At 43.7% G+C, this 144,179-nt stretch overlaps 5 protein-coding genes and 1 pseudogene across 12 annotated transcripts in view; 4 read left to right on the plus strand and 2 right to left on the minus strand.

Annotated features, from left to right (window-relative positions):
* Positions 1 to 12,713: 12,713 nt before the first annotated feature.
* LOC123275603 (zinc finger protein 418-like) lies at positions 12,714 to 31,784 on the minus strand. The gene is made up of 3 exons (XM_044759178.2): positions 31,483 to 31,784; positions 28,730 to 28,856; positions 12,714 to 20,937 (listed from the first exon to the last, which is right to left on the minus strand). Exons 1-3 carry the CDS (start codon positions 31,513 to 31,515, stop codon positions 18,452 to 18,454), a joined length of 2,646 nt encoding a protein of 881 aa, XP_044615113.2. The 5' UTR covers positions 31,516 to 31,784; the 3' UTR covers positions 12,714 to 18,451.
* A 13,156-nt stretch (positions 31,785 to 44,940) lies between these two features.
* LOC106846684 (phosphatidylinositol N-acetylglucosaminyltransferase subunit Y-like) lies at positions 44,941 to 45,151 on the plus strand (annotated as a pseudogene).
* A 477-nt stretch (positions 45,152 to 45,628) lies between these two features.
* LOC106846651 (zinc finger protein 17-like) lies at positions 45,629 to 77,626 on the minus strand. Of its 3 annotated transcripts, XM_044759184.2 has the most exons (4): positions 77,174 to 77,604; positions 73,986 to 74,112; positions 49,016 to 49,218; positions 45,629 to 45,856 (listed from the first exon to the last, which is right to left on the minus strand). In XM_044759184.2, exons 1-4 carry the CDS (start codon positions 77,204 to 77,206, stop codon positions 45,830 to 45,832), a joined length of 390 nt encoding a protein of 129 aa, XP_044615119.2. In that variant the 5' UTR covers positions 77,207 to 77,604; the 3' UTR covers positions 45,629 to 45,829. The 3 variants fall into 3 exon arrangements, with proteins under 3 accessions (XP_044615119.2, XP_070355429.1, XP_014721058.3); XM_070499328.1 differs by lacking the exons at positions 45,629 to 45,856; positions 49,016 to 49,218 and adding an exon at positions 64,152 to 67,056 and having other exon boundaries at positions 77,509 to 77,626; XM_014865572.3 differs by lacking the exons at positions 45,629 to 45,856; positions 49,016 to 49,218 and adding an exon at positions 64,152 to 67,056 and having other exon boundaries at positions 77,174 to 77,619.
* Positions 77,627 to 81,857: 4,231 nt separating this feature from the next.
* On the plus strand, positions 81,858 to 98,972 carry ZNF671 (zinc finger protein 671). 3 transcript variants are annotated; one of them, XM_070499341.1, is made up of 4 exons: positions 81,858 to 82,501; positions 92,409 to 92,535; positions 93,049 to 93,171; positions 93,788 to 98,972. In XM_070499341.1, exons 2-4 carry the CDS (start codon positions 92,460 to 92,462, stop codon positions 95,002 to 95,004), a joined length of 1,416 nt encoding a protein of 471 aa, XP_070355442.1. In that variant the 5' UTR covers positions 81,858 to 82,501; positions 92,409 to 92,459; the 3' UTR covers positions 95,005 to 98,972. The 3 variants fall into 3 exon arrangements, with proteins under 3 accessions (XP_070355442.1, XP_070355441.1, XP_044614976.2); XM_070499340.1 differs by having other exon boundaries at positions 81,858 to 82,145; XM_044759041.2 differs by having other exon boundaries at positions 81,866 to 82,418.
* A 204-nt stretch (positions 98,973 to 99,176) lies between these two features.
* LOC123275607 (zinc finger protein 154-like) lies at positions 99,177 to 119,494 on the plus strand. The gene is made up of 3 exons (XM_044759042.2): positions 99,177 to 99,476; positions 102,751 to 102,877; positions 104,308 to 119,494. The coding sequence occupies exons 1-3, from the start codon at positions 99,444 to 99,446 to the stop codon at positions 105,609 to 105,611; spliced, it is 1,464 nt and encodes a 487-aa protein (XP_044614977.1). The 5' UTR covers positions 99,177 to 99,443; the 3' UTR covers positions 105,612 to 119,494.
* A 16,964-nt stretch (positions 119,495 to 136,458) lies between these two features.
* Positions 136,459 to 144,179, plus strand: part of LOC106846668 (zinc finger protein 256-like) — a 23,721-nt gene continuing 16,000 nt past the window's right edge. The window contains exons 1-4 of one of the 4 annotated variants that reach the window (XM_014865610.3): positions 136,500 to 136,690; positions 137,060 to 137,129; positions 138,343 to 138,413; positions 138,901 to 139,027. In XM_014865610.3, the coding sequence (XP_014721096.3) occupies positions 136,658 to 136,690; positions 137,060 to 137,129; positions 138,343 to 138,413; positions 138,901 to 139,027 (301 nt within the window). In that variant the 5' untranslated portion in view covers positions 136,500 to 136,657. Of the gene's footprint in view, positions 136,691 to 137,059; positions 137,130 to 138,342; positions 138,414 to 138,900; positions 139,028 to 144,179 lie in introns of all 4 variants that reach the window. The other 3 variants (XM_070498557.1, XM_070498556.1, XM_070498555.1) reach the window with 3 other exon arrangements.

The raw sequence follows: 144,179 nt of genomic DNA on the forward strand, positions 1-144,179 counted from the left end.
CACCATAATTATGTCTTTAGGCCCTGTCTCCAATTATAGTCACACTGGGGGTTAAGGCTTTCACATGTGAATTTGCGTGGGACACAATTTAGTCCATAACAATTGTTTTTGAGTACTGGAAAATATTTCCTGAATGTTTTGTGCTATTCATAATGTAACAGTCATAGACACTATACACTTTTTAGTATAATCTGCTTACTTAACACAGTGTTCATCACTTTCTAAAGTCTTGACATTCAGTAAAACAAGCCAGCCTGGTTTGTAGTGATTGTCAGTCTCCCTGGTGTACATACTCCCTCCATGGCCAATTTCAAGCTTCCAAGGTGACGTCAGTGAAAGTGGAGTTGGGAAGAGATGCAGTAGCACAACACTGCATTCTGTTCCCACATACGGATTCAGCAGTCATAAATAACCTCAAGAACATACGCAATAGTAAAGCATGGTGAAATAATTAAGCAGTGACAAATGCTGAGATCGCCTTTGCTTTTTTAACAGCTTTATTGAAGTAAAATCAATTTTAATTGTTCATGGTAGTTATATTCTCTGAAGCCACTCTTATTCACAGTAGTTATGTTCTCTACATACAAGTTGGACTTCCTGAGAGCCTCTGGTTACAACATTTTCATCAACTCGTCAATTCTTAACACTGTTTCATGCTTTTTTCTGTTTAAAGGCACCTTATTTGTTATGTATTGTTGACTTATTAACAGTGAACTCATGGCTAACAGCACTGTAACTCATGTCTGAACAAAGCTTATCTAACATGCATGTGTTCTCTCTAAGGCACATCGAAGCCTTGCACTTAGGAATACTAGAGGCCATTTTAAACAGTGGAATCACCAAGAAAAAGCACACATGGGGCAAGAAATAGACCATAAAAGGACACTTGTTTGTAGTATTAGAGCTGAAAGGAGAAAGCAGAGCACCGTCTTGTAGATCTTGTAGTTTCCTTGTAGGGAACATGCACGTGCGTGACTCAAATTTTTCACAGCTCTACGCAAGTTCAAGAATGAATGTAAAATTGTTTTTTTTGTTTTTTGTTTTTGTTTTTTAAGATTTTATTTTTTTCCTTTTCCTCCCCAAAGGCCCCTGGTGCATAGTTGTATATTCTTCGTTGTGGGTCCTTCTAGTTGTGGCATGTGGGACGCTGCCTCAGCGTGGTTTAGATGAGCAGTGCCATGTCCTCGCCCAGGATTCGAACCAACGAAACACTGGGCCCCCTGCAGCGGAGCTTGTGAACTTAAACCACTCGGCCATGGGGCCAGCCCCTAAAATTGTTGTTAGTATAGATTTTGGGGTTACAAAAAAATTTTAGCAAGTAGGTGCATTCTAAAAAGTAGGAATTTCGAAACATAGAGTTCACAAAAAACGGATTATCCACAGAATAGTTGTTTTATGATAAATTGTATGTATTCAAAGTTTATAATTTCTCTTTTGATACATGCTCAAGCCTCTAGGACCAAAAGTTCCCTCCTGCCCTTTTCATCCACTCCTCTTCACATATAAAGTATTGATACCAGGACACATTCTACCTTCTGTCCTGGATATTTTCAAGTAGAGACACACATGGAAAGGACTGTGTTATGAAGTCCCATGAACCCTTTCCCAATTTTCCATCATTATTTATTATGTGATGGTAATTCTTTCTTCATCAACTCTTAAGCACAGTACTGGGCTATTTGCTAACAATCCTGACACCTGGTCTTTTAACACATAATCTCTTCAGAGGCATTTCGAAAGTCTAAGGGCTCTTTCATAACTCTAACAATGTAGTCAAATAAAAATACATAAAGTACAATAAAATATGTTATTAGTGCCCAATTTTCTCCATTGTCTCAAAAACATGTTTGTGGTTTAAAGCAGCTTTGTTGCAACCAGGTTCCAAAATATATACCTATGCCTTATTTCTCATAAGTCTCCTTTTACCTATAGGTCTCACTTTTTTCTTTATTTTTATTTATTTAATTATTTTATTGGTATAATATTTGCTTATAACATGGTGTAAATTTAAGGTGTACATTATTATATTTCGATTTCTGTATAGACTGCATTGTGTTCACCACCAATTGTCTAGTTTTTATCCGACACTTACATATGTGCCTCTTTACATCTTTCACCATCCCCCTAGCACTTTCCCCTCTGGTAAGCACTAATCTGTCCTTTTACTCATGTGTTTATCTTTGACATATGAGTGATATCATACGGTGTTTATCTTTCTCCGTCTGGCTTATTTTGCTTGGCATAATACCCTCAAGGTCGATCCATGTTGTTGCAAATGGTATAATTTTGTCTTCTTTATGGCTGAGTAGTATTCCATTGTGTGTGTGTGTGTGTATATATATATATATACACACATCTTCTTTATCCATTCATCCATTGATGGGCACTTGGGTTGCTTCCATGTCTTGGCTATTGTGAATAACACTACAATGAATACAGGAATGCATAAATCTCTTTGAATTGTTGATTTCATGTTCTTTGGATAAATACCCAGTAGTGTGATAGCTAGATCATATGCTATTTCTATTTTTAATCTTTTGAGAAATCTCCATATGTTTTCCATAGTGGCTGGACCAGTTTGCATTCTCACCAGCAGTGTATGAGGGTTCTCTCTTCTCCACATCCTCTCCAACATTTGTTATTTTTTGTCTTGTTAATTATAGCCATTCTGATGGATGTAAGGTGATATCTCATTGTAGTTTTGATTTGCATTTCCCTAATAATTAGAGATGTTGAATATCTTTTCATGTGCCTGTTGGCCATCCCTATGTCATCTTTGGAAAAACATCTGTTCAGATCCTCTGCCCATATTTTGATTGGGTTGTTCGTCTTTTGTTGTTGAGTTGTGTGAGTTCTTTATATATTTTGGAAATTAATCTGTCAGATATATGATTTTCAAATATTTTCTCCCAGCTGGTGAGCTGTCTTTTCATTTTGTTCACGGTTTCCTTTGCCTTGCAGAAACTTTTTAGTCAGATGTAATCCCATTTATTTTTCCTTTTGTTTCCCTTGCCTGAGGAGACATGGCATTCGAAAAGATACTGCTAAGATTGATGTCAAAGAGTGTACTGCTTATGTTTTCTTCTAGGAGTTTTATGGTTTCAGGTCTTACATTCAAGTCTTTAATCCATTTTGCATTAATTTTTGTGTTTGGCATAAGATAATGGTCTACTTTCATTCTTTTGCATGTGGTTGTTCAGCTTTCCCAACACCATTTATTGAAGAGAATTTCCTTTCTCCGTTGTATATTCTTGGCTACTTTTTCAAAGATTATCTGTCAATAATGGCCAATAGGCATATGAAAAGATGCTCATCATCACTGATCATCAGGGAAATGCAAATCAAAACTACACTAAGGGGCTGTCTCCGTGGCTGAGTGGTTAAGTTTAGCGCACTCCGCTTTCATCAGTTCAGATCCTGGGTGCAGACATGGCACCACTCATCAAGCCATGCTGAGGCGGCATCCCACATGCCACAACTAGAAGGACCCACAACTAAAAACACACAACTATGTACTGGGGGACTTTGGGAAGAAAAAGGAAAAATAAAATCCTAAAAAAAAAAACTACACTAAGATATCACCTTACGCCTGTTAGAATGACAAAAATAACCAAAACAAAAAGTAACAAATATTGGAGAGGTGGTGGAGAAAAAGGAACCCTTTTACACTGCTGGAAGGAATGCAAACTGGTGTAGCCACTATGGAAAACAGTATAGAGATTTCTCAAAAAATTAAAAATAGAAATACTATACGATCCAGCCATCCCACTACTGGGTGTCTATCCAAAGAACTTGAAATCAGCAATTCCAAAAGTCCCATGCACCCCTATATTCATTGTAGCATTATTTACAATAGCCAAGATGTGGAAGCAACCTAAGTGCCCATCAATGGATGATTGGATAAAGAAGATGTGGCATATATATACTATGGAATACTACTCAGCCATAAAAAAGGATAAAATCATCCCATTGACAACAATATGGATGGACCTTGAGGGTATTATGTTAAGTGAAATAAGCCAGATAGAGAAAGACAATCTCTGTATGACTCCACTCATATGTGGAAGTTAAACATGTAGACCAAGAGAACAGATTAGTGGTTACCAGGGGAAAGGGGGGGAGGGTGAGGGGGTGGGCACAAAGGGTGAAGTGGTCCACCTACCACACGAGTGACAAACAATAATGTACAACTGAAATTTCACAAGGTTGTAAACTATCATAATGTCAATAAAAAGTTTTAAAAAAAAGATTATCTGTCCATAGATGAGTGATTTTATTTCTGGACTTTCAATTCTGTTCTATTGATCTGTGTGTCTGCTTGTCTGCTATCACCATGCTCTTTTGATTACTATAGCTTTGTAGTATGTTTTGAAGCCGGGGGAGTTTGACAGCTCCAGCTTTGTTCTTTTTTCTCAGGATTGCTTTGGCGATTTGGGGTCTTTTGTTGTTCCATATAAATTTTAGGGTTCTTTGTTCTATATCTACGAAGAATATCATTGAGATTCTGATTGGGATTGCATTGAATCTGTAGATTGCTTTTGGTAATATAGACATTTAACTATATTCATTGTTCCAATCCATGAGCATGGAATATCTTTCCATATCTTTATGTCTTCTTCAATTTCTTTCAATCACGTCTTATACTTTTCAGTGTATAGGGCTTTCACTTCCTTGGTTAAATTTATTCCTAGATATTTTTTTCTTTTTGTTGCGATTGTAAATAGGGTTGTATTCTTGACCTCTCTTTCTGGTAGTTCATTTTTAGTGTATAAAAATACAACAGATTTTTTTATGTTGATTTTGTACCCTGTGACTTTGCTATGGTTGTTGATTATTTCTAGTAGTTTTCTGGTGGATTCTTTGGGGTTTTCTATATATAGAATCATGTCATTTGCAAACAGAGCAAGTTTTACTTCTTCCTTTTCAATCTGGATACTTTTTATTTCTTTCGCTTGCCTAATTGTTCTTGCTAAAACTTCCAGCACAATGTTGAGTAAGAGTGGTGAGAGTGGGCATCCTTGTTTTATTCCTGTTCTCAGAGGGATGGCTTTCAGTTTTTTCTTGTTGAGTATGATGTTGGCTGTGGGTTTGTTGTATATAGCCTTTATTATGTTGAGGTACTTTCCTTCTATACCTATTTTATTGAGAGTTTTTACCATAAATGGATGTTGGATCTTGTCAAATGATTTATCTGCATCTATTGAGATGATCATGTGATTTTTATTCTTCATTTTGTTAATGTGGTGTATCACATTGACAGATTTGTGGATGTTGAACCATCCCTGCATTCTTGGAATAAATCCCAGTTGATTGTAGCATATGACCCTTTTAATGTATTGCTGAATTTGATTTGCTAATATTTTATTGAGGATTTTTGCATCTATATTCATCAGAGATATTGTCCTGAAATTTTCCTTTTTTGTGTTGTCCTTGTCTGGTTTTGGTATCAGGGTAATTGGTGGCCTCATAACCGAGTTAGGAAGCATTCTGCCTTCTTCAAATTTTTGAAATAGTTGAGAAGGATAGGTAGTAAGTCTTTGAATGTTTGGTAGAATTCTCCAGAGAAGCCATCTGGTCCTGGACTTTTGTTTTGTGGGATGTTTTTGGTTACTGTTTCAATTTCTTTACTTATGATTGGTCTATTCAGATTCTCTATTTCTTCTTGATTCAGTTTTGGGAGGTTGTATGAGTCTAAGAATTTATCCATTTCTTCTACATTATCCAATTTGTTGGCATATAGTTTTTCATAGTCTTCTCTTATAATGCCTTGTATTTCTGTCATATCCACTGTAATTTCTCATCTTTCATTTCTAATTTTATTTATCTGAGCCTTCTCTCTTTTTTTTCCTAGTGAGTCTGGCTAAGGGTTTGTCAATTTTGTTTACCTTCTCAAAGGACAATCTCTTAGTTTCATTGATCATTTCTATTGTTTTTTTTTTTTCTCAGTCTCTATTTCATTTACTTCTGCTTTAATTTTTATTATTTCCCCCCTTCTGTGGACTTTGGCTTTATTTGTTATTTTTCTTCTAGTTCTTTTAGGTGTTGTTTAAGATGATTTACTTGAGATTTTTCTTGTTTGCTGAGTTAGGCCCATATTGCTATAAATTTGCCTCTCAGGACCACTTTTGCTGCATCCCATAAGAGTTGGTATGTTGTGTTTTCATTTTCATTTGTCTCCAGGTATTTTTTTAATTTCTCCCCTGATTTCATCATTGATCGAATGGTTGTGCAGTAGCATACTGTGTAGTCTCCACCTATCTGTGACATTCCCAGCGTTTTTCTTCTGGTTGATTTCTAGTTTTATAGTGTTGTGGTTGGATAAGGTGCTTTATATGATTTCAATCTTCTTAAATTGATTGAGACTTGCCTTGTTTCCCAACATATGGTCTAATTTTGAGAATGTTCCATGTGTACTTGAGAAGAATATGTATTCTAATGTTTTGGGATGAAAAGTTCTGTATGTATCTACTAAGTGCTTCTGGTCTAGTATTTCATTTAAGATCACTGTTTTCTTGCTGACTTTCTGTCTGCATGATCTATCCATTGATGTATGTGGAGTGTTGAGGTCCCCTACTATTATTGTGTTTCTGTCAATTTCTCCCTTTACGTCTTTTAATTGTTTTATATACTTTGGAGCTCCTGTGTTAGGTGCATATATATTCATAAGTGTTACAGCCTCTTGGTGGAATGTCCTTTTTGTCATTATATACTGCCCTTCTTTGTCTTTCATTGTCTTTTTTATCTTGAAGTCTGCTTTGTCTGATATAAGTATTGTTACACCTGCTTTCTTTTGCTTGCCATTTGCTTAGAGTATCATCTTCCATCCCTTCACTCTGAGCCTATGTTTGTCTTTACAGCTGAGACTTGTTTCGTGGAGGCAGCATATTGTTATGTCGTTTTTTAATCCATCCAGCTACTCTGTCTTTTGATTGGTGAATTCAGTCCATTTACATTTACAGTTATTATTGATATATAAGAGCTTAATGCTGCCATTTTACCTCGTTTTCTTGTTGTTCTATATTTTCATTGTTTCTTTTTCCTTGTATTTCTTGGTGCCATTTCAGTTTGGTGGTTTTCTGTGATGGTTTTCTCAGTTTTCTCTGTATTTATGATTTGTGACTTTGACTTTGCTCTAATTTTTTTGTTTAGTGGTTACCATGAGGCTTGCATAAAAGATCTCACAGACGAACTGGTCCATTTTCTGATAGCCACCTATCTCCATTAGCCTAAGTAGGTTCCATCCCTTTCCTCTTCCCCTTCTGTGTTATTGTTATCATAAATTATTCTTTTTTGTGTTGAGTTTGTGACTAAGTTGAAGTGTTTACAGTTATTTTTGATGCTCTCTTTCCCTTTATCTTTTATGTTATAATTGTTTACTAACCTATTCCGATAGCTGCAATTTTCTGATTTTGTCTTGTCTATTTATCACCTTCTCAAAGCTTTGTAAACCTTTGCCTTTTTGTTTCAGGTAGGAGGGTTCACTTCATCATTTCTTGTAAGGCAGGTCTGGTGGCAATGAACACCCTCAGGTTTATTTGTTTGGGAAAGCTTTTATTTCTCCTCTATATTTGAAGGATAATTTCACTGGATAGAGTATTCTTGGCTGATAGTTTTTGTCTTTCAGTATTTTGAATAGATCATCCCATTCTCTCCAGCCTGTAAGGTTTCTGCTGAGAAATCTGTTGAAAGCCTGATAGTGTTTCCTTTGTAGGTTAATTTCTTCTGCCTTGCTGCCCTTAATATTATTCTTTGTCATTGACTTTCACAGTTTTAATAGTATATGCCTTGGAGAAGGTCTTTTTGCATTGATGTAATTAGGAGTCCTATTGGCTTTATGTACTTGTAATTCCAGTCCTTCTCCAGGTTTGGGAAGTTCTCAGCTATTATTTCTTTGAACGGACTCCCTGTTCCTTTCTTGCTCCCTTCTCCCTCTAGGATGCCTATAATCCTTATGCTACTTTACCTAATTGAGTCAGATATTTCTCATAGAATTTCTTCATTTTTTAAAAATCTTACTTCTCTCTTCCTATCCCTGAAGGATTTCTAGATAACTATATTCCACGTCACTAATTATCTCCTCCATATGTTCTCTATTTATTATGCTTTCTACATTATTTTTTATCTCATTGTGTTCTTCATAACCAGAATTTCAGCATTTTTTTTTAAGGGCTTCAATCTCTTGGTGAAGTATTCCTTTCTGTTAATTAATTTTATTACTGAGCTTATTGAACTTTCTGTGTTTCCCTGTAACTCCTTCAGTTTCTTTATGATAGCAATTTTGAATTCTCTGTAATTTAGCTTGTAATCTTCTGTGACTCATGTTGGTTTCTCGAGAGTTGTCATTTTCCTTCTGTTCTGCAGTGTTACTCTAGTTCTTCATGGTTTTGAGGAATTTATTCTCTGCCTGCACAATTATGGTAGTAATCACCTACTCTTATTTGGGTGAAGCTTTGGTTACTTTGTTTCTGGCCACCTGGGTCTCATGCTCCTACACTGGGTCTCCATGGGCTCAGATGTTTCTGTCTTGTGCACCATGTGCACTGCTATTCCTGGGTTGTCTCAGGGTGCTGGTTGCACCAATTTCAAGGGTGCTGGGTTCACAGATGTCACTGTAATTGATGGGCACATGGGGGCCCAGGGACTTGTATACCACCCCTGCTATTGATGTAGCTGGTGCTGGGGTTGCCACCCCTTGGGGCTGGGTCACAGTTTCTACTGTGGTTTCTGTTGTTTCTGGTCCCAGATTCCATCTGCCACCATGGGGGTGACAGTGGCTGTTTTCTGTTTCTGCCCCATCTACTCATAGTGGTTCCAGTCTGGCCACTCTGCATTCATGGGAGCTGGCCACAGTTGCTTGGCAGGTCATGCTCACATGGCCAGTGCTGCTATACTCAGTGGGGAGTGTTGGCACAGTCGGGGCCACTGCAGTAGATGGGTGCATGCATGGGCCGGGCTACCACTTTGAAAGCATTTGTGTGTGCATGGGCTGCCCCTGCATCCACTCACAGTTGTGCTGGCCACTGGGTAATAATCAGCAACCTGGATCCCTGCCACCAGGGCAGGAGAGGGGTCTGCTCCCTCAGTTCTGCTGCTTCCTGGAGGACCAGTCCACCCACTTCAGATGTATATCTGCATGGATCTCTCAGGTGTCCTGTTGTGTAGGGAATCCTCTGTTGGTTAATGGATGTCTGTTTAGTTGTAACTTAGAGGGAAGAGTCAAAGGGAACAACTCACTGCCACGATACTGACATCACTGTTACTTTTCTTTTTCTAATTCTTTTTAAAAATGTCTTCAAGTTTCTCAGTCGTTTGTCCACTAGTACTCATCAGAACAAATTTCTATGTTTTACATTATTTCTGAGCTGTTTAAGGTACTCACAGTTCCCCCAAATATCCTGTAAACTAGATAGTAATGAGATGGGAGATTGACTCATCTCATTGGAGTGTGGACTGTGGTCCCAGATGAGTGTGTGATGGTGACACACCTAGAAACACATACAGTGTGATTGTGTTTTCCTGGCATATCATGGCATAGTGGGAAACACAGATATTTCAGAATCTGTAGGTCCAAGGTGTGTAACAATAGTCCTGGTTAAACTGCAGCACAGCCTAAAGACACACACAAATCTCTGTGACTGTGTGTAGTACTGACAAACCTCAGTCCAATTTGCAGGTGCTCTCTATCCTGAGGATGCTTTGTGATAGGTGTAGGACGCTGACACTCTCAACACAGCCTGGACCCACATACACATGTACCACACTGATCACAGGACACACGTGTGACAGACACAAGACACACAATCTGCACATGCAAAACACCAGAGACCTGTGGGATAGGATGTAGATGCTGACACATCACAGCAGGAGTGGCCACAGGAACACATACATACTGCACAGAGACTGATTCTTTTTTTCCTTTTTCTCCCCAAAGCCCCCCAGTACATAGTTGTATATTCTTCATTGTGGGTCCTTCTAGTTGTGGCACGTGGGATGCTGCCTCAGCATGGTTTGATGAGCAGTGCCATGTCCATGCCCAGGATTCAAACCAATGAAACACTGGGCCGCTTGCAGCGGAGCGCGCGAACGTAACCACTCGGCCACAGGGCCAGCCCTGCACAGAGACTTATAAGACAGGCACATGATAGGAACACCCCAAAGCAGATGTGTGGGACACACACACATAAACATGCACATACAATCGCACCGTATCTGTGGATTAAATGTCACAAGGCACAGCCTGACATAGGGAACAACCCTCTCCTTCAACCCTACAGGTTTGATGATGCCCTGATGGGAGTGAGAACAGGGAGCCAGGTGCACACCTTGGCCCAACCTGGAGACTCACATATTTGATGCATGAATGTTGGTGCATGAGGACACTTGGTGGGAGGTAATCAGTCCAATCCCAGGAGGCAGATACCTTTACTCAGAACACCTTGAAACAGTGGTCTCAGTGGGCAGGAGTATGGGGTGGGATGGGGTGGGCTGTACAAGAGCAATCAGATCACTTCCAGTTAGCTTCAGGAATGGGCGGACTCTGGCCCTCTCTGTCCCTCACCCCCCTTTCAGCCCCTCTGTCCCTCAGGCCACCTCCTGTCCCTAAGTTCCCCACTGCCCCCAGCACTCTCTAGCTTCCAGCCCCTTCTGTTTCCCAGGGGCAAGGAGAGAACCACGGGGCTTCTCAGAACCTCTAACCCTGAGACGTCCTCATGGCCCATGATGCACTAGGGAGCTGCAGAGCCTGGAGACTTGAGTATGACTTCAACTGTGCCCATTCCCAGGACTGTGACCTTGACCAAGTCCCTCCCTGCTGTTTGGCCTCCATTTCCTTGTGTCCAAAATTGGAAAACTCAAAATTCCTCCCCTGCGGTGGGGGACATGGAGAGGGCACATTTGTGATGCATGTCCCTTAATTCCACCAGCTGGCCTCCTCGGTGAGTAGAGAAGACATGCCTCTTCTGGGACCTCCTCAAATATTCCCAAGAATATGGAGATGCACCATGAGCATGTACAGAAATTCTCAGTACATCCAGTGCTGTGTCCCTCATGGCCCAGGTCCCTGGCTGTATGAGCAGTCTAAAGATTTTGTAGAAGCCTGTAGCTTTACCTGAATGGCATTGCTGCATAGGCAAGAAAAAATGAATTGGCCAATTTTTCCTTCCACTTATACAAGGATGACAGTCCCAAGACATGGAGAGATAATAGGTGAGTATAGGAATTTCAAATCTTCCGGGTCTCCAAGAGCAGTGGAATTCCAAGAGAATTTTATGTAGAACCAATTCTCCAAATCTTCATTACTGTACAATTAGCATATAAAAAACTACATGTTTAACTTGTACAAATTATGTGTACTCATATAAGTGTGTATGTATTTATTTATAATCACACTCACACACACATACACACGGGTGAGTTCATCATCATTAACACAATACTGACCATAACTCTCTCTCCCAACATTACCTCCTGCCCCTAGAGAATCTCTCTCCCCCTGCCTTCCATGGTCTTCCTTCCCTAGACAACATTTGTCGACTTTATTTCTGTAGAGATTCATTTTCCTTTTCTCTAATTTTAAATAAATCAAATTTTCATAACATTTCTGTGATTTCCTTCCTACTGCATAACTACTTGAGTTTTATCATTGTTCTGTGTATGACTAGTTTATTCTCCTTATTGGTGAATAATGTTCTACTGTATGAATAGAACACAAAGTGTTTATCCATTCACCTCTTACTGGAAATCTGGATTGTTTCCAGGTTTTGGCTATTACAGATAAAATTTCCACAGATGTTTATATCACCTCTTTATATGGAAATATGTTTGGCTTTTTTTAGCTAGGAGTATATTGCTGGGGTCAGATGGTAAACATTTTTGTTGCTTAAGAAACTGCAAAACTGTGGTCTGAAGTAGTTCTTATAGAAGAAATGTCTGGATTCCCAAAAATTCATGTATTAAAACACTATCACACTCCCCAAGATTATGGCATCAACAGGTGGTAGCGATGGAGAATAATAATTAGGACTGGATGAGGCCATAAGGGTGGAGCCCTCAGAAATGGGATTAGTAAACTTGCATGTGTCTTGAGAAACACAGCTTGCTTCCTCACTTTTTTCAGACATGTATATCCAACAATTGCTATAAAAATATTAAATATCCACAGAAAAATTGCAAATAAAATACACTGTCTCCTTGCTCTTCATGTTACGTGGAGTGAAGCTCTTAGAATGGATGTTGTGAGGTTTAGTGTGTTTGCTCAACAAGAATAATCCAGACAGGTTATAAGAGGAAACATAGTGGACATACTACGCAGTCTGAAGGCAAGCACATGAGATGACCCAGAGGGACAATGCCTCTGGGTCCTTTCCAATATGGCCCTTCCACTTCTATGTCACTATTTGTGGCCTCAGAAAGTACAACTCTTTTTCTATGTAACATTTCTTACTGAATTTTCTGAGACGTGGTGTATTCCTTCATAAGAACATAAGATTTATCTGGTAACAGTGGTTACTTCCCAAACTTACATCTGCTGCCAGGACAGTGGCTGCAGTGATGCATCTGTGCAAGCGTGGAAGTGGGCACCTGAACCTGACATGAAGGTTTGGGACACAAGCAGCTCATCTCCTTGCTGGGAAGTGATTATCATTTCACCGGGAAGTACAGCGGCAGTGTCTGCAGAGGGAGTGGAGAGTTTCTCTGGAAAACAAGGGAGGAGTGAGCAAATTACAGAGGGTTACTCAAACAGATTAATGGGGATGTCCATTGAGAAAGACTCAAGAGCTAGAGGAGAAAAGGATCCGTGAATCCTGGGAACAGATGTGTTGACTAGGAGACACTGAGTTCTAAGATGTGAGAAAATTTAAGTAGAGCCCATAGCTATGCTGGAAACTTGGCTACCATGAAATTCTTGTTTCTTCAAAGTGGGAATCCTTTTCAATCATCACAACTCTGAGGAAAAACAAACCTGGAGGGAAAGGAATGGCAAGGTGAGAGTAGAACGATGTGGAAGAATGTGGAAGGAAAGCTTCAACAAACATTCACCGAGTATCTCATCTGACTCAGGCTCATCCAGACAGGTGTCATACATCAGGGAACAAAGAAATGTGTCCTCATACAGCCTTCATTCAAACTGAGGGGAGTAGCCAATAGTTACAAAGAAAACATATAATACAGTAAATTATAAGGTGACACGTGTGCAAATATAAAACAGAGCAGCAATGAAAATGACAAGCATGTGGAGTCAGGAGGATTTCAAGGAAATAGAGGGCTCAGGGTTGTTCTCATTGTGGAGACGGTATTGCAGCACACAACTAGAGGGCGGGAGAGAGTGACTTGTGAGGATATATGGGGAAGATGTTCCTTGGAGAAGAAACAGACGGTATAAGGTCCCAGGGTCAAGAGCAGGGCTGGAGTTCCAGACCACTCATGTGGCGATGGTGCCCATTCCAGGGTGGCTGGTAATGTTTTGGGGGGTGTTTTAATAAACCACACACAACACTTCCCATATGTTCACATTCCCGTAAGTGCATCCACATGCCTCTACACCAGACCTTCTCATCAACTACCTTCTCGACTCTTCCTTCTTTGCCAGGGCAGATCGGCTGCTGCCCTGGGATCTATATATGTTGTCACCTCGGGATACTGATTATTCCACACAAAATGGATGACCAGCTCACAGCTCCACCCATTGGGAAAGTTTGTCTTCTCCACTGTCTTTCCAGGACATCCTGATTGTAGCTGTGATGTAGCCTCCACTAATTTCTACTTCCCTCATAAATCAAAGTGACCCAAGCAGAACCCAAGCTCAGGCTTTCTCCTCCCCTTAGCTGGCTGTGCAGATCACCCAGGATACCCAGGATACTGCAGTGAGCTGTTCCTATCGTGCTGGGGTCTCCCCTACCTGCTCATGCAGCCTGCTTGTGTTCTCTGGAGTTGATCTGGCTCGATCCTGCCTGTACATCTCTCCCTTACAATGGAACTCAGCAGTGCCCGTCTGACTATGACTTAGATGGTCCAAGAGAACTCTCCTCACAGTGGGTCGTTCTGGATGCATGGAGATGATGCCCCGTATTTCAGTCTTCTGTTATTATGTGGGCACAATGACACAACACAAGTTGTTTCATAGTGATTTATAAATCTGTACTGCAAGTGGCATGGACTTCCTCCAGAGCCTCAGCAGCCTGCACTACGATTCCCTGGATGGGACTTGTTAACACCCTACACTGCATTCTTCTCCACCACAGACACCATCCACACCAAGGAGTCTGCGAAATCATATTGCTGCAGTGGCAGGACTGCTTGTGCCACAGCCCAGACATGTGCCGACTTCTTCCTGCTCTAGGAAGCCATCAAGCTGGCCCATCTTCCATGCCCCCTGATGGATACATAGTATTCCTGTTGTGGAAATGTTGCCTCTTGATGTCAAAGCAGCCTACCAGACACTGTGCTTCATTTTATACCTTCATTTATTTATTTAGCAAGAAGAATCAAGTAACACACATTAGAATGGCTAGTATTAGAAAGACTGATTACAGGAAGTGTTGGTGAGGATCTTGAATACTCAAATTCTTACACACTACTGGTGGAAATGTGACATTGTATGACCACTTTGGGATGGTTAGGCAGTCTCTTAGAGACAAAAATATTAACCTGCCATCTGACCCAGGCATTATACTCCTAGATATTAACTCAAAAGACTAAAACATATTTTTATATAAAGCCTTGATATAAATGTCTATGGTAGATTTATCCGTAATACCTCAAAACTGAAAACATAAAATTAATAAAATAGATTACTGGATAAAACATTGTATTCTATCCATACAACAGATTACTCAGTGATAAAAGAATAAACTAATCATACACACAACAATAAAACTCAAGATAATTATGCAGTAGGAAAGAAACCACAAAAAACGGAATAAAGATTTGCTTTATTCAACCTCACATCTACAGACAGCTAATATTTGACAAAGGTGCCAAGAAAATACAACTGAGAAAAGACAGTCTCTTCAATAAATGGTGTTGGGAAAACTGGACAGCCACATGCAAAAGAATGAAAGTAGCCCATTATCTCACACCGTACACAAAAATACACTCAAAATGGATCAAAGACTTGAAGTTAAGTCCTGAAATCATAAAACTCCTGGAAGATAATATAGGTAGTACACTCTTTGACATCAAGCTAAAAAGAATCTTTTCAAATATCACGTCTTCTCAGACAAGGGAAACAAAATAAAAAAACAAGTGGGAGTTCATCAGATTAAAGAGCTTTGGCAAGGCAAAAGAAACTAGAAATAAAACAGAGACAACCCACCAATGGGGAGAAAATATTTGCAAATCATATATCTGACAAGGGGTTAATCTTCCCAATATATAAGGAACTCACACAACTGAACAATAAAAAAACAACCTGATCAAAAAGTGGGCAGAGGATACAAACAGACATTTTTCCAAAGAAGATATACAGATGGCCAATAAACACATGAAAAGATGTTCAACATCACTAATCATTAGGGAAATGTAAGTCAAAACTACACTAAGATACCGTCTTACTCCTCTTAAATAGCAAATGTTGGAGAGGGAGTGGAGAAAAGGGAACCCTCATACACTGCTGGTGGGAATGCAAACTGGTGCAGCCACTATGGAAAACAGTATATGGAGATTCCTCAAAAAACTAAAAACAGAACTACCGTATGGCCCAGCTATCCCACTTCTGGGTTTCTACCCAAGCAACTTGAAATCAACAATCCAAAGTAACACATGCACCCCTGTTTGTTGCAGCACTCTTCACAATACCCAAGACTTGGAAACAATCCAAGTGCCCATCCACTTATGATTGGATAAAGATGTGGTATATACATAAAATGGAATACTACTCAGCCATAAAAAAGGACAACTTCATCCCATTTGCAACAACATGGAAGGACCCAGAGGGAATTATGCTGAGTGAAATAAGCCAGACTGAGAAAGACAAACACCAGATGATTCCACTCATTTGTGGAATATGAACAAACACATGGACAAAGAAAACAGTTCCATGGTTACCACGGGAAGGGAAGTAGGGGGTGGGCACAGGCTGTGAGGGGAGCACTTATGTGGTGACAGTCAAGAAACAATGGAGAACTGAAATGTCATATTGACGTAAACTATTACGAACTCAACAAAGAAAAATCACAGGAAAGGGGCTGGCCCTGTGGCCGAATGGTGAAGTTCATGCACTCTGCTTCAGTGGCCCAGGGATTAGCCAGTTCAAATCCTGGGTGTGGACATGGCATTGCTCATCAGGCCATGCTGAGGTGGCATCCCACATGCCACAACTAGAAAGACCCATAACTAAAAATACACAACTATGTACCATGGGTCTTTGGAAGAAAAATGAAAAATAAAATCATTTTTTAAAAAAATCACACAAAAAAAGATTTGCTTTATTTAAAATTCTAGAAAAGGAAAGAATCTATACAGAAATAAAGTCAAACAAATGGTTGTCTAGGGAACAAAGACCACGGAAGGCAGGGAGGAGGAGATTCGCTGGGGGCAGGATGTAATGTGTGGAAAGACTGTTATGTTCATTATTTTATTCACGATGCTGGGTTTACCAGTGTGTGTTTGCATGTGCACTTGGATCTGTTTTTGTGGGCTGGGTGGGATGAGAATGTCCTATCCACATACACATACATAGTTTTTTACAAATATATTTCAAAGTTTATGGATTAAATATGTGCTATTTAATGTGTAAATTATACCTCATTAAGGTGTTGGAGAATTGTTTCTACATAAAATTCTGCATTTCCCACTTTGCTTGAAAGCCCAGGAGATTTGAAATCACTGTACAGTTTTCTTAAAGCTAAATTTATTCAATACCATAATGATTCCCACTTCTCCAAGTTATTGTGAGAATTAAAAAGAAAATACTCAAAAAGTAAGAACTCAGTGTGTTTTGTTACTTTTTTGATCCTCAGAGGCCAAGGGAAATGCCATCATGACCTGCACATCACAGTCGGTGAACTGAGCCTCCAGTAGCTCCAGCATGCCACCGAGACATTCCCTAGTGGGGAACCCAGTGAGACCTCAGTACGCTACAGCCACTCCTGCCTACAGGGACAAAGAGGTGCCTTGCCCCTGACTGTCACTGCACACAGGTGAAGACAGGTGCAGCTGCTGCAGAGTGAATGGGCACCTCGGCTCTGTGCCTCTTCCAATGGCCCAGGCAAAAGGTCACCTCTAGTTCCCATTTTATACAGGAAGAAACGGTCATTTTCTGTAAGTTCCAGCAATGGATGGGGATCTGAGATTGAAACTCTGGCACCCTGGGGTGTTTGATCACTGCCCTCCTCTTCCCCTCCCCATGGGGCTTTGAGCATCCAATCCATCCTGATGCCGCCTAGTCCCCCATCTGCTCCAACCTACCAATGACAGATGAGGAAAATGGGCAAACACCACAAGGCAAGACTTTATTGTATTACTGAATGTCTGGACTTAAGAAACAGATAAGGAATGTATTAACACAAATTAGTATTTAAAAAGTATGATGTATGTGTCCATTACATTGTGCAAAGCATAAAAAATTTTGAAGAAAATTAGGATATATTCTTCCAGTACTGAAAATTATTCCATTATAAAAGGAAGTCACTCGTGTATTTGAGAATGAGTAAAATTCCAACACACATCTTTGTTGCTTCACAGTCCTATTTGTCAAAGAAAAGGGAAACAGCCAAAGTTCACAGAGGAATAAGAAAAAGATATCAGCAGACATTTTATCACAAACATATAGGCAGCAAACGAACATCTGAAAAACTGCTCATCAGGAATCCTTAGGGAAATGCAATTAAAACAACAGTGAAATAGCACAAAAAGGTGGTAAAAAGGCCAAATTAGAAATGATTCACCGGGGCTGGCTCCGTGGCCCAGTGGTTAAGTTCACATGCTCTGCTTCAGCAGCCCAGGGTTTTGCCAGTTTGGATCCTGGGTGCAGACAAGGCACCGCTCATCAAGTCATGCTGAGGTGGCGTCCCGCATGCCACAACTAGAAGGACCCACAACTAAAAATACACAACTATGTAACGGGGAGTTTTGGGAGAAAAAAGGAAAAAAAATAAAAATGATTCACCACATTTGGTACAGCATAAGGACTTTCTACATTGTGAATTCTCCAGTGGTAAATGAGAGCAGAGTTTTAGGAAATCATTTTTGACATTCCCTGCACTCATTAGGCTTGATGCAGCATCAACAATCAATGTGGAGTAAACATAGCTAAAGAATTTTCCACATTTGCTTGGCTCATAAGAACTTGATCCAGTATCAAGTCTCTCATGTTGACAGAGTGCAGAGCTTTGGGTTAAAGATTTCCCACATTGGGTGCGCTCACAAACCCTTACTCTAGTATGAACTCTCTGGTGTTGAGTCTCAAGCTAAAGGCAAAACATTTTCCACATTCACTATACTCATAAGGCCTTTACCCAGTGTGGACTCTCTGGTGTTTACTAAATTGGGAACTATCCCTAAATGACTTCCCACATTCAGTGCACTCATAAGGCCTTTCTCCAGTGTGAACTCTCTGGTGTTTATTGCAATGTGAACTACTCATGAAAGATTTCCCACATTCACTGCACTTATAAGGCCTTTCTCCAGTGTGAATTCTCCGGTGTTGAGTAAGTGTTGAGCTATTGGTATATGATTTCCCACATTCACTACACTCAAAAGGTCTTTCTCCAGTGTGAACTCTCCAATGCTTTTTGAGTTGGGAAGGATCCCTAAACAATTTCCCACATTCACTGCACTCGTAATCCCTTTCTCCAGAGTGAACTCTCAGGTGGTCATTGAAATGTGAACTATTCCTGAAGGATTTCCCACAGTCACTGCACTTATAAGGCCTTTCTCCTGTGTGAATTCTCCAGTGTCGAATAAGTGTTGAGCTATTAGTATAAGATTTGCCACATTCACTACATCTATAAGGCTTTTCTCCAGTATGAACTCTCCAGTGTTGAATAAGATGAGAATATCCTCTAAAGGATTTTCCACATTCACTGCACTCATAAGGCCTTTCTCCAGTGTGAACTCTCTGATGATCACGAAGGGTGCTCCTAATGCTAAAAGATTTCCCACATTCACTGCACTCATATGGCCTCTCTCCTGTGTGAACTCGCTGGTGTACAACAAGACTGGATTTTTGGATAAAAGATTTTCCACAGTCACTGCACTCATAAGGCCTTTCTCCTTTGTGAACTCTCTGATGATTACTGAGGTTGGTATGAGATGGAAAAGATTTCCTAAATTCACTGCACTCATAAGGCCTTTCTCCTGTGTGAACTTTCTTATGATGATAACTGAGGGTCCTCATGGTGGTGAAAGATTTCCCACATTCACTGCACTCATAAGGCCTCTCTCTTGTGTGAACTCGCTGGTGTCTAACAAGATGACATCTTTGGATAAAAGATTTCCCACATTCACTGCATTCATAAGGCCTTTCTCCTGTGTGAACTCTCTGATGATCACTGAGGTTGGAACCAGATGAAAAAGATTTCCCACATTCACTGCACCGATGAGGCCTTTCTCCAGTATGAACTCTCTGATGAGAATGGAGTTGGGAAACAGAGATAAAGCACTTCCCGCATTCATTGCACTCATAAGGCCTTTGTTTAGTGTGAATTCTCTGATGACAACGGAGGCCAGGAGGAGAGAGAAAAGACTTCCCACACTGACTACATTCATAAGACCTTTGTTCACTATGTACTCTCTGGTGTTGAGTGAGGTAAGATGGATGGCTAAAAGATTTCCAACATTCACTGCACTCATAAGGCCTTTTCCCTGTGTGTACTCTCTGGTGTAGAATCAGTATCGAGCTGTTGTTAAAAGATTTCCCACATTTACCGCACTGAAAAGGCCTTTCCCCCATGTGTACTCTCTGGTGGAGAATGAGTATCGAGCTGTTGGTAAAAGATTTCCCACAATCGCTGCATTCATAAGTGTTTTTTCCAGTGTGAACTCTCCAGTGTACAATGAGATAAAATTTCCGTTGAAAAGATTTCCCACACTGAGTGCACTCATAATGCCTTTTTCCTGTGTGAACTGTTCGTTGTCGAATAAGGATAGATCTATGGCAAAAAGACTGTGCACATTCACTGCACAAGTAACAATTTTCTCCAGAGTAGCTTCTCCAGGGATAAACGAGGACAGATTTTCGGTTAAAGGATTGTCCACATTTGCTGCACTTGCACTGCCTCGCTCCAGAATGAATTTTTTTATGCTGACTGAGGGTTGAGGTTCGCCTAAAAGATTTGCCACATTCTCCACACACATAAAGCCTTCTTCCAGTGTGGACTCTCTGGTGAACAACAAACGAGGATTTGTACCTGAATGCTTTCCCACATTCACGGCACACAAAACACTGTCTTCCACTGCGGACACCCTGGACCTGAACAAGTGTGTGTTTGGGACCAAAAGATTTCTTGCACTCTCCCCAGGTGAAATGACCTTTTCTGCTTTGTAAAGTGGCCCTACACTGGGTGATTTTGGTTGGCTTCTCAGTGTTGTGAGTGGCATATTGGTGGAGATATCCAGAGGTGGCCACGAAGTCCTTCTCAACTTCCTCGTGGGTAAAGGGATTCTCTGACAAATGGAATCTGCAGCTCTTCACAAGCAAGGCCATGTCCATACTGCTTCTGAAGGGCTTCTCTCTGATGTGCTGCTTCTGGTATTTTTGGAGGTTTGCACTGAAATAAAATAGTTTTGTACACACCTCACACCCAAACGTATTCTGACTGTGTTGTGTTCCCTGGTGGTCAGCCAATTGAAAAATATCTCTGAAGACCAGACTACATGACTCACAGGTGTGGGTATTCTGTGAAATCAGACCTGTCTTGGGAGTCGTGGCCTGTGACACACCTACAGAAATGCTGTGTTCAAAGGGAGCCTTCGCATCCTCTGTTGCACTCCAGCAATCTGAAAACAAAGAAACCCTGGTGAACCACATGTTGACTTTAAAGGGAGGGAGAAATCCATCACAAATGTGCATCTGTCACATCTAGGAAGGGGTCTACGGAATGCTTTTCCATACAAGGGAGCTGGAATCCAATTGGGGAAGTGGCTACAGGGCATCACTGGGTCCCTAAGGCAAAAGAATGATGAAGACCTCACCGGGGAAGAAGATAAGGATAAGCTGTGACACAAACAACAAAGGTATATTTTAAAACTTGTTCCTTTGCAAAAGGATTCCTGCAGGACCTTTACTGCTGGTGATATGAGGCTGTATAAAAGCATATGTCCAGGGGCTGGCCTGGTGGTGCAGCAGTTAAGTGTGCAGATTCTGCCTCGGCAGCCCAGGGTTCGCCTGTTTGGATCCCAGATGCAGACATGGCACCGCCTGGCAAGCCATGCTGTGGTGGGTGTCCCACATATATAAAGTAGAGGAAGATAGGCATGGATGTTAGCTCAGGGCCAGTCTTCCTCAGCAAAAAGAGGAGGGAATTGGCAGCAGATATTAGCTCAGGGCTAATCTTCCTCAAAAAACAAAAATAAAAAAGCATGTGTCCAAACCCAGGGAAAAGCAATCGCAATAGAATAGCTGCTTTTCAAGACAATGTAAAAATGTGGCACATGTGACCCAATGTTGCAAAGCAATAGATGAAAAGTTATGAGAGAAATGGGTGAGGTATGAAGTACACAGAGGTCAAGATTCTCCCTGGGTTAAAAATCAGAGTGGAAAAGACAAGTAGGAGAACTGACTAGAAGACAAAGCACCAACCACGGGGAAGGAAAAAGTAGAAATGATGTGTGGCACTGCAATGACAACAAAACACTAGTTAAATGATCTGAACACAGTCCTGGGTCACACCCTCCCAAACCACAACAGGTCGAGGTACCTATGAATCCACCCTGGAACCTTGGCTATTGAGAATCCCTACAGTTTCTGTCACCATTATCTCAGCTGATGGAGCTGCAGTGATTACATGGCTGATCCCTCCCCAGAGCCAAAATTGCCACACTGCACACAGCCAGTCACCTCACAACCAACACAAGGCGAAGGCCTTTCCCCACCAAAACCAACTGCTAAAGGTTGGAAGAGGTGACTGATTCATCAAATGGGGAAACATTAACAAAAGGCTATAAGGAACATGTAAATCAAGGAAACACGACATGACCAAAGGAGCACAATAAGTTTCAAGCAACTGAACCCAAAGAAATGCTGATCTACAAACTGCTGGACAAAGAATTCAAAATAATTGTTTTAAGGAAGCTCAGCAAGAGCCAAGAAAACACACAGACAACTCAGTGAAATCAGGAAAACGTATATGAACAAATCAAAAAGGTGAGATTTAGAAATTATTAAAAAAAAAGATCAAACAAATTCTGAAGTAGTAAAATACAATGAACAAAATGAAAAATGCAATAAGGAGCATCAACAACCAATTCAATCAGGCAGGTAAAAAATGTGTGATCTTCATTCAGGTCATTTCAAATCATCCACTCAGAGGAGAAAAACGACTGAAGAGACTACATAAATTATGGGATGCCATCAAGGGAAATAATATGCGCATCATGGGAGTGCCACAGGGACACATGAGGGAGAAAAGGGCAGAAAGCTTATTTAAAGAAACAGTGGCTGAAAACTTCACAAATCAGAAGATGGATGTGGACATCCATGCACATGATGCTCAAAGGTCCCCATACAGAGCTCATTAGCTAGACACATTATAACAAAACTTGCAAAAATCAAAGACAAAGAGAATTTCAAAAGCAGAAAGAGAAAAGAAACTCATCGTATACATGGAAACTCCCATAAGGATACAAGCAGATTTCTCAGCAGAAACTGGGCTGACTAGGAGATGGTGAAATGAGAAATTCAAAATGCTGAAGGAAAAAAAATGAGAAAAGAGAATGCTTTATCCATCAAAGCTGTCCTTTGAAAATGAAGGAGAGATAAAGACTTCCCTAGGCAAACAAAAGCTGAGAGAATTCATCACCACTCTATCGGCCTTACCAGAAATGCTAAAGGGAGTTCTTGAAGCTAAAATGAAAAGACGCTAATTACTAATAGGAAAATACAAACCACACTGTTAACGGCAAGTATATAGTCAAATTCAGAATACACCAATACTGTAACATGGTGGTATGTAAATCACCTAACTCTAGTATAAAGGATAAAGACAAAAATATTAAAAACGACTGTAGTCAAAATAATTCTTTTTTTTCCCTTTTTGAGGAAGATTAGCCCTGAGCTAACACCGGTGCTCGTCTTCCTCTACTTTATATGTGGGAGGCCTCCCACAGCACAGCTTGACAAGCAGTGCATAGGTCTGCACCCAGGATCTGAACCAGCAAAACCCGGGCCACCGAAGCAGAACATGAGAACTTAACCTCTACGCCACTGGGCCAACTCCCACAATAATTTCTTAATGGTTACACAATATAAAAAATAAACTGTGACATCAAGAAGATAAAATGCACGGGGGTGGGAAACTAAAAAGGTACTTTTTTGTGATTAAGTTGCTATCAGCTTAAAACAGACTGTTTTAAGAAAACTGCCTGGTACCCACAAAGCAAAAACCTACAAAAGATAAAGAGAAAGGAATCAGAGCATACCACTATGGAAAATCATCAAACCACAAAGGAAGACAGGAAAAAAGAGACTATAAAAGAACCAGAAAACAATTAAAGAGATGGCAATTGACAAGTCCTTACAAAATTCTCCAAAGACACACAGTGGCTGACCAGATAAACAAAAAAAGATCCAAACACATATTGCCTACAAAAGACGCACTTTAGCTCTAAGGACGCAAAGAAACTGAAACTGAAGCAATCCAAAACATTATTCCATGCAAATGGAAATGAAAAGAAAGTAGCTTATACTTATAGGTGGCTATATTTATAACAGACAAAATAGACTTGACCTCAAAACCTGTCATAGGAGACAAAGAAAGTCATTAGATAGTGATAAAGAAGTCAATTCACCAAGAGGATGTAACAATTATAAGTATACATGCACATAACATGAGAGCAGCTAAATATATTAAGCCAGTATTGACATATTGAAAGGTAAAAAACAGCAACAAAATACTAATAGCCGACTTCAATACCCATCTTTCAAGAACACGTGGATCATCCAGATAGAAAATCACTAGGGAAATATTTGATCTGAACTGCACTTTACACCAAATGGACTTAACAAACATATACAGAAAATTCCATCCAACTACAGCAGAATACACATTCATCTCAAGTAGACACAGAAGATGGTTTAGGACAAATTGTATGTTAGGCCACAAAACAAGCCTTACCAGATTTAATGAGACTGAAACTATATCAAGAATCTTACTCGGGGCCAGCCCCATGGCGGAGTGGTTAAGTTCGAGCACTCCACTTCGGCGGCCCAGGGTTTTGCTGGTTCAAATCCTGGGCGCAGACATGGCGCCGCTCATCAAGCCATGCTGAGGCAGCATCCCACATGCCACAACTGGAAAGACCCACAACTAAAAATACACAACTATGTACTGGAGCACTTTGGGGAGAAAAAGAAAAATTTTAAAAAATTTAAAAAAGAATCTTACTCGCCTACAAAGGTGTGAAACTCGAAATCAGTAACAAAATGAAAGCTAGATAGTTCATGAATATGTGGACATTAAAACACACTCCTGAACAATCAGTGGGTTAAAGAAAAAAATTAAAATGAAAAATAAAACTATCTTAAGAGAAACGAATTTATCAAAAGCAGTTCTGAGAGTCAAGTTTATAGCAATCAATGCCTACATTAAGGAAAAAGAAAAAATTTCAAATAAGGAGCCTAACTTTACCCCACAAGGAATCAGAAGAACAAACTAAGCCCACATTTAGGAGAAGGAAGGAAAAGAACAAAGATCAAAGCAGAAATAAATGAAATACAGACTGGAAAAACAATAGAAAACCAACAAAGCTCAGAGTTGGCTTTTGAAAAGAAATAAAATTCGACAAACCTTTACCTAGACGAACTTAGAAAAGACTCAAATAAATAAAATCAGAACTGAACCAGGAGACATTAAAGCTGATACTGCAGAAACACAAAGAACTTAGACTAGTGTGAACTGGATTGACTAGAAATGGATAAGTTCCTAGAAACATACAATCTATCAAGGCTGAATCATAAGAAACAGAAAATCTGAATAGACCAATAACAAGTAAGGACACCGAATCAATAAACAATATCCCAACAAAGAAAAGCCCAGGACCAGATAGATTCACTGGTCAATTTTACCAAAGATTTTAAGGAGAATTAACATCAATCCTTCCTCAACTCTTCCAAAACACAGAAGAGGACGAAAGATGTCCAAACTCAATTTACCAGGCCAGCATTACCCTCATATCAAAGTAAGATAAGGAAACTACAAGAAAATTAAATTACAGGCCAATATCTTTGATGAACATAGAAGGAAAAATTCTCAACAAAATATTACCAAGGCAAATTCAACAGCATATTCCAAGACTCTGACACTATGATCAAGTGGGATTTATCCCTGGGATGCAAGGATGGTCCATCATATCCAAATCAATAAAAGAGATACACCGTATTAACAGAATGAAGGATAAAAATCACACAACCACTCAGTAGATGCAGAAAAAGCACTTAACAAAAATTGAGCATACTTTCATGTTAAAAACTCAACCAATCAGGTATAGAAGGAACATATCTCAATATAATAAAGGCCATATACAATAAGCCCACACGACCATCATACTGAATGGTTAAAAGCTAAAAGCTTTTCCTCTAAAAGCAACAAGACAAAGATGCCCACTCTCCTCACTTCTACTTAACAAGTTCTGAAGACCTACCCAGAGCACTTAGGCAAGAAAAAGAAACAAAAGGCATCAAAATTACAAAAGAGGAAGTAAAACTGTCTGTTTGCACAAGACACAATCTTATAGATAGGAAACCCTAGACTCCACCAAAAAAAAACTCTTAGAACTAAGAAACGAATTCAGAAAAGTTGCAGGACACAAAATCAACATACAAAAATCAGTTGCGTTTCTACACACTCATGGTGAAATATCTGAATAAGAAATTAAGAGAGCAATCACATTAACAATATCATCAAAAACAATTAAATACAGGGCCGGCCCTGTGGCCGAGTGGTTAAGTTCACACGCTCCACTTCAGCAGTCCAGGGTTTTGCCAGATCAGATCCTGGGCGTGGACATGGCACCGCTCGTCAAGTCATGCTGAGGCGGCATCCCACAGGCCACAACTAGAAGGACCCACAGCTAAAAATATACAACTATGTACCAGTGGGCTTTGGGGAAAAAAAGGAAAACAATGAAATCTTAGAAAAAAAAAATTAAGTACAAATAAATTTAACCAAGGAAGTGAAAGATCTAGCATTGGAAACTGTGAGACACTGAGGAAAGAAAGTGAAGACACAAATAAATAGAAAGATATCCCATGTTCTTGGATTGGAAGAATTAATACTGTGAAAATGCTCATATTCCCCAATGCGACATACAAAAATCAATGGAATTTCTATCAAAATTCCAATGGAACTTTTCACAGAAATAGAACAAGAATCTGAAAATGCATATGGAACCACAAACAATCTCAACTAGCCAAAGCCATTTTAAGCAAGAAGATCAAAGCTGGAGCTATCAACTTCCTGATTTCAAGCTACATTAGGAAGCCATAGTAATCAAAACAGCATGGTACTGTTTTGTGTTTGTGTGGTACTGTTTAAAAACACACACAGAGGAATGGAACAGAACAAAGAACCCAGAAAAAGTCCCAGGCATATATGGTGAACTAATCTTTGAGAGAGGTGCCAAGACCACACAATGGGGAAAGGATAGTCTCTTCAATAAATGGTGCTGTGAAAAATGTATATTTACATGCAAAAATATGAAATTGGAGCCCTATCATCTACCACTAATAACAATGAACTCGAAATGGAATAAAGAGTTAAATGTGAAACATGAGAATATAAAATCTCTTGGAAAAACATATAGAATAGGCCACTGGACAGTGGTATTGGCAATGATTTTTTTGCATATGACACCAAAAGTCCAGAGGAAAAACATCAAAACTAAACAAGTGGAACTATATCAAACTAAAAAGCTTCTACACAGCAAAGAAACAACCAACAAAATGAAAAGCAACCTTCAGAACAGGAGGAAATATTTGCAAGCCATGGATCTCATAAGGGGAAACTATTTTGAAAGTATAAGGTACTCATACAACTCAACAGCAAAACAACAATCTGATTAAAATACGGGCAAAGGATCCGATTAGACATTTTTCCAAATTTGGTATACAAATGACTAACAGGTATATGAAAAATTGCTCTTCCTCACTACTCATCAGGAAAATGTAAATCAAAACCACAACAAGGTATTACCTCACACCTTACGATGTCTATTATCACAAAAAGAAGAGACAAGTGATGGCAAGAACGTGGAGAGAGGGAGCCCTTGCATCCTGTTGGTGGGAATGGAAATTGCTAGAGCCATTATAAAAAAGAATATGGAAGTTCCTCGAAAATTTCAAAACAGAACTACCATGATTCAGCAATCCCATTTCTTGGTATATATCCAAAGGAAATGAAATCAGAATGTGGGAGAGATAATCTGTCCTCTCATTTTCACTGCAGCATTATTCACAATACACAAGATATGGAAACAACCTCAATGTCCATAAATGAATAAACAGAGACAAAAGGTGGTGTATGCATATGCTAGGATGCACATGCAAATACACACGTACATGTACACACACACACACACACAAACCCCTCAGGTATTACAAAGCCTTAAAAAAGAAGGAAATCCTGCCATGTGTGACAATACAGATGAATCTGTAGGGCATTATGCTAAGTGAAATAAGCCAGTCAGAGAAAGACAAATACTGTATGACAGTACATGAGGAATCTAAAACAAACAAACAAAACAGGGTGAATTTATAGCAGGTACAATGCAAGGGGCTGAACAGTGAGACAAAGGGGAATTGTTGGTCAAGACGTATGCACCTTGAGTTATAAAATGAATAAGTTCTGAAGACCTAATGTACAACATGGTGATTATAGGTTATAGTACTGTATTTTAGACTTGAAATTTATTGGGAGAGAGTATTGTAAGTTTTCTTACCAAAAAAAGCCAGTAACCATATGAGGTGACAGAAATGTTACTTAACTTGATTATGGATGTGTCATTATTTCATATGGATATTCAATTATTTCATAATGTACACATATATGAAATCATCATATTGTACACCTTGAACACATACCATTTAATAGAACGACAACACTGGAACAAAAAAAAGAGATCCAAACAATACAAACCCTGTAAGAGGGTCTTAAAAGTAGCCCACGATCCAGGTAAGTAGTGACCATGACAACACCTGCAATTCCACACACAGGCAGGCACGAGGAAATGTCAGCTAAAAGAAGCCATCAAACCCTGGGATACAGAAGTGTCATGGATCTGGACACATTTACCCAGCCACAGAGAGGGCAAGCAAGGTGCCATCCACTAGCCTCACTGCAAGACTATTGACCTGGAATCCTTCCCTGTGAGGGCTCAGTACAGAGGGTACTGGGGCTGCAGGGGAGAGAAGAGGGTGGTACACACCCAGCCCTAGCAACACAGCACGACCCAGAAAGAAAGAGAAGGATGTAATTCCCACAGTTCACATGTGAGAAGGACAGAGCACCTCCTAGGGAAAAGGAGTGGGAGGAAATACATAGCCTAGTCCAGGTCATGGGGAGGGAGAGGGCCTTACCCAGTGAGGATATGAGCGCAAAGTTCTCCAGCATCACATCGTGGTACAAGTCCCTCTGAGCTTCACCAAGGAGCCTCCACTCCTCCCAGGAGAAGTACACAGCAACATCTCCAAAAGTGACACTGTCCTGTCAGGATGGGGACAGAGGAAACCATGAACTTTCTCCCTCTCAGAACCCACAGGCCCTCACCTCGCACATCTACTCCGCACTCTTCCTCCTCCAGAGCTCCCCACCTCAGAGGGGTTACCAGGCCCTGCTGCCACTGACACCCGCTCTCTCCTCAGGGTCCCAATCATCACTGTGTTCAGCCCTCAGAAATAACAGGCAAGGGGACACATAGATGCCACCCAAGCTCTGGGCCTGGCCGGCAGCGCCCCATCCCTCCTGCAAAGCAACTTCCCTGCATCTTCCAGAGTGTAGCTACAAGACACAGCTAAACGTGGGCTCATGCTTCACCCCTAAGTCCCCACTACACGGGCCTTGGGACCCTCAGCTCACAATACCTATGTAAATGCAAACCATGATGGAGACACCACATTCTCATGTCTTCAGTCCCCACAGCTCTGCCACCTCCCTGCCCTACAACACAGGCATCTCCCTGCACTCACCCATGGACGAGACACATGGCACCCAGAGAGCGCTTCACAAACTCAAACACAATCCAGTACCTTCCCAGTCCTTGGATGGATACCACAGCCAGGGAAAGCTCCAGATGCTGCTTTGAAGACCTCCCCACCTGCATCTGATCCTTGCTTCAAGATCAGCCACCGAGAACCACATGTGAATTTCAGATACCCATGACCCTCCTCCACTTCTGTCATGCACTTTCTGTCCTCTCAGCAGCCACAATCTGCCTCTCCCCACTTAATCTCCCTTAAAACCCCACCCGTTACAATCTCCCTGCCAGGCACAGTGACTTTCACAACTGACTACATTCACCCCAGATCTTACCCACCAGCAAGACTCGAACACCCCAGACCCCTCACGGCTCAACACACAATTCTGGTGAATGTGAACAGTAGTGAATTCGCAGGAGCGCCAGTCTGTCAACTTGTCTCATTTACTCCTCTGCTTCTGAAGGCATCTTCCACCGACTCATCCCATGGAAGCCTTGGCCACCTGCCAGATCGTGCTCTCTCCCACACCTTTCCATGGGGACAGCCCTCCATCACCTGTGTTTCTCATACTCAGGAACCTCAACCAGGTGCTAAGCAACAGAACCATTCCTCAGCATGCGCCCCAGTCCTTCTGACTCGCCAACAGCATTATCACTATATCCCGCGTTCCACTTCTCAAATGTGATCCACAGCTCCACCCGGGTCCACACAAGAGCCACAGTAGCCATTTGAAAGTCTCCATCCTGAACCCCTCCCCAGATTTCCAGACCTGCCCACTTGATGCCTCCGCTCACTGTTCTGAAACATGTCAGACTCTTTAACAGGGCCCGAATAAAACTTCTGACATTCCCAAGGAAAATAAATGTACCGACAACTTCCACATCCCACTTGATGGAGCTTCCATCCCTTCAGCGGCTACAACCCAAAACCCTGCAGTCACCCCTAACTTCTTCAACTTTGTAGCTGTTGGCACCATCAAGTCAATTCAGACTCCTGGAGATCCTGTGTACATCAGAGTGGAGCCCTGCCCAGTCTTTTTTGCTCCATCTTCTCAACTTCCTGAGCCATAACAGACACTACTCCACTGCTAACATAGAGTTTTCATGCCCAATTATTTGGAAACGGGTGGCCAGGTCCTTCTTCCTACTCTGCCTTAACCTGGAAGCTCTGCTAAAATCTGTCCACCATGGGTGACCCTACTGGTATCTGCAGTGTTGGTGGCATAGCTTTCAGCATCACAATCATAAGCAGCCACCATATTATGACATGTGACAGAAACGTCATGTGGTTCCCTGACAGAAACAAACCCAGGCTGCGGCAGTGAGAGTGCAGAATCTCAATCACTGGACCACCATATGCTGGTTATCTATTCCTGGGATAACCTTCCACACCTGTTTATCCTGGTGGCCAGAAATCGGAACACCTCTACGACCCTGGGCCTGCACTCAGAACACAGGGTTTGGGGGTATCCTCAGGGTCCCCGCACCCGAGAGCTGTGACTGCAGCAAGTGAAGAGTCTCAAGACGCCACAATCACGGACATCACACGGCTGGTGTTAGTACCACTGAGGGGTTGGGACACCCTCTCCTTCCCTGTGCAAGTTCTGTAAATGCTTTTTCTGTCCCAAAACCTGTGGGGAGAGGCAGGCCACCACGTCTGGACCCCGCCCCGCCCTGCGACCCGGTGACCTCGGCTTCACTCACTGGCCTCCGGGCCTCAGTCCTCAGAGCCGCCTCGGACCAGCTCTGCGCCCTCGGACCAGGACTCCGCTCCCTGCGCCTCCCCGGCCTCCTCACCCCTTCCCGTCCGTTCTCTCCGAGCAGCTCCTGGAGAACTTTTGAAACCCCAACACGCACCGCGTCCCTCTCTGGTCACAGCCCTCCCTGCACCGGGGCCCTCGGACTGAAGGAGCAGCCCCTCCCCTGACGGTCCAGGGGGCACCCCTCCTCACACCGTCCCCTCCGGCCCCTCGGCCCGGGAACCCCGCCCGCAGCCACATGTCCACATGTCCCACGAGCGCCTCCCCGGCCCGGCCCGGCCCCGGGGCCTGAGCTGCAGGCCCGGGAGCAGCGCCCGCCCGAGGGCTGGAGCTCGGGCTGCGCTGCGGGCGGGGCGGGCCGGAGCCGAGCGCTCACCTGAGCCGGCTCCCTCCGAGCGGCCGCCGCCATCGGCCTCGGGGGCGGAGCGGGGCCGGGAGCGGCGGGAGACGAGGCGCCGGGCGCCGCGCTCCCTGGCCCGGGCCTGGCGCGGGGCCCCGGGCGGCGTCGCCGAGCCTCAGAGTCAAGCGGACGGCGCCGCCTCTCGCGCCTTCTTGGTCTCGCGCCCAAATCTACTGATCCACATTGTCATATGTGACACAGCGGTGCGGAACCAGAACAAAGCCAGAACGGCCAAAATAGTCGCCTCCTCGAGGACACCGGAAGTGCCGCCCCGAGGAGGTCAATTCGCACGGAAATGCCTTCACCCTGATCTTTGATTGGCTCATCTGAGCACCGGTCCTTCCGGGTAATGTAGTTCCCAGCGTTCTCGAGACCGCCGGGAAGGGTGTTCTGCGTCCGGACGCGCGAACAGTGAGGAATGCTGAGAATTGCTGCCCTCACTCAGAAAGAGGGGCTTTCCTCCTTGTTAGAGGGAGTGAACACACGTAATTTCAGACTCGCTGAAACTCACCCTGCTCCCACAGGATAAAACGATTATCTGAGATGCTCCCAAATCTACTGATCCACATTGTCATGTCATTCCAGAGTCAGTCTGACATAAAATGAGTCCCCGCGTAGCTGGGCACATTATGTTATTGCTTTTCAAATGCATGCAGCCTGAGGTAATAGTCAGTTTTGTAATTTCTGTTAAATTAGCTAGGTTCGAGAGAAGAGACTCCGTACAGGGCCATGACTGGGAGGAAAGAAGAGGGCTATTGTGAATTAGGTGGACAAGCGGGAGTTCTACCTCTGGTTCCCATAGAAAAGCTCTCTCTTGCCTGTAGGGTCAGTGATTGTGTCCTAACCACTGAGGAACAATTTTCTCTATATAACACTTCCTACTCCATATCCTAAGATATGCTCAATTCCTTTTAGTGAAGAGACATCTATCTCAAACGGAGAGCTCCTTACCTAATACTGTTTTGGTATGGGTCATTGGTTGCAGCTCTCATAGTCACAGCACGCACGTGTGGCAAGAGATTATCACAACACCAATATAAACGGGGCATCTTAAGCGCGTGATCTGATGTCCTTGATGCTAATTATCATTTACCAGTGATTGCAGGTACAATTCTTCCTGAGGAACTGATATTATTCAGAAAATCAGCTATGAAATGCAAGTTTCAGAAAGTTACTCAGAATGTTTATGTAGTTATTCAAAGATAGTAGCAGAAGTGGCTCTGGGGACATATCAGAGGAGATTGAAGAAAATTAACACTTCAGAGAAGTTTTGGTAGGGCTTTTATTCTTGAAAACATTAAGCAATACCAGCTTGGAGAAAGAACTGAAATGGACATTAAGAGCAGCCAAATTAATAAAAATGAACAAGAATTTGAGGTGTCAATGTTTATTCACGGCTCTAACAAATGTCCATTGGGCAAATACTCAGAATCAGACAATGTTGTTGCAGATGAGAGACCTCACAAAGACCCCTGCGCTCATGCAGCTTACATTCTTCTATGAACACAGACAGGAAACCGGAAAGAAAAAGTATGCTAATATAAAGTGGATTATTGTGATAGAAAAAAAGTTAAAAGACTGACCTAAATATCGTCTAAGTCAGATCTGAGTGAGACTCAAAGTACAATTCATCCTGAGGCAAAATTCCTCTCTAGCTATGAACCTAAAACCCAAAAGCCAGGTGTTTTCAGAATACAACGGTGACACAGGCATGGGATACACATTTCCATTTGAAAAGGGAAAAAGAGGGAAAAAAGGAGTGTGGGGTCCCAGGTAGGTCGAAAACCTACCAAGGCAAAGTTCCTGAGATCGTGAGATCTTATGGCTTAGGAATAATCCTCTTTGGCTGGATGCTCGAACTTCTAGAGGCACTGGGGCAGTAGGCCTGTCCCTGCCGCTGTGCTGGATGACATTCTTGCCCCAGGGATCTGCCTCATGGGAATCCCACTCCCAGGGTTCTGGTTGCTTCTTCTACCACTGAGACATTGGGGTGGGGGAGGAGGTAAGAGAATTATATTGGTTTTGTATCCGTTTTGAAACAGGGCAGCCCAGATTTTCTGATTGTGATGGTGAGAGAGAGAAAGGTAGGAGTCAGGGATGACTCCAAGATTTTTGGTGTTAGCACCTCTGAGGATAGAAGTTCCATCAACTGAGATGGGTGTTCCATAGTGGGGGTAATTTTCAATGGGGTATCTGCAGTTTTCTTTTTAGCTAAATTGTGGGTATGAGATATTTCAGAGCACAAAGGAGTGGAGTTATTTAGCTGGCAGCTGCACACACAGGTCTGCAACTATGAGAAGGGCTTCTAGACAGACACATCTACAAAAGGTGGTGAACGGTATGTGCACCAGGGGGAGCTTCTAGTGACATTTGTAGAAATCCTAGACATGATGGTAATGCTAAGAGCAAATCAGGAAGGGGAGGGTGGGTGCCACAAGTGCATGTCTAGCCTGGATACCTGGGTGGGGGTGGGGACATCACAAGCACAGGTGTGGCACAGAGGATGATCTGGCAGGGGACCACAGCTTCTGAGGAGTGAGTGCACATGAACAGGCGTGGAGGCACAGGTGTAATTGAGGTAAGATGACACCGAGGCCTGCTGTTTATTCCCTGCTCTGCAGAGTCACCAGGATTTTGTTGTGAACTCTGGTGGGGTCTGAGCTGCTTCACTAAGGCTGGCAGATTAGCTTAGGGGCACAGTGGCACTCTAGTAAAACAACTGGGCCTGAGGCGGAAGGACGGGGTCCAGGCTTCAAATGAGAGTTAGGTGGAAGAGAAAGGCTGTGACTGGTTTTTGGACAGAAAGTACAACACAAGGGGAAGAGAGCTGTGTGTATTTGAGACTGGAGGTTGTTCACGGTGCCTGAGGATGAAGCAAGGAACAGACTCAGGAGGGAGGCCTTCATAGGCCTTCCTCTGGGTGACGTTTCCTGAGGGCTGCCTCTGCTAAAACTGCGGATGTTGTCACAGATCACTATGTACATGAAACAGGTGCTGTTCTTATAAGAACCTCTTTTGCGAGTTTCATGGTATTATATTGTTTTTCTCATTTCCGGTTGTGTGTTGAGTTGCTCTGAGCCACAAACCAGTCCTTTCATCAGCTGGCATCTTTTTTGTCCCTCCAGCTTTATGACAGAGGAATGTCTTTTTCAAGAACCTGCGAGCTATTTCTTTAAACTGGAAACATCCTGAGAGCCATTTTTGAAACACAAACATCATCAGAGAGACCTGTCCAATCTCCCAGTTCCAGTGAAGGAAAGGAGCCACCCTCAGTGCTCCCCTTGCTGCAATTTGGAAAACAACCTCCTGTTTTCCAAAGATTTGACATGTCTTTTTTTCCAAAAAGACATGTTTGGCTTTCCTCTGAATGAAGCCAAAAACCTACCACAGAAAGGCATGTCAATTACCAGGTAAAGTTAGAAGCAACTCTGAGTGACAAATGGTGCTGTCAAGTCCTCTTACTTGAGGACTCCTTACTTTATATCTTGAATATATGTGTGTAATGGGTTCTATCTTCTTGTGTATATACAGGGGTGAGATTTCTTTCTGTCTGCAATTTCATAGCAGATTGTGATGTGCATCAAACTCTGATTTCATGTTTATTTAATAATAAACCTGTTTTGTCTCTACTATCATTGTGGAGAGGGTTTCTAGATTGGGAAAAGATTTTGTTCTTATTTCCCCAAAGTCTTCACCACCCACCTGTCTGATGAGGTTAAACCTCCTCACCCATTTCATCAATATCTAGTGAACAGGATTATGGAGGAGGGTGATCAGTTAAACCATATTGGATTCAAGAAGTCACATCTAGATGTGACAAATTCTAATGAACAAATCACTCAGCAACTTCAACAGATAAATAAAAAGAATAAAAAAGGTAAGTGATACTATAGGTTAAGAGATTTATGAGACACAGCTCCCGAAAGCCGTCAGGATACACTTAGGATCCTGACTAAAATTCATCTGACTTAAGAAGCAAACTTGGGGGCCAGCCCAGTGGCACAGCGGTTAAGTTTGCATGTTCTGCAGCGGCCCGGGGTTTGCTGGTTCAGATCCCAAGTGTGGACATGGCACCTCTTGGCAAGCCATGCTGTTGTAGGCGTCCCACATAGAAAGTAGAGGAAGATGGACACGGATGTTAGCTCAGGCCCAGTCTTCCTCAGCAAAAAGAGGAGGATTGGCAGCAGGTGTTAGCTCAGGGCTAATCTTCCTCAAAAAAAAAAAAAAAGAAGCAAACTTATCTGTGAGACAAAAGAGAAAATGGAGCATGGATAAGATAATTGCCATATTTTAAAATATTTTTGTTTTGTGTAATAGTTATTGGGCGTATGAAGACACCTCTCATTTCAAACATGCATTCTGGAAAGATTATGCATTAAATGATACAATGTTTGGAATTATAAGTAATATATTCCACTCCTGTACATGGTGAGAGATGAAACAAGAACAGCTATGAAATGATAGATAATGACAGAAGATTGGGGAAGGGTACATGTGGCTTCATGCTGCTCTTTTTCATTTTTCTGTATATTGAAAATAGTCACAACAAAACATAGCATATATCATTGCATCTGTATTTTTACATGTTGTGAAGGATGCATTTAAAAAGGTTGGAGGGACGACATGATCTTATATATAGAAAACCCCAAAGAATCCATTGGAAAACTCTTAGAAGTAATCAACAACTACAGCAAAGTTGCAGGGTATAAAATCAATTTGCATAAATCAGTAGCATTTCTATATTCTAATAATGAGCTAACAGAAAAAGAACTCAAGAACACGATACCATTCACAATTTATACAAAAAGAATAAAATACCTCGGGGTAGATTTAACTAAGGAAGTGAAAGACCTATACAATGAACATTACAAGGTCTTTCTGAGAGAATTGGATGACGACATAAGGAGATGGAAAGACATTCCATGTACATGGATTGGAAGAATAAACATAGTTAAAATGTCCATTCTACCTAAAGCAATCTACAGATTCAATGCTATCCCAATCAGAATCCCAAGGACATTCTTTACAGAAATAGAACAAAGAATCCTAAAATTCATATGGGGCAACAAAAGACCCCAAATTGCTAAAGCAATCCTGAGAAAAAAGAACACAGCTGGAGGCATCACAATCCCTGACTTCAAAACATACTACAAAGCTACAGTAATCAAAACAGCATGGTACTGGTGCAAAAACAGGTGCACAGATCAATGGAACAGAATTGAAAGCCCAGAAATAAAACCACACATCTATGGACAGCTCATCTTCGACAAAGGAGCTGAGGACATACAATGGAGAAAAGAAAGTCTTTTCAACAAATGGTGCTGGGAAAACTGGACAGCCATATGTAAAAGAGTGAAAATTGACCATTCTTTTTCACCATTCACCAAAATAAACACAAAATGGATCAAAGACCTAAAGGTAAGACCTGAAACCATAAGCCTTCTAGAAGAAAACGTAGGCAGTACGCTCTTTGACATCAGCATCAAAAGGATCTTTTCAGACACCATGTCTTCTCAGACGAGGGAAACAATAGAAAGAATAAACAAATGGGACTTCTTCAGACTAAAGAGCTTCTTCAAGGCAAGAGAAACCAGGATTGAAACAAAAAAACTACCCATCAATTGGGAAAAAATATTTGCAAGTCATATATCTGACAAAGGGTTAACCTCTGTACTATATAAAGAACTCACAAAACTCAACAACAAAAAATTAAACAACCCGATCAAAAAATGGTCAGGGGACATGAACAGGCATTTCTCCAAAGAAGATATACAGATGGCCAATAGGCACATGAAAAGATGCTCATCATCATTAATCATCAGGGAAATGCAAATCAAAACTACACTAAGATATCACCTTACACCAATTAGAATGGCAAAAATAACCAAAACAAAAAGTGACAAATGTTGGAGAGGTTGTGGAAAAAAAGGGACCCTCATACACTGCTGGTGGGAATGCAAACTGGTGCAGTCACTATGGAAAACAGTATAGAGATTTCTCAAAAAATTAAAAATAAAAATACCACATGACCCAACATCCCACTACTGGGTATCTATCCAAAGAACTTGAAATCAGCAATTCCAAAAGTCCCATGCACCCGTATGTTCATTGCAGCATTATTTACAATAGCCAAGATGTGGAAGCAACCTAAGTGCCCATCAATGGATGATTGGATAAAGAAGATATGGTGTATATATATACAATGGAATACTACTCAGCCATAAAAAGGATAAAATTGTCCCATTCACAACAACATGGATGGACCTTGAGGGTATTATGTTAAGTGAAATAAGCCAGATAGAGAAAGACAATCTCTGTATGACTCCACTCATAGGTGGAAGTTAAACATGTAGACCAAGAGAACAGATTAGTGGATACCAGGGGAAAGGGGGGTGAGGGGGTGGGCACAAAGGGTAAAGTGGTGCACCTACCACACGAGTGACAAACAATAATGTACGATAAAATTTCACAAGGTCATAAACTATCATAATCTTAATAAAAAGTAAGAAAAAAAGATTTAAAAAGAAGACATACAAGTGGCAAATAAACAAGTGAAAAAATGTTCAACATCAGGGAAATTCAACTAAAACCACAGTGTTTTAACTGGTTACACATTGTCTAAAAGGCTCAAAATTTTTTAAAAGCAAACATATCCACTACTTGCAAAGAGATGGAAGAACTGGAAGTCTCATTCACTGCTGGCAGGAAGACAAAAGGGGACAACCATGTTAGGTCACAGTGTGGCATTTCTTAAAAAGGTATCTACTCACCTACCCTGTGACTCAGGCATTGCACCCCAAGAAATTAACACAAGATCAATGAAACATACAGATATGAGGAACTGTTTTCAAGTATCTTAGAGGTTTTATCTGCAACAGTCAAAAACTGGAAACAGCTCAAATATGCACACGCAGACAAAAGAATAAAGAGAGAGTGCTACATGCACAAAACATCGTACTTCCCAGCAATATAAAAAGAATGGACTATTCTCATGAGCGCCATTGATGAATCGCAAAACGAAGAAGCCAAACGAGGCTACTTGGTGAAAAAAGAGAGTAAACACTTTATGAGAAGAATCCTATAAAATTCCATAAAATGCAAACTAATCTTTTCTAAAAGAAAATAAATCAGTAGTTACCTGGAGGGCAGAGAGAGGAGAGAGAGACAGACTTTAAAGGACTTGGGGTAAAGAAGATGATAATGAAGAGCTTCATTCATCACCACGGTGATAGTGGTTTTATGCATTTTACATGAGTGTCAAAACTTACCACATTGTACAGTTTAAATATAAGCAGCTTATTGCATGTCATTTATACCTTATTAGAGCTCTAAAAATATGGTTAAAATAAAAATATGGATTTCCTACAACTTTGGAATGTCAGTCTGGCAAACCTACATTGACTCCACCGTCTCCTTCCCCATGCCCTGGGAGGGACGCCCTGCCTCAGTGGAGCAAATACTGGAGAACTATGAGGCCGGTTCCATCGGATTCAACAGCAGTGCAGTCTGAGGCACAAAGGCCACAGAGCTGGCCTCTCTCGTCTCAATTTCTGCCACAGCAACAGCCTTGAGGTGAACAGGCCAGAGAGACTATAGGAATGCACAAAGCATTTACATGCTTTCCTCTCACCATGACCTCAGCTACACAAGATATTCACTTCTAGAAGCCATGAGAATTTTTGAGCCTGCTCATCCTTCACAGTCATAGTGACTGGAACCTTCTGGATGCCCCTTTAAAAGTGGCACATCCTAACTAGTTTGGGGCAGTCTCTTCCCCTCCCTATAAATCCAGTGTTTCTGTAACAAGTACAATTCCCCTGCCCACACAATCCCATAACCCATGACGCCACTCTGGGGAATTCGTGACATCAGAGCACATGGCTCCGCTGCAGGACCTGGGAACAGACTGCCCTCAGCAGCGCTGAGCACAATGCAACATCCGCTGTGAACAGAACAATTTCATGTTGCTCTCACAAGCACCAAAGGTTATCTCAGCTGCCCCTCCACAGACTGACCTCTGAACCACAAAATACCACGGCATCTAGGCTACAATTAGGTCCACAAATCCCTGCACTCTTTCCTTGGAGGTCTTGGGCAGCAAGGCAAACTCGGGCAAAACTGGAGAGAAAGGCATATCTGCCATCATACTGTCCCCTCTGAGACACACACAGATTGGGATCCCAACCAAACCTGTTCACCCCTTCCTGTTAGCAGAACCCAGCTGTTTTCAAACCACTACATACAGTGAATAGAACCCCCAAGAAAAAGGTTGCTTAAACAATAAGGCCTTCATTTTCACACAAAGCAAAGCAATGGGAGGCAGGCTACTCCTGGACTGGAGACTTGAAGCCACAGGAAAATCTATCACAAGAGTCATGAGAGACCAACAATATCCACGCAAAAGGTGAACCGTGTTTTCAAGTCACCAGCAGAGTCTTCTGGGCCAAAAATTGGTCAGGTCAGTGATGTAGCTCATCAGATAAATTAATTGGAAAGGAATGAGTGCTCAGCCTCTATACAAATCCCTCCTGAAAATGAGAGAATGTCAAAGTTTGCTCTCCTGGAAACATGAGAGTGTGTCAATGATGTGCACTGTGAGCACCTGTGAAATGATAGAGGTGAAACGGCTCTTGCTATGGAATTGGCAGTGACATAAGTCTGGCAAGGGTCCTGGGCAAATTAAAAAGTACAGTGCAGCTCCCATATTCCTGGAATTCACGTGATTTATCAGGGGTATGAAGTTCAATACAGGCAAGCAGCACCCTCAAGAGGGATCTCCCCAGCGTTGTTATACCGAAGAAGAAATGACACATTCCCTGCACATCTGTTGTTTTTCTGATGTGAACTTTGTAGTATCCAATGAGAAAAGCCTGAAGGCCTTCTCACATTCACTGCACTTATAAGAGCTTTCCCCAGTGAATTCTCCAGTGTGTAATGAGGCTAGTTTGGGCTAAAGGTTTTCCTGATTTCACACTCATAAGGCCATTATACAACGTGAGCATTCTAGTGTTTGGGGAAACTAGACTTGTAGGTAAAAGATTGTCCACATTTGCTACACCATAATGACTTCTTGCAGTGTGAATGCTCCTGTGTTTCATTACACTGAAGCTTTTAGCGAATCATTTCCTATGCTCACTCTACTCCTAAGGCCTTGATGTAGTGTGAACTATTGATGTTGAAGGAACGCAGAGCTTTAGCTAAAGAATTTTCCACATTTGCTTCACTTATAAAGCCTTTATCCAGTGTAAACCCTCTGATGTTGACAGAGTATAGAACTTTGGACAAATCCTTTTCCACATTTGTGGAAAGTGATTTCCACAAATCACTTTTTCCAGTGTGAACTCTCTTGTATTTAATAAAGTTGGAGTAATCAACAAAGGATTTTCTGCATTCACTGCACTCATAAGGCCTTGAAACAGTGTGAACTCTCTGACATTGAATGAGGTTGGACCTTTGGCTAAAAGATTTCTCACATTCACTGCACTCAAAAGGCCTTGATCCAGTGTGAAGTCTTTGATGTCAACAGAACACAGGGCTTTGGCTAAATGATTTCCCACATTCGTTGCATTCATATGGCCTTTGTCTGGTGTGAACTCTGCTGTTGAACGAGGTCAGGCTTTTGCTTAAAAGATTTCCCAAATATGCCAGAATCATAAGGTTATTCTGTACTGTTAATGCTCCAAAGTTGAATGAGGTTGGGCTTTTGCCCAAAGGATTTGTCACAATACCCACACTCATAAGGCTTTTCTCCAGGGTGAACTCTCTGATGTGGAAGGTGTGAAGAACTTTGTCAAAATGCTTTGCCACATTTGCTGCATTCATAGGGCCTTTCCCCAGTATGAACTCTCCAGTGTGTAATGCGTCTGCAGCTTTCAGTAAAGGATTTCCCGCATTCAACCCAGTCATAAAGTCTTTTTTCAATGTAAGCTACCAAATTATAACTGAAAGCAGATCTAGAGGTAAAAGATTTAGCACAGTCACTACATTTATAAGGCATTTCTTCAGTTTGAACTCTCCAGTGGTGAATGAGAATTGAGCTATGGCTAAAAGATTTCATACATTCACTGTACGTGTAAGAATTTTCTTCAGTTTGACTTCTCCAGACATGAATGAGGACAGATTTGTGGCTTAGGGATTGGCCACATTTGCTGCACTTGTACTGCCTTGCCCCAGTATGAAGTTTTCAATGTTGACTGAAGGTTAAGTTTCCCCTAAAGAAATCTGCCACATTCACCACACACATGAAGCCTTTCTCCAGTGTGGGCATTCTGGTGCACAACAGATGAGGATTTGGACCCGAGTGTCTTCCCACATTCATGGCATGTAAAACACCGTCTTTCAGTGTGGACACCTTGGTCCTGAACAAGTGTGCGTTTGGGGCTGAAGGCTTTCTTCCCAGGTGTAACGACTTTTTCTGTTTCGCAGAGTTGCTTTGCACTGGGTGATATTATGGGGCTTCTCCCTGGTGTGAGTGGCCTTCCAAACCTCCCCCCAGGGAAAGGGTTTCCCTGACACATGGAATCCGCAACTCTTAAGGCCCTATCCACACTGCTTCTCCCGTATGTGCTGCTCCTGGTGGTGGTTAAACAGTGCAGTGAGATAGAACAATTTCACACAGGAACCACACCTCAACAGTTTCTGGCTGTGTTGTGTTCCCTTGTGCTTAGCCAAATGCAAAATGTCTTTCAACACCAGACCACATATCTCACAGGGATGAGTCTTCTGGCAAAGTGGAGCTATCCTGGACTGTGAAATCCCTACAGAAACGCTCTGTTCAAAGGGAGTCTCCACATCCTCTGCTCCACAACAACAACCTGAACACAAAGGAACTCTGGTGAAGTACACACTGACTACAGGGAGGGGCAACCCCATCACAAATGTGCATCTAACAAAGAATCCAGCAGATGCTTTTCAAGACAACAGAGCTGGAATCCGTTTGAAGCTTCTGTGTATTACAGGGCCCCTATTTTGAAGAATGGTGGAGAACTCAGCAAGAGAAAGATACAAAAATAAGGTGAGATACAAGAGAGAGAGGCAGGGTCTACACCTTGTTCTCTGCCCACAGCTTCCTGCAGGACCTTTGCTGCTGCTGATGTGAGGCTTAGTGGAAGGTGCGGCCAAGTCCATGACAATCCAATCAAAACAGATTAGCTGTTGATCAAGGTCAATCTAAGGACATGGTCACACCTCACCACATGACATGTGTGAGCCACGGGGCGAGCACCCAGAAAGACTAGTGAGAGAAACGAGTCAGATGCGGAGTCCAGAGAGGTGGATTATCCCTGGGATGAAGTCACACAGGAAATGACAAGCAGTAGAACTGAGAAGTCGGCAAAGTGTCAATGTGGGAAAGGAAAGGTAGAAATGGGGTGTGGCCACTGGCAATGGCACCAAAACTCTGGTTGAACAGGACAGGCTCCTGCTATGATCTGAACACAAGCCTGACGTGACACCCTCCCCAGCTGTCACTCACTCACCAGGACCAGATCCCCTCTGAGCCCACCCTGACAAGGCTGGAGTCATGTCCATCCTGCGACGCACAGAGAAGTCTTCCTTCTAAACCTCAGCTGGGCAACTACATGGGACGTGAGGATACAAATCCTAAGAGAATGACAGGAGAGGTGAATGGCTCACACTGTCCCAGAGCAACTCAGCCCACAGCAGACCACAGAAAAGAGATCCAGGTGAGACCTCAGCAGGATGGTGGAATAGAAGACACCACTCTTCACCACCAACACAGAAAAAAACAGTTGACCACAAATGAAATCAGCCTTGGAGGGATAAAGAGTCCAGTGAAGAACCAACTACAACACAGTGGAGCATAAGAAGAGAATGAGTGCACAGGAAGGATCGGGGCAGAGACTGTCTTAGCAGAGACACCTGGACAGGTAGGAAATAAAAAGTGCAGGGGCTCCCTCTACCAGCCACAGGCTGGGTGCCATTGCAGTCCCCGGTGGCCTGCTTGGCAGAAGACCCCAGCTGCCTGCCCCACAGAGGACACTGGTGCCTTTCGCCAATGAGTTAACCAACATCCATCACCATGGCTGACGCCTCTTATGAAGGTACTGCAACCTCGAGAAGGAGCCACTGTTGTGCCGCTCCAGGACGAGGGCTGCCACCCACCCCCAACCCTGTGCACATCCTGGACCCCAGAGCTGTGCCTGCACCATGTGTGTCCACATTCCAGACCCTGACTCCACAGCTGCACCATGTACACCTGCATCTCAGGCACAGGAGACACCCTTGCTGTAGACTATCCAGCTCTCCAGAGCCACTGTGTTTCCATGGACACAGCCTCCAGGGTTGCTTAGTGTGTAGCTCCCATCTTACAAACCAAAGCCAAAACTGCTGATGTCTGTCCAAAGTCCCAGATCCCAGAACCGCTGAAATTTCTCAAGTGCCAACACACCAGACCCCAGCTTTGTATCTGCTCCACTGGTGCCCATTCATCAGACACCAGTGCTGCCACCACCAACACGGTGCCTGAGAGGTGGACTCGGCACCAAGAGGGATCTACTTGGCCACTATGTCCTCCATGGGAGAAAACAAGATCCTGAGATCCTCAGCAGCCTTCTCCACTGCTGTAGACGCCCACAGCCTTGTGTAAGGAGGATGCCTGCTGTCTTCATGGACACCATTCTCAGGTCATGGAACTGCATGGAGACTATACTGGTGGCGACCACACCATCAAATGAGCAGACATCAACATAAGGCAACTAGAAACATAAAAACATCAGGGAAACATGACAGTAAGGAACATGATCAATTATCAGAAACAACCTCAAAGAAATGGAGTTCTACAAACAGCCAGACAAAGAATTCAAAATCACTCTTTTAACCAAGCCAGTGAGCTACAAGAAAACAGGCAATTCAACAAACTAGGTAAACAATACAAAAACAAAGCAAGTTTTTCAACAAAAACAGAAACCATAAAGAGGAACAGAACAGCAGCAGGCCAAGGGCATGGTGAGGCGCAGTCACTGGTGCCAGGCCAGGCTGAGTGGAGCAAGCAGGGGGCTTGCCACCAGCTGCAGGTGGAAGGCGCACCTTCATCTGCCCTCACCCATACAGCCTGCACCCATTGAGGTCATGGACACAGAGGAGCAACAAGGAAGAATAATCACCCCCACACCTTCAATAGGTGCTACTGCAGTTCTTGGTATGGGCACTCTCCAAGAAGGTGCTCAGATATGAAGAACTGACAAGTGAATTGATTAGTGAATAGTTGGGAATAGCCTATCCATTACTGACGGCATTCCTAATTCTAATTTGATACCACAGGGAACTAGGAAGACATGTCAAAAGCAGAAGAAGAAATGGAACAGTACTAGATCATTACACATACACACACACACACACTCACAACAAATAAATCCTCTTAATACTATCTACCTTTTAAGAAGTCGTGTGGCAGGTAACATGTGGGCGAGAAGAATGTTTCTGTCTCTTTCTAAATTGACTGTCCTTGCACTGGTCTTTTGAGCAGGACAGTTCTACTTATTGTGTGTGTGAGAAAACTTCCCACAGGGCTGCACTAACTCAACTAGCTTGTGCTTTTACAGTCAGCTCTTGTCAATTACCAGATCAGTTTACCTGTCCTTCCACCTTCGGGCTTGTATGGGTAAAACTCTTCAGGCATAACTAAAGCAACCAGGGCAAGATGGCATATATACGATTATACGTCCTTAGGTTTCTATCTCTGAATCTCAACTAGATGGAAATATTGGAGACCCATTTAGTTTGCAGGAAAAAATGCCTTGCATTGCTTTGGTCAAAGCATTAGGACTATGGGATGCTTAAGGGGCAAAGTTTATTTTCTTTTACTCATGTTCTGCCCTTATTTTTTGATGGTTCAAACTTATAACTGTTGTATCAGAAGGAACATTTCCACAAAGTGTCTGTTGGAAATTAACAGTCTCAATCATCTGATGACTTTATTTTTTAACGCATTTATCTAAAAGTGAGTCATATGAAATTTCGTTTGTTTGTTTAGATTCCAGGTCCTTGGTAAATACATGTTAGGTATGATGGAAATCATTCCAAAGGAGCTATGTGGAAATACCTGTAGAGAAATGCATTTGAACTACTGTGATATAAAACTGTACTCTACAATGGAAATTTCATGTACACACAAAAATTCTTTTCTTTTTTTCTGCTTTATTTCCCCAAATCCCCCCGGCACATAGTTGTATATCTTAGTTGCAGGTCCTTCTAGTTGTGGCATGTGGGGCACCGCCTCAACGTGGCCTGACGAGTGGTGCCATGTCCGTGCCCAGGATCCGAACTGGTGAAACCCTGGCGCGCCGCAGCGGAGCCCATGAACTTAATCACTTGGACACGGGGTCGGCTCCTGTACACACAAAAATTCTGTTTGTAATTTACCTTCATTTCTCTGGCATTAAATGCTTATATGAATAATAATATGCCAACGTTCTACCATTTAAAAAAAGAATGATACAGAAATTCTGTGGCTAAATAATACAATGAATGAAATGAAAAACGTAATGGAGAGCCTCAGCATCCAACTTGATCAAGCAAAAGAAAGAAGCTGTAACTGGAAGACAGGTCTTTAAATTTTCCAATGAGGGGAGAAAAAAGAAAAAAAAAAAGAAAAACAGAGAAGAAAGCCTACATGGATTATGGAACAGGAGGCAAAACATTATTCAAATTATGGGAGCCCTAGATAAAGAGAGAAATAAAGGATAAAAAGCTTATTTAAAGAAGTAATGGTGAAAACTTCCCAAAGCTATGGAGAGAAGTGGACATCCAGCTACATGATGCTCATAGGTGCCATACAGATTCAATCCAAAGAGAACGTCACTGAGACACTTTCTAATAAACCTGTTGAAAAGCATTTACAAAGAGAACATTTTGACAACAGCTAGCGAAAACAAACTCATGTTATACAAGCGAATCCTGCAAGGATATCAGTTTATTTCTCAGCAGAAAACTTACAAGCCAGGAGAGAGTGGGAAGATAGATGCAAACTACAGTCATGTGCCGCATAATGACATTTCAGTAAACGACCCACCACATATAGGATAGTGGTCACATATAAGACTTATATAGGAACTGAAAAATTCCTATTGCCTAGCAACACTGTAACCATTGTAATGTTGTAGCGTAATGAATTACTCACGTTTGGGGTAATCAGGGTGTAAACAAACCTTCTGAGCTGCCAGTTGCATAGAACCATAGCACATATAACTATGTATGGTGCATAATAATTGATAATGACAATAAACAACTATGTTACTGGTTTATGTGTTTATTCACAGTCATGCTTTGCCTGGAGAAGGGGATACATTCTGAGAAATGCAACGTAAGGTAATTTCATCGTTGTGCAAACATCACAGTGTCCTTAAGCAAACCTAGAGGGTATGGCCTACTACACATCTAGGCTATATGGTACTAATCTTATGGGACCACTGTCATATACGTGGTCCGTCCTTGACCGAAACATCATTATGGGGTGTATGACTGTACTATATTGTACTTTTTTTTTTTGCAGGGGAAGATTTGCCCTAAGCTAACATCTGTTGCCAATCCTCATCCTTCTTCCTTCTTCCCCACCTCCAAAGCCCCAGCACATAGCTGTGTATAGTTGTCAGTTCTTCTGGTTCTTCTATGTGAGCCACCACCACAGCATGGCTCCTGACAGATGAGTGGTATCGTTCTTCACCCAGGAACCAAACCTTGGCCGCCAGAGCAGAGCATACCCAAAGTTAAAACTGCTAGGCCATCAGGGCTGGTTCTACTATACTGTACTTTTTATTGTTATTTTAGAGGATACTCTTTCCACTTACAAAAAAAAAAATTTAACTGTAAAACATTATGCCAGGTTTTGCCAACAGTGGCCTCATACATCTCATGTTTACTGAGTCTCTTAATTGCATCCTTTTCTCCTGTGCTCCATTTAATCTCATGTCAATTTGTTCATCATGGCCCCTACGCAAACAAAATTCAATGCTAATGCTGCCAGTAAGAGGCCACATCAGATGACTGACCTGGAAACCAAATTAAAACTGATTAAGGACCACAAGGGTGGGAAATCAATGATGGTTATTGCTCACTAGTCAGACATCTCCCATTCCACTATAGCTACAATCTTGAAGAACAAGAACAAAGTGATAGAATGTGTTAAGGGATCTGCTTCATTGAAGGCGATAAGACTAACAAAAATTCAAGAAGGACCTACATGAGACATGGAGAAACTTCTAATGACCTGGATTGAAGATCAGACATAGAAGCATCTCTCTCTTAGCACCATGACGATCACGGCCAAAGCAGTAAGTTTTTTGCGATGTTGAAAGAAAAGGCTCGACTCGACTATAATGTTGACTTTACTGCTACCTCTGGGTGGTTTAAATGATTCCAGAATTGTTATTCATTACATAATGTGAAAGTGCACAGTGAGTCTGTGAGTGCTGATGTGAAGGCAGCTGAAGAACTTTTGGAAACCCCAGATAAGCTGATTGTGGAGGAAAATTACTTGCCAGAGCAAATATTCAACATGGATGAAACCTCTCTATTCTGGGAATGGATGCCTGAAAGGAATTTAACGCATAAGAAGGCCGAGTCAATGCCAGGTTTCAAGACTTTTAAGGACAGGATAACAGTCACACCTTGGGGGCAATGTTGCAGGGTACAGATTGAAACCCTTTGTACAGTGAGAACCCCAGGGCCTTCAAGCCTGTCAATAAGTGCACACTGCCAGTGAATGACAGGAGCCATGAGAAGTCATGGATGACCCAGCTCCTCTTCCATGATGCCCTCCTCAGTTGTTATGCCAGCGAAATTGAGAAGTACTGTTTTGAGAATGACAGACCTTTCAATATTTTGTGTGTTGTGGATTATGGTCCCAGACATCCTCCTTTTACTGGTGATCTTCATCCCAATACCAAAGTGGTGTTTCCCCCTCCAAACACCACCTCTTTGGTCCAACTAATGGATCAAGGAGTTACAGCTTCCTTTAAGGCCTACTACCCAAGGAAGACCCTTAGCCCAGGCTATTGCTGCAACTGAGGAAGACACTGAGGCAATTCTAGAAGGATTACAACATCTATGACTACATCAAGAACCTTAGTAACATTCTAACTGTGCTGAGAAAAAGAGCTTGCTTCCTTCCTATTTTTCAGACATTTATATCCAACAATAGCTATAAAGACATTAAATGTCCACACAAAAATTGCAAATAAAATACACTGTCTTCTTGCTCTTCATGCTACATGGAGTGAAGCTCATGGAATGGATATTGTGAGGTTTAGTATGTTTGCTCAACAAGAAGAATAATCCAGACAGGTTATAAGAGGAAACATAGAGGACATACTAGGCAGTTCCAAGGCAAGCACATAAGATGAGACAATGCCTCTGGGTCCTTTACAATATGGCCCTTCCAATTCTATGTCACTATTTGTGACCTCAGAAAGTATAACTCTTTTTCTATGTAACATTTCTTACTGAATTTTCTGAGACGTGATGTATTCCTTCATAAGAACATAACATTTACCTGGTAACAGTGGTTACTTCCCAACTCTACACCTGCTGCCAGGACAGTGGCTGTAGTGATGCATCTGTGCAAGCGTGGAAAGTGGGCACCTGAACCTGACATGAAGGTTTGGGACACAAGCAGCTCATCTCCTTGCTGGGAAGTGATTATCATTTCACCGGGAAGTACGGCGGCAGTGTCTGCAGAGGGAGTGGAGAGTTTCTCTGGAAAACAAGGGAGGAGAGCAAATTACAGAGGGTTACTCAAACAGATTAATTGGGATGTCCATTGAGAAGGACTCAATAGCTAGAGGAGAAAGGGATCCGTGAATCCTGAGAACAGATGTGTTGACTAGGAGACACTGAGTTCTAATATGTGAGAAAATTAAGTAGAGACCATGGCTATGCTAGAAACTTGACTAGCATGAAACTCTTGTATCTTCAAGGTGGGAATCCTTTTCAATCATCACAACTCTGAGGAAAAACAAACCTGGAGGGAAAGGAATGGCAAGGTGAGAGTAGAACGATGTGGAAGAATGTGGAAGGAAAGCTTCAACAAACATTGACTGAACATCTCATCTGACTCAGAGGCTCATCCAGACCAATATCATACATCAGGGAACAAAAGAATGTGTCCTCATACAGCCTTCATTCAAACTGAAGGGAGTAGCCAATAGTCACAAAGAAAACATGTAATATAGTAAATTATAAGGTGACACGTGTGCAAATATAAAACAGCAGCAGTGAAAACGACAAGCGTGGGGGGTCAGGAGGATTTCAAGGAAATAGAGGGCTCAGGGTTGTTCTCATTGTGGAGACGGTATTGCAGCACACAACTAGAGGGCGGGAGAGAGTGACTTGTGAGGATATATGGGGAAGATGTTCCTTGGAGAAGAAACAGACGGTATAAGGTCCCAGGGGCAAGAGCAGGGCTGGAGTTCCAGACCACTCATGTGGCGATGGTACCCGTTCCAGGGTGGCTGGTAATGTTTTGGGGGGTGTTTTAATAAACCATACAGAACACTTCCCATATGTTCACATTCCCATAAGTGCATCCACATGCCTGTACACCAGACCTCCTCATCAACTACCTTCTCGACTCTTCCTTTCTTGCCAGGGCAGATCATCGGCTGCTGCCCTGGGATCTACATATGTTGTCACCTCGGGATACTGATTATTCCACACAAAATGGATGACCAGCTCACAGCTCCACCCATTGGGAAAGTTTGTCTTCTCCACTGTCTTTCTAGGACATCCTGATTGTAGCTGTGACGCAGCCTCCACTAATTTCTACTTCCCTCACAAATCAAAGCGACCCAAGCGGAACCCAAGCTCAGGCTTTCTCCTCCCCTTAGCTGGCTGTGCAGATCACCCAGGATACCCACTGCAGTGAGCTGTTCCTATCGTGCTGGGGTCTCCCCTACCTGCTCATGCAGCCTGCTTGTGTTCTCTGGAGTTGATCTGGCTCGATCCTGCCTGTACATCTCTCCCGTACAATGGAACTCAGCAGTGCCCGTCTGACCTTATGACTTGGATGGTCCAAGAGAACTCTCCTCACAGTGGATCGTTCTGGATGCATGGAGATGATGCCCCGTATTTCAGTCTTCTGTTATTATGTGGGCACAATGACACAACACAAGTTGTTTCACAGTGATTTATAAATCTGTACTGCAGATGGCATGGACTTCCTCTAGAGCCTCAGCAGCCTGCACTGTGATTCCCCAGATGGGACTTGCTAACACCCTACACTGCATCCTTCTCCACCACAGACACCATCCACACCAAGGAGTCTGCTGAACCATACGGCCCCAGTGGCAGGACTGCTTGTGCCACAGCCCAGATCTGTGCCAACTTCTTCCTGCTCTAGGAACCCCTCAAGCTGGCCTGTCTTCCACAAACACTAGTGGACGTATAGTATTCCTGTTGCAGAAAAGGTGCCTCTTGAAGTCAAAGGAGCCTACCAGGCACTGCGCTTCCTTCTATTTATTTATTTTCAAGGACATTCAAAAAAACACACATTAGAATTATAAAGACTGATTACACAAAGTGTTGGTGAGGACCTTGAAAACCCAAATTCTTATACACTACTGTTTGGAACATAACATTGTATAACCACTTTGGAACCATGTGGCAGTTTCTTTTCTTTTCTTTTTTTGAGGAAGATTAGCCCTGAGCTAACATCTGCTGCTAACTCTCCTCTTTTTGCTGAGGAAGACTGGCCCTGAGCTAACATCCATGCCCATATTACTCTACTCTATATATGAGACGCCCATCACAGCATGGCTTGCCAAGCGGTGCCATGTCCGTACCCGGGATCCGAACTGGTGAACCCCCGGCTGCCGAAGTGGAACATGCGCACTTAACCGCTGCACCAGTGGGCTGGCCCCCATTTGGCAGTTTCTTAAAGACAAACATGTTAACTTACCATCTGACCTAGGATTACACTCCTAGATATTAACTCAAAAAATGAAACATGTTTTCATATCAAGGCTTGACATAAGTATCTTTGGTAGCTTTATCTCTAATAGCCAAACCTGGAAACAACATACATTTAAAGAAAGAGATAAATGGATAAAACATTGTGTCCTATCCATACATAGATTATTCAGCAATAAAAAGAATAAGTTATACACACAACAAAGATAAAACTCAAAATAATTATGCAGTAAGAAAGAAACCACAAAAATGGAATAAAGATTTGATTTATTTAAAATTCTAAGGGCCAGCCCTGTGGCCAAGTGTTTAAAGTTCAGCATGCTCTGCTTCAGCAGACAGGGTTCGTGGGTTCTAATCCCGGTTGCAGACCTACTCTGCTCATCAGCCATGCTGTGGAAGCATCCCACGTACAAACAATAGAGGAAGATAGGCACAGATGTTAGCTCAGGTCTAATCTTCCTCAAGTGAAAAAAAAGGAGGATTGGCAACAGATGTTAGCTCGGGGCCTATCTTCCTCACAAAAAATAAATAAATAAAATTCTAGAAAAGGAAAATTAATATATACTGAAATAAAGTAGATAAATGATTGTCTAAGGAAGGAAGATCATGGAAGGCAGGGAGAGAGGGATTCTCTAGGGGCAGGAGGTAATGTTGGGAAACATTGTTACACTCATTATCTTGTTCTTGATGATGAATTTACCAGTGTATGTGTGCGTGTGCACGTGTGTCTGTTTCTGTGGGATGGGTGGGAAGAGAATGCGCTACAAACACATATACATATTTGCCATGAATATTTCAAACTTTATGGATTAAATATGTGCTATTTATTACATGTAAATTGTACCTCACTAAAGTGTTGGAGAATTGTTTCTACATAAAATTCTGCATTTCCCACTTGGCTTGAAAACCTCAGAGATTTGAAATTGCTGTATATTTTTTCTTTTTTCTTTTTTGTTTTAAACATTGGCACCTGAGCTAACAACTGTTGCCAATATTCTTTTTTCGTTTTTTTTTCTTTCTGCTTTTTCTCCCCAAATCCCCCCAGTACATAGTTGTATATTTTAGTTGTGGGTCCTTCTAGTTGTGGCAATGTGGGACACCGCCTCAACGTGGCCTGATGAGCGGTGTCATGTCCGCGCCCAGGATCCAAACCAGTGAAACCCTGGGCCGCCATAGCAGAGCACACAAATTTAAGCACTCGGCCATGGGGCTGGCCCTTTATTTTTTTTCTTAAAGCTAAATTCATTCAGTTTGAAAGAGTATCCTTTATAACAAGATTTCTAATTTCTCACTTTCTTAGTATCAATTTTCTCTCAAAGGTAAATATCTATTGCATGAGAAAACCTCTAAGACCTATTGTTAAGTGTAAAAAACAAAAAGTTATAGAGCAAAACACGATTAGATTCTATTTCTGTAAAACAAAACAAAACCCTGCATAGAAAAAGGTATGGAAGGATATCCACCTATCTGTTAGCAGTGCCTGGGAGGAGAGTGGAATTGAGGAGGGCGCTATGTAAAGGATTCATATTTTTTCATTCTATATAATTATTTCTTTTTTCACAAGAAATGTATATTTTTAAAGTTTTTAAAATAACTTTTTTAATGCTTTTTAAAAAATAATGGTGTTGATAGGCAGTAGTAAGCTTTCTAAATATCCTTACATGGAAAAATAAAAGCCCCCAAATTTAAATTAATTGGTCCACGAAATCCAAAATTCTGGGAACCAGTACTCTAAGAATCAGTATTAATTAGCTTCTTAATCACTAGTCATAGTTCTTTAGCTCTTTTCCTCCTCAAACCGTTAGAGCAGCGTTTCTCAAACTGTGGGCTGTAAGCCAGTAGTGACCTTGAAATCACTTGGTGGATCATAACAAGGATATTTTAAAATAGAACAAAAAATATCAAGTGTTGCAAATAATAAGCATTAAGAATCATCTTGTGAAAATGTTTCACTTGTGTGTGTATGTACACACACTGAGTTATGATGTAAAATGGTTTTTTTAATGAGTTGTGATCAAAAAAAGTTTTAAAAATATTGCTTTGGAGAGGCCTGACACTGAAAAATGGGTTAGTAGGGATGGGAGGAAGTCCAGTCTCTGACCAGCCTATAGGCTATGGTTACCACTAAAGCACTGCGAGGTGACATTAAGATGAGGGCTGAATACAGCTCTCCAGGGGGCAGAGGATTCTCCAGCCCTGCCACTAAAGCGATGGAGCAATTATGAAAGTGGGAAGGCGAAGTAGACAGAGGCGGTCCATGCAGTGGTAAGGGCTTTGGAGTCGGCAATCCTGAGTTTTAGTCTCTGCTTTTCCAGTTGATCCCCTGGGATCTTAAGCTCCTCACTCCCTTTGCCTTTCTGAGCCTCAGCTTCCTTCTCTACAAGGATCTTGCTGGCAGGGACACGTGAAAGCAGCAAAGAGCAGAATTCGATTTCAATTTCAAAGTTCTGGGTACATTTAAGAAATTTGTTTCTCTTAGGGCTTCTCAGCATCTGTGAGGATGAATTATTTTCACAAATTTATGTGGTACTTCATATGCATTGTTTCATAGGAAAAAAGGATAGGCCATCATAACCCTACACTTTAAAACAGAACACAGATGACACAAGAGGAAAAAAAACCTACAAATGATAAGCTAATCAAGTTTTCTTTAGCTGACATACATATATCATAGTCCTAAGAAACAACAGGAAAAATTACCAGATTCTTCCACTTACTCCCTCACATTTTTGTCTATTTCAAAGCATGTGATCCAAGGGGCAGAAGAACACTAAGCCTCAAGGTTACTGCTCTACAACACGAAAACATGGGAGTTAGAATGGACCGAATTCTCACGGGCAGACACCTCACTCCAGGCCTGGGAAAACAGTTGGGAATTGGGGAAGTGTGAAGATAGGAAACAGTCACAGACACATCAGGTTGCAAAGCCGTTGTCACTAACCCCCACAGAGGGTAAGTCAAGCCAGAGCCCAGACACGATCAGCAAACTTTCTAGCTACTAAGCAACCTTGGATTGTCAGAGATTAGTAACTACTGGGTTAGAAAAGACTACCTCCCACGCCAAGGTGTCACCTCAAGAACATGTCCTATCTTCCCTGTCCCATCTCTGTGCCTTAATCTTTAATTTCAACATGTTTATAAGTGTATCACGCTTTTTATGCAATAACTAGACTCTCAAGAGATCAGGGGTACACAAACAAAATAATATGTATAAGAGTCATTTGATTTCTTCCCTATTCTGGTGGTGATTTTTTTGCTAACAGTTGACTGTGGGAAAATCATCCATTCAAAGGCAAAAAATAAACCACAGCCAGTCAAGTTGGTGTCATGATTACCTTCAAACCTGAGGTAATTAAGGTAGGAGGAGGTTATTTTTCCCTTCAACCTTTTCAGTTCAGAAGGGAAGAAATCAGATTTAACCTCTTAGAAGTGGAGCTCCACGAGAATGGCTCATCAAATGGCCACTAACTAGGGAGGACTGAGGCTTGACCATGGCATTAGCCCATTGGGAAGAGCAAGGAGGAGGATGAAGAGGCAAGTTCTTTAATATGGGCGGCTCTCCCAGCAGCACAGGAAAATATAAATAGGAAAGGTTTCTTAGCCTGCCAATCCCATCTAGAGCCAGACTCCCTTCCTCAGGCCCCCTTCCACTTGTAGCTTTGAGTTCCTGTGCCAACTACATACAAAGCCTCCAGAAGTCTGTCACTTATCAATAGAGACAGTTCCAGATACATAGCCCCTGCAGTCTAGCCTACTCCCAAACCCCATAAGGTTACTTTGCTACATAAGAGGCAGACTAGAGGTCTTCTAATCCAGTTTCTCTGTATTTTACAGTGAGGAAACTGAGGCAAATAAAGTCAATCGACTTGCCAGGTTACCTTGGCAACTATACCTCTGAAGTAAGCAGGAGATTCTGAACTGAACTCCAAAGAGGGCACCAGGCCAGGAACAAGAGCTTAGGCTGGATAGAGTCCTGCCTCTATTCAGTTTAAGTAAGTACTTCTTTTGGGACTAAAAACAAGTTAGGAAGACCCAGGCCTTCCCTGGGAACTGGGATCCAATCCCATGGCCTTCTGACAGAAGGACTCACTCATTACTATGCCTCTCTAGAAGTTCTTGACCAAACCGGGCCAAGCTGGTTGCAATAGAAGCAATTGAATGGAAGGTGATAGGGAAAGAAGTGGTAACTTTTTCAGGATTCAATGGGCCTTGGGATTAACGTAAAAGATTTACTGAGTATGGAAGATAGGGCAGAAGCTAGTAAATGCCTTCAACTCTCCAACTTTGTTTAGACCAAAATCACCAGAATCTTGAACAGAGAGTTTCACTATTTGGCTCAGCTCTTTTTCATCATGTTGACCCAATGTTAATCGATGAGTCACTGGTTCAAACGAGAGTCCTTCCACTTCCCCCCCTTCTCCCTTATATTTCTCCAAGAGGCAAAAAGCATACTTATCTCTCATCAGCATGGTAGTATAAACTCCCTATTATTGACCTGGAAAGATTGGCATGCCCTTCCCCACTATCTGCCTAGCAAACTCCTAATGCATCTTTAAGGTCATTTCAAATGTCACCTTCTCCACAAAATTGCATAATTACCCTCCTACCCCAGCAGAATTCATCACTGATTCCTCTGGGTCCCATGGTATAAAGAATATATTTCTATGACAGCAGTTATTACATTATATGAGTTCATTGTTTGTGTCTATCTACTCTGCTAAACTATGAACTTCTCAGTAAGTGTGACTATTTTTTATGTCATCTTGAGCCTCGAGAGCAGAGCACAATGCCTGGTCCCTAGTAGGTGCTCATTAAATGCTCCCTCAGTTAATTAAGACCAAAGCTATCCTGCTTCCCTCCTCCATCTACTCCTCCCTCCGTACCATCTGGATAGATTCTTACCCAGTTCCATTTGGGAATGTTATTAATAGGCCTCAGAGAACCAAATCTCTTCCTTTCGTCTTTGTGATCTCCCTTGGACGAAGGGCCCTCTTGGGACCCAGCCCACAAGGTACTGTTGCAACTCACATGAGCTGACTGCTTTTCCTGTCACCTGTTACTTTGCCTCAGATGGCCTAATCACACCCAATATGTGGCCCTTCCACCCTAAGACTGAAGCAACTGTGGCTGAAAAAACTAAGTTCTCTGAATTTTCAGTTGATGTTAAATGTTTAAAAAACTTTGGGTCATTATTTCTATTAATTCCTGAACTTGAGAAACACAAGTTAAAAAAAAAAAATAAAATCACCACAGAGCGAAAGGACACTCTGAAAAGATACCTACTGCCCCTAAACAGAAGCTACAGCCTGGACCCAGAAATCTGCACACGCTGTGCTCACCTAGGCTCCTGACTCAGCTCAGTTACTGTTCAGTCAATGACTAAATTGTTCCTAAAACACTCTTGGGAAGTGGGAGTGTATTGTATAGGGTTTTAAGGTATCCCTCTTCCTAGATGCCTGCTGCATTTCCTTATTTTAAGTTCATTGACTCACACTTTAATTACTTTCCAATCTGAAATGCCTTAGTATTAGAGAGCAGGCCAGACGCTTGCTTCTCCCACCCTGTGCCTCCTCACAAGTCAAATTCCTATCAGTGCACACAAACAAGCAAACTATAGAAGAGCAATCCTTGCTCGTGGGCAAAGTAAGAGTTAGAAGATATGAGGTGTGACTTCAAGGGCGATGGGAAAACTCTCTTCACCAAACATAGTTTTGTAACTCCAGATCTATGTTTGAAATTCCATATTGATAATTCCACTCCTTAGCTCTCTTCCCTCTTAAGGAGCAAAAACTCTTGGAAGAATTAATACTTTAAGTGACTATTTGTTACTTCCACCTTAATATGGAGCAATTCCAGATCATTTCTTGAAGGTAGGATTTGATTAAGGAGAAGGTGGAAAAGACAAAAGGGATGTACAGAAGAAAGAGATAGGATACCAACAAGATGTAGAAAATGGCAAAGCCTAGAGAAGATTAAGAACACACACACACACACACACACACACACATCTACACAATATTTCTAGGAGTGGCTTTGCAGGAGAGAAAATAAAAGCTCTTGGGGGACAACATCGAGGTTACTGAGAGCACTGTACAAAGGCTGGGCACATTAGAGGGTTTCTAAAGCCAAGAAGGACAAATTCAATTAATAAGGTGGTAGTAGGAAATGTCCCAGTTGTACTGAGGTTTAGAGGAAAACCAATTTCAAACCCAGAGAAACTTGGGAGCTTCTATCACTACAGAACGACAGATACGGCTGTTCCTTAGGAGAATCATCATCTTCTTTTGGGATAATGAAAGGACAGTCATATAATCTGAGCATGCAGAGACCATGGACCAGAAGATAGAGATCTCAAATTCCTCACTTTAGCAGAGATGCCAATAATTCTCCCAAACAAACATTTCTTTCCTGCCCATAAAAGAGAAAAAAGTTTTGGCCATCTATCTGGACATTTCCTAGGATACTCAGTGCACAACTCGGGGGGAGGGGGGTGTATTTAAGGAGGTGAGAGATAACCCAGAGTAGAGCTCTCTATCGGTTGAACTTGATAGAAGCAAGACAAAATGACCCTGAAAGGAGCACAATAAATCAGAGTATCATCCCAGAAGGGAACACTGTGAAAAGAATGAGAAACCAGAGTTTGGTGAGAACATGAAAACATAATTGCGTTTGGTGGCACATCCCCCAAAGTGAAGCAAGATTATTCTGATCTGCTGTCTCTTATCTCTGACCTTTCAGAATGAAATATAATGAGTGAGGTATGTGTGGGAAGATTTGCACTTCTGTATAGCCTGAATATTTTAAAATATGTACATATTACTTTTGTAATTAAGAAGAAATGTAGTTATAAAATACAGTAGAATAAAAAGGAAAAAGGAGGAAGTAAAATAAGAGAAAATGCAATAAGCTCCTATCTATGAGGGCCTAAGGAGGTCAGCAGACCATTTAAAATACATGGGAGGAGGGGACTCCTGTCCCTTGGTAATCCAGCTGCCTTTTCTCTACTCACGCCCTGCCCAAGTGCCTGGCTATTTGACCCAACTTTCTAACAGCACAGAAACCTAGTCTCCTAAAGAAGTAGATGAAGAAAGAGGTGATGCCAACCTTCTGGAATGGAATTGCTCACTCTTCCCCAAATCCCTTCCTTAGAGATATCACCTCATAGTTCCAGGCTTGATTCCACCTAACCTTTACCTCCCTGGGAAATACTCAAGTCTAAGTCCCACAAAAGTTTCATCAATCGTGGTCAGAAGATCTCTTGAGAGCTGGGGATCCCTGAGCCCCTTTGCAGTGCAGATAATGAGATTGCTGACTGCCCACTTCTAAGGTCAGAGATATGGTACCCACCATAGACCACGTTATCAAGTGGGAAAGAAACAGACAAACATCCCTCAAATCCAGCTTCTAGCTTTTGACAGGACATGAAACAGTAGGTAAGAGAAACACAGAAACTGCAGCCTAACCCAGCAAGGGAAAGTGTAGGGACTGAGTTTGGAACAGCCAACAGTCACAAAAAAACATGTACATGTGTCTTCAGTGACCACCCTGGGAGTACCAACTTCAAGTCACCACATCTCAATACGAATGGGAGCAAAGGAGCGGGTACTCCCAAGACCCAGAACCTCCAGCCCACCCTTCAGCATTCCCAGAAGCTGCCGTAACGGACACCATGCCTGCCTCCATTTCCCCAACTAACTTAGCTTCTACATAGGGAAGCTTTCTTTTTTTGCCCCAGTTCTCCCTCACTGGACCCAAGTCCCTCTCGGCTCAGCTCCGGGGCACAGTTATTTTTGTAACAGTCACTTTCCCTGGGAAGAACGCCTCTTACCCAGCTGAGACCCCTTCTCAGGCCCTTCCCGTTAGACCCTCAGGGAGCCGCAGCCCAACCCCTCCGCGCGGGCGTCAGGGCGGCCCCTCCTCACCTCCCTGCAGGTGGGCGTCCCGCCCGCCGCCCGTCCTGTCTCCTCCCTCCGCTTCGGCGCCCCTCGGCGAGCCCGCACCCCTGCTCGCCAACCTCGGGCTCGCAGGCCACTCTGCCCGCGGCCGCCACCCGCCAGTACCCGGGGCTCCGTCTCCGCCGTCGGGCCCGAGCCTGTGTCCGAAATCGCTATTTACTACCTCTCCCTTCATATGCTCGGAGGAGGAGCTCTGCCTCAGCGGTAAAAAAAAAAAAATTGTCGGGTAATAAAGGCTATTTTCCCCTGAGCCACCAGCACCTAGAAGTGGGTCACGCAAGACCTATCTATGAACCACGGGCCCTCTCTCCTCTCGATTCCTGGTTTCTTGCCTGTGCGGCAGCGCCCTCCAGATACAGCCGTGGGCATCTACAGAATCTTTAGATTGTCCAGCCACGGACCTGGTCCGTGAGGGGCACAATACTGGACGTACTGAGAATTTCTGTACACGCTCACGGTGCACCTCCCTATTCTTGGGAATATTTGTGGAGGCCCCAGCAGGGACATGTCTTCTCTACTCACCTGCAGTCTGCCCCACTTGTATTCATCTCGCCTGATTCTGTGTCAACTATGGTTCCCACACCATCCCTCACAGCCAGTCACACCTGCCCAAGGGGATTCCGGACTTCAGGGCACACAGATGCTGAGCACGTCCCAGTGAACAGGTCTCCTTGATAGGTGCTGGGGAAAATGGGACATACACCAGAAAGAAGGGGCTCAATTCGTGCTGTTCCCACCTGCACTGGATGTTATCACAGCAACCGCCTGGCTCCACAGTGACCTCTGGGTCCTCACATAATGGAGGCAGGTGGACCCAAGCTGACACCCAGAAGCCTGTCAGTCTTTCCAAGAGGCCTTGGGCAGCAAGGTGAATTAGGCTGAAACTGGACGGAGAAGCTGCTCTCTGCCATCCTACCCCACCCCAAGGCACACAAAGCTAACAGCCCACATACACGTGCAACATTGGCTTCCAGCGGAGTCCTAACAACCGTGTGCTACGGTTTTTTATTTATTTTGTTCCACACAGTAACTCTATGAGGGGGGTACTTATATTATTATCCCTGGTGTGGAGATGAAAACCGAGGCCAAGAGAAGTTCAAGGTTGGGTCCCATGACCCACTGCTGGTGAGTGTCAGCACCAGGAAGGACTCACATGCTAGCTGAGTCCAGATGCTCCATCCCTGTGCCATGCTGCCACAGGATGCTGATCCCTAACAGTAAGTTCAGAACCAATATTTGTAGGGTGTTCACATGACTCAGTGACTTTTTCAGGCATTTCACTTGCATTATAAGTTTCTGAAATTCATTACATTTATAGACTAATTTGTAGAATTAACATGTATAAAATGTTGAGTTTTCTCATTCAGGAGCATGTTATGTGTCTTTACTGAGCCTCTGTAAAGAAGGAGATGGCCCTTCCTGTAGGCCCTGAACTAAAAGATTCTATTTGGGGTTTTCCTTGCAGCCTCCTCATGTAGCAGGTGCAGGAAACCCCTCATTTTTAGATGAAGAAACTGAGGGTCGGAGATTAACTGCTTTGTGAAGGACATGGAACTGAAATGTGGCTGATCAAAATCACAGACCCAGGTTGGCCTTCTCTATCATCTTGCTGTTGAAGCACACAGCAACACAACCCTGTTCCAGAAGATGCCAAGTCCAGGCATGTCCATGATGATGATGATGATGATAATGATGATGACAACAATGAGGATGAGGATGATCATGATGATGATGAAGATGTCAACAACAGCAGTGATGGCAGCAGGGTTCATACCTCGATCTTGCACACTCAGGAACAGACTCTGTTCTGTGTCCTTTTCATACATGAACTCATTCACACTCACAACGCTGTGACATAGATACTGTATCACCCCATTTTTGCAAGGTGGAACCTGAGGCACAGAGCGGCTGAGAAACTTGCCCGGGACCACACAGCCTGTGAGTGGAACAGCTAGGATTCTCACCAGGTGATCTGGCTCCACAGCCGGGCTCCCAAGTGCGACACTAAAGAGGAACCCGACACAGCCACTGAGTGGGGCCAGCATTCATGAAGAAGGTGGGCCATGAGGGGAGGGTGGTCTGGAGTCTTTAATCCTCAAGGAAGGGGACTCTGTGTGAGATGACTTAGTGATTCCCAGATTTGCACAGTACACGAACCTCTAAAAAAGTTTTAAAACTAGAAAACTCACACAGTGATTTGGTCCATTAAGGACATTTCAAGGACAACTATCAGCTACTCTCACGCTCACTTCATAAAAGACAGGAATTTCACAAGGAAAGAAAGCCCAGGACAGCACCTCATCACAAAGGCACATCTGCACTGAATAAGCTTTCTGAGGGACTCAGAACAGTGGCCAAATTTTCCTTACTTTGCTGAGGATAGAGATTTCATTAGAATTAAATGAGTAGAGATGAACACTGTCTGCAACAGGTCTGACACTTGCTCTGTGCTAAAGGGACCTTAGCTCTGACCATTGTTACTAATTTACTCTCGGTAAACTAACCCACATTCCATCTGTCTTAGAGAGTATTCTAAAAAGCACACTTGTCTCTCTGCTAACTAGGAAAACTACTTTGACTTGCCACAAATGGAAGCTGACCATGAAAATACAACCAAAGTCAAAATACTGCTCTGAATCCCAGAGAGCTCCTGGGGCCAGCTCAGGGCTGCTCCTTCTGTTGAGAAGGGAAATTAGTTAACAGTTAGGAGGCCATTACAGATGCAGCACAACTTCAAGACATTCTCCTGACAACAATCAAAGGGAATAGAAAGGAAGAACCGGCTTCCTCAGGGTGTCCGTGCATGCCACCTGGTGCTGTTTCTGTGCATCGCCTAAAAACATCTCCTGGACCAGCACAGGAACATGGCCCAGGCCATGGAAACAAGGGACGAGAGTGCAGCCCTCAAAGGCACTTTTACTGAGATTGTGTTGTTTAGGAAGATACCCAGGGAGCACTCATGGCAAACGTCTTCCCAGAGGGCTGCCTAACTTGCCCTCTCTTCTGAAAACAACCCCTCACCCACGACCCTGCTAACAGGCTGTAGGGACACTTGGCCCAACCAGGCTGGGCCAGTAAGGTTCCCTTCTGTGGAATCTGGAATAAAGAACTCAGAGTGAGGCCCAAATGTGCAGGCAGCACTTGGGTGAGGGTTTGTGTTTAGAAAGATGACATTTCTACCCAAAGATTCCTAGTAGAGACATAGGAAGACTGGAAAGGAGGACATGGGTCCAGAACATTGTGAGAGCTACAGGGAGGAGGAAAGGTGAGTTCACGGCTCTTCTCGACCACCCAGGCCTGGATTGAGAGGGCAGAATCAAGGAGGCTGTGGATCCCTGCATGGAGAGGGGAGCCCTTACCCAGTGAGACCAGGAGCCCACAGGTCTACAGCATCACCTGCACATACAGAATGCCTGAGCTCTGTGCTCAGCTTAAAGGGGAGGACGACGTAGCCTCTGGACTTAACATAACTGTGGCTGAGAGAAAAGCCTCCCACGGGTGAAGCCACTGGAGTAACACAATCAACGGTGCTCCCTTGAGAACCTGGGGGCGGAGGTAAGCGCTCTGGGACATCACAGGAACAGGGGAAAATGATCATGACAATAATTCCAACAACAAAAGCAGCAGCTGCTGCACCTCCCTCGTCCTCACTGTGGGTCTGCCCTGGGCTGGGAGATCACATGTCGAGGTAAAGAGATTAAACCACCCAGCTCTGGAGATAAGACTCAGGGGTATGATCCAGCCACTTGAATCTGACACTTGTCCACTGTGTGAACCTGGAGAACCCACTTCTTATCGCTGACCCTGGATTTCTGCAGCAATACGATACTTCCCACTTCACCATGTTGTTGTGAGAATTAAAAATAAAATACTCATGGGGCTGGCCCCGTGGCCGAGTGGTTAAGTTCACACACTCTGCTGCAGGCTGCCGTGTTTCATTGGTTAGAATCCTGGGCACGGACATGGCAATGCTCATCAAACCACGCTGAGGCAGTGTCCCACATGCCACAACTAGAAGGCCCCACAATGAAGAATATACAACTATGTACCAGGGGGCTTTGGGGAGAAAAAAAATAATAAAATCTTAAAAAATAAATAAATAAATAAATAAAATAAAATACTCAAAAAGTAAGAACTCAGCATGTTTGTTACTTTTATTGATCCTCAGGGAGGCCAAGGTCAATGCAGTCATCACCTGCATCTCACAGTCAGTGAACTGAGCCTCCAGGAGCTCCAGCAAGGTACTCAAACATTCCCTGGTGGGGAACCCACACCAAACCTCACTACCCCACAGCCCCCTCCCGCCTGAGGAAATAAAGGGGTGCCCTGCCCCGTGATTGTCACTGCACACAGGTGGAGAGAATAGGTGCAGCTGCTGCGCAGTGAATGGGCACCTTGACTCTTGACCTCTTCCAATAGCCCAGGCGCAGGGTCACCTCTAGTTCCCATTTCATACAGGAGGAAACTGAGGCTCAGAAGGGGGTCATTGTCTATAAGCTCCAGTGATGAATGGAGACCTGAGAGTCAAACTCCGGCACCTTGGGGGTGTCTGATCACTGCCCTCCCCATTCCCTCCCCGTGGGGCTTTGAACACCCAATCTATCCTGATACCATCTGGGCCTCCATCTGCTCTGACCCACCAATGATAAACCAGGAAAATGAGCAAACACTACAAGGTAAGACTTTATAGCATTATTGAATGTCTGAAGTTAAGAAACAAATGGAAAATATGTTAACAGTGCAAATTAGTATTTAAAAAATACGGTATTTGTACCCATTACATTGTGCACAGCATAAAAAATCTTAAAGAAAATTAGGATATATTCTTCCAGTACTGAAAATAATTATTCCATTATAAAAGGAGGTCAGTCATGTATTTGAGAATGAAATTCCAACATACACCTTCGTTGCTTCACAGCCCTATTTGCCAAAGAAAAGGATAGTAGCCAAAGTTCATAAAAGAATAAGCAAAAGATATTAGCGGACATTTTATCACAAACATACAGATAGTAAATGAACATCTGAAAAACTGCTCATCAGGAATCCTTAGGGAAATGCAATTAAAACAACAATGAAATAGCACAAAAAAGGTAGTAAAAAGGCCAAATTAAAAATGATTCACCACATCTGGTACAGCATAAGGACTTTCTACACCGTGAATTCTCCAGTGTTGAATGAGAGTGGAGATTTAGGAAATCATTTTCGACATTCCCTGCACTCATTAGGCTTGACGCAGTATCAACAATCGATGTGAAGCGAACACAGTCCCTTAGCTAAAGAATTTTCCACATTTGCTTGACTCATAAGAACTTGATCCAGTGTCAAGTCTCTCATGTTGACAGAATGCAGAGCTTTGGGTTAAACATTTCCCACACTGGGTGCGCTCATAAACCCTTACTCTAGTGTGAACTCTCCAGTGTTGAGTGTCAAGCTAAAGACAAAACATTTTCCACATTCACTATGCTCATAAAGCCTTTACCCAGTGTGGACTCTCTGGTGTTTACTAAATTGGGAACTATCCGTAAATGATTGCCCACATTCAGTGCACTCATAAGGCCTTTCTCCAGTGTGAACTCTCTGTTGTTTACTGCAATGTGAACTACTCATGAAAGATCTCCCACATTCACTGTACTTATAAGGCCTTTTCCTGTGTGAATTTTCTGATGTTGAGTAAGCGTCCAGTTACTGCTGTAAGATTTCCCACATTCACTACACTCAAAAGGCCTCTCTCCAGTGTGAACTCGCTGGTGTTTTTTGAGTTGGGAATGATCCCTAAATGATTTCCCACATTCACTGCACCTATAAGGCCTTTCACCTGTATGAATTCTCCGGTGTTTTGCGAGTGTCGAGCTACTGGTATAAGATTTCCCACATACACTACACTCAAAAGGCCTTTCTCCAGTGTGAACTGTCTGGTGCTTTTTGAGCTGGGAACGATCCCTAAATGATTTCCCACATTCAGTGCACTCATAATTCTTTTCTCCAGTGTGAACTCTCTGGTGTTCACTGAGATGTGAATTACGCCGGAAGGATTTTCCACATTCCCCACACTTATAAGGTCTTTCTCCTGTGTGAATTCTTCGGTGTCGAGTAAGGGTCGGTCTAATGGCATATGATTTCCCACAGTCAATACACTCATAAGGTCTTGAACCGGTGTGAATACTCTCATGACAACGAAGGCTCACACTAGACCTAAAACATTTCCCACATTCACTACATCTATACGGCTTTTCTCCAGTGTGAAATCTCCAGTGACGAATGAGATGAGAATTTACTCTAAAGGATTTTCCACATTCACTGCACTCATAAGGCCTTTCTCCAGTGTGAACTCTCTGATGATCACGAAGGGTGCTCCTAAGGCTGAAAGATTTTCCACATTCACTGCACTCATATGGCCTCTCTCCTGTGTGAACTCGCTGGTGTACAACAAGATTGGATCTTATGATAAAAGATTTCCCACATTCACTGCATTCATAAGGCTTTTCTCCTGTGTGAACTCGTTGGTGTTTAACAAGATGGCATCTTTCTATAAAGGATTTCCCACAATCATTGCACTTATAAGGTCTTTCTCCTGTGTGAACTTTCTCATGATAACGGAGGGTCTGCCTAATGGTGAAACATTTCCCACATTTACTACACTCATATGATCTCTCTCCTGTGTGAACTCGTTGGTGTCTAACAAGATGACATCTTTGGATAAAAGATTTCCCACATTCACTGCATTCATAAGGCCTTTCTCCTGTGTGAACTCTCTGATGATCACTGAGGTTGGAACCAGATGAAAAAGATTTCCCACATTCACCACATTCATAAGACCTTTTTCCAACATGCACTGTCTGGTGTTGATTGAGGTAAGATAGACGGCTAAAGGATTTCCAACATTCACTGCACTCATAAGGCCTTTTTCCTGTGTGTACTCTCTGGTGTAGAATTAGTCTTGAGCTGTTGGTAAATGACTTCCCACATATACTGCATTGAAAAGGCCTCCTTCCTGTATGTACTCTCCGGTGGAGAATGAGTACCAAGCTTTTGGTAAAAGATTTCCCACAATCACTGCATTCATAAGACCTTTCTCCAGTGTGAACTCTCCAGTGTACAATGAGGTAACATTTTCTTCTAAAAGATATCCCACACTCAGTGCACTTATAACGCCTTTCTCCTGTGTGAACTGTTCGTTGTTGAATAAGGATAGATCCACAGCAAAAAGACTGCACACATTCACTGCACAAGTAACAACTTTCTCCAGAGTGACTTCTCCAGAGATAAATAAGGATAGATTTTTGGTTAAAGGATTGTCCACATTTGCTGCATTTGTACTGCCTTGCTCCAGAATGAATTCTTCGATGCTGACTAAAGGCTGAGGTTCGCCTAAAAGATTTGCCACATTCTCTACACACATGAAGCCTTCCTCCAGCGTGGACTCTCTGGTGAACGACAAATGAGGATCTGTACCTGAATGCTTTCCCACATTCATGGCACACAAAACACTGTCTTCCAGTGTGCACACCCTTGTCCTGAACAAGCGTGAGCTTCGGCCTGAAGCCTTTCTTGCATTCAGCCCAGGCATAATCACTTTTTCTCAGACCTGCCTTGGGAGTCCTGTCCTGTGACACACCTACAGAAATGCTGTGTTCAAAGGGAGCCTCCACATCTTCTGCTCCATTCCAGCAACCTAGACACAAAGAAACCGTGGTGAAGTACATGCTGACTTTAGACGGAGGAGGAACCCCATTACAAATATGTTTCTATGACATCTAACAAGGAATCTAAGGAATGCTTTTCCAGTTAAAGGAGTTGGAATCTTGTTAGGGAAGTGCCTACTGGGCATTACTGGGCCCATGAGGCAAAAGAATGGTAGACACCTCACCAAAGAAGGACGCAAGGACAGGGTGTGACACAAAACAAGACACGTATTTTATAACTTGTTTCTTTGCAAAAGGATTCCTGCAAGACCTTTAGTGCTAGCGACATGAGGCTGTGTAGAAGCATGTGTCCAAACCCAGGAAAAAACAACTGCAATATAATAACTGGTGTTCAAGGCAGCAGACATTTGCACAATGATTACACAGCTGGTCCCTCCCTAGAGCCCAAACTGCCACACCCCACACAGCCAATGACCTTGCAACCAACCCAAGGTGAAGGTCTTTCCCAACCAAAACCAGCCCCCGAAGATTGGAAGAGGTGACCGATTCATCAAATGCAGAGACATCAACAAAAGGTTATAAGGAACACAAAAACATCAAGGGAACATAAAATCACCAAAGAAGCAGAGTGAGTTTCCAGCAAGTGAACCCAAAGAAACACATATCTACACACTGCTGGACAATGAATTCAAAATAATTGTTTTAAGGAAGCTCAGTAAGAGCCAAGAAAATAGACAGACAACTCACTGAAATTAGCAAAACAATAAATGATCAAGAAATTCAGATATACAAATTTAAAAAATTAAACAAATTCCAGACCTGAAGAATGCAAAGAATGAAATGAAAAATGCAATAGGGAGTGTCAATTTTCACTTTGATCAAGCAGGTGAAAATGTGTGACCTCAAATCAAGTCATTTCAATCATCCAGTCAATGGAGAAAAAAGACAGAAGAAAAACTGTAAATTATAGGATGCCAACAGGAGAAATACTATTTGCTTTATAGGAGTGCCACTAGGACAAGTGAGGGGAAAAGGAGCAGAAAGCTTATTTAAAGAAATAACGGCTGGAAATTTCCCAAATCAGAAGAGGGATGTGGACATCCAGGTATATGGTGCTCATAAGTCCCCATACAGATTCAATCTAAAGATATCTTCAGCAAGACAGTATAATAAAACTTTCAAAAATCAAAGACAAAGAGAATTTCAAAAGCAGAAAGAGAAAAGAAACTTATTGCATACATGGGAACACCTATAAGGCTGCAAGTGGATTTCTCAGCTAAATCAGGCTGACACAGAGAGAGTGCAATAATAAATTCAATAAATTAAAGGAAAAAAATGTCAAACAAGAATGCTTTATCCACAAAGCTGTCCTTCAAAAATGAAGGAGGGGGAAAGATTTTCCTAGACAAAGAAAAGCTGAGTGAGTTCATCACCACTGAACCTGCCTTACCAGAAATGCTAAAGACAGTTCTTCAAGCTGGAATGAAAAGACACTAATTAGAAAGATGAAAGCACGTGAAAATACAAAGCACAGTGGTAAAGGCAAGTAGATAGTCAAATTCAGAATACACCAATACTGTAATATGGTGGCATGTAAATCACCTACCTCTGCTATAAAGGATAAAAGACAAGAGGATTAAAAAGAACCACAGCCACAATAATTTCTTGATGGTTATACAATATAAAAAGATATAAAATGTGACATCAAAAAGATAAAATTCAGGGGGGTGAGATACCAAAAGTGTACTTTTTATGCGATTGATGTTAAGTTGCTATCAGATTAAAACAGACTGCTTTAAGATGCTTGAAAATCTCATGGTAATCACAAAGCCAAAACCTACAATAGATAAAGAGAAAGGAATCAGACCATACCACTATGGAAAATTATCAAATCACAAAGAGAGCAAGAGAGGAAAAAGAGACTATAAAATAGCCAGAAAACAATTAACAAGATGGCAATCAAGTCCTTACAAAATTCTCCAACCAAAAGATACACACTGGCTAACCAGAGAAATAAAACAGGACTCAATTACATGTTGCCTACAAGAGTCACACTTTAGTTACAAGGACACAAATAAGCTGAAAGTGAAGGAATCCAAAAAATTATTCCATGTAAACGGAAACCAAAAGAGAATAACTTACAAGATTTTTAACTCAAAAGGTGTCACAGAAAACAAAGAACATCACTATATAATGATAAAGGGGACAATTCACCTAGAGGATGTAACAATTATAAGTATATATGCACCCAACATCGAAGCAGCTAAATATATTAACATATTGGAAGGTAGAAATGACAGTTACAAACTACTAATAGCCAACTTCAATACACATCTTTCCAGAATGAGTAGATCATCCAGATAGAAAATCAATAAGGAAATGTTTGACTTGAACTACACTTCAGACCAAATGGACCTAACATATACAGAACATTCCATCCAACTATAGCAGAATACACATTCTTCTCAAGTGGACAGAACATTCTCTGGGACAGATCATATGTTAGGTGACAAAACAAATCTAAACAGACTTAAGACTGAAATCATATCAAGAATCTTATCTGACTACAAAGGGGTGAAACGAGAAATTAGTAATAAGATGAAAGCTGGAACATTCAAGAATATGTGGACATTAAAGAACACTCCTGAACAATCAGTCGGATAAAGAAAAAAATCAAAATTTAAAATAAAATTATCCTGAGACAAACGAAAATGGAAAGAAGACAGGCTAAAACTTATGAAAAGCACCAAAAGCAGTTCTAATAGTAAAGTTTACAACAAGCAATGCCTACTTTGAGGAAAAACAAACATCTCAAATTATTAACCTACCCTTACACCATAAGGAACTAAAAAAAGAACAACAAATGAGGCCCAAATTAGGGGGAAGAAAGGAAAAGAACAAAGATCAGAGCAGAAACAAATGAAATACAGACTAGAAAAACAAAGAAAAGTAGCAACAAAACTAAGAATTGGTTTTTGAAAAGAAACAAAACCAAAAAACCTTTAGCCAGACTATCTTAGAAAAGAGAGAAGACTCAAGTCAGAACTAAAACAAGAGACATTAAAATTGACATGATAGAAACACAAACATCTTAAGAGACTACTATCAAGTGGATTAACTAGAAGAAGTGGGAAAACTCCTAGAAACATACAATCTATCAAGACTGAATCATAAAGAAACAGAAAATCTGAATAGACCAATAACAAGTAAAGACACTGAATCAATCAAAATTCTCCCAATAAAGAAAAGCCCAGGACCAGATAGATTCACTGGCCAATTCCACCAAAGATTTTAAGGAGAACTGAATGTCAATCCTTCCTCAACTCTTCCAAAACATTGAAGAGGAAGGAAAACATCCAAACTCAATTTTCAAGGCCAGCATTATCCTGATACCAAAGCAAGATAAGGACTACAAGAAAATTAAATTACAGGCCAATATAGTTGATGAACATAGAAGAAAAATCCTCAACAAGATACTAGCAAACCAAATTCAACAGCATGTTCAAAGAATCTGACACTATGATCAAGTGCGATTTAGGATAAGGGATGCTCCATCATATGCAAAGCAACAAATGGGACACCATATTAACAGAATGAAGGATAAAAATCACATGATTGCTATGAGATGCAAAAAAGCACTTAATAAATTTGAGCATACTTTCATGTTAAAAACTTTCAAGAAATCAGGTGTAGAAAGTCTATGATATTGAGGTACATCAATATAATAAAGGCCGTATACGATAAGCCCACACGACCATCATAGTGAATGGTTAAAAGCTAAAAGCTTTTCTTCTAAAAGGAGGAACAAGACAAGGATGCCCACTCTCCTCACTTCTACTTCACATAGTTCTGGAAGACCTAGCCAGAACACTTAGGCAAGAAAAGGAAAAGGCAGCGAAATCACAAAAAAGGAAGTAAAACTGTCTGTGATCTTAAGATAGAAGACATGATCTTAGAGAGAGAAAATCCCAGACTCCAACAAAAAACTCTTACAACTAGGAAACAAATTCAGGAAGGTTGCAGGATACAAAATCAACATAAAAAATCAGTTGTGTTTCTATACACTCACAGTGAAATTCTGAATAAGAAACTGAAAGCAGGTGCACTGACAATATCATCAAAAACAATTAAATACAGGGGCCAGCCCAGTGGTGCAGTGGTTAAGTGCACATGTTCCGCTGTGACAGCCCGGGGTTCGCCAGTTTGGATCCCGAGTGTGGACATGGCACCACTTGGCAAGCCATGCTGTGGCAGGCATCCCACATATAAAGTAGAGGAAGATGGGCACGGATGTTAGCTCAGGGCCAGTCTTCCTCAGCAAAAAGAGGAGGATTGGCAGCAGATGTTAGCTCAGGGCTAAGAATCCTCAAAAAGAAAAAAAAACAATTAAATACATACAAATAAATTTAACCAAGGAGGTGAAAGAGCTAGACTCTGAAAACTATAAGACACTGATGAAGGAAAGTGAAGACACAAATAAACGGAAAGATATCCCATGTTCTTGGATTGGAAGAATTAATACTGTTAAAATGCCCGTATTCCCCAATGTGATGTACAGACCCAATCAATGGAATTTTTCACAGAAATAGCAAAGGAATCCGAAAATGCATATGGAACCACAAATGATCTCAAATAGCCAAAGCCATCTTGAGCAAGAAGATCAAAGCTGGAGCTATCACACTTCCTGATTTGAAACTACATTAGGAAGCTATAGGAATCAAAATAGTGTGATACTGGCATAAAAACACATGCACTAAGGAATGGAACAAAATACAGAGCCCTGAAGAAGTCCCAGCCATATATGGTGAATTACTCTTTGACAGGGGTGCCAAGACCACACTATGGGGAAAATATAGTCTCCTCAATAAACAGTGTTGGATAAACTGGATATTCACATGCAAAAAGATGAAACTGGAGCCCTTTCTTCCATTACTAAAAATAACGAAGTCAAAATAGATTAAAGAGTTAAAGGTGAGACATGAAAATGTAAAATCTCTTGAAAAAACACAGAGAATAAGCTATTTGTAGTGGTCTTGGCAATGATTTTTTGGATATGACACTAGAAGTCCAGGGAAAAAACATCAAAAGTAAACAAGTGGAATGACATCAAATTAAAAACCTTCTGCACAGCAAAAGAAACAATCAACAAAATGAAAAGGAACGTACAGAATGGGAGAAAATATTTGCAAGCCACTGGTCGCATAAACAGATAACAGTTTTAAAGATTTTATTTTTATTTTTTTCTTTTTCTCCCTAAAGCCCCCTGGTACATAGTTGTATATTTTAATTGTGTGTCCTTCTAGTTGTGGCATGTGGGATGCCGCCTCAACATGGCCTGACGAGCAGTGCCATGTCCGCGCCCAGGCTCTGAACCAGCTAAACCCCAGGCCGATGAAGCGGAGCGCAAACTTAACCACTCAACCACGGGGCCAGCCCCAGATAATAGTTTTAAAATATAAGGTACTCATATGACTCAAAAGCGAAGAACAATCCGAGTAAAACACAGGCAAAGGATCTGAGTAGACATTTTTTCCAAATTTGATATACAAATGGCTAATGGATATATGAAAAACTGCTCTTCCTTACAGGAAAATGTAAGTCCAAACCACGAAATATTACCTCATACCTTAGGATGACCATCATCAAAAAGAGGAGAGGTAAGTGTTGGGAAGGGTGTGGAGAGAATGGAACCCTTGGACACTGTTCTTTGGAATGGAAATTGGTAGAGCGATTATGAAAGTTCCTCCAAATATTCAAATAGAATTACCATATGATCCAGCAATCCCATTTCTTCGAATACATCTGAAGGAAATGAAATCAGAATGTGGAAGAGATAATCTGCCCTCTCATTTCACTGAAGCATTATTCACAATACACAAGACAGGGAAACAACCTCAACGTCCATAAATGAATACATGGACAAAAAAAGTGTGATGTACACACACACACACACACACACACACCCCTGAAGTATTATTCAGCCTTAAAAAAGAAGGAAATCCTGCCATATGTGACAGTATGGGTGAATCTGGAGCGAATCTGGAGCTGAGTGAAATAAGCTGGTCAGAGAAAGGCAAATACTGTATGATATCACTTATAAATGAACTGTGAAACACACACACACAAAACATTGAACTCATAGACAGTCGAACGCCAGGGGCTGAGAAATGGGAAAAATGTGGAACTGTTCATCAAACAGTACAAACGTTCAGTTTTCAGATGAAGAAGATCTGAAAACATAATGTACAACATGGTGACTACAGTTAATAATACTGTACTTTACACTTGAAATTTACTGGGAGAGTATATCTGAAGTGTTCTTACCAAAAAAAGTACCTATATGAGGTGATGGAGATGTTCATTAACTTGACTATGTAATTATTTCATAATGCATACAGATATGAAATCAACACACTATACACTTTAAATATATACCACTTAATAGAACAACAACGCTGGAACAAAAAAGAAAGGAAAAGAAAAGACAGCTACACTAAACACTACACACCATGCAAGAGAGTCTTAAAATGTAGACCATGGTCCAGGTAAGTAGTGACCATGACAATGCCTGCAATTCCAGGCACAGACAGGTAGTAGGAAACGTCAGAAAAAGGAAAGGAACAAATCCTGTCACACACACAGAAGTGCTATGGCGCTGGACATGGTCACTTGGTCAGGGAGAGGGCAAGTAAGGCGCCATCCAATAGACTAGCCTCACTGCAAGACTACTGACCTGGAATCCTTCCCTGTGAGGCCTCAGTACAGAGCATATTAGGGCTGCAGGGGAGAGAAGAGGGCAGTGCACACACCCAGCCCTAGCAACACAGCACCACCCAGAAAGCTGGGGAAGCAAGTAGTGCCCACTGTCAACATGTGAGAACAAAGCAGCCCCAAGGGAAAGGGGGATGAGATGGGATACAGAGCCTAGTCCAGGTCACGGGGAGGGAGAGGGCCTTACCCAGTGAGGATATGAGTGCAAAGTTCTCCAGCATCACATCGTGGTACAAGTCCCTCTGAGCTTCACCAAGGAGCCTCCACTCCTCCCAGGAGAAGTACACAGCAACGTCTCCAAAGGTCATACTCTCCTGTCAAGATGGGGATAGAGGAAACCATGAACTTTCTCTCTCAGAACCCACAGGCCCTCACCTCGCACATCTACTCCACACACTTCCTCCTCCAGAGCTCCCCACCTCAAAGAAGATACCAGACCCTGCTGCCACTGATAGCCGCTCTCCTCAGGGTCCCAATCATCACTGTGTTCAGCCCTCAGAAATAACAGGCAGGGGGACACATAGATGCCATTCAAGCTCTGGGCCTGGCCGGCAGGGCCCCATCCCTCCTGTCAAGCAATTCCCCTACATCTTCCAGAGTGTAGCTACAAGACACAGCTAAACGTGGGCTCATGCTTCACCCCTAAGTCCCCACTACACAGGCCTTGGGGCCCTCAGCTCACACCACCTATGTAAATGCAAACCATGATGGAGACACGAGCTCTCCCATCTTCAGTCCCCACAGCTCTGCTACCTCCCTGGCCTACAATACAGGCATCTCCCTGCGCTCACCCATGGACGTGGCACATGGCACCCAGAGAGGGCTTCACAAACTCAAACACAATCCAGTACCTTCCCAGTCCTCGGATGGATCCCACAGCCAGGGAAAGCCCCAGATGCTGCTTTGAAGGCCTCCCCACCTGCCTCTGATCCTTGCTTCAAGATCAGCCACCCAGAACCACATGTGAATTTCAGATACCCATGACCCTTTTCCACTTCTGTCATGCACTTTCTGTCCTCTCAGCAGCCACAATCTGCCTCTCCCCACTTAATCTTCCTTAAAACCCCAGCCCTTAAAGTCTCCCTGCCAGGCATAGTGACTCTCACAACTGACTACATTCATCCCAGATCTTACCCACCAGCAAGACTCGAACAGCCCAGACCCCATCAGGGCTCAACACACAATTCTAGTGAATGTGAACAGTAGTGAATTCGCAGGAGCCCCAGTCTCACTGTCAACTTGTCTCATTTACTCCTCTGCCTCTGAAGTCATCTCCCACCCACTCATCCCATGGAAGCCTTGGCCACCTGCCAGATCATGATCTCTCCCACACCCTTCCAGGGCCACGGCCCTCCCTCACCTGTGTTTCTCATACTCAGGAACCTCAACCAGGTGCTAAGCAACAGAACCATTCCTCAGCATGCACCCCAGTCTTTCTGAATCGCTAACAGCATTATCACTATATCCCGCGTTCCACTTCTTAAATGTGACCACAGCTCCGCCCGGGTCCACACAAGAGCCACAATAGCCATTTGAAAGTCTCCATCCTGAACCCCTCCCCAGATTTCCATACGTGTCTCCAGATGCCCTCTTGATGCCTCTGCTCACTGTTCTCTGAAACATGTCAGACTCTTAAGAGGGCCCAAATATAATTTCTGATATTCACAAGGAAAATAAACCTACCAACAACTTCCACATCCCACTTGATGGAGCTTCCACCCCTTCAGCAGCTACAACCCAAAACCCTGGAGTCATCCCTAACCTCTCCCACAACTTTGTTGCTTTAGTGCCATTGAGTCAATTCAGACTCGTAGCGACCCTGTGTACAGCAGGGCAGAACCCTGCCCAGTATTTTTTGTGCCATCTTCTCATCTTCCAGACCATATCAGACAATATTCTGCTGCTAGTCACAGAGTTCTCATGCCCAGTTTTTTTGGAAATGGGTAGCCAGATCCTTCTTCCTATTTTGTCACAATCTGGAAGCTCTGATGCAACCTATCCACCTTGGGTGACTCTGTTGGTATGTGACATACTGGTGGCCTAGCTTTCAGCATCACACCGACAAGCAGCTGCCATAATATGACATGTGACAAAAACGTGGTGTGGTTCCCTGACAGCAAAACAAACCCAGGCTGCAGCAGTGAGACACCAAATCTTAACCGCTGGACCACCAGAGCTGGCCCTCCCTCAACTACAACATCCAAAAGTCAACTTGGCCCTTCTTCAAAAATGGACCTAGAATCCAAACTTTTCTCCCACCTCCGTGGCCACAACTCTGGTCCATCAGTACAGGGTTTATAGCAGTAGCCTCCTCCTGGGCTCTTGCATCCTCCCTTAACCCACAGTCTGTGCTCTTCTCTGCAGCCAGATGGAGCCTCCTAAGACCTGGCTAAGATCACCTACCTCCTCTTATCCAGACATCTCATTATGTCCATAATAGACACCTAACTCCTGGGCAGCCACATTAAGGCCTCATCACTCATCTACCCACCCCAACCTGTGTTCTTCACAGAAAGAATGGAGACCTGCTGTCCCTTGTCTCCAGCTCAGTCACACCTCCAAGCATTTGCACACGCTGCTATCAGTTCCTGGGATAACCTTCTACACCTGTTTATACTAGTAACCAGAAATTGCAACACCTCTGTGACCCTCGGCCTGCACTCAGGACACAGGGTTTGGGGGTATCCTCAGGGTCCCCGCACCCGAGAGCTGTGAACGCAGCAAGTGAAGAGTCTCAAGACGCCATAATCACGGACACCACACGGCTGGTGTTAGTACCACCGAGGGGCTGGGACACCCTCTACTTCCCTGTGCAGGCTCCGTAAGTGCTTTTTCCTGTCCCAGAACCTCTGGGGAGAGGCAGGCCACCACGTCTGGACCCCGCCCCGCCCTGCGACCCGGTGACCTCGGCTTCACTCACTGACCTCCGGGCCTCAGTCCTCAGAGCTGCCTCGGACCAGCTCTGCGCCCTCGGACCAGGACTCCGCTCCCTGCGCCTCCCCGGCCTCCTCACCCCTTCCCGTCCGTTCTCTCCGAGCAGCTCCTGGACAACTTTTTAAACCCGAAAACGCACCGCGTCCCTCTCTGTTCACAGCCCTCCCGGCTCCGGGCCCTCGGACTGAAGGAGCAGCCCCTCCCCTGCCAGTCCAGGGGGGACCCCACCTCACACTGTTCCCTGCGGACACAACGCGGCCCCGGGTCCCCTCGGCCCGGAAACCTCGCCCGCAGCCCGGCCCCCGCCCGCAGCCACAGGCCCCACGAGCGCCTCCCCGGCCCGGCCCCGGGGCCTGGGCTGCAGGCCCGGGAGCAGCGCCAGCCCGAGGGCTGGAGCTCGGGCTGCGCTGCGGGCGGGGCGGCCCGGAGCCGAGCGCTCACCTGAGCCGGCTCCCTCCGCGCGGCCGCCGCCATCGGCCTCGGGGGCGGAGCGGGGCCGGGAGCGGCGGGAGACGAGGCGCCGGGCGCGGCGCTCCCTGGCCCGGGCCTGGCGCGGGGCCCCGGGCGGCGTCGCCGAGCCTCAGAGCCGCCTGGGCCGCGGGGACGGCGCCTCCTCTCGCGCCTCCCCGTCCGTCCCCTCAAGCCCGACCCGGCGCTCCGGAGCCTCCGACGGAGTGAGCTGACCAGAGAAGCCAAAATGACCGCGATGGATGTGAGGGCGACTTGGCTCACTAGGTGGGTGTCCCCTTCCTCCCTCGCTGCTCCATGACTACAACCTTCCCTCTAGGAGGACCGTCCTCTAGCAAGCGGAGCCCGGCAGGGGCGAGACCCGATAAAACCTCCAAAGAAAAGGACCGCCGTGAGCAGGTGGCCGGAAGTCCCGCCCCGACGGGATGTGCTCACACGGAAACGCCTATTCTGGTCCCTCATTGGCTCATCTTGGGCGTCCCCTCTGCAGAAACACTTAAGGGCAAATAGTTGAAATAGTCAAAAAAATCTTAATAGACCTCAGTCCTTTTGAACATAGCAGATTATTTTAACAAAACATAAAGATTTTCTGTCTTTTAGGTAGACTTACTCAAAAATAAAGAAAAGCCTTTTATAACCTCTTTATTGAGAGCAGACTAGAAGTTTAAGAAAATTCTCTCTTGTAAGAGGAAGAAAACCAAATTTTAATTTTTTGCAACAGCTTACTTTTTACGTTAAAACTAATTTACTTAATTAGATTTACTTCAGTCTTAGCCAACTTGACCATGCATCTTTGCTTGAATACAAAGATGTTTTCCTTATTTTTAGTAGCTTTAATTACATATATTAATTAGAATTTTTAACCTCTACAGACTAGTGAAAACTAAAAAGGTAAGCAATTATGAACAGTTTCACATTAGCGTTCTGTGGCTTGGCCAATTTATAAATACATTTTATAATTTCTAGAAACATGTTACTTCATGGTACAATTTTTAAATAAAAATACAAGACATATTTACTAATAGACCCAAACATCTTTTAGTTTCTTTGTAATAAGCTAAAAGTAGATAAACTTATACATGCGTAATGATAATGTTTCAATCATGTAGATACTCAGTGAATTTTTATCATTTAATTTCTCCTAGCAAAATTTCAAAGTTTCAAAGAGAGATTTTAAGTTATCTTACACATGTGATAACACATAAGAAGTTTCCCTTGGGGCTGACCCTGTGGCCAAGTGGTTAAGTTCGTGCGCTCCACTGCAGGTAGCCCAGTGTTTCGTCGGTTCGAATCCTTGGTGCGGACATGGCACTGCCCATCAAGCCATGCTGAGGCGGTGTCCCACATGCCACAACTAGAAGGACCCACAACTAAGAACACATAACTATGTACGGGGGGGGTTTTGGGGAGAAAAAGGAAAAAAAAAGTCTTTAAAAAAAAGAAAAATGTTTACCTAAAACTTTTTTTTTCTTTTAAAGATTTTATTTTTCCTTTTTCTCCCCAAAGTCCCTGTAGGGCCTGGGCCTTCCTTGCTCAGCAGAAAACCCCAGGCCCATTGCAACCATGTGTCTTTCTGGCTCCCTTCTGGGCAGGCAGCCCAGCTACGGGAATTTGTAACGATTTGGGCCTGGCCAGTCTGGATCCTCACTTATCCCATGAAAGAACAGCGCATCTGACCGGGACACAGAGCCTCTCCATGGGAGCTTCTGTTCTGGGAACGCTAGTCATACCAAGGACAGCCCTTTGGCAAGCATGCAGACTTTGTTCCTCTGCTTACTTAAGCAAGCTTCTCTTGGGGGCCAGTTGCGGGTGCACACTTCCGTCCAGCTGGCCACCACTGGACATGCTCCCGTAAGTAGGGCCCAATAAACCTATATGTCCCATTTGTAGTCTCCGCGTCGTTTCTTCAGTGTCTCTGCATGATACCTGACCACCCCACCCCACCCCTGTGCATAGTTGTGCATATTTAGTTGTGAGTCCTTCTAGTTGTGGCATGTGGGACGCTGCCTCAGCATGGCCTCACGAGCGGTGCCATGTCTACGCCCAGGATCCAAACCCTTGAAACCCAGGGTCACTGAAGCGGAGCGCAAAAACAACCACTTGGCCAGAGGGCGGCCCCTACACAACAATTTTATTTTATTTCACATCTACTTAGTTTATTCCTTCCGAATAGTTATTTAGATTGCCTACAAAACTTCATGAGACATTAGACAAAATTAGCCATCATTTTAAGTTACTATTTTGCTAATCAGTTTTGTAATAGAGATATCAGCTTATTTGACCAATAAATGTAGGGTAAAGGCTGCATGTCTGCATCATATCCAATGCTGATGACTCTGAAAATATGTTCATTTTAATCAAACCAACAAACTTAAATAAGCAACAGTTCCCAGGCAGGACAGTTTACAGAATAAAGTACAAGTCCCCATAGCTGACTCAGTAGGAGCCTAAAATAATCAACAGGTTCTTGACAGGAGATAAAACAGGGTTCCAGATTGTCAGTCAAATGACTGACCCGGGAGCCAACCTGGAATCACTCCAGATGCCAAAAAAAAACAGAGGAGAGCTCCCAGGGGTGGAACTCAGACTCTCTGAAACCAGAGACTACAGCCTTGTCTGTCAAAGGACTGACCCAGGGGTCAACCATGAATCACTCAGAGAGAGAGAGAGAGAGGGAGAGAGAGGGAGAGAGAAATGAGGGACAGAGAAGGAACAGAGGGAGATTTTAAGAAAGTTGGTTGGACTGGAGGGTGTTGGCTTCCAGGCCTCCACCTGATTTACCGAATCCCGGAGTCTAAAGCAAAGGTTCGGCTGCAGCTGCTTATGTCCACATTCGGGCAGCCAGCTAGTCTGGTGCTGGGCCAGTCCAATCTTTGACTCAGACTAAAAGAAGTCCCTTCATGGTCACCAAAATGTTACCAGCACATTGGGTCCCTGTTGTCTCCCAGGACAAAAATCAAGAGAGACAACAAACGGGAGTGGAAAAGTAAAAGTTAATTAGCTTTTGCACAAGGGGGGCACAAAGGAGCAGGTGCAGAAAGGAAAGGGGCAGGTGACCAGCTCATTAGAGAGTGCGATTGTTGGGCTTTTTATTAGGCAAAGGCTGGGGAGGAGCACCTTGTCATGGCATGGAGAAGTGGGGTTTTCCTTGCACTTGTGCTGTTGTTCAGCATGCTATCATGTGCGTTGCAGGTATCATTAGCATGCTAGCTCTCTACCTCTGGGTGTGATTCTTACTCTGGTATGGGGCTTGGGTCACCTTCAGACAACTCCTGGGTGCTAGGGCACATGTGTAAGCCCGGGAAAGTCCCCAAACTGTGGAATGTGGGTCTTGGTAGTCTCTATCTGATTCTCCTAGCTTGAAGATTGGTTAGGGGCCTTATCTTCTTAGGCCAGGGGCCTTGCAGTTGGGCCCTATCTTGTTAGGCTGGTTGCTGTCTCAAATGCACATACATGTTAGAGCAATGAACTACCATGACAGCAACGCTTTGCTCTTAATTTTTACCATTCTGACCTTTTCTAAATATCCTCTTTACCTCTCCTTCCAATTGCTCTGTGTTTTCAGGAAAGAAAAAAGTACCACAACTTGTGGACAAAGCTTTGAGAGTGGTCAGGATTCCAATATAGCAACATGCTCAGCTTCATTCTCACACTTCTCATACTTCAGGAGTCAGGCTCAAACTTTACAGAGCTCTTACCTTTTTACACCTATCATACATATTTCCCCAGAGCTATTTCTCCCACTCTCTTCAAATAACTGTAGAATCGTTATTAATAACTTTCAGGAATTTTTCCAGTGATAATCTCAACTCCCTGTGCAGACATCTACCTACAATAAAAGGTGAAATGGTAATCACTTCACAGCAAGGAGATGACCTAGCGTCCCCCACATTTATCTTAGGGTTCATATGACCCATTTTGGACTCATGTTCCGACTGTGACAATGACAGACACAGTCCACTCAAGAAATGGCATTCAAAAGGTCACGCTTCTTTTCTGACAGGTCTCAAATCTTTGAAGCAATTCTATGTATCTTGGGATATGGATAGGAAATATTATCTAGAAGAAAACAGTGTTGCTTGCTTCCTGGGTTGAATACAATCACTGATTATACAGGCACGAGAAAAGTTTTCTGAGGAAATCTGCCCACTTGCTTCAGGGCAGCTCAACGTCCCTCTTTCTTCCACTCCGTGGCCCCGTCTGGAGTCTTTTCTCTTGTCCCTAACCAGAACTGAAGAACATAAAACTGATGCTGAAGCTTCAGTCTATATGTATTTAAAAAGCAACAAGGTAATAGTCATTAGCTCCCAGGTATGAGTGGACACAGAGAGACTTTATGGTGTGCTATGTCCATTTGCGGCTTTGGGGAACACCTGAAATAATATGTCTCCAAGCATTTTGTGATTGGTGCAGACTACATTCCGCAGAATCTGGGTGCGGTCCCCTTAAGAGGAACGAAGGCTCGCCGGATATTCGGGGCTTAGGCGTCCCATAAACCGCCGCTCTTTGCGGCGGCACCCAGCCTTTTCCCAGGAGCCCAGGCCGGGAACCCCTGGACTAGGCTAGCGGCTCACAGAGAACTACATTACCCAGAAACCAGTGCGCCGCCGCACGTCCAGTGAAGGCCCGGGAAGGGGGCGTTTCCGTGCGTGCGGAAGATGGCTGGGCGGGACTTCCGGCGTCCTCTTCGCCACAGACGTTTTGTTGGCTCTTGAGAGGTTTGGCCAGAGCCTGCGTCGTGAATGCTTGGTCCCTCCGGAGGGGGAGGAACAGTGAAGGCGCACGTGGAGGCGTTATCCCCACTGGACGGAGGCAAGGCCTAGGTTCTGCCGGGGCGGAGCTTGCGTCGGCGGTGTCCGCGTCCCCAACGCAGACTCCCGCCGCGCCCGGCCGCGCTTCGCCCCCGAGGCCGATGGCGGCGGCCGCGCGGAGGGAGCCGGCTCAGGTGAGCGCTCGGCTCCGGCCCGCCCCCGGCCCGCCCGCCCTCAGAGCAACCCGAGCTCCTGCCCGAGGGCGGGCGCTGCTCACGTCTGTCAGTCTAGATCCCTGTGTCCAGAACGGTGGGGAGCTCGTGGTTGGGGCCCCATATCAGAAAGCCAGTGTGATGACGTGGAGGAGAGTGTTGACTGGCAGAGGGACCGGCGTGAGCAAGAGGCGTGGAGGTGGGACGGAACCACAACTGTTCGGGAGATCCATGCTGTATCAGCACGAGCAGAGTGTGAGGAGTTGTGCTTTCCCTATGAGGACTTTGGGAGCCGTAAGCCATAGAAGAAGGGTTTTATCTGAGTAGGAATTTTAAAGGTATCTCAAATTTTGCGCAGGGCCAAACATTGGGTTGGGGAGGGGAACGTGAGGATGGATGCACGGAGACCAGTAAGGTGGGTCAACTGCGTTCTACTCCAGGAATATTTTGATGGTGAATGGACCAGAACAGTGCTGGGAGAGGAGGAAGAAGTGATTAAATTCCTGTTAAGTTTTTTAAAAAGAACCGACAGTATTTCCTGCTGTATCAGGTCCGGCTGTGATTGATAGTAAGAAGTGAAAAACCAAGTTTTTAGGTTTTGTTTTTTTGTTTTTCATGGAAATCGGGAAGTCAAAGTAGGGAAGAGGTTACAGGGGGATCAGAAGTTGAATTTTGGACACGGTTGATTTTGAGGTGTCTCAGAGTGGAAGTGTCCCATGGGCAGCTGGACTGGAAGGTCTGGGGTTCTGGAGAAGGGGCTGCATTGGAGATGTCTACAGTGTGAGGAGAGTGGTGTGGACTAAGTCAGGCCTAGAGATCAGATTTAGGAGAGCAATCTTAAGTACGTTATTTCAAATGGTCCCAGGTGAGAGGGGAGGGCTGTGGCTGGAAGGCAGGAAGCAAAGGGTAGGCATTCCTGAGACTTCAGAAAGGAGAGGTCCTGGCATTTCAAAGGGTTCTATCCAATGTCTGCATGAGAAGAAGGCTGTAGGGCACTAAGGAGCCTGGCCTGGGATGGTGACCGCAGTTGGGGTGCTGTAAAATTGCTACTGTCTGATGACCTCACCCTCCACTTTTGAATAACCCCTCCTAAGAGAAACACAGACTGAAAAACTTCTCCAGTGCCAGGAGTGATCCCACTACATTCAGTCTTGCCAAAGTCACAAAACACCACAAATGCCTTATCATAAATTTTCCCAACCTCCTTGTGTTTTTGACTAAATAAATTTTCCAAGGACAGGTTTAGTGGGGGCATCTTGCCTCATGGGAAGTTCATACCAAAGGATTCCATTAATATGAGTTGTCCCAACACAGGAAATGTTTCTGCTCACACTCTCTATATATTGTTTGTGACTTCTTTTTTCTTTTTCTTCTCTCCAAAGTCCCCCAGTACATAGTTGCATATTCTAGTTGTAGGTCCTTCTAGTTGTGGCATGTGGCATGCCGCCTCAGCATGGCCTGATGAGCAGTGCTATGTCTTTGCCCAGGATCTGAACCTGTGAAACCCTGGGCTGCTGAAGCGGAGCACGCCATCTTAACCACTCGGCCACAGGGCTGGCCCCTATTTGTGATTTTAATGAGTGTAGAGGAGGCAAAACTCTGTGTCTACCCATCTTAGGTTTTCAACTGGGACTCTTTAACAAAAAAACAGATTAACAAGAGAAAAATAGGTGTTAACATGTGCTGTACACATCACAGGGGAGAAACCTAAACCAAAAGTAACTTAGAGTGGCAGCGTAGAATTCCAGCTTCTATAGGATCTTCAGCAAAGAATAATAAATTTGTAGAGAAATGACACGATGAAGACAAGCAGTTTTAGGCTTCCAAGGGCAGCACACTGTGGGAATGTAAATATATGGGAGGGAACCAATGGAATATAGTTTGTTCACAGATTCCTTTGGTGCCAGTCTCTGGGCTGATAAGAATCTGTCTCCAGTAAAAGAAGAATTTATATCCTGCCTTTAGGCAGAAAAGGGCAAGCTCTTTCTGTGTTTGCTGTTTTTTAATACCTTCAGCTCAAAATAATTTTTATGTCAAAGAGGCATATTTGGGGATGATATATTCTGGTATCCTTCATGGGATACAAAAACAGCCAGGAAAAAAAGTTCAGGTATCTAAATTCCTAGATTATTTTCATTTTGTATCCTCTGTCAAACTGATTTCATGAGAGAATTCATCATTAATTAAAGAATCCATTGTAGCTAGTGAATTGATTTTTCTTTTTTGCATTTAGCCTGGTCCTAGATATGTACCTTTCTTGGGGTATTTAAGACAATGTTCACTAAAGTCATTTTCTGTAGGAACCAATTCTCTCATGGAACCCTATTTGAGAAAGGCTGCTTAAGATTATGGCCACACCAATTCCAGTGTGTAGGGGTGGGTTTTGCCACATCACCAGGCAATTCTCCTACACCAGCTGGGTGTCCTACAGTTCAACTCACTTCTGACACTCTTTGCCCAGAAGTAGCATCAGATCTCACAGGTTAAGGGGTCAGTCCTATAAGACTGCCCCTCCCCCTTTCAGAAGCTAGTCACAACCCCGTGTTATAAACCTGCACTCCTGACTGACTGGCTATAGATTGGAGGTTCCAGCAACGCCCCCCCTTGGGTTCAGTTAGTTTGCTTGAGTGGCTCAGAACTCAGGGAGACATTTTATTTACTAGATTAACGGTTTATTATAAAAGGATGTAACTCAGAAACAGCCATATGGAAGCTCGCATAGGGCAAGGTATGGGGAAGGGGTGCAGACCTCCCACGACCTCTTCAGGTACACTGCTCTCCCTGCGTTCACCAAACTGGAAGCTCTCTGACCCCCTTCCTGGGTTCTTATGGAGGCCTAATTACATGGGTGTGATTGATTACATCATTGGCCATTGGTGACTCAACTCAGTAGGAGTGGGGGGCTGAAAGTTCCAACCCTCCAATCAGATTGTTGGTTCTCCTGACAACCAGCTGCCATCCTTAGGTGCTATCCCAAAGCCACCTCTTTGATATAACAAAAGTCATCTTTATTGGTTTCATCACTTAGGCAATACCAAGCATTTCAGGAGCTCTGTGCCAGAAACGAGGAGAAAGACTAAATATGTGTACAGTCGTGCATTGCTTAATGACGGAGATGCATTCCGAGAAATTCATCGTTAGGCAGTTTCATCATTGTGGGAACATCATAGAGTATACTTACAGAAACCTAGATGGTATAGCCTACTACACACCTAGGTTCTGTGGTACTAACCTTATGGGACCACCATCGTATATGTGGTCCATTGTTGACCAAAACGTCGTTATTCGGTACATGACTGTATTTCTTGTTGTACATCACATTATCACACTTCTAGTAAATAAATATACATATATTCACAGAGAATTTGGAAAATTTGTGACCTATATTGTGGCTTCATTTTTGCGTTAGTGAATGTATGTTTTAAAATGTTCAAAAGTGTAAAACCAAGATGAATGTTGTCTGAATATATCATGTATGTGCTTATTCTTCGATTTGTCCCTTTCTGAGAGGATAGCCAAGAACGAGTAATTTATACATTTGTACCCACAATTCTCTTCGCTTTTTTCCTTTAAATATTTTACATATTTAAATTATAGAGATTGTCAGACTATATTAAAGGCACGGCCAAACTCTGTGCAGTCTGTAATAAATGATCCTTAATTACAAAAATAGAGATAAGCTTGGGGCTGGCCCGGTGGTGCAGTGGTTAAGTTCGTACATTCTGCTTCTCTGCGGCCCGGGGTTCGTGGCTTTGGATCCCAGGTGCAGACATGGCACCGTTTGACAAAAGCCATGCTGTGGTAGGTGTTCCACGTATAAAGTAGAGGAAGATGGGCATGGATGTTAGCTCAGGGCCAGTCTTCCTCAGCAAAAAGAGGAGGATTGGCAGTAGTTAGCTCAGGGCTAATCTTTCTCAAAAAAAAAAAAAGAGATAAGCTAAAAGGAATGGAATGAAATAAGACATGGATACTAACCATAAGAGGGTTGGAGTGATTACATTATAAGAAAACGTCATCCGGAAAAGTAATATTACCAAAGATGACATAGGGACATTTTATAATATCAAGCAAGTAATGTAATTAAGAAGATGTAAAACTGAAATGTATTTGTACCTAAGAACAGGCCTTCAAAATTCTTTTCTCTCAATAATTAATAGAATAGACAGAAAAAACCCTAAGGATGTAGAAGACATGGCCAACATCATCAGCTAACTTGATTCAATAGATATGTATAGAGCAGAATACATATTCTTTTCAGGTACACTTGGTGAATAAACCAAATGCTGGTACATAAAATAAATTTGTCAGTTTTAAAATTGAAGTCATACAGAATATATTCTCTAAATAAAACAAGACTAAATTAGAAATTTTCAAATATCAGAAAATCCACATCTTTCGATTTTTTACAACACAAATTATCAAAGAATAAAAGAAGAAATAAGGAAAACCAATAGAAGATAAACTAGACGCATTTTGTAAAATAGGCAAGGGTGATTTCAGTGTAACCAGATAGCCCTGGTGATCTAGTGGTTAAGATTGCATGTTCTCACCGCCACATCTCAGTTTCGTTTCTTGGTGAGGGAACCACGCCACTCATCTCTTGGTTGTCATACTGTGGCAGTGGCATGTTGCTGTGATGCTGAAAGCTATGCCATTGGTATTTTAAATACCAGCAGGGTTACCCATAGTAGACAGATTTCAGTGGAGCTGACAGATTAGGAAGAACCTGGCTACTGACTTCCGAAGGAATTGGCCACAAAAACCCTATGAATAGCAGTGAGCCTTGTCTGATATAGTGCCAGAAGGTGAGAGGATGGCACAAAAAGACTGGGGTTCCACTCTGCTGTATGTAGGCTCTCTAGGAATCCAAATCAATTCCATGGTACTAACAACAACAACAAATTTAAATGTATCACTAAAAAGCAAAATATATAGAAAACTGGCAAATATATTTCTAGAGTTATAGGTTTCTACTCCATAAAGCTTATGGCAGCCAAAATTTAGAGTCAGGAAAGATTGAGACTGGATATCTCCAGTGTCTAAAACTGCCAAGGGATCCAACATGTATGCCATACAAGGAAATAGTATTAATTAGAACAAGAAATAAGACTCCAACCTAAATGGCTAGAATAGGAGCAGACAGTCAATGGAAGAGGAAATCCAGGTGACTATTAGGTATATGAAAAAATATACAAACACATTTAAATTTTAGAAATGCACACCAAATACACCTGCCTTTACAGAACACATAATAGAATGTAAGGAAAATTCTAAGGCATCTGAAAATTTTACTAGAACTAATGTCATGAATATAGGCATAAATAGCACCAAAACAATATTAACAAATAAAATTCAGCAATATGTAAAAAGAATTATAGACCATGACCAAGAGATTTATTCCAGTGATGCCAAGCTGGTTTAATGTTAGGAAAACAAAGAGTGTTATCCAACATTTTAACAGGCTAAAGAAGAAAAATCACTAGCATAAATGATTGTAGCAAAGTGCTATGTACAAGTTCTTTCTCTTTACATATATGTATAAATAACGTGGGAGGGTAGACAGACAGATACAGATGTAAATAAACTAGTCTGTATGTCAGCAGTACACAGAAAACAAAAATTGATGAAATTTTACAAATCTATATCATCAAAACATAAAATACTTAGGAATGACTATAATGAAATATGTGCGCGTTCTTTCATTATATTCATTCCTAAGCATTTTATTGAAAACTGCAAAATTATTTATTACTGAAAACATGAAAGTTTCATTGAAATCTAAAAACACTGCTGCTGAGAGAAATTAAAGATGACCTAATAAACAGAGCGTTTTTTTCCATGGAATTCGGGGGTTTTGCTTTTCCTCCCTTCTAAGGATTTAGTACTCCCTTTGGTCTCCAGTATCAAGTGATGGTGTCCGGCCGGAGACTGATGCTGATGAGCCTGAGTCATGAGAATTCAGCCTGAGCTTCTGTTGACCACACAGATCAACCTGGGGCCAGTTTACTGGAGGACAGTTGAGGAGGGCACGGTTCTAGTTCCTGCAGGAGGTGAGCACCTGGAATCTTCTGAATCAAGGGTGCAAGTCAAGAGGATGTGGGTGGTCAGGAGTCACTTTCTGTTTTCCAAAGCATGAAGGGTTTGAAGCACTGTTGGGAGAATGACCAGAGGATGGCATGTAATTACCCAGGTAGTAATTGCAACCATGTGCTGTGGATACTATTATTTCCCCATTTAAGAAATGAGGAAACTGAGATTTGGAGAGATGAGGTTCCTGCCCAAGGAACCCTAATCAGTACTGGGGTTATTAGCTGCAAAACCAGGTAAGCTTCCCCCGGGAGCCCAGGCCCTGAAGTCAGACACTAGACACCATATGGTAGATTCTGTTGCCAGTTTGAAGCCAAACACCACATGACTGGTTCTAATGCAAGTTCAAAGTTTGTGAATTTGAAAGTAAGATATAGGCAGCCGGCCTTGTGGCCGAGTGGTTAAGTTCGCGCACTCTGCTTCGGCAGCCCAGGGTTTCTCTGGTTCAGATCCTGGATGCAGACCTGGCACCACTCATAAAGCCATGCTGAGGCGGCGTCCCACATAACAGAACGAGGAGGACCTACAACTAGAATATACAACTATGTACTGGGGGGCTTTGGGAGAAGAAAAAAAAGAGATTGGCAACAGAGGTTAGCTCAGGGCCAGTCTTTAAAAAAAAAAAAAAAAAGTAAGGTATAGAAGAATTGTGCCACAAAATTTGAAATGATGTCAACTCTATGCTGTACTTATTCTTGAGGAAAAATATTTCTTAAATTGTAAATCTTGAGTCATCTTGCCTAGAGGAATGTATCCCCCGTACAACAGGCTTCCTGAAATTTGTATCATTTTTTTATGTGTGATTTTTTTCTTGAAATAATTTTGAACGGCAGAGATTGTACACACTCTGCCATCCTGTAAAATTTTTAATCATTGCTGTCAAGGCTACTTGCAGGTCCGGGTTATGTGTATTTGAATTTTGACAGATGCTGCCCTTAGCTCTGCAAATAGGCAACCGTGACTTACCTCCCACCACAGGGGTAGATGAGAGGCCAGACTTGTGATGATGAGGACCGTATGTCCAGTGCTGACTGCACCTTGCAGTTTTAAGTGCTTTATACAGAACTTCACCTAGATGTAGCTACTTTCTCTGCCATTTTAAGGAATGGACGTTTACGTTTGAAGAGCATTTGAATAACTTCACAGAGGTCAGAGAGGTTTTATCTTCATTTTTTGTTTCATATCTTGGAGGTGAAGTTGCTTGCGTAGGGTCCCAAATTAGGGGGTGGAGGTTGGGATTTCCAGCCGTGAACCTCCACAAGAGCCAAGGGGTCACGCTCAGGACATGGGGCACCTGCTACAGACTCGGAGGAGACGATGTGAGACACAAGATGAGGCTTGGCAGCAACTGGCAGGCTCAGCACCCAGTAGATGCTCAGTAAATGATTCTTTTGCCTTCCACCTTATGACCACCTGGGCCTCCCTTTTGTGCCTATTGGTGACTTCAGTGCCTACAAGGTTCTGTGCCATGAGGTGGCAGTTCAGCCAGTGATGGCCTGGGAGGAGGTCTTTCCTGGGAGTGGTTCATGTTGGGGTGGGACTTTGGCTGTCCTCATGGTGGCCCTCTTGTCTACTGCACTTTCATATCCCTGTGATTTAAGACTAATATGCCCCGATCTGGTGTGCTGGCTGCTAGGGGCATGTGGTGCCCACTGCACAGAGGTGGGCTGGAGGCGCGGCACCAGCCCACGTCCTCCTCTTGCTCTTGTTCCTTTGGCCCTCAGGCTGCAATGACGGCAGCCAAGCTGATGGTCGTGCCCTCACCCTCCCCAATATGTGGAGGCGTCTGTCCCTGAAATTCCGTCTGCAGATTCTGAGGAGGCGAACTCAATCCAAGCCAGCAGTTATATGGAGAGCTTCCCCTGTAGAACCCAGAGCAATGCAGGATGAAAGGCATCCCAAGGCATGTGCAGATGCCTGGAGGTGAGGCTGGGCTGTCTTCGTGAATTGCAGGTCTCTTTCCTTTCTGGTGGAGACACCGGAGGGACAGGCTTCAAGCCTGAAGTGGAGCTGAGGAGTGCGGCCTGTCTTCTGAGGGTAGTGGGAGCCACAAGAGAATTTGGAGCAGAGTCTCAGCAGGCTTCCTCTGGCTGCGGAGTGAACAGACTGTGAAGGGGTGGGGGTGATGGTGGAGGCAGGCCTGGAAATCAAAGAAGCCCACCCAAAGAAGAACAGGCAAAGGTTATTTCTTCAGAGCCTGCTGTAGCAAGGGAGGCAGGCATCATCACTTGCGGTTGGCTGAGGCTCAAAGGCACACAGGAGAGAGGGAAAGCTGATTGGCCCTAAGTTGGAAGCGAGTGCAAAAGTTAGGGAAAATGGCAGTTTTTACCGAGTCCTGACCTTTTTGTTTGGGTTGCTACAGTGACTGGTTTGGCTTACCATGCTGGTGGCTGCAGAGGTTATGGGTCAGAATTTTGTTTTTATGTATGATCACACCACAGGGAAACCAGGGAGGAGGTACTGCAGTAGTCCAGATGAGCATTGGTGGGCTGTGTCGGAGTGAGTGCTGTGAAGGTGGCAGACAAGGTTGTGTTCTCAGTCTGTTATTTTACTAGGGCTGAATTTTTTTCTTTCTTTCTTTCTTTTTGTGAGGAAAATTGGCCCTGAACTAATATCTGTTGCCAATCTTCCTCTTTTTGCTTGAGGAAGACTGTTGCTGAGCTAACATCTGTGCCCATCTTCCTCTATTTTATGGGGGATGCCGCCACAGCGTGGCTTGACAAGTGGTGCTAGGTCTGCACCTGGGATCCACACCTGCGAACCCCAGGTCACTGGAGCGGAGCATGTGAACTTAACCACTATGCTACTGGGCCGGCCCCTGATTTTATTTTCTGAAGTAGATTGTGGCAGAGGGAAGGAAGGGAGTCAGAGATCCAAGGTTTTGGACCTTGCAACACTTATCAACTGAAATGGGGAGGTTGGTTGTAAATTAATTTTCAGAGGATTAGGTGGAGATAAGAAGGTTGTGACTGGTGAGGGGACAGCGTGTGTATGGTAGGCAGAATAATGGCCTCTCAAAGATATCCATGTCCTAATCCCTGGAACCTTTGGATCTGTTACCTCACATGGCAAAAGGGACTTTTTGTGTGTGATTAAATTAAGGATCTTAAGAGGGAGAGATTATCGTAGGGGGCCCAGTGTAGTTGCAGGAGGATAGAGTCAAAGGAGATTTGGGCAAGGAAATAGATATCAGAGTGATACACTTGCTAGCTTTGAAGGTGGAGGAAGGGGCAAGGAGTTAAGAAATGCAGGGGATCTTCAGAAACTGGAAAAGGTAAGGAAACAGATTCTTCCATAGAACTGCCAAAGGGAGTACAATCCTCATGGCATCTTGATTTTAGCCTAATGAAGCCTAGTTTGGGTTTATAAGCTCCAGAACTGTAAGATGATAAATTTTTGTTGATTTAAGCCACAAAGCTAGTAATAATTTGTTATAGCAGCAATAGGAAATTAATACAGTGTGCAACAGAGAAATGGAAAAGGGCTGAGGGTACATGAAGTATGCACGTGGTTCTGGGTGCATGTGATCGAAGAAAGGAAAAGGTCCAGATTGGGAGGCCTTCAAATCAGAAATGTGGCTTTCTTTGGCAGTTGGAGCCATTGGAGGTTTGGGACTAGATAGGAATCCTGATTGTATGGCCAAGTGTTCTCTCCGTGCTATGTGGGATGTCCAGGGTGATGTCTATGGTGTGTATCAGAAGAGTGGTAGTAGGTAGCCAAAGATATTAGGGAGGAAGATGTGAGGGAGCTGTGGTCCAAGGATTAATGTGCATGAAAGGAGTGAGTGTGAACCGATGGTCTTGTGGCCCTGTCACTGGAGGCTTAAGTGAGACAAGTGGGCCCAGGTTTATTCTAGGCGGCATGTTCTGGGGGACCCGGGAGGAATTGGCTGTCAGGAGAGGAGGTAGGCCTTGGTGTTCCATTCCAGGCTCAGAGCTTAAATGGCTTGTATCTCCCAACCTGCTTATTGTTGCTGTGGGCTGACAAGTGATCACTGGGGTAATCGGGAGAGAGCAAGGACCAGTGATACCAGTGCCTGGTATCTCCTCTGACTTGGGACCTTGGGAAGTAGGAGAGCAGGACATTGTTGTGGGTGGATAGTGTGGGGATACTCAGTCAAGAGACTTTTCCTGGACCTTGCTGGCCATGTTATTGCAGGGCTGTGTGATCTCTGAGGATGTGTTTGTGTACTTCTCCTGGGAAGAATGGATGCTCCTTGATGATGCTCAGAGACTCCTGTACTGGGATGTGATGCTGGAGAACTTTGCACTTTTAGCGTCACTGGGTAAGATACTCACACCAGACCATCTTCTTTCTCCTTTTCTCCGTGGACAGCTCTGTCCTTCCCACAGTCAGATCAGGGGCACTGCTATGATCCTTGCCAGGTTTCCTCGTGTAGGATTCATGGGTGCCAGGGCTGAGCTGTATGGAGTGTCCTCGCCTCTTACTGAGCCATCCTGAAGCCATGTAGCCAAGGGCTTGAGTGTCACAAGATGTGGTTTGCCCAGTGGATCCCATTAACCTTGCTCATTTTCTGGGTCGGTAAATCTGTCCAGAATTATGGCACCTCTTTGCCCAAGGCTCTGTCCCTTTCCTCTAGGTGACATTTTCTGGGACTCAATTATACCAAGAGTTACAGGCACTCACATAATCACTACTTATGGGGACCTTGGGACTATTCGACACAACCTTCCTTTGAAGTTCTTTTTTGTAATTCCCTTTTTTTTCCTTGTGGTCTGTCATAGGGTGGGTTGCTTGGGGCCAGTACTGACTGTCACCTGTCCTGTGTTTCCCTCAGGAATTGCATCCTTTAGATCACACTTAGTTACACAACTGGAGCAAGGGGAAGAGCCCTGGATGCCTGACCAGGTGGATGTGACTCCAGCCTCAGAAAGAGAGGCTCAGAAGGGACCTGGACCTGGTAAGTGGATACCAGCGAAGGGCATGATGTCAGGGTTGGGTCCAAAACCAGCAATATTGACTGATCACGCCAGTGTTTGGTTTCAAGGCTGGTGGCCACACAATGTTTACTTATCCTTCCCCATTCTTGACATTGAGACTTATTTCCAGTCTGAATTCTAGCCCCTTGCCATCTCCCATCTTTCTGGCATCTACCTTGCACCTGTTCCTTTCCACTGCAGAGTCTCCATTGTTCTGCAAAATTCGCCTACACTTAGTGTATCATGAGATGGGTACATATCCTTAAATAGTCCTTGAACACCAGCTACTTGTAATTGGATTTTCCTGGGCCTGGATATGCCCTTCTGCATAGCACTCACCTGTCACAATAGCCAACATCCTACCAGAAGCTATCTACTATATTCTACCCTCATATCCTTGCCTTCAGGAGGCCTGCCCCATTCTCTGACCTTCGGAAACCCAGTACTGCATAACAATCCCTTTCTCAACCTGACCTGGTCTCTCTTGTCCTGGAAGAAGTCCCATGGACTTATTCCTGGGTGTGTCAGACATTTACAGTGGGGTTGCCCCCTCCACCAAAGTCAACATGCACCACCTCAGTACTTCTTTGCTTTCAGGTTATTGGTGTGGAGTAGAAAAAGAGGATGCATCCTTTAAGCAGAGAGTTTCTTTAGAAGGAGTGTCACGGGTGAAGACACCTTTGGCAGTTCTGAAGACCCACTTATGTGACATGACTGGCCCAATATTGAAAGACATCTTACATCTGACTGAATACCAGAGGAGAGAAGCCAGGGAGAAACCACACACGTGTGGGACATGTGGAAAGCAATTCTGGTTCAGTGCAATCCTTCACCAGCACCAGAAGCAGCACAGTGGAGAGAAACCTTTCAGAAGGGATGAGGGCAGGGACCCTGTGAAAAACTGCAGAATCTCTGTGTCAGAGAAGCCCTACACATATGTTGAGGGCAGAATGGACTTTCCAGCCACCTCTGGCCTTCTTCAGCACCAGGTCCCCCATATCAGGATGAAGCCCCATGAGAGCACCGAGCTTGGGGGAGCCCTTCACACGGGACAGAGGCATCACAAGTGCAGTGAATGTGGGAAAGTGTTCACCCGCAAAGACACTCTTACTCGGCACCAGAGAATCCACACTGGAGAAAGGCCTTATGAGTGCAGCAAATGTGGGAAATTCTTTAGCCAAAGCTGTGACCTTTTTAAACACCACACAGTCCACACTGGAGAAAGGCCTTATGAGTGCAACGAATGTGGGAAATTCTTTAGACAAATCTCTGGCCTGATTGAACACAGGAGAGTTCACACAGGAGAAAGGCTCTATCAGTGCAGTAATTGTGGAAAATTCTTTAGCAGTAAGTCGAACCTCATTAGACACCAGGAGGTTCACACAGGAGCAAGGCCGTATCTGTGCAGTGAGTGTGGCAAAGAGTTCAACCGCAAACACACACTTGTCCTGCACCAGAGAACTCACACTGGAGAAAAGCCTTATGAGTGCAGTGAATGTGGGAAGGCCTTTAGCCAGAGCTCCCACCTTAATGTACATTGGAGAATCCATAGCAGTGATTATGAGTGTAGCCGATGTGGGAAAGCCTTTAGCTGCATCTCTAAACTCATTCAGCACCAAAAAGTTCACTCTGGTGAAAAGCCTTATGAGTGCAGCAAATGTGGGAAAGCCTTTACTCAAAGGCCAAACCTTATTCGGCACTGGAAAATGCACACTGGAGAACAGCCTTATGTGTGCAGTGAATGTGGGAAAGAGTTCAGCCGCAAACACACACTTGTCCTCCACCAGAAGATTCACAGTGGAGAAAAGCCCTGAGACTACAGCCAATGTGGGAAATCCTTTAGCCAACACTCCTAACTTACTGTGTATTTGAGAATTCCTAGCAGTGACTATGAATGCAGCAGACGTGGGAAAACCTTTATGTAAAGACCAAACTTTGTTCCTCATTGGAAAGTCCACACTGGACAAAGGCCTTAGCAGTACAGAGAATGTGCTGTCTCCTTGTTCAGCCTAACAGCTCTCCCCAGAGGGAGGCTCTGAGAGTAGGCTTTGTGAGGGAGCCACTGTTCAGAAGTAGAACCTTATACTTAACACCATCCACACGGGGGAGATTCCTTGTTCAGTCCCAGTTGTGAGGTGTCTTCAAGAGCTGTGTTTCACATTCTATTCTTTGCCAGTGGCAGAAGCCATCCTGCTATTACCCTCTGGCAAAGTCCCACAGAGTGTGTCAGTCACTCCAGCATGCTTTCATTGGTATTGGTAAAATGGCCTAGGGGCAGTACGAAATTTACAGTTGCTGGGCCCTGATCATCAATGTATTGTTATAACTTAAATAGCTAATGAAAACTTAGAGGGCAATATGATTACAAGAATATGGTGATACTGTAGAAGGCTTGCAGGTGAAAGCATGGTTTATAAAGGAATTTATGGACTGAAATTATGTATAGTTGTTGCCTCACCTTGACCGCAGTATATTATTGGAATGGATGTGATGTCATAAAAAATCTGCTTAGTCTTCTTATAATTAATTGAGCATACTAGATGGGAACCTTTAAAATTACCTAAGTCCACTCAGGTGGTTAATTTAAAACAGCATGGGATACCTGGGGGGAATAAAAAAATGTTGGCTTCAATTAGTAAGGATCTTTTAGGTGCAGGTATGTTAGTACTTACATATTCCCTATTAATAGTCTTATATGAGGTGTAAGGATGGATGTGAGAGGTTAACTAGCGGTTTTGGAGGACTTGATAAATTGGTAACCCCAATCATTAGCTATACCTGATATGGTATCAACAATTAAAGCTATGCTACAAGCTCAAGAAGATCAGTATTTTGTATTAGATTTGGCTAATGCCTTCTTTTCCATTAGGAAGCCAAAGCATTCATTAGGGATAGACCCCATTATGCAGAGACTGTGCCTTCACAAGAATGTTTTAATTCTCTGGCTGACACTTGATTCTCAATTTAAACTCCATTCCATGACAATATTTAGTATATGGGCAAAGACCACTTTTGGGGGAAGGCCAAGAGAATACTACTGTAGTTTTGACTTGTTTTGTAATGATCTTAGTCTAACTCATAATGTAATTGCTATCTGGTGTGATACCAATTGGTAATATTGGTAAGATTAATTAATGGACTCAAACAACCAGTGGTAATACTGATGTAGATTATCAGATGTATTGGGAAATTGAATTAAAACCTCCACATGAGGGGCTGACCTGGTGGCTCAGCAGTTAAGTGTGTACGTTCCGCTTTGGCAGCCTAGGGTTCACCAGTTTGGATCCCGGGTGCAGACATGGCATCGCTTGGCAAGCCAGGCTGTGGTAGGTGTCCCACATAGAAAGTAGAGGAAGATGAGCACGGATATGAGCTCAGGGCTAGTCTTCCTCAGCAAAAAGAGAAGGATTGGCAGTAGTTAGCTCAGGGCTAATATTCCTCAAAAAAAAAACAGTCTTTCATTAAGAACTAATTTTTTTTTTTAAGATTTTTTTTTTTCCTTTTTCTCCCCAAACCCCCCGGTACATAGTTGTGTATTTTTTTAGTTGTGGCTCCTTCCAGCTGTGGCATGTGGGACACTGCCCCAGCATGGCCTGATGAGCAGCACAATGTCCGTGCCTAGGACCCGAACCAGCGAAACCCTGGGCTGCTGAAGGGAGCGCGCAAACTTAACCACTCAGCCATGGGGCCGACCCCAAGAACTAATTTGTGTGTGTGTGTGTCTGAGGAAGATTAACTGGGCCTGAGCTAACATCTGTGCCAATCTTCCTCTCTTTTGCATGTGGGACACCACCACAGCATGGCTTGATAAGCAGTGTTTAGGTCTGCGCCCAGGATCCAAACCCGTGAACCCAGGGCCATTGAAGTGGAGTGTGCAAACTTGGACACTACACCACCAGGCCAGCCCCAGAACTAAAATATTTTTTATTACACCAAGAATAATATAAAATTAGCATCAAATGTCTAGTGATTTTCCCTCTACACTGGTATTGCTCAGTGTTTTCAAAAATGAAGAAAATTTCTTATTGGAGACAATCATCAGTGACTCTTGTAGTCAAATGCTCAGATTAATTTTATATTTTCCCAGGCGTCACTGCTAAAATTTATCTAAAGTCAACTTTTTTCACCATCCACTGATGTTTACTATGCCACCACCTTTGAATCACTACATAGTTATTGTTAACACCTGTGACATAACAAGAGCTATATATTTGGTCTCTGCCCTTGGTTCCTGACACACAGCTCTTTAAACCCTTGGAATCTTCAGAGTAACAAGTGTGTCTTTTTGTGTACTAATGAGATGACAAGGCTAGGGGCCCCCTAGATAGCTCCAGGATGGGACTGGTCACTGAAAAGACCAAGGCCTGATTAGAGGGTTGGAACTTTCAGCCAGACACACACACCCCTACCTTCAGGGAGCAGAGGGGCTGAAGGTTGAGATAATCACCAATTTAATCAATCATGCCTACGTAATTAAACATCAAAAAAAAAAAGCTAAACTAGAAGGTTCTGAGAATTTCTGGTGGTGAACACATCTACCTACTGAGGAAGGTGATGTACCCCACTTCTATGCGACAGAAACTCCTGCTCTAGGGAAACTTTCAGACTTCACTTATGTACTTCATCTGGCCGATCATCTGTGTCATTTATAATATACCAATAATAGTAAAGTGTTTCCCTGAGTTCTGTGAGACATTATAACAAATTATGGAAACTGAGGAGAGGCTCCTGGGAACTCCTGATTTGTAGTCAAGTTGCATGGAAGTGTGGGTAAGCTGAGGTAGTAGTTATTTGCCATTGGTGTTTAAAGTGGGTGGCAGTTTTGTGGGACTGAGTCCTTAATCTGTGACGTTTACACTAATTTCAGGTAGTTAGCGTCAGAATTAAGTTAAATTGTAGGACACCAGATGGTGTCTGCAGAGAATTAGGGAATTGCTTGGTGTGTAAACACACACCTTTGGTGTCAAAAGTATTGGTCTTGGGGCCGGCTTGGTGGTGTAGTGGTAAGCTCAGGGCCTATCTTCCTTAGCAAAAGAAAAAAAAAGTGTTCCAGTCTTGTGGGTGTTGTGTAAGAAAAATCATTTAAAGCTTTCAGGAATTTGCGCTTTATAACTGTTTTTCTGAGATAATATTAATTCCCCATGCAGAACAGTCCCTGCAATTACAAGAGAAATTATAACCACTTCCCAGCAATGAGAAGAAATCATAGGTTTAAGATCTTCTCAGTATCTTAGTGTGGACAGCATCCTTTGCATACATGCTCTGTCTTTGAACATTGCAGCCCTTGTCCAGTACCAACATAGCATTTGTTTCATTATTGTTCTTGAGATTGATGTCAGACTCAAGAAATTGAACATGTCAGGACATCAAGTAAAAGATATTAAATAGACAAAAGTGTTGGTCAGTTAATTGGACACAATAATTGACTATACATACAGGAGAGCTGTTTTCTATGGGAACCAGAGACACCGACCTTTATACTCCTGCCTCAGGGTTGCCTCACTTCTCTGTCTTCCCTGTCATGGCCCTATCTGGAGTACTTTTTGCCTTGTCCCTGACCAAACATACACGGACGATAAAACCGTCTCTGATGCTTCGGCGTCCATACATTTGAACTGCGAGAAGATAATGCTTGTTAGTTTCTACTTCCAGTGGATACATTTTGTGTTTAAATGACTCTGCGAAACAATATGTGCATTTGGATCTGTAGCCTTTTGGAATAACTGAGGTAATATTTTTAGCTTTGGGGACCATGCTGAGCTTCAGAGTCTGAGACGATATGTTTCCAAAGACTTGTGCGATCAGCTGCTGACACCGCTCCCTAGAAACCTGATAAGGCCCTTTAAGAACGACTGAATCCCGCACTCCCTCGGGGGAGCTTGGCATCTCCGAAAGCCTGGCTGGGTCCTCCTCCACCAGCGGCCGCGACTACATTACCCAGAGTGCTCCGCGACGAAAGAGACGGAGACGGCACCGATAACAGGCGTTTCCGTTTGGGCACAGAACGTGGAGGAGGGGTTTCCGGCATCCTCCCTGTGGCGGTTGTTTTGGCTGCTCTCTGGTGTTTACCTCGGTTTACGGAGCGTCGGGTCGGGGCTGAGAGGACTGACCACGAGGTGTGGGAGGAGGCGCCGTCCCCGCGGCCCAGGCGGCTCTGAGGCTCGGCGACGCCGCCCGGGGCCCCGGGCCAGGGAGCGCCGCGCCCGGCGCCTCGTCTCCCGCCGCTCCCGGCCCCGCGCCGCCCCCGAGGCCGATGGCGGCGGCCGCGCGGAGGGAGCCGGCTCAGGTGAGCGCTCGGCTCCGGGCCGCCCCGCCCGCAGCGCAGCCCGAGCTCCAGCCCTCGGGCGGGCGCTGCTCCCGGGCCTGCAGCCCAGGCCCCGGGGCCGGGCCGGGGAGGCGCTCGTGGGGCCTGTGGCTGCGGGCGGGGGCCGGGCTGCGGCCGAGGGTCCGCGTTGTGTCCGCAGGGAACAGTGTGAGGTGGGGTCCCCCCTGGACCGGCAGGGGAGGGGCTGCTCCTTCAGTCTTAGGGCCCCGGAGCCGGGAGGGCTGTGACCAGAGAGGGACGCGGTGCGTGTTGGGGTTTCAAAAGTTCTCCAGGAGCGGAGTCCTGGTCCGAGGGCGCAGAGCTGGTCCGAGGCAGCTCTGAGGACTGAGGCCCGGAGGTTAAACAGCCAGCCTGAGGTCTCCGGGCCCCAGGACCAGGGAAGGGTACAGGGAGGCCTGAGCCCTTCGAACGCCGCCGTGGACCCATTCCTCTAAGGTCCGCCTCTTCATGCAGGCTCCTGTGGCTGCAGAAGACCCTACGGAACCCCACTGGGAAGTTGAGGGTGTCTCAGACCCTCACTGGCCCCAACCTCCACGCGCGTGTTCTCTGGACTGTTCTTTCCTTAAATGCGATTCCCCCTGACCTGTGGTCTGGGAACCTTGGAGAAACCCCAAGCCCAGAGTTGTTAAGTCCGTGTCAGGCTTTTATAGAGGTGTTCCTGTTTGTGGCAACCGACGTGAAAAAGGGTGGTACCAGGAACTGGTACAAAAATGCATAGACGCTGAGAGATGTAACTGAGTTGGAAGTATACGGAAATCACAGGTCTCCTTTATTTCAAGTGGGAACAAACAGCAGGGGTGTAGGAGTCAGGACTGGACTGGCCGCCTGAGAAGCTGGATGTCTCTTTTAGAGGTAATTGGAGGTTTAGGTTAGAGGAGGTGATCTTAAAAGGTCTTACCATCCTTCATCTGGCTGCAGAGTGGCTACATACTGTGGGAGTGAGGGAAGAGAAAGTAAGATCAGGGTAAAGGCTACTGTCAACTCTGGGTAAGGATTAATGGACCACAATGGTGGCCTAGGAAAAGTGGTTGGATTCTAGATGCGTGTTTGAAAGAGGGCCAGCTAGATTTTCCAATGTGGAGGGAGAGGGAATGAAACACAGGATTCGGGGATAACCCCTGGGTTTTAGCACCTGTAGGAATGGAAGCTCCATCATCCAAAATGGGGAAGATTGTAGTGGGAGTGATATTCACTAGAAATTTATTTCAAATCTCTATTTCGGCCACATTAAGAGTCTGAGTGGAGGCATGAATTAGGCAGCTGAACACACAGATCTGGAAATCTTGGGAGGATTCTCGATAGAAGCTTCCAAAATGTGGTGGGTACTCTGTGGACCCAGGTGAGTGAGCTTTGGGTCACATTTAGGAGGGGTGATTTTCAGGTTATGGTAGTAAAGCCGTTAGGGGGCCAGGAAGCAGAGGGTCGGGGCTGTGGACTGGATCTCTTGCTTGAATACCTGGGTGATGGTTTTGGGCATCATAAACACAGGTGAGGTGGTTAAGTGCCCATGAAGGGAGGATGTGTTGGGGACAGGATAGTCTTGCAGGTGACCAGAGCTTCCAAGAGAAGAATGGACATGAGATGAATACAGAGGCCTAGGAGTAATTGAGGTGGGATGACACTTAGGCCTGAGCTGATGCTTGTTCTCCGTGCTGTACATTCACCAGAATTTTGTGGCAGTTTGTGGGGCCTGGGTGTTGCATTCATCCTGGAGGATCAGGTCAGGGGAACATATGATTATCTGTGAGCCTTACTAGGCCTGAGGTGGGCAAGCAATAGGGCTGGGCTTTGAAGGAGGTTAGGTAAACAGAGGAAGTTATGACTGCTGAAGGATAGCAAATGTAGCGCAGGAGTGGAAGAGGGCCATAGGTATCTGAGATCCACACGTAATTTTGTGTGGCTAGGTCTGAGGCGTGAAACAGAGCCAGACAGGGAGGCCTTTGTAGAAGTATCTGGGGACTTCCACCAGTAGTGGGCGTGGTGGAAAGTCTGTGGTAACATCGGACCCCGTGTGAATTTGCCAAGCATACTCTGGATGCTGTCTGCCAAGTTGTAGTGTAAAGCCTAACATTAATTCTCAATATCATGTGCTGCCTTGACATTTGGTGAAACCCAGAGGGCCTGAAATGGCCTGAGTGCAAGTTTCCCTCCCCACTCTACTCCTGTGGATAAGGTCTACTAGCCAAACACAGTTCCTCCTTATTCCTTTGTATTAGGTTTCAGTTCTTTACCAGTCCATGGAGTTACTCAGACCAACCAATTGCATCCTCCCGCTGGAACCCAGGGGCACCTCACCCTCCTGATACTCCAAAGCTTGCGTCCCACAGCCCCTGGTTGTCCACTCTGTTCTAGAGTACAACCAGAGAATAACCTCAGTATAGCCCTGTGCAGAGTGTGATGTCCTTCCCTCTGAGGCCGTGAATATATATCATTGATTAAACTGCTGGCAATCTCATCTATGCAGTGTCACGTGTCATATGTTTGGCCATCCCCATAACCCTAGGGCAGAATCCCACCCTCACCAGTGGGTGGGATGGAGAGGAGGCAATTAAATTACAGTAACACATGGGGAGGCCAGGGAAAGGCCTAAGGTATGGGGCAGTGAGGTGGTGGTGGCCATGGTCATATGGCTATGGTATCCAGAGATGTGATACATGTACATTCTTTTTCTTTTTTTTCTGCTTTTTCTCCCCAATCCCCCCCAGTACATAATTGTATATTTTAGTTGTGGGTCCTTCCAATTGTGGTATGTGGGATACCATCTCAACATGGCCTAATGAGCGGTGCCATGTCTGCACCCAGGATCTACTGGCAAAACCCTGGGCCGCTGAAGCGGAGTGCATGAACTTAACCACTCAGCCATGAGGCCGGCCCCAGATGTGCATTCTGAAAAATGATGTGGAGAGGGAGTCTGTCTGATGGCCCCAGGTCTCTGATATTGACACTTAAGTGACCTTGGCCATACCAGGGGAATTGCCTGGTGGGAAGTGGTAGAATTCTTTGCCAAGCCCACAGCCTAAATGTATTTGTCCACCTGCATCTTGTTACTGATGGCTGGACCTCGTGACCAATGAGTCCATGAGGAGACAACAGCACCATTGGCACCAGGGCCTGATTTTTCCTCTGCGTTGGAGAGCTTGGGAGGAGAATGTGCACGGGCCAGATATGTGGGGGAAGGGATTGTAGGTCCTTAGGAAGGAACTGTTTGTGGTTTCATCTGTGCCTGTTATGACAGGGCACTGTGACTTTTGAAGACGTGGCTGTGTACTTCTCCTGGGAGGAATGGGATCTCCTTGATGAGGCTCAGAGATGCCTGTACCGTGACGTGATGCTGGAGAACTTGACACTTATAACCTCCCTTGGTAAGAGCCTCACACCTTTCCCCCTGCTCTGAGCTAGTCTTTGCCCTTTCCTTTTCCCCAGAGACAAATCTATCCTTCTCACTTAGGACCATGAGCACTGCTTCGTTCCCCAGTTCCCTGGGTAGATGCTGTGGTTGGTTGGACTGAGGTGTATGCAATGCCCTCTTCTTGAAGTTGACTGACACCTGTTACCCCTGAGCTTCACCCAGAAGGACCCAGGGTCAGTCATCTTGCAGTCACCATTATGGATCCCACTTGCTTACCATCTCCTTAACTGGGTAAATTTGTCCAGATCCAAAGCAACTCTGTACCCAAGATTTTACTTTTCTCTTACTAACATTTCCTGATACCTGCCTGTGCCAGGAATTGTCGTCATTTACATTGTTGCTGCTCATGTGGACCATGGGCTATTCTTACAGGATCCTCAGTTTTCTTTCCTGTGGGCTATCATGTACTGAGTTATTTTTTACTACTGCTGACTGCTCATCTCTTCTGTCCTTCCCTTAGTACTTGACATCATGTGGGTGCCATGTAGTTGCTCATCTTGGGGGTAGGATGGAGAGCCCTTGGTGGTTCACAGGATGGCTATGAATCCATCCACAGGAAGATGGGCTCAGAGGGAGCCTGGTCCTGAGGAGTGGCACTCTAGGGGAGGGCATGATGTCAGGGTTGTGTTGAAATCATACTAGAAACATATTCTGTTTGACTCTTATTTTGGTTTCAAAGCCAATGGCTGCATCCCATTTCTGCCTTTCTCTCCCCATTCTTGACGCTTTGCCAACTTGTAAATTCTTCTACATGTCACTTCTCATATCCAGCCCGTGGGCTAATCCTCACATCTCTGCACTCCATATCTCACCCTTTATTCTCACTGCTCCATCTGCAGTGCTCTGCAACGTTGGCCTCTACATATTATGTCATAATGCGTGCATATGCTTGAACGATTATTGAACACCAGCTGCTCTGGTGCAGTCAGATATTCCTGAACCTGGACATTCCCTTCTACACAGCACTCATGAGTCAGCTGCAGATAAGATCCTGCTCAGTGTTTCCACATGAACAAATAGCCCCTGCCTTCCCCTTGTGATATCTCCCCCATTTTGTGCTATCGCCTGTACTTTTCTACCCAGCGTTCAGGTGTTAGACACAAGCAGCCACCTGCTAAAATTTCTTTACAGAGGAATGAGTTGTAGGTTCTCTCTCTTCTCCCTTGGTTGCACTGCATGTGTCCTTCAGTTCATGAGGCCTCCCACATTTTGCGATCTTTATAGCCCAGTACTGCTAAGTAATCTTCAACCTGAACCCAACTCCATGCTTCTGCGAACAATCCCATGGACTCATTCCTGGTTGTGTCAGACACACATTTGTGTATGGGCTGCCCCCTCCCACCAAAGTGAACATGCACTTGACCAGTATTTCTTTTCTTTTAGGTTGTTGGTGTGGAGCAGAGGATGAGGCACCTGAACAGAGTGTTTCTGTAGAAAGAATGTCACAGGTCAGGTTTTCCAAGGCAGGTCTGTCTTCCCAGAGGGCGCCCCCATGTGAGATGTGTAGCCCGATCTTGAAAGACATTTTGCACTTGGCTGAGAACCTGGAAACACGTCGTGGACAGAAGCTGTACAGGTTTGGCCCATGTGGGAAGCAATTATGTTTCAATGCAAACCTCCATCAGCACCAGAAGCAGGACATTGGAGAGAAACCCTTCGGAATCAATGTGAGCAGAGCGTTGGTTGTGAATGATTGCAAATTCCACGTGTCTGGGAAGCCCTTTGCTTGCAGGGAGGTTGGGAAGGGCTTCCTGGCCTTATCAGGACACTTCCAGGTACAAACCACTCACACTGAAGAAAAGTCAAATACCACGACCGAGTGTGGGGCAGCGTTTCATAGACGAAAACCTCTTTACAACTCTGGAGAATACATGAAAGCTTTGAGCTGCAAACATACACTTGTTCAGCGCCAAAGTGTCCTCACTAGAGAAAGATGTTATGTGTGCAGTGAATGTGGGAAATCGTTTAGCCAAAGTTACAGCCTTATTAGACACTGGAGAGTTCACTCAGGAGAAAGGCCTTATAAGTGCGGGGAGTGTGGGAAATCCTTTAGTAAAAGCTATACCCTCAATAATCACCAGAGAGTTCACACTGGAGAAAGGCCTTATGAATGTGGGAAATGTGGGAAAACCTTTACCCATAGCTCTAACCTCATGAAACACCAGAGAGTTCACACTGCAGAAAGGCCTTATGAATGCAAGGAATGTGGGAAATCTTTTACCTACAGGTCTATTCTCTTGGAACACCAGAGAGTTCACACTGGAGAAAGGCCTTATGAGTGCAGCGAGTGTGGGAAATCATTTAGCCAAAGGTCCCACCTCAATAACCATGGGAGAATTCACACTGGAGAAAGGCCATATGAATGCTGTGAATGTGAGAAATCCTTTAGCCATAGCTCTAGCCTCATTAAACACCAGATAGTTCACACTGGGGAAAGGCCCTATGAGTGTGGAGAATGTGGAAAATCCTTTTACCAAAATTCTGGCCTCATTCAACACCAGAGAGTTCACACTGGAGTAAGGCCTTATGAGTGTGATGAATGTGGAAAATTGTTTAGTAACAAGTCCAACCTCAATAAACATTGGAGAGTTCACACTGGAGAAAGGCCTTATGAGTGTAGTGAATGTGGGAAATCTTTTAGTCAGAGCTCCAGTCTCATTCAACACCAGAAAGTACACACTAGATAAAGGCCTTATGAGTCATGCTATGAACCGAACATTTATGTTCCCCAAAATTCCTATGTCGAAACCCTATCCTCATTAGGGTAATATTAGGTACCACATTAGTGGTGGTATTAGGAAGGGACGTCTTTGGGAGGTAATTAGGGTTAGAATAGATTGTAGACTAGAGCCCTCATAGATAGGATTAGTGTTCTAGGAAGAGTCCTGAGAGAGCTTGCTTTGTCTGTCTCCCATGTGAGGACCCTTTGAGAAGATTGTCATCTATGAATGGGGAAGTAGGTCCTCATCAGACACAAAGCCTGACCACGTGGGAACTGTGATGTCAGATCTCCAGCCTCCACAATTGAGAAATAAGTTTCTGTTGTTTATAAGCCACCCAGTTTATTATAGTTTGTTATAGCAGCCTGAGCTAAGACAAATGTGGAGAATATGGGTAATGGTTTAGCCACAGATACAGTCTCATAAAAATCAGAGAATTCACACTGGAGCAAAGCCTTATGAGTGGGTGAATGTCTCAATTCCTTTAGCCAGTCATCTGTCTTCATTCCACACTTCAGAGTTCACACTGCAGAAAGGCTTTAACATAACAGAACGTGATATTTGCTTGCTTAGTGTAATTACACTGGAGGAGAACGTTCGTTCATCTGAATGTCCGTAGTGGATTGGTTTACCATAAGTTCCAGCTATTTGGAGAACTTCCACAAACTACATTGTGCTTTCCAACTTGCCCAGAGTCCTTGCTAGCTTTAAGTCACTGCCAGTTTCTGTGGCAGAAGTCATTTCACCTATGCCGCCTGGCAGGGCCCCACAGTATACATCTGTTACCACCTCAACATGCTTAGTGAAGCTGATCTCTGCTCTCATTTGTTGATTGAAATGGGTAAGTGGTACCCTCAGGAGATCCCCATTTCGCTCTCTCTAAGTTAGGGCATAGATTTGACCCGTTGTTGGCCCAGAGTACCCGAGCTGAGTTCTGGGTGGTATCTTGCAGAGAAAGACTACATCTCTTAGAGACGTTGGTCTCATGTGATGCTTGTGATAAATCTTTGCAGTTTCCAAGTCGCCAACCCAGCAGTTTTGCACCACACATTGCTCGGGTTCATGCAATAATAAAAGCCTTTTTGTTAGATTACTTTTAATCTTGGGTGTTCTATTCATCCTGAGGGGTGGTTTGAAGCGAGAGTTGGGCTCTACCACCGTGAAAGGGGTGAACGAATTTCACTGGGTCTGTATCAAACCAATACACAATCCACACTGATTTGAAATCGCTCACACACTAATCCGAAGGGCCTAATGCCCTGTACAAATCTAAATTCACAAAAATATCAGTCCACCCTGTGGTTCTAAATCGCTTACAACTTTCATCACGATCAATCATATTTTCTGAGTATTTTTTCCTTTGACACACATTCTTTTACACCATAGTTTAATGACCAGTTTAAGCAACCATATTCCTAATATTAGCAAAAGCGTAGTAAAGAAGTCTTTAATGTAATGCCATATCCAGTCACCAAAAGACCAGAAATTAAGTTTCTTAAGCCGCTCAGTTAAACTTCCTTGGCGATTGCATTTCCGTGTAAAAGCCATTTATAAAGCCCCAGGGGTTACAAGCTTGGATAGCATTGTTAGGCATTACCTAAGAATTTAAAACTGTCATAACTTTAGGAAAAGCATGTTGTTGTTCAATTCCTGCAAAGTTATGTTGACTATTAGTCTCATCTTCTAGATGTTCTTTTACTTGTCTTAAGTTTTCTAATGTATGATTTACATTTATTTTAGGAGGTTCAATGTGGAGTATTTGTGCTGTTATTTTAATGGTTCCTTTATCTTCTATTGACCTCGAGTAATATCTTTTTCCATATTTTGTTAGATTCATTGCCTGTTCTAGTTTTACACATCCCATCATGTGTTGTGTTCCTTATTTTCCCTTGACCTTGATAGGGTAGGGTAAGGTTTGGCTTAGAGCTTACTATCATGGTCCAGTTTCACATATTATATGTAACTGGTTGAGGAGGCATCAAGGCTATAATCATGGGTACTTGAACCAATGAATATATAGGTATATTCAAAGGTCTAGCAGTAATAAGGGTATTTTGATTCCATTCCACTAACACATCCTTAGGAACATGTTTTCCTTCTATCATAAGGGGGCTTTCTGTGGCCTGTAGGCTCCACTCTCCCTTTTGATATTGCAGAACCACAAAAGTGTAGTAACCCATTGTCATATTTCCTCTTTAAGTGCCAATATTTTAATTTCACAGTTGCCCAAGGAATCACAGCTATTAGGATGTAGGGTATCTACTCTAGTTCTAGTTGGATTGTCTGTTATCTCAGGCTAGCAGTATTGACCTGAGATCATAGCTGTCTAAGAGTGTTCCATGTATCAACCAATCTTAACTGCAACAATCTACACTTAAACATCTTTTGGGGGCCGGCCTGGTGGTGCAGCAGTTAAGTGCACATGTTCCGCTTGGGCAGCCCGGGGGTTCACTGATTCTGATCCCGGGTGTGGACATGGCACCACTTGGCAAGCCATGCTGTGGTAGGCATCCCACATAGAAAGTAGAGGAAAATGGGCATGGATGTTGGCTTAGGGCCAGTCTTCCTCAGCAAAGAGAGGAGGATTGGTGGCGGGTGTTAGCTCAGGGCTAATCTTCCTCAAAAAAAAAAAAAGTATCTATCTATCTATCTATCTATATATATAAAGAAACATCTTTTGTGTCTTTTTTTAGTATTTCATTATTTTTAGCATTTCCTCCAGCGGTTTTATGTGAATTTCCATTGCTGTATTTACTTTCATGTGAAAATCATGTGTGTTTTGTAATATGTTGTTAATTTTATCCATTTGTGTACCCGGTGATGACAGAGGAGCCATTGCATATGTGTTAAATTGAGATTGTTTGGTTTTACAGTTTTTAAAATTTAATGTGCTTTGATCAATTTGGAATTGAGAAAAAGTAGCTGCCGTTGCTCCTCCAATTAAATTTCCTACCAGTCTAACAAAGAACTGTAGGGGTTCCCTTCCTTTCAGCGAATCTGTTTTGGGCATAGATTGTAAATTGGGCATAAATGACCATAGATAAAACTGAGCACAATTGGGGAACTGTATCTGGCTTGAAAGTCTTGTATATTAAGTTTCAAAGCACAGGCTACTTTGAGGGTTCCAATATGACCGTGAGAGGTTTTATTAACATAAGTTCCCATGTTCTTGAGGTCGAAATCTGTGGTGAGAGATAGAAGCCTCACGTATACCCCCAAGGGTAATGATGTGTGTTACATGCTAATTTTCCTGCGTGTTCTCTATATACTTTATAAGGTGTCCCTGTTCTTTTAAAGTCTGGACATAGTGTCCATGGATCTATTGTTAATTTTCTAATAGGTGAATATGCATTAAACAGTGTAAGTTGGTGTAGTAAATGACCAGTTTTTGGCTATTTCTATTTAAAAACATAATTGCCCAGTTGTCCTCATGTGGATCTGCTATGACAATGTCTATTCCTAAAGTTTCATCATTACTCATGGCTGGAACTACATATTTAGTACTCCATGTGGTAAACTCATCTCTCTAAGTTTTTAATGGTTTTTCTAGGTTACCCTCAATTTTTTTTTTAAATTATATTTTTCCATTTTCTCCCCAAAGCCCCCTGGTACATGGTTGTATATTTTAGTTGTGGGTCCTTCTAGTTGTGGCATATAGTATGCTGCCTCAGTGTGGTCTGATGAGAGGTGCCATGTCCATGCCCAGGATCCGAACTGGCAAAACCCTGGGCCACCGAAGCACAGTGTGCGAACTTAACCACTCAGCCATGGGGCCAGCCCCCTAAATTTTTTAATTTAATATTTTATCTCTCACTCTTGGTTTCCACCAGTCATGTGTTCTGTACCATAAATAGGACATGATATTACTCCAATCGGCAATGTTTGATATGTTACTAGTATAATAAAAGTTTTTAAAATTATTATTTTTTTAAATTTATTTTAAAGATTTTATTTTTCCTTTTTCTCCCCAAACCCCCCCAGTACATGGGTGTATATTTTTAGTTGTGAGTCCTTCTAGCTTTGGCATGTGGGATGCCACCTCAGCATGGCTTAATGAGTGGTACCATGTCCATGCCTAGGATCCGAACCTGTGAAACCCTGAGCTGCTGAAGCAGAGCGCACGAACTTAACCGCTGGGCCATGGGGCCGGCCCCAATAAAGTTTTTTACATGTTCTTGCTCCCCATCTAGTGGTATTTATATCTACATTATTTTTTTATGCATCCCAGTGCGTATATTGGTTCTGAGATTCCTGTCCCATCACTACAGGAGAATCTGCCTGTGGTTCATACTTGGAATACCTGTATGTCATGTCATATGTTCTGATTAAGAACATGTTGTTTGGGGGCTGGCCCCATGGCGAGTGGTTAAGTTCGTGTTCTCTGCTGCAGCAGCCCAGGGTTTCCCTGGTTCGGATCCTGGGCACGGATATGGCACCGCTGGTCAGGCCACGTTGAGGCGGCATCTCACATGCCACAACTAGAAGGACCTGCAGGGGCTGGCCCGGTGGCGCAGTGGTTAAGTGCGCACATTCTGCTTCTCAGTGGCCCGGGGTTCGCCGGTTCGGATCCCGGGTCCGGACACGGCACTGCTTGGCAAGCCATGCTGTGGTAGGCGTCCCACATATAAAGCAGAGGAAGATGGGCACGGATGTTAGCTCAGTGCCAGTCTTCCCCAGCAAAAAGAGGAGGACTGGCAGTAGTTAGCTCAGGGCTAATATTCCTCAAAAAAAACAAAAAAGTAAAAAAAAGAAGGACCTTCAGCTAAGATATACAACTATGTACCAGGGGGATTGGGGAAGATAAACCAGAAAAGAAAAAAAAAGATTGGCAACAGTTGTTAGCTCAGGTGCCAATCTTAGAGAAAAAAAAAAAAGAACATGTTGTTTGTAAAATTTAAAGTCAAATATGTGACCTTAGGCATGGGCCATGATAATGTTTGGTTCATAGTTGCATTGTTTGGTGCATCCCCACATGGTGATTTACTAACATTTTGTAAGTAAAGGTCAAGTCCTAGTCTATGGATGGCACCAGAGTCTTTATATGTTTTATTATGGCACCAAATTAATCATTTATATCCCTTCAGTGTGGGTGTGAAAGGTCCAATACTGTCTGGTGCTGCAGAAACATTTAGTATAGCATCAGACCACAGAAGGGAATCGCATATAGAACCTTGCTCCATTTTACCTGGCCAGGCTTCTTTCTTCATTACTGCGTTAATATTTGTCTGTGCATGTGCTACTGGTTTTCTCCCTGGGTTACCAGACTGTTTTGCTTTGATCATGTTTCCTGGTCTACAATCATCTCCGTAGCATTTGTTAAACAGAAAGGATATTTCTGTTATACATTGTGACCTTGTCCTCTGAATATCCTGATGGATACTTGAAGGGTTTTGATGGGTTAAGGCATATTTTATGTCTCATAATTTAATGTTGTCAAGATTAATGGGAAAATCCTATGTTGCCAGTTTAGCTTGGAGTGTACAAGAGAATCATTGTATGTTTTAAAGAAAGTGTAAGGATTAAAGAATTCTGCTAGAGATGTAGCAATAGGTGTCTTATGTATGGTTAGATTGCCATAATGGAACAGGTTAGGCCGTTCTGTGACATAAAGTCTTCTTTGCCATCAGTGGTATTGTATTTCCATGGAACTCCTAAATATAGATGTTGTTTGTATGGAAGTAGAGAGAGTTTGTAGTTTATTTCAGGTACATTTTTGGTGGAATCAGTGAGTGCCTTATTAAATATATCATTGATATAGTGGGTGTTTGTGTGGTGTGGATAGTATTGTCCCCATCATTTTCATCATTTTTTAAATAAAAAGAACAATCATTATCTTCACCATTGTGGTTCTCCACTTTATCCCATGCAGATATCTATTGCCACATAGCTAAGTGATATAATCCTTTGGATAGTGTCTCTAAATACCAGTCACATGTCCCGTGAGTGTCTGGTTGTGGTTCTGTACGTGTCATTAGCATTGTCATTTTTTGCCCTCCCTATTGATAAAATGTATTCAAAGAGCATCCTGCAAGGGTTTAGCTTTGATGCATTTCTACAAATGAATCTTTTAGGTCTGCATGTGGAGAGCACACATAATCTCTCCATTGTATTTCTTCAGTATATTTGGTCATATTCCACCAATGTGGTATACGAAATTTTCTTTTTATTGCATGTTGAATTGTTTCATAGTGTGGGATATTAAATTGCTGGTTATAGGGGCCAGACTGGTGGTGCAGAGGTTAAGTTCACGCACTCCGCTTCAGCAGCCCAGGGTTTGCCAGTTCGAGTCCCAGGTGCGGACCTACGCACTGCTTGTCAGGCCATGCTCTGGCAGGCATCCCACATATAAAGTAGAGGAAGATGGGCATGGATGTTAGCTCAGGGCCAGTCTTCCTCAACAAGACGAGGAGGATTGGCAGGAGATGTTAGCTCATAGCTAACCTTCCTCAAAATTAAATAAATAAATAAATAAATAAATAAATAAATAAATTGGTGGTTATACATTTCTCTGCATAATGGTTTAAATATCTTTCCTAATATATCCTTATTAGTGTGTGTGCATGTGAGCAATTTTGTAATTTCTTGTAGCTATGCTTGGTCTATTGCTAAAGCCAAATATTTTCCTTTATATTGCATCAGATTTTGATCTACTGAGTAAGGATTAGTGGTAGTGTTGATATGTGTAGGAGATGTAGCTGCACCAGAACTAGGTGCATGTAGGCTTTTCCTATTAAACATAAGATAATAAGCAATTGAAGCAACATACGATGTCTGGGATACCAAACGGGTAGATGCCTGGTCTCCAAATTCTGAACGAGCAAGAGCAACAAGATGGCCTAGTATATGAGTATAAGATTTCAAATGGGTTTTGGCTGTGGGTACCCAAGTGCCCATTCTGAATATTCTAGAGCTGCTCTAGTGCAGTAGTATGCTAAAATGCCTAGTAGATCAGGAATCAGATCTGGGTTGTTTTTAGTGAGCCCTTAAAATGTGTCTAGTGCTGCCCCTAATTCAGAAAGATAGGGGAAGGGAAGAGTATGAAAGTCACTGCCTGCTTGTATTGCTATTTATGCTGGCTTATAATACCAAGAGTGAGGGGCCAGCCGGTGGCGCAGCGGTTAAGTGCGCATGTTCCGCTTCGGCGGCCCGGGGTTTGCCGGCCCGGATCCCGGGTGCAGACATGGCACCTCTTGGCAAGCCATGCTGTGGTAGGTGTCCCTCATATAAAGTAGAGGAAAATGGGCACAGATGTTAGCTCAGGACCAGTATTCCTCAGCAAAAAGAGGAGGATTGGCAGCAGTTGGCTCAGGCTAATCTTCCTCGGGAAAAAAAAAAAATACCAAGAGTCAGTTAGTAGTTCAGGCCAGTCTTCATCCTCTGAGTTGGTGTCTAATAGGGGGTGTTTATGATCCTCATTGATTCTTGTGGAGATGGAAGTGGAGGCTTCTAGTGCTTTGTCAACTTCCCTCAGTATTTGGTTTCTCTTCTGATCAAAGGTTTCCCAGTGAGTTGATGGTGCTGATAGCAAAAAGTGGGGTGCAGAGGTTGGGCTTGGTGATGCTGGTGAGTCCTCAGTTGCAATAAGGTGACCAGGATGGTGTTCTGTGGAGAAAGTAGAGGATGTCACAGACGGTGGAGTTGTATCTGGACCAGAAGGTGGCATTCCAATTTGGAACGGTGGCACAACTTCTATTGCTGGAGCTGTTGGAGGAGTATCCACAACTGTAATGAGTATGGTATCCTGGAGTGAGCAATAAGCAAAACAGTATGGCCAGGAGGCAGCATGCTGCACTGACCCACTTAGCAATATTTCTAGGGTTCAAGATGTGTGAGCCTGCAAAAAATAAGGATAGTGCCCTATAAAATTCAAATTCTTTCTTGTTGTTCTTGCCACTCAAGGAAATCTATAGTTATTATGGCCATTACTGCCAGTGTTGCCTCAAGCATAATCGCTCTGCAGCATGCTATGCTAAATATTAGGCATCCAGTAATGATGTCGTACAAAACTGTGTCTGCTGTTAGGTGTCCTGCCATCATATAAAGAGTAAATATCCATGTTTTTAGTGTCAGCATCCAGTGTTGATACGATAGAAGATGATGTTATTCATGCCTGAAAATTGTATAGAGGCATCAAATTATTTTCTTTAATTTGACGTAATATGCCTTTTCCTTCAGTCACCCAGTAGGTATTATCAGTGGCAGGTGCTGTAATATCCCCAGTACTATATGTATCATTATGTTTTTCAATTAGTACTTTTGCTTTTAATTTATATTCTGGGATGTTGTAAGTGCTAATTCTTATCTCTGTGGGTGCCTGCAATGTTAATTCAATAGGAGGTTTTCCATCCCTTGAGTTGCAGGGTTAGCAGAAGTTCCACTTCATGCCCTGTTCTTGGGCCCTTTCTTGTTTTAGCTTTTCTGTGAAGTGGGTGCCCTGATCTGATTCTGTGATGGTTGGGATACCTAGTAAGCAATCCAGATTCCCTGTGCTCTGGGGTGGATTTTTGATCACTTTTCCTGCAGGGGTAGGGTAATCCTATTCCTGACCATGTGTCTGCAGTGCTGCAGGGTTCTCTGAAATAGACAAGCATTTGATATGATAAATTTTTATAATTTGTAAGGGTCTGTCAGCTCTGACCTTATCTGGGGTATTCATTAATGACTTCCAAGCTTTCAACTTTGAGCAGTTCTCACATTTCTTAATTTGAAATTGGAGGTCCTTGGTAGGCATAGACATGTTTCTTTTCTCTAACCACGTTCTGGTGTGTGCTAGCATGACTTGTTTGGTGATATGCCCATGCAGTGATCCTAACTGGCATGATCTGTGTGTTCAGGTTTTATGTTCCATTGTCCTTGTTCACGTGTAGTTACGTTTTGAATTGGTTTCCTCCTTAACTATCAATTATTGTGTTTCTTAAGATAAATCTCAAGAAATCCTCACCTCATTAGTTTTCCTAGTGAGTTTGTCTCCCTGGTTATTAAACTTGGTTACTTCAGAGTTTTCCTTCTGATGTACAGAGATGTGTGATGAATATGGAGATGTCAGCCAGTGCTATGTTCAGCCGTATGTCCTTATTTCCTATTTTCCTGCCATATTCCTGACCAAAGAGCTGTTCTATTAGCTGTTGCCCATTAGTCCAAGGCAAGATATGTTTCATTCTGATTTTCCTTAGCAGCTTGTTCAGTTGACAATTTTACGGTTATTAATTCAGCATTATTGTGCTGATTCTCCTGAGCCTGATTCTAGCAGGGTTAGACTGTCATTAGTCCTCAAGACCATAGCCTGCCAGTGTACCCCGGATGGTGTCATGGAGGCTGATCCATCTGTAAACCATACATTGTTGAGTGCTATGGATCAGGATGATCCCCATTGCCCAACTGCTCGAGCTTATATATACACTCAGCCCTCAGAAATTCCAGCAAGTCCACTATTGGCATTGCTGAAATTTCCTCAGTTAATGCAGAGGGTTGACCATCTATCCATACATCCCGCTCAGAAATATACCATTTCCATGGTAGGACTTTATGGTCTGGGGCAGTCCCCCTCTGTTTGTCGGGGGTCTGTTTTATCCAATCCACAATAGGCTCTTGGAGTTTAAATATAATTAATTTACTTTCTGTTAGTGGCTCTGAGTTTTGTAGGGCTTCATAGAGTGCCCAGGTGAGCCTTTCAATTGGTTAGTGTTTATTCTTGGACGATGGGAGCTTCATAGCCCCAAACCCAAACAGGTAAAATTTGGCATCCTGTGATGTTTTAGTCTACAGTGACCATATTGCAAACCCTTGTGAGTATAGGCACTCTAGTTTTTATTTAGAGTCCTCATTAGCTGTGCCCATGTGTTAAAAGTTCTGACAGCATTTTTCAAATAAGTAAAGGCTGCCTCTTGAGTCTCTGTCCATCTAAATTCCCTACTCTTTCTAGTTATTTCATAGATGGGTTTTAATGTTATCCCTATATGTGGTACGTGCTGTTTCCTATATCCAAACAGTCCTGTTAGTTTCTGAGCTGCTGCTTTTGTGGTAGGAGTTAGTATGCAATCTATCTTGTTTATGACTGGGTCTGGTATTTTCCTACCTTCAGAGGACCAAATTATGCCTAGAAATTTTACTGTAGTTTGAGGTCCTTGGACTTTACCTGGGTTGATTGTTCATCCTCTGAGTGTAAGGAATTCAGTTAATTCTCTCTTGACTCTAGTCTGTTCTTCCAAGTTATCACCATAAATAAGGATGTCATCAATATAAGAAATAATGGTTTGTCTGTACGTTGTGATTTCCTAAAAGGCCTGGATGTCTTGTATTAGAAGGTTGTGTGCTGTCACTGAGCTATTAAGATATCCTTGTGGTAACCTAGTAAACTGATATTTTCTACCTTTTCATGTGAATGCATTCATGGGCTGGCTCTCATCAACTGGAGTCGCAAAGAACAGGTCAGATAAATCTATCAGTGTATGATAAGTTCCAGATCCAGTGGTGATATTGCGTATGATAGTGCCTTTATCTGGGAGTGCTCCCTCAATTTGGGGAGAGTATTGTTTAAATTCCTATAATCTATTGTAAACCTATATGACCTGTCTGGCTGTTTAACGGGTCAGATTGGATTGTGGTATAGTGAAATAGTAGGCACAATAATTTGTTCCTTTGGGAGTTCCTGAATTTTTTCCTTAATTTGAGTATGTCCTCCCTTAAGATTGTGTTGGGTGCGGCCGGCCCAGTGGCCCAGCAGTTAAGTTCGCACATTCCGCTTCAGCAGCCTGGGGTTCCCCGGTTTGGATCCCAGGTGCGGACATGGCACCACTTGGCAAGCCATGCTGTGGTAGGCGTCCCACATATAAAATAGAGGAAGATGGGCATGGATGTTAGCTCAGGGCCAGGCTTCCTCAGCAAAAAGAGGAGGATTGGCAGCAGATATTAGCGCAGGGCTGATCTTCCTCAAAAAAAAAAAATTGTGTTGGGATATATTTGATATTTTAGATGGGACAGGCAGTCCATTTTGCCATAGCCAAATTAGTTTTAGGAATTGTTACATCCTTATTTGTTATATGATGTCCTATTACATCCAGTCCAGGAATGTTTTCTAAATTGGGAAGCTATAAGGCATTTAGCCTTAATGAGTGGTCTATCATCAATTGTTAGGAATCTATGTACACCTGTCCCTGGGGTTAACTTTCCTCCTAAGCCTTCAATTACTCCCTTTTTATTGTTAAAATTTTCTAAATTAGTAGGATATCTTTGTATCATTGTTACTTGGGACGCTGAATCTAACAACATAGTAGTATATGTAGTATTTTTATTTACGAAAGGGGTTTCTATTGATATTGCCACTGTAACATGGGGCAGTTGTCTCCAGCTTGGGCCAGGAGACAGAGACTGCTGAGTCCCTATAGGGGCTCATTGGGCTTTCTCTCCTTTGCCTATCAGTAGCTTGTCTATTAGGGGGATTAGGTTTTACAAAGGGGTTATTATTTACAGTAAGTGAGTTAGTGGATCTATTTTCTGTAGGTCTGTTTCCTCTAAAAGGTTGGTTTTTTCCATTTCTCTGCCACTGTAAGTAGTCTAGGGTTTCTATTTGGGTTTCTTTTTTTATAATTTGGATTAAAGGGTGGTGGTCTAAATGCTTTAGGTAGTCAAAAGGGCCTTCTAGATTTAACTCTATATGGTCTATTTTGATTGGGTCCATTTACATTAGGTGTAGGCCTGTTTTGTCTGCATACACTAGTGTTAAAGCTACAGCTTTCATCTTGACTTAGTTCCTCAGCTGTTCTTATCAAGTCAATCAGCTCTCTGCTGTCGCTAGTGCCTGCAAATACCATAAATAGGCGCCGGCCCCATGGCCAAGTGGTTAAGTTCGCATGCTTCGCTTCCCCGGCCCAGGGTTTTGCCAGTTCGGATCCTGGGCACAGACATGGCACCACTCATCAAGCCATGCTGAGACAGCACCCCACATGCCACAACTAGAAGGACCCACAGCTAAAAATATACAACTATGTACCAGGGGGGCTTTGGAGAGAAAAAGGAAAAATTAAAAATCTAAAAAAAAAAAAATACTGTAAATAGTGCTGTTTTGTCCTGTGGAAGGGCAGCTTTTAGGATGACCTTTTTAATTTGCTCTGTTGCTTCCATTTGTAGTGGTGAGAGTGTCTGTCTCTCTTATAAACCATAGTCAATAGTCCTAATTTCATTACTACATTAGTAGGTTCCCCTGCTGTTTTCCATGGAGATGTGTTTATTTTTCCTTTGAGGAATATTAGTCCTGGGCTAACAGCCACCTCCAATCCTCCTCTTTTTGCTGAGGAAGATTAGTCCTGAGCTAACATCCACCTCTAATCCTCCTCTTTTTGCTGAGGAAGATTGGCCCTGAGCTAACATGCATGCCCATCTTCCTCTACTTTATATGTGGGATGCCTGCCACAGCATAGCTCGACAAGCGGTGCGCAGGTCCGCCCCTGGGATCTGAACTGGTGAACCCCGGGCACCAAAGCAGAGTGAGCAAGCTTAACCACTGCACCACTGGGCTGGCCCCTCCATGGAGATGTTTTAAGGGATAAAATATTAGGTGTAGGCCATCTTAATCTCCAGGTTGCTGCCACTCAGTCAAAGATCTTTGTAAAGTAGTATTATTTTGTCCAAGTGCTTTAAGGTGTTGATTAAATTGAAGATCAGTGGAAATGTTTCCGAGTTGCACAATCTCTGCTTCTGTGGGGATCAGGTTCTGTCCTCCTTTGGACCATAAATCTAATAGTCGCTGGGTTTATGTGGCCAAATCAGTTTGTTGGAATGCTATTCTAATGTTTGTCATTTCTTGTCCACTATAAACTTTCTCTTCACTGGCTGATTGGATCTATGTTATCATTTGTTGTAGTTTTGTCTGTATTTATGTGCCCAGCTTCTTGTAGGTTAAAGTTATTGGTGTCAAAAGGACTATAAAAATCATCGTCCTCAGGGTATGGATTGGTGCCATTAGGAACAAAAGGGTCTGGGTTTCTTCTGTCTCTGGAGATCACTTTTTGTGCTAACACTTTTCCTTTCTGCCTATCAGCATCTATATTACTTAATGCTCCTAATGAGAGTGCTGGAATTTCTTCTTTACTTGCTCTTTTTAATATAGGATATATATTATTACTGGGTGATCAGGCCAACATCTGCAGTTTCCTTAATTTTAAGTTTGTCCAAACTAAGTTTTAAGTAGGTCTCCAGGAATCCTCAGAAGTTAATATATAATTCATTCTACCCTTAAACCACCTCTGGAGTAATTTTGATAGAATTAGTGAGTGAGGCCTGTTTGCTATTGTCCTGCCTTTTACAATAGTTGTTCAAAGTACATTTTATTATAGAGATGCTTAATAGAGCATTCCAAATTGTTTATAATATGGTAAAGCAGTATTAAGATAATTATTGCAGCAGCATTAGCATCTAAACCAGAATAGCTCTATCAACTTGTCCATTCACTGGCTGTTTATAATTTCAGCAGGATGCCATAGATGGTAGATTGTACATTAAATTTAAAATTGGTCAGTGCAGTAATGGGCTTTACTAGATTTTGGCCAATTATAAATTTAACATAATTTATCAATATGTATTTCAAATTTGGCATGGAGTATGATGTACTCACAGCACTGACCAATATTAATTATTATTAATTTGGGTAGGGTGCCAACTATGCCAATTGTTTTGTTTTGGGGGCAAAATTATTCTCAGAGACTAAGATTGTCTTTGCCAATATTTTATTTAACACAGGTTCACTGTGGTATTTATAATAGTTTCACAAACCAATAGCAAACAGGATACTGTCTCTTAATTAGCCAATAAATAAATTATATAACAGAACATACTCCAAACCAATGACAGATTAATCACACTATTGTTCCAGGAAAGGGGAGATGAAAAGAATAAAGACCAAATTTAGTTCGAGGTGCTCTTTTTTATATGAGGAAGCACTCAGGAGAAATGTCTTGACCAGCTGAGAGCTGACATCCAGCTGCCAGCACAAAATGAAAGTGACAAGTTCGCTGCTGCCAGAGCACCTTGCTAGGGAATGATGGCGCCGGTGTTGGTGGGCAGGCTGATCTTCGTGGAGTTGCTCTGTGGTTTGTCACCACTATGACTAGGAGCTAACGCCCCCAGGTCTTTGGAGAGTTTATTTAGGTCAGCAAAGTGATGTCTTGTTCAGATCGAAACTCGCAAATAATTCTTACAAGCTCTGGGTATTTATAGTCTGTGTCCCCTCACCATAGCTGCTTCTCCACATGTCCTTACTGAGAAGCCCCCAGCATTGCTCATCATCACTTGAGCTACTGAGCTGATCAATGACAACAGGTGAGATAACAGGTGAGGTGACGTCCTGACACATCTTACTTCATTCTTATATCAAAACAGCTTATTTTTGTCTTTTTCATAAACAGGTGGATTAAAACAACTTAAGTAATAAGTAGGTTTGAAATCATATCAAACCAATATACACAGGATCTCAAATTTTGTGTAGCTCAGAGAAGACAATATGATTGTAAATGAATGAATAAAGAAAGAAATAAAAGCTCTCCGGTTTTGGCCTTAATTTGCATTATCATCCAAAGCCTTTGTTATGGGTTGAGCTGTGTACCCCAAAATTCATCTGTTGAAGTCCTAACCCCCAGTACCTCAGAATGTGGCTATATCTGGACACAGCATCTTTAAAGAGATAGTTAACTTAAAATGAGGTTATTAGGGTGGACCCTCATGCAGTATGACTGGTCTCCTTGTAAGAAGAGGAGATGATGACACACAGATGCACAGAAGGAAGACTAAGTGAAGACGGGGAGAAGACCACCACCTACAGGCCAAGGAGAGAGGCCTCAGAAGAAACCAACACTGCTGGCACCTTATTCTCACATTTCTAGTCTCCAGATTTGTAGGAAAATAAAAGTCTGTTGTCTAAGCCACTCCATCTGTGGTACTTTGTACAGCAGTTCTAGCAGACTGACGCAGCTTCCTAGGATACAGACCTGGGCTGTGTGGTCCTAATTTGGGGCCTGGATGCCAGGATTTTTTGTGGGCTCAGAGATCACTTTGAAGAGGGAACAGTTGTGGCAATCTCCAGTGCTTCTGGAAACATGAATTGCTTGTTGACAGTTGATATTACATAACGCTGGGCACCGCAGGGTAGAATCTCTCCTCCAGATCCTGCAAAGAAGTCATGTGCCCTAATGTACAGAATTCACTTGTAACACACAGGGGCAGGGGAACTGTCATAGGTAATCGAGAAGACTGCATTAACAGGGAGTGGAGGAGACTGCAGCCAACTAGATGGAGTGTGCCTCTTCTAAAGCGCATCAAGAAATGTTCCAGTCACTATGGCTGTGCAGGATCACTGTGCACAGAAATTATTCAACCTTCAGACCCGTGTATCTTGTATAACAGAGCTCATTATCAGATAAAATTTAGGTCTTTTGATTCCCATACCCTCTCTGGACTGTTGATCTCAAGGCCATTGCTGTGCAGGCAGGAAAACTATGATAAAGTGAAGGGAGATTTCCTAGTCTAGGGATGTGGTTTTTGTGACCCAACCCAGCCAGCATTCCTGTTGACACAAGTGGTAACCGTGTATTGCTCCCCAGCTGCCAATGAGGCAAGACTGACCTCGGTAGGACAGGAGGAGAGGTTGTAGTGTCAATATAGAGTTACCTATGCTTATTTTCTAAAAGAATGGGAGATCTAGATTTACATTTGGAACTATGTTTAAAGGATTATTAAGGTATAATTGACATACCTTAAAGTATACATATTTAGAGTTTATAATTTGATAAGTTTTCCCATACATATGAAGCTTTGAAACCATCCTCATAATCCTGAGACTGAATTTACGTGTCACTCGAATATTGTGCCGCTTTCCTAATCTCTCCCCATGCCCTTCCTGGCCCACCCAGCAACCGTTGATTTACTTTCTTTCCAGCAGATTAGTTTGCATTCTAGACTCTTATAGGGTTGTACTCAAAGCATTTACTCTTTTTCCCCTCAGTTCCTCATGCTGCAATCTTGTTTTGGGATTCACCAATAATTCTTCTAGGAGTAGTTCATTCTTTTTATTTCTGAGTAGTATCTGTTCTCTGGATATATACCCCTGTTTATCTGTTCATCTGTTTTGGAGCATTTGGGTTATTTCCAGTTTTTGGCTATTGGAAATAAAGCTGCTTTGAACATTTTTATTACTATTCTTTATGTGGATAGATTATTTATTTCTCTTCCATTATAACTGAAAATGCAAAACCTAAGTCAGAGGGTGGGTGAATGTTAAAATTTTTGAGAAACTGCCAAGCTGTCATCTACCATGATTGCTTCTTTTTGCATTCCCACCAGCAGTGTGTGAAAGTTCCGTTTCCTCCAAATCTCTGCCAGTACTTGATATGGTCAATTTTTAATGTCGACCCTTTTAATCATTGTGTAGTGCTGTCTCAGTATGGTTTTAATTGTATTTCCCTAGGTATTTGTGATATTGAGCATGTTTTCATGTGTTTATTTACTAGCTGTATATCTTTTGTATAATTCCTGTTCATCCCATTTGCCTACTTTCATGTTATGGTTATTTCTCTTTTCATTTTCAAATAAACAAGCAACAAAGACATGTTATTGCCGGGAGCCGTGGCTACATCATTTGATCGGCTGTTTGACAGGGTCCAGCCGATTAACGCCGAGGGGTGCAGGGTCACCCCTTGGTGAAGAATAACCGGCCAGCTCCTCACATAGTTCTTAAACCTGTGCTGCTTCTAATTGCCCTTCATTCCTTTTCCTTTCTTAACCTCTAGTTTTCACTCCTTTGGGTAGCTGCTTGGGAGGCACTACCTCCCGGGAAAATTACATATAGTAAGAGAATGTGACCACCTGCAGGTAACTTTCCAGATGTTTTTCAGTTAATTAATGGAGGAGCACACAGTCCCTCTTGAGACAAGCAGAAAGGAATCCTGCCCAGATAAGATGTCGAATTAGGTTTATGGCCTCCATCTGGTTAATGTTTCCTTCTTCCTCCAGTTCTTTGTCTAAATATATATATGCATCGTCCTTCTAAGTTTGCTGGTTAATTGGATGATCAAGAAGTATCTATATATTATTCTTGACCTTCTGCTTTCTGTTAAAATGTTATAGAGGTTTTCTCCTAAAAGCAATAAATAATAAATAATTGATGAGTAGAAGGGCCGAGGGGTGCAGGGATGCCCCTCGGTGAAGAATGGCTGGCCGACACCCCTGATATTTTCTGAATTATATGCATGCTTTCTATCAAGGTTATGTTTATACTTATTTCTGTTTTTTATTCTTGAAGATATATAGTTTAGCTTAGCTTTTCAGCCCTTTACTTTACTAACAAAATGATACTTTCTCCGGCAGTGTGCTTAAGGGACTGTTAGCTCCACAATCTAAAAGACAAAGGAATGCTTTCACCCCCTAAAGGGCGCGAAAATGTACAGATGTTTAACTGCCCTCTGAGAATGCAGATAGCCCTGGGGATAAGATACCCTGGAGTCGCCTTTTGTTCCCATTAACCATCTACACTAATGGCGTAAATGATTGAGGGAGGCAGGGATGGCTCCACCAGGATGTAACCAGACAGACTGCTGTCCTGTCCGGAGGCCTGGACCTTCTCTCTTTGATTTAACTTTATCATGAATTACAACAGATGCCTAGGTACCTATCTCTTTTAGGTTAGAGACAACAAACAATAGTTAATTGCGGAGAAGACTACCATTAACCTTATGCTCTATGGACTAGAATGCTAATAAATATTCTTGTGCTCGTTTTTTACTTCCTTATCTCTCTCAGATTATTTGTAGAACTATTTGTGTACTAATCCTGAAAAATTTATAAACGACACTTGTGCACAGTAAAGTCGGACTTGCTAACACCAACCCAAGTCTCACGTCCCCTTTATTTTCCCCTCATTGTGCCTACGCCGTCCATCCCTCAGGAACCTGGACTCAGCCGGGGCGGGACTCCGGCATGTTATAATTCTACTCATTCTTAAATGGAGTGACATTTTGCTGTATGGAATAAATGTTTTTACTACTGGAAGGATATTTCCTTATTTTTTCTGTCAATTTTTTTTTTTTAGGAAGATTAGCCCTGAGCTAACTACTGCCAATCCTCCTCTTTTTGCTGAGGAAGACTGGCCCTGAGCTAACATCCATGCCCATCTTCCTCTACTTTATATGTGGGATGCCTACCACAGCATGGCCTGCCAAGCGGTGCCATGTCCACGCCTGGGATCCGAACTGGCGAACCCCTGGCCGCCAAAGCAGAACGTGCGCACTTAACCGCTGCGCCTCCTGGCCGGTCCCCTCTGTCACATTTTTTGTGTCATGCACAATGTCATGGCCACAAAGACCATACACACTTCAGTTTCGTCTGCATTATGACCTTAACGTCCATCGCTTGAGTCCCGGCATTCAGTAATACAGTAAATCTAGCCCCGGTTCCTAGTGTTTGCCAATTCCGCAAGTGTCAGTGCTCCCACGTGGAAGCGGGATGTGCAGAGAAGGAGTGGAAGATTTCACTCGGGTCCGCGGGCTTTGGCGGGAAACCAGCCTTGGCGTGTGCGGGACACTCCCCCAGGCCGGGCAGCAGCTGCGGGAAGGCGGGAGGCTGCAGAGGCCTCACACGCGGGTCAGTGGGGAGGGTCCTCCCCGAACATCGGGGGTCTCGGAGACCCGAGTGGCCTCGCCTTAGCGACGAGGGCTCAGAGCTGACGGTGGCGCCTCCGACCCCACCCGGGACCTTGTGAGCGGGTCCCCTCGGACCGCTGTCCGTCTCGCCATTGGCCCCCTTCCCTCCGTCCTCACTGCCGGGTGGTCTCCCAGCGGGGTCCCCTGCCGGGCGTTCCCCGCGCTGTGGGCCGCTTCTCCCGGCGCCCCGACTCCGGGAGGACTCCCGCCTTCCCGCTGGGGCGGCGGCCCCCGCACCCCCCGGACCCTGGGCAGGCCTTTCCTCCGCGGCGCCACCGCTTCGAGACCCGGGCCGCGTGGGACCCAAGGGGACGCCCGCCCACGGCTCCCTGCGCTGCTGCCCGGGAGGCCCCTGAGGCCGCGGCCCGGCGCCGACCCCGCTCCCGCCCGCCCGGCAGCGCCCCGCCCTCCGCACCGCGGCCCGGGACACGCGGAGCCTCCGGTCCCGCCGCTCGGGCGTCCCCTGGCGGCGCGGGGACGTCGGCGGGCGACTCGGCGACTCGGTGTCCGAGGTCTGTCGTCAAGGGAGAAAATCTCAGCGCCGATTGGCAAATAAAGTACAGGTATGACTTTACTGTACTAAGAAAAACAATATATACGAACATATTTGAACACATACAGCAATCCATCACGTACAAAGCCATTTTAAAGGATACTATACTGCAAACATTGTTTTTCCGCATGAAGTAGAATGATTAGAAGCTTTCCACTTTCTATGTTTCTAAAGGAGTAGTAACCCATTAATAAGCAATAGAAAATTAAACATTGTATACATTAATTTTTTCTTTATTAAGGTAATGAATATGCACCGATATGCTTTTACAACCTCAGTTCTAAAATCCTGCAGCTGGGGGGTCCCCGGTGGCGCAGCGGTTAAGTTCGCAGGTTCCGCTTGGGCTGCCTGGGGTTCACCAGTTTAGATTGGGGTGTGGACATGGCACTGCTTGGCAAGCCATGCTGTGACAGGCGTCCCACATATAAAGTAGAGGAAGATGGGCACAGATGTTAGCTCAGGACCAGTCTTTCTCAGCAAAAAGAGGATTGGCAGCAGATGTTAGCTCAGGGCTAATCTTCCTCAAAAAAATAAAATTAAATAAAAAAATTAAAAAAATAAAAAATAAAATCCTGCAGTTGTAGAGGAGATTCATGGTACTGGGAAGAATCTCAGGTTCCTGTCCATAGGAACCACAGCAAGGTGATCGAATGTCTTACTGTGCATCTAGACGTGGAAGGTGATTACAAAATGGAGTTGAGACAGGAACCAACCTGAGTAGACAGGGCCATCTGCAAGGGCCCTAGCCTAGCAAGATAAGGCCCCTAACCCATCCACAAGCTAGGAGAATCAGATAGAGACCACCAAGATCCACATTCTGCAGCCTTGGGACTTTCCCAGGCTTATGCATGCACCCTAGCACCCGGGAGTTGTCTGAGGGTGACCCAAGCCCCATCACTGTATTACAAATCACACCCAGGGGTGGAGAGCTAGCATGTTACTGATACATGTGTCACATGTGGTAGTGATGCAGGCTCGGTGAGTCGAGGAGTCAAAAGACAAATTTCTTGGACTCTCAAGGTCTGGCAGTAGTGGTCTTTTAAGTAGCATGGAGTAGCACGGGGACAGGGCCCATGGGCAGTAAAGAGCTGCAGGCATGGGGACAGGACCCATGGGCAGTAAGAGCTGCAAACATGGGATGAGGGTAGGGCTAAATTTAAGGCATAGGTATGTGGGTTATCTCTTTACAAGACAAAGGAAAGATTATGTAAAAAAGTCATTAAAATGCTATCAGTGCAGGTGGGGTCTGGTTATTGGGTGGTCCTATAACTTTAGATAGGAATCAGATCGGATTAAGTCCGGAAGTCCTACGCTTCCCGGAGGATGATGTAGATCAGTATGTAGGGCAGGATGCCCTGGGCTTCTCCCTGGGGCAGCCTTGATTCTAATCGGTAGCATGTTAATGACAGTGCAGTTGCAAGCACAGCCCCACCTCTCTGTGCCATGACAAGGCACTCCTCCCCAGCCTTTGCCTAACAAAAGCCCCACAATCCAGCCCTGTCACTGTCTAGTTACTTCGAGGAACTCAAGGGCAGGTTTGGATATTTTAACTATTTTTCCAAACTGTTCTTTTTCCTTTTGTTATGTTAAGGAGTTGCAATCACCAGTCACCCTGCACCAGACTAAGCCTCACCCCAAGAGCTACGCCTATGACCTTTGCTTTATTTTTAACGCTAAATTCTCTCCAGGAGGAGCTTAGACCTTATTACCATCACCTGCAGTGTATGTGGAAGCACCTTTTCCAACTGAGCCTGTGCAAGAGAATACCCACCTCTCCCTTTTGAATATTCATTCCCCATCCCAAATAAATGTTCCTGCATCCCTTTTTTGGGGGACACTATGACTCTGGAAATGATTCCTCATGGTCTCCTATTTGCCACAAATATGTTTTGCTTTGTGAGACAACTACTTCTAGTGGAGAGTCTGATTTAACTGACCAGGAGGAAACCCACTTCTGTTTCAGTAAGAGAACAAGCTGGTCACCTGCCCCTTTCCTTTCCACACCAGCTCCCTTGTGCCTCTCCTGTGCACAAGCTAATAAACTTTTACTTTTCTACTCCTGTTCATTGTCTCCACCCAATGTGCTGGTAACAGAGTCACACACATGACAAATAGAAATGGCAAGCAATAGGATATATTGGAGTATACGAGGAAGCCATTTGGTGTAAACCTAATTTGGCCTGACTTTGTTTTTTCCAAAAGGGCCTGACTGTGGCTGTTGAGCACGCATTGCATATCTGCTTTAAAACATTTACTATGGCAAGAGCAAATGCCCTTAAGATAAAGGTGGAACTTCCCCCCACATTGGCATTTCCTTAAGGATAAACATCTTTCCTTAGGCTAGGAACTGATTGCTGTGCTCACCTTTGACCACCCAGCTCATCTGTGACCACCCAGCTCGAGTCAACAGACCTGCCACCCTTCTGTGTTCACCGAGACAGCAGACCTACCTGCTGTGTCCATCAATCGCTGTGCCGACAGAGCAGTCTCGTGACTATTGTAAAAGGGACGTTTCAATCATATGTGAAACATCCTCTTTGGGGGTATATAACTACTCTTTACACCCCACTTCTTCGGTGCCCTTTCTTCCTTTGGGAAGAAAGACCCCAGGCCATGGTCCTCACATTTTAGCTCAGAATAAACTCTCCCAAATTTTTATTTATAGATTGGTTACGGATTATTTTTGTCGACACACATCAAGGGCCACATTGAACCCGGAGGCCACTCCAGGGCTTACGCAAGTATTCAGCATCCCCAACTCAGATGCTAACTGAACTTTTGAACTTTGCCTGACTGCAGAAGCCACATCCTGGAAACATTCCTCTTCCAAGGACAATCTGCCTAGATACAACTCAACGACCAATCACATACTGTGAGCTGGCTCCTTGCCAGAACAATCTAACTTTCAACACAACCTTTGTAAGATTGTGGGTTTTGCCTTTATTAAGCCCTGCCTTCTTTGTCCTCCTCAGATCACATTTGAGTTTCTACTCAAGTCTATGTCTCCTGAATTGCAATTCCTGAGACGCCAAGTAAACTTTTTGCTTCTCTTGCAGTTTATGCCTCCTGTTTGTGGACATTACATAGTGTCAGAGTGGTCTCTGGAGAGCCTGACCTGGTTCTGGCACTGCCATGCACACAAGAGCAAGGCACCTGCAGAGGCCTTTGGGCTCTGTTGTCTCCTCCTGGTGGCTCTGGCTCCCTGTGCTAAGTCCTCCTGGGCTCAAACCTCCTGCCTTTTGTTAGAGGTTCAGAGCTTTATTTGGGTGTGCTTTGTTGCCACCTCTGGCTGTCCCAGCTTTGATTAGGAACTTCTGTTCCTTCTGTTGGGCCTCTGTTTCCTTGGTAAGTAATTACAAATGGGAAGTCTATTTTCTAAGGGCACTGCCAAAGGGCAGCCCCTCTTTGGGACTCCTGCTGGTTTTGTTTAAAGAATACCGTCTTTCTACAAGTGGATTTCTTTCTTTCTTTCTTTCTTTTTTGAGGAAGATCAGCACTGAGCTAACATCTGCCGCCAATCCTCCTCTTTTTGCTGAGGAAGACTGGCCCTGAGCTAACATCCGTGCCCATCTTCCTCTACTTTATATGTGGGATGCCTGCCACAGCATGGCTTGACAAGTGGTGGGTAGGTCCACACCCAGGATCCAAACTGGCAAACCCTGGGCCCCTGAAGCAGAATATGCGAATTTAATGGCTGCACCACCGGAATGGCCCCAAATTATGTAAATGAGTTTTAACATCAAAAGTAAACTGGTGCAAATTAGAGTTTGGTTTTCTCTCTAAGAATAAGGTTTCTGGGGCTGGCCTGGTGGCACAGCAGCTAAGTCCGAAGCTACCACTTTCTGGCGGCCCGGGATTCGCCAGTTCAGATCCCGGGTGTGGACATGGCACTGCTTGGCAAGCCATGCTGTGGTAGGCATCCCACATAGAAAATAGAGGAAGATGGGCATGGATGTTAGCTCAGGGCCAGTCTTCCTCAGCAAAAAGAGGAGGACTGGCAGTAGTTAGCTCAGGGCTAATCTTCCTCAAAAAAAAAAAAAAAAGTAATAAGTTTTCTTAGGCTTTTAGTGTGCTCTTGATAAAGAGATTATGAAAAGTTTTTCTTTACTTTTGAGTAATCTGCCTAAAAGTCAGGGATTTTATGTTTTATCAAAATAATTTCCTGTGCTTTATGTTAAAAGCTGAGTCTTTTCTATTAAAAAGAGCTATGGTTTTGCAACTATGTAACCTTCTATGTTTGTCTTTGAAAACTTTTTGTCACTTTGGTTAAATAGATAATTAAATATTAAGTTTTATAATGATCTATGATCCTATTTAGGCAAGTGTTTTAAAATCTTTTTTGATATTTTTGACAGACTTCCAAAAATCAGATTCTAAAGGAAGTCTTTTTTGACCTCTAGCTAACTTTGGGATTTTTCAGAGGATTTCTTAAACATCTCAAAAGATTTGTTTTCTCTCCTTATAAAGAGGGATATTAAACTAACTAGGCATATCTGATATGTTAAATTACATGAGAAGCATTGTCAAATAAGACTTAGCATTAAGTTATCTTTATGTCATGTCTTTATAAGTAAATATTGTAAGACTTCCAGAAATTATGTGCAATTCCTGCTGACTTTCATACAAAGGCAGTGACCACATAATCTATAAAGGTTATGACACATGTGGATGAAGTCCATTCTGCTTCTGAAAAGAAAATTGACTCCTCACTGCCAGACTTTTGCCATCTTGATGTCCTTGTAACACTGCAAAGGTTGCTCCTAAATCAGAGAAATTAAGATGAGTGAACAATGGCTGTAAATTAAATCAACATTCAGGGCTATGGGAAGTCCAAGACGGCTGCTTGTTTCTTCCCAGCTCCCTGGAAAACGTTCTTTTTCTTTTTTCTTTTTTTTTAAGGAAGATTAGCCCTGAGCTAACTGCTGCCAATCCTCCTCTTTTTGCTGAGGAAGACTGGCCCTGAGCTAACATCCGTGCCCATCTTCCTCTACTTTATATGTAGGACACCTGCCACAGCATGGCTTGCCAAGGGGTGCCATGTCCACACCCAGGATCCGAACCAGTGAACCCCGGGCCGCTGAAGCAGAACATGCGCACTTGACCTCTGCGCCACCGGGCTGGCCCCTAAAAACATTATTTTTCATTTTTACATTCCTTCACTCACCATAGTGCACTAAGAAAAACTATTTCTGTCCCCAGAAGCCTCAGAACACTTCCCTCTGGATCCTTTGAGCACCTGCAGCTGGATTTCATTCAGTTGTCACTTAGTATGGCTTATCCACATGTTCTTGTTATTATATGTTCTCTGGATGGGTTAAAGCCCTCCCTTGCTACAAAGCTGATGCCCTCACAGGGACAAACAGACTGTTAGAAAATGTTTTCCACTTGGGGCATACCTTCCACGGTCTCCAGTGATCGAGGCACCCACTTCACTGGGCAAATCATACAAGCCTTGACAAAAACCTTTCAAACTTTTTGGAATTGTCACTGTTCCTAACATCCTCAATCATCAGGCAAAGTCAAGAAAACTAATGGAAAAACTGGATTCAAGCAGAACAAGTATTAATTACATGGGACTACATGAATCGAGGAGGATGCTCCAATGTTTTGTTTTTCTAGATTTAAAGAAATCTTTTCTTTTAAGCAATCAACAATTTTGTAAGACGTACCTTGGTGAACAGAGATGAAACACTTACTTTTTCTCCCTACCTAATCCCTCCAGAATTCAGAAACTCTTAGTTAAAGAATGTTTCCTGGATTCCAACTTAAAGGATCCTGTTGGTCACAGTGTAGAGCCTAGTGACTGGGTATTCTGGAAGCATCACCTGAGGAAGACAGCCCTCGAACCCCATTGGCAAGGACTTTACCAAGTACTCCTGATCACTGACACTGCTACAGAACTCGAAGGTATCACATACTAGCATACTATGTGCCTCTTTTGGGTAGCTTTGTGTCTGATTACTATGGGGAACAATGGGCTTATGAATGTCTAGCCAGCTGGCATATGACAGGACAATGCCTTTTAGGATATCATAATATCCTATTCCAAGGCCTTGTTAAAGAAAAAACCCAACCACAATGTCACAGGTCTAGGAGAAACTTGGCAACTCCCTTTTCATACCCTGTCTACTCTCCGTTGATTGCCAAAGTCTTTGTCCCTTGGATTGGTGTTATCCATGATGACCTGTTGATTAAAACTTTATCCCTAACCATTGTAAACTGGCAAATTCTACCACTTGAGCCCTGGCTCAACAAGAACAATCCCCGGATTCTGTAACGAGTGTTGTATTAGATAACTGAATGGCACTCAGTTATCTCCTTGCAGAACAGATTGACATCTGTGCCATAGGCAACAGCTCTTGCTTACCTGGATCAAGTCTTCTGGTGAAGCTGAATTAGCACTTGGAAAAGTTATAAATATTGCACAGGATCTCTTTGTTCCAATGTCTTTTAATGACACCTTTTGGTTCCTTATTGATGTTTTCATCTGGCTTCCTTCACGTACAGATGCTTGAATGAGATCGGTACTTCAAATATTGTTTATGACTATTATTGGACTTCTGCAATATCTACTTGTAGTTTTTTTTAAAGACTTTATTTTTTTTCCTTTTTCTCCCCAAAGCCCCCCAGTACATAGTTGTATATTCTTAGTTGTGGGTCCTTCTAGTTGTGGCATGTGGGACACCGCCTCAGTATGGCTGGATGAGTGGTGCCATGTCCGCGCCCAGGATTCGAACCAACGAAACACTGGGCCGCCTGCAGCAGAGTGCGCGAACTTAACCACTCGGCCACGGGGCCGGCCTCACTATCTACTTGTATTTAAACTTCTTAGGCTACTACTCACTTAAATCTGCTCCAAGTTATACTAATGATTTTTTCCTGATTTGTGAGATCTTTGTTGCCTTCAAGCTACTAATGGTTTGTATTTCTCGATGTCTGTCTCAACCTCCAGAATAATGATTGCTCTGCAACTGGAGATGATTGACCAATCTTAGAACTCTGGAACAAAAAAAGGACTTGATACATTTTCCAAAAAGAGACCATGGGGCTGGCTCAGTGGTGCAGTGGTTAAGTGTGCACGTTCCGCTTCGGCAGCCCGGGGTTTGCCAGTTCAGATTGGGGTGTGGACATGGCACCGCTTGGCAAGCCATGCTGTGGTAGGCATCCCACATATAAAGTAGAGGAAGATGGGCATGGATGTTAGCTCAGGGCCAGTCTTCCTCAGCAAAAAGAGGAGGATTGGCAGCAGATATTAGCTCAGGGCAAATCTTCCTCACATACAAAAAAAGAGAGAGACCATGTCTAAGACTCATTTTCTGATCACCTCCTTGTTGCTAAAATGTGGCCCAGCCCTTCATCACATATCTCCTATGGGTAACGCACCTCACTTTCCCCCATATGTGGGATGGGACAGGGCACAACTTTCTAGGAATGAGCCTTCCTGGAAATGTGGAATTGATCTTGCTAGATCAGTGATACCTTCTGATAATTGATCAACTATAATCACCAGTGATTTATCAGCAATGCTTTTTGAGAGAAAGATCTCCATCAAAAGGGGAAAACGTGGAATGTGATTATAAAATAGAGTCACATACATCAAGGGTACCTACAATGAGCCCAGAGGCCATTAGGAAAGTGCAGCTTATGCAAGTATACAGCATCCCCAACCAGATGTTAACTGAACTTTTGAACTTTGCCTGACTGCAGAAGCCACATCCTGGAAACATTCCTCTTCCAAGGACAGACAATCTGCCGAGTTACAACTCAATGACTAATCGCATACTGTGAGCTCACTCCTTGCTAGAACAGTCATCAACTTTCAACACAAGCTTTGTAAGATTGTGGGTTTTGCCTTTATTAAGCCCTGCCTCTTTTGTCCTCCTCAGATCACTTGTCAGTTTCTACTCAAATTGGTGTCTCCTGAATTGCAATTCCTGAGACTTCAAATAAACCTTTTGCTTCCCTTGCAGTTTATGCCTCTTATTTGTTGACATATATCACCTGGAGACTTCTTTTTTTTGAAGGTAACATCTGTTGCCAGTCTTCCTCTTTCTTTTTTTTCCTCCCCAAGGCCCTAGCACATGGTTGTATATCCTAGTTGTAAGTCTTTCTAGTTTTTCTATGTGAGCCATTGCCACAACATGGCAACTGACAGATGAGTGGTGTGGTTCTTTGACCAGGTAATGAACCTGGGCTGCCAAAGTGCTAAAAGCAGAGAATGTTAATCACTAGGCCATCAGGGCTGACTCTGGAGACTTCTTAAAATTCTGCTCCTTGGACCTCACTCCCAAAGTGTCTGAGTCACTAGGTCTGGATCTGGACTGAAAGTTAGCATTTCTAACGAGTCCCTGGGTGATGCTGATGGAGAACGGCGGTGCAGAGATGAAACTGAGATCAAGTTGTCTGAGGAAGGCCAGACTGCCTCCCTCCAGGCCCCTGGCCATGGGGCTGTAGATCTGCAGACTCTGAGAGAGCAGCAAAGCTAAGATTTCTAAAGGATACTCCCTGAGTGTCTCTGCAGTGAGCCAAGAAGGCTAACGGCTAAAACAGCTGGAGTCCCAGGACCTCCACTGCTGAGGACCCCTGTGAGGGCTGGACACACTGAATCCACCAAGCCACCTGCATCTTTTGCTTGGAACTGTTAAAGTAACTAAACAAGGAGGCCATTAGACTAAGGTGGCTCTGATGCTTTAGCAGCCTAGGGAAGCACAGTGAATCCCAAGCCAGAATAAATTTGTTTAAATGCTTCAAGGGTAAGAAATCAAAACCTAAGAACAACCAATCACAAACAGCCAACCAGGCTTTCCCAAATAAGGCAATTCCTTAGCCTACAGACCGTCAAATAATTTCCTTGCTTTGCTTGCCTTTCTGGGCTACAAAAACCTTTGCCTTAGTTTGGTTTGGTGCTGCCTAATTGGAATTGATGTTAGCTCAAATAAACTCTTCAGAATTTTACTGTACCTCACTTTACCTTTTAACAGAACAAATACCAAAACCAAAAGCACCCCACGAGACTCATCCTTATCAATGGCACTCCTGTTAAGGAGGCCTTCCTTAGTGCTCAGTATAATATTACATCCCATCCCTTCTCTCAGCAAAGTCACCTTCTCTCCTTGTTTCCACTGCACCTGCCACATTCTAGCCTACTGTATAGTTTAGTATTTCTTCTCTCACGTTTCCTGTGTTTTCCTTGAACATAATAGAAGCCCCATGAACCCCGGGCTCTTTGTGTCTCTTTTGCCTGAATTTCTCCCATGCACCTACAAAAGTTCCTGAAAACATAGTATGTGCTCAATGAACATTTGTTAGAGCAGCAAACAACATGACACCTCAACTTCCGTCTTATTTTCACGATTCTGGGTACAAGTAAATGTCATCTTTAACTCTCTCTTCAAAGTAGTGTTGTTCAATATTTTCAGGATTGAAAAAGAATCACATTTTGGAAACAAAAATCTTCACGATGACCAAAGTTCTAGCACAGTCATATGCTCAGCTTGATTCTACCTCTTCTCACACTTCAGAGAGCTTTCTTCTAAAACTTCTCTGAGGTCTTAACATTCTTCACCTTTTACTGATGTTTCCCCAGAGCTATTTCTGCCACAGTCTTTAAAGAAAAATGTGAACATCACTAACTGCTTTCTGAAATGCACATTTCACAACAGTTTTTCTGAGATAATCTCATTTCCACATGCAAAACTGTACCACCAAAGCCTGCAGAAATAATAATCACTTCCCAGCAAAGAGATGAGATCATGAGGTTCAGATACCTCTTCATTTCAGGTTTCAGACGCTCCCTCTGCACACATGCTCCAACTGAAAATTGCAGCGTTTCTTTGGTGCCAAAACCAGCATCAGTTACATTGCTCTTTGAGATAGATGTCAGATATGTTAAAGAAAAATGACTGAGGCCAGAGATAACCAGGTGGCTGATAAACTGTCACAAGGTTGCTCTGGCCAAGGCTCATGGCACTGGGCCAGAAGCCATTGAGAAAGTAGGACACCTGCGTGAACACAGCTTCTGCAGACCCTGTGCTTCTGAACTGCTGACCGCATCCTGGAACAAAGCCACATCCTGGAGCATTTCTTCTTTCCAGGGCACACAGACTGCTTTGAGACAATCTAAGGGCCAATCATACCCCAACAGGCTATCTTGCCCTTGACCAGAAACAATCATTAATTGTTCAGAACAACTTACGTGCACTTGTGGATTTTGCCTTCATAACCCCCTGTCTCTTCTGCCCCAGGGGGCACCTCTGAGATTTTCTCTTGGACCTGTGTTCCCCCACGACAAATTGAAATGGCAAGCAATAGGATATATTGGAGTATATGAGGAAGCCATTCGGTATAAACCTAATTCGGCCTGACTTTGTTTTTTCCAAAAGGGCCTGACTGTGGCCATTGAGCAGGCATTGTATATCTGCTTAGACATTTTGAGATAAAGGTGCAACTTCCCTCCCCCTCGCAAAGTTGGCATCTCCTTAAAGATTAAGCATCTTTCTTTAGGCTGGGAACTGATTGCAGCGCTCATCTGTGATCACCCAGCTTGAGGCAACAGACCTGCCACCCTGAGGGGTTCACTGAGACAGCAGGCCTATCTGCTATTTCCATCAATCACTGTGCTGACAGAGCAGCCTCGTGACTACTGTAAAAGGGACATTTCAATCATATGTGAAACATTCTCTTTAGGGTATGTAACCACCCTGTATACCCCCACTTCTTTGGAGTGCTCTGTTCCTTTGTGGAAAGACTCTCCCGGGTTATAATCCTCAGATTTAAACTCAGAATAAACTCACCCAAATTTCCATCATGGATTATTTTCGTCGACACCCGAATTGCAATTCTAAATAAAAGCCTCTTTCTTTAAAATTTCATTTTGCCTCCTTGAAGCCGCTCTTTTCAGTTAACAGATACCCAAAAGGAACTGCGTATATCTGGGGATATGTTGTAAGAAATATCATATGGATGAAAGTGTTCCTCAGTGGGTGGGACACAATCACTAACTACAGGAAAGAGAGAGGGTTTGCGCGACGGCAGACAAGACATGCTGTTTGTCCACCTAATTCAGGGTGGCCCACCATCCCTCTTCTCTCTTTCCAGTCATGGACCCCTATGGGACTTTCTCTTCTCCTTAACCAATCATACTGAAACTGACAAAAGTGACTGACACTTCAGACTACAAGCTTTTGAAGAGCAGTAACATCAAGTTTTCAGCTCCGCGTGGATTCATTTTATATCGAACTGACTGTATAGAATCACATGGCCATTTAGATCAGATTTGGGAGCATCTAAAACAATAGTTTTATCGTGTGAGAGCAGGCTGAGCTTCACGGAGCCTGCGATTACATCTTCTCTCCGCTTCTGACGGGGAGCAAAGCCCCTCCTTCCGGGAGGTGCACCATTTTCCCGGTAACTCTCAGGGTTCCACGCGGCCGGTGCCTTGGTTAGTCCGGATGGAAAACACCCTTCTCCGTGGCCTGTAGAACCCTGGGAACTACATTACCCGGAAGAGCCTAGGGAGAGAGACGGCGGAGCTGAGCCAATGAGGGATCAGGATAAGGGTTTCCGTGCGTGCGCATGCGTCGGGGCTGGACTTCCGGCCTCCTCCTAGAGGCGGTCTTTAGATTTGTCTGGGTGTGGGGTCGCGCGGTTTGAGGTTTTGGACTCCGTGGGTGTCGGAGCGGTCGGCGTCGCTGCGACTAACTTGAGGAGGCGCGAGAGGAGGGGCTGTCCCCGCGGCCCAGGCGGCTCTGAGGCTCGGCGACGCCGCCCGGGGCCCGATGGCGGCGGCCGCGCGGAGGGAGCCGGCTCAGGTGAGCGCTCGGCTCCGGCCCGCCCCGCCCGCAGCGCAGCCCGAGCTCCAGCCCTCGGGCGGGCGCTGCTCCCGGGCCTGCAGCCCAGGCCCCGGGGCCGGGCCAGGGAGGTGCTCGTGGGGCCTGTGGCTGCGGGCGGGGGTCCCGGGCCGAGGGGGCGGCGGGGCAGGCGTGGGGACGGCCTCAGCTGGGAACCGGGTACAGAAGGCTCCGTTCTTTCTGTGAGGAGCAAAATGCAGCGGGGCCGGAGTCCGGCCTGTAACGTCACTTCCTGAGAAGCTGGGCATCTGTTAGGGAGGTAAGGTGAGGTTTGAGTCAGAGGAAGGAGGTCGCTTTACCCGGATCTAAATCGGCTTCATCTGGCTGCAGGATAGAGAACACACTGTGGGGGTGATGGAGGAGGCGGAGAGCCCAGCAGGAGGTAATTGCAATAATCTAGGTGAGTGTTGATGGACCAGAGTGACCACCATGGATGTGGGAGAAGTGGTTGAATTCTGGATCCGTTTTTTAAGAAGGGCCAAGCCGAATTGCGGGTGTTTCGGGTCAGAAGAGAAAGGGAGGAGTCAAAGATGACCCCAGGGTTTTTGGTCCTGGCAGCTGAAGGGATGGAAGCTCTGTCGACTGGGATGGGGAAGTTGGCAGTAGGTTAACTTTCCTTGGAACTATCAGAAGTTTTGTTCGGGCCCTGTTAAGAGTCGGAGACGTTTCAGGGAACAGTGAGTCAGGCAGGCCTGGAAATCTGAAGAAGGGTTCAGGATGGAGACATGCAATGGTGATGGCTGTTGTGTGGACCAGGGTGGAGCTATGCATTATGTTGAGCAGGCGAATGCAGGTTATGTTGGCAGTGCTATTAGCAGGTCAGAAAGACTAGGGTGCTTCTGAGGAGTAGTTCTCTTTCCCAGCACCTGGTTGGGGTTGCTGGGCCTCAGAAACGCAGGCGAGGGGAAGAATGATCTGGCAGGTGGCCGAGTCTTCCCCGAGATCAGTGGACAGAGTTGGCTGTGGAGGCAGGGGAGTAATTGAGAGAAGGTGACAGGAGGCTGGGTCTGCTGCTTACCCAGGTCTGTTCCACTTCACAGAACTTTATAGTGAGCTTTGGTGAAGTGTGGGGTTTTTAGTTCTGCTAGGGGGTAAAGTCTGGGGCATATGTGGTCGTTTGTGAGAGTCATTGTGTCTGGCAGGGTGTGCCTTTTTTTTTTTTTTAACATTGACCCTGAGCTAACATCTGTTGCCCATCTTTTTCTATTTTCCTTTTTCTCCACAAAGCCCCCAGTACATAGTTGTATATTGTAGTTGTAGGCCTTCTAGTTCTGCTATGTGGGACACTGCCTCAGCATGGCTTGAAGAGTGGTGTTAGGTCTGTGTCCAGGATCCAAACAAGTCAAACTTTGGGCCGCTGAAGCAGAACATGCAAACTTAACCACTCAGCCACGGGACCGGCGCCTGGGTTGGGGTTTTAACAAAGGTAGAGTGGAAAGAGGAGGGTTGTAGATACTCAAGGGCCAACAGGCATAGCACAGAAGTGGAAGAGGATGTGAGCGTGTGAAATTGACATGTGGGTTCTGGGTGGCCAATAGGAAAGGAGGATGAGAGGCAGGGGGGCAGGTCTTCTAAGGACATTTGAGACTTTTCCTGGTATTGGAATTCATCAGAGGACTGGGGTTGTACTGGATCCTGTTTGAACTTGTCAAGCAATGTCTGGATGCCATGTGGCAGTTCACAGGTGAGTCCAGGGAGAATTCTGGGTCTGGAGCAGGAAGGTGGCAGAGCTGTGGGAGGGCACTTAGTTGCCTGAAGTGTCTGAGGTTCAGGAGTCTGAAGAGATGAGAGGGGTCTCCAGAGTGATGCCCGCCTTGAGAGGAAGTGTGAGCTGATCGCCCCCAGGGCACTGCTGTTGGGGACTTAAGACCAAAGCATGAACCTCTGTGTCTTGGAGGCACAATCTGGGAGACCCAGGGGAATTTGCTTGGCAGGAGGGATGGGACCCTGCAGGCCCGGCCCAGAGCTTAGATGGTATCTATGTCTCCCGCTGGCTTTGTTGCTGGGGGCTGAACACAGTGATTTCTGAGACAGTGAGGAGAGAGCTGGTGTGAGTGGCACCAGGACCTGGTGTCTGCTCTGTAGGGGGCACCTCTGGAGGCTTAGAGTGAGGTAGATGTGTGGGGTCCTCAGAGAAAGAATGATAATTTGATTTGTTCCCGTCATTACAGGCCAGTGTGACCTTTCATGATGTTGCCGTGTACTTCTCTGGGGAGGAATGGAGGCTCCTGGATGAGGCTCAGAGATGCCTGTACCTGGATGTGATGCTGGAGAACTTTGCACTCATATCCTCACTGGGTAAGGCCCTCTCCCTCCCCATGACCTGGACTAGGCTCTGTATTTCCTCCCACTCCTTTTCCCTAGGAGGTGCTCTGTCCTTCTCACATGTGAACTGTGGGAATTACATCCTTCTCTTTCTTTCTGGGTGGTGCTGTGTTGCTAGGGCTGGGTGTGTACCAGCCTCTTCTCTCCCCTGCAGCCCCAGTACCCTCTGTACTGAGCCCTCACAGGGAAGGATTCCAGGTCAGTAGTCTTGCAGTGAGGCTAGTGGATGGCGCCTTGCTTGCCCTCTCCTTGGCTGGGTGAACGTGTCCGGCTCCATGGCACTTGTGTGTGTATGGCAGGGTTTGCTCCCTTCCTTAACTGACGTTTCCTAGGACCTGCCTGTGCCAGGAATTACAGGCATTGTCATGGTCACTACTTATATGGGACATGGGCTACTTTTTAAGACTATCCTATATGGTACTTTTTATAGTGTTTCTTCCTCCTCTTCTCCCTGCGCCCCCAATTCCTACCCACCCTGCCTTTTTTTAAACTATTTTATTATTTTTTTTTTTTGAGGAAGATTAGCCCTGAGCTAACTACTGCCAATCCTCCTCTTTTTGCTGAGGAAGACTGGCCCTGAGCTAACATCTGTGCCCATCTTCCTCTACTTTATATGTGGGACGCCTACCACAGCATGACTTTTGCCAAGCAGTGCCATGTCCGCACCCAGGATCTGAACCAGCAAACCCCAGGCTGCCGAGAAGCGGAATGTGTGCACTTAACTGCTGCGCCACTGGGCCGGCCCCCCCACCCTGCTTTATTGAAGTATAATTGACAGAGTCATGCATTTGAGGTGTGTGGCGTGATGACTGGATAACATACACATTATAAAGAATTACCACAATGACGTTAATTAATGCATTCATCACCTGAGCTAATATCCTTTTTTTCTTTTTGTTTTTAGTGAAAACACTTAAGATTTACTCTCTTAGCAAATTTCAAGTGTACAGTACAGTATGATTAACTGTAGTCACCATATGATACATTAGACCCTCAGAACTTATTCATCTTATAAATGAAAGTGTGTATCCTTTGACCAACATCTCCCCAACCCTCAGGTTCTGACATTCTACTTTGTGTTCTATGAGTTTGACGACTTTTTTTTTTTGTTTAAAGATTGGCACCTGAGCTAACAACTGTTGCCAGTTTTCTTTTTTCCTGCTTTTTCTCCCCAAATCCCCCCAGTACATAGTTGTATATTTTTAGTTGTGGGTCCTTCTAGTTGGCATGTGGGAGGCCGCCTCAATGTGGCCTGATGAGCAATGCCATGTCTGCGCCCAGGATTCAAACCGGTGAAATCCCAGGCCGCCAAACTGGAGCGTGCGAACCCAACCACGAGACCACAGGGCTGGCCCCGAGTGTGACTTTTTATTTGAGATTCTACATATAAGTAATACCATACAGTGTTTGTCTCTCTCTTTGGCATATTTCACTTAGCATAATGTCCTCCAGCTTCATCAGTGTTGTTGCAAGTCGCAGTTCTTCCTTCTTTTTTATGGCTGAATATTCTGTGAATGTGTGTGTACTACATTTTCTTTATCAGTTTATCCATTGATGGACACTTAGCAGTGTTTCTCTGTCGGGGCTTTTGTGAATAATGCTGCAATGAATATGCACATGCAGATATTTCTTGGGAGAAACTGATTTTTGTTTCCTTGGGATATATATATATCTCCCCAGAAATGGGAATGGTGGATCATATGGAAGTTCTATTTAAGTTTTTTGAGGACCCTCCATAATATTTTCCATAATTACTGCTCTAATTTCCATTCCCAGCAACAATGTTCAAGAGTTCTCTTTTCTTCACAGTAATTTGATGTGGTCCTACTTGTTGATTTTAACTTTTGTTGCCTGTGCTTTTGATGTCATATTCAAAATACCATTGGCAAGAGCAATGTCAAGGAGCCCTGTCTCTATATTTTCTTTCTATAGGAGTTTTAAGGTTTCACTTCATACATTTAAATTTAAGTCTTTAATCCATTCTGAGTTCATTTTCATGCATGTTATAAGATGGGGATCCCTTTCACTTTTTTGCACATGGCTATCCAGTTTTCCCAGCACTATTTATTGAAGAGACTGTCCTTCCCCCCTTGTGTGTTCTTGGTGCCCTCATCAAAGATTAGTTGAGGGGCCGGCCCCGTGGCCGAGTGGTTAAGTTCACACACTCTGCTTTGGTGGCCCGGGGTTTCGCTGGTTCCAATCCTGGGCGCAGACATGGCACTGCTCATGAGGCCATGTTGAGGCAGCATCCTACATGCCACAACTAGAAGGACCTACAACTAAAAAACCCCACAACTACGTACCGGGGGGCTTTGGGGAGAAAAAGGAAAACTAAAATTAAAAAAAAAAAAAAAGATTAGTTGATTGTATATGCATGGATTTACTTCTGGGCTCTCTCTATTTTGTTCCGTTGGTCGGTCTGTCTTTATGCTGGGTACCATACTGTTTTGATTATTATAGCCTGTAAGATAGTTTGAAATCAGGAATGCGATGCCTACAGCTTTGATCTTTCTCAAGATTGCTTTGGCTATTCAGGCTCTTTTGTGGTTCCATTCAGTTTTTAGGTATGTTTTTTTTATTTCTGTGAAAAAAGTATTGCAATTTTAATAGGGATTGCATGCAAAGTGTAGATTGCTCTGGGGATTATAGCCAATTTAACAATGTTAATTCCTCCAATCCTTGAGTATGAGATATCTTTCCATTTATTTCAGTTGTCTTCACTTTTCCTTCATCAATGTTTTATACTTTTCAGCGTATGTATCTTTCAACTCCTTGGTTAAATTTATTCCTTCGTGTTTTATTGGTCTCGATGCTACTGTAACTGAGATTGCCTTCTTCCTTTCTTCAGATAGTTCGTTGTGAATATGCAAAACGCAAGTGATTTTTGTATGTTGATTTTGTATCCTGCAACTTTACTGAATTTGTTTATTCGTTTTAACGGTTTTGGGGAGGATGTCTTCTCTCCGTAAGGAGGTTTTCTCTGTGTAAGATGATGTCATCTACAGAGATGATTTTACTTCTTTTTTGGTTGGCGTGCCTTTTGTTTCTTTTCTTGCCTAATTGCTCTCTAGGACTTCAGTCCCATGTTGAATAGAAATGGTGGGAGAGTGGCTATTTTTGTCCTGTTCCTGATCTTAGAGGACAAGCTTTTAGCGTTTTACCATTGAATTCTTTGTAGGTTGTAGGCTTATCATATATGACATATTATGTTGAAGTATATGTTTTATATACCTAATTTCGTTGAGAGAGTTTTTTAAAAATTATTTTATTCAGGTGACACTGGTTTATAAAATTGTTTGAATTTCGGGTGTACACTATTATATTTCAGCTTCTGTATATACTGTGTCATGTTTGCCACCAGTCGTCTAGTTTTGATTCTTCACCATACATGTGTGCCTTTTTACCCTTTTTGCTTTCCCCTCACACTTTTCTCCTCTGGTAACCACCAATCTGTTATGCTTATCTATGTGTTTGTTTATCTTCCACATACGAGAGAAATCATAGGACATTTTTCTTTGTCTGTTTGACTTATTGTGCTTAGCATAATACCCTCAAGGTCCATCCATGTTGTTGCAAGTGGTGCAGTTTTGTCTTTTTTTTTTTTATGGCTGAGTAGTATTTCATTGTGTGTGTGTGTGTGTGTATACACACCACATCTTCTTTATTCATTCGTCTACTGATGGGCACTTGTGTTGCTTCCACAAGTTGCTTCCAACTTGTGTTGCTGGCTTTTATGAATAATGCTGCAATGAACATAGGGGTGCATGTGTCTTTTAGAATTAGTGTTTTCATGTTCTTTGGATAAATATCCAAAAGCAGAAGAGCTGGGTCATGTGGTATTTCTCTTTTTAATTTTTTGAGGAATCTCCATACTGTTTTCCATAGTGGCTGCACCAGTTTGCATTCCCACCAGCAGTGTTTGCGTGTTCCCTTTTCTCCACATCCTCTCCAACACTTGTTATTTCTTATCTTTTTAATAGTAGTCATTCTTTCAGGTGTGAAGTCGTATCTCGTAGTTTTGATTTACTCCTCCCTAATAATTGGTGATGTTGAGCATTTTTTCATGTGCCTCTTGGCCATCTGTATATTTTCTTAGGAAAAATTTCTGTTCAGATCCTCTGCCCATTTTTTGATCTAGTGGTTTGATTTTTTTGTTGTTGAGTTCTTTATATATTTTGGACATTAACTCCTTGTCGGATATATGATTTGCAAATATTTTCTCCCAGTTAGTGGGTTGTCTTTTCATTTTGTTCCTGATTTCCTCTGCCTTACAGTAGCTTTTTAGTTTGAAGTAGTCCCATTTGTTTATTTTTTCTTTTGTTTCCCTTGCCTGAGGAGAAATGGTTTTCATTGTTTATTTTTCGAGGAAGATTAGCCCTGAGCTAACATCTGCCACCAATCCTGTTTTTGCTAAGGAGGTGTATTCATTATTTATTTCTAATAGTTTTCTGGTGGATTCTTTAGGGTTTTCTATATGTAGAATTATGTTATCCACAAGTAGGGACAGTTTTCTTCTTCCTTTCCAATTTGGATGCCTTTTATTTCTTTTTCTTGCCTAATTGTTCTGGCTAGGACTTCTGATACTATGTTGAATAAGAATGACGAGAGTGTGCATCCTTCTCCTGTTCCTGTTCTCAGGGGAATAGCTTCCAGTTTTTCACTGTCAATTGTGATGTTGGCTGTCAGTTTGTCATAAATGACCTTTATTATGTTGAGATACTTACCTTTTATACCCATTTTATTGAGAGTTGTTTTTGTCATAAATGGATATTGGATCTTGTCAAATGCTTTCTCTTTGTCTGGTGAGATGAGTATTTGATTTTTCTTCTTCATTTTGTTAATGCGGTGTATCACATTGATTGATTGCGGATATTGAACCATCCCTGCATCTCTAGAATAAATCCCACTTGATTATAGCATATGATCCTTTTTTTTTTTTTTTTTTTTTAGGTTGGGATCTGAACTAACAACTGTTGCCAATCCTCCTTTTTTCCCCCCTGCCTTTTTTCCCCAAATCCTCCCAGTACATAGTTGTATGTTTTAGTTGTGGGTCCTTCTAGTTGTGGCATGTGGGACGCCGCCTGAGCATGGCCTAATGAGCAGTGCCATGTCTGCACCCAGGATC

This window comes from Equus asinus, chromosome 26, assembly GCF_041296235.1.
Source record: "Equus asinus isolate D_3611 breed Donkey chromosome 26, EquAss-T2T_v2, whole genome shotgun sequence".
NCBI lineage: Eukaryota > Metazoa > Chordata > Mammalia > Perissodactyla > Equidae > Equus > Equus asinus.

Excerpts from the sequence above, each read along its gene's own strand:
- LOC123275603 (XM_044759178.2), bottom strand. The coding sequence starts at position 31,515 with ATGGCGGCGGCCGCTCGGAGGGAGCCGGCTCAG. Across the intron at positions 28,857-31,482 it reads CTCGGAGGGAGCCGGCTCAG|GACAGTGTCACTTTTGGAGA; the intron begins GTGAGCGCTCGG and ends CCATCCTGACAG. Across the intron at positions 20,938-28,729 it reads TGCGCTCATATCCTCACTGG|ATTGCTGGAGTGCAACAGAG; the intron begins GTAAGGCCCTCT and ends CTTTGTTTTCAG.
- LOC106846651 (XM_014865572.3), bottom strand. The coding sequence starts at position 77,206 with ATGGCGGCGGCCGCGCGGAGGGAGCCGGCTCAG. Across the intron at positions 74,113-77,173 it reads CGCGGAGGGAGCCGGCTCAG|GAGAGTATGACCTTTGGAGA; the intron begins GTGAGCGCTCGG and ends CCATCTTGACAG. Across the intron at positions 67,057-73,985 it reads TGCACTCATATCCTCACTGG|GTTGCTGGAATGGAGCAGAA; the intron begins GTAAGGCCCTCT and ends CTTTGTGTCTAG.
- ZNF671 (XM_044759041.2), top strand. The coding sequence starts at position 82,113 with ATGGCGGCGGCCGCGCGGAGGGAGCCGGCTCAGGTGAGCGCTCGGCTC. Across the intron at positions 82,419-92,408 it reads TGTATCAGCACGAGCAGAGT|GGCTGTGTGATCTCTGAGGA; the intron begins GTGAGGAGTTGT and ends ATGTTATTGCAG. Across the intron at positions 92,536-93,048 it reads TGCACTTTTAGCGTCACTGG|GAATTGCATCCTTTAGATCA; the intron begins GTAAGATACTCA and ends TGTTTCCCTCAG.
- LOC123275607 (XM_044759042.2), top strand. The coding sequence starts at position 99,444 with ATGGCGGCGGCCGCGCGGAGGGAGCCGGCTCAG. Across the intron at positions 99,477-102,750 it reads CGCGGAGGGAGCCGGCTCAG|GGCACTGTGACTTTTGAAGA; the intron begins GTGAGCGCTCGG and ends CTGTTATGACAG. Across the intron at positions 102,878-104,307 it reads GACACTTATAACCTCCCTTG|GTTGTTGGTGTGGAGCAGAG; the intron begins GTAAGAGCCTCA and ends CTTTTCTTTTAG.